This window comes from Papio anubis, chromosome 12 (assembly GCF_008728515.1).
Source record: "Papio anubis isolate 15944 chromosome 12, Panubis1.0, whole genome shotgun sequence".
Taxonomy (NCBI): domain Eukaryota; kingdom Metazoa; phylum Chordata; class Mammalia; order Primates; family Cercopithecidae; genus Papio; species Papio anubis.
In genome coordinates, this window is record NC_044987.1 from 78,440,166 (window position 1) to 78,584,344 (window position 144,179).

General features: G+C 40.7%; 3 protein-coding genes across 11 annotated transcripts; 1 reads left to right on the forward strand and 2 right to left on the reverse strand.

The window, feature by feature from the left end:
* The first annotated feature begins 8,056 nt into the window (after window positions 1–8,056).
* Window positions 8,057–62,121, forward strand: ZDHHC13 (zinc finger DHHC-type palmitoyltransferase 13). 4 transcript variants are annotated; one of them, XM_003910139.3, is made up of 17 exons: window positions 8,057–8,199; window positions 27,605–27,750; window positions 31,135–31,257; window positions 32,551–32,628; window positions 34,151–34,295; window positions 35,695–35,759; window positions 37,414–37,576; window positions 37,815–37,940; window positions 41,040–41,173; window positions 44,187–44,287; window positions 49,093–49,217; window positions 50,082–50,144; window positions 50,834–50,927; window positions 52,064–52,147; window positions 56,200–56,357; window positions 58,820–58,917; window positions 61,529–62,121. In XM_003910139.3, exons 1-17 carry the CDS (start codon window positions 8,173–8,175, stop codon window positions 61,665–61,667), a joined length of 1,869 nt encoding a protein of 622 aa, XP_003910188.2. In that variant the 5' UTR covers window positions 8,057–8,172; the 3' UTR covers window positions 61,668–62,121. The 4 variants fall into 4 exon arrangements, with proteins under 4 accessions (XP_003910188.2, XP_009184704.2, XP_017804050.2 ...); XM_009186440.4 differs by having other exon boundaries at window positions 8,074–8,199; window positions 27,610–27,750; XM_017948561.3 differs by lacking the exon at window positions 8,057–8,199 and adding an exon at window positions 16,786–16,936.
* A 5,981-nt stretch (window positions 62,122–68,102) lies between these two features.
* CSRP3 (cysteine and glycine rich protein 3) lies at window positions 68,103–88,694 on the reverse strand. Of its 3 annotated transcripts, XM_017948559.3 has the most exons (7): window positions 88,587–88,640; window positions 86,205–86,279; window positions 78,639–78,778; window positions 74,481–74,649; window positions 71,954–72,086; window positions 70,689–70,782; window positions 68,103–68,451 (listed from the first exon to the last, which is right to left on the reverse strand). In XM_017948559.3, exons 3-7 carry the CDS (start codon window positions 78,748–78,750, stop codon window positions 68,375–68,377), a joined length of 585 nt encoding a protein of 194 aa, XP_017804048.1. In that variant the 5' UTR covers window positions 78,751–78,778; window positions 86,205–86,279; window positions 88,587–88,640; the 3' UTR covers window positions 68,103–68,374. The 3 variants fall into 3 exon arrangements, with proteins under 3 accessions (XP_017804048.1, XP_003910187.1, XP_009184702.1); XM_003910138.2 differs by lacking the exon at window positions 86,205–86,279 and having other exon boundaries at window positions 88,587–88,694; XM_009186438.4 differs by lacking the exons at window positions 86,205–86,279; window positions 88,587–88,640 and adding an exon at window positions 79,879–80,040.
* Window positions 88,695–109,452: 20,758 nt separating this feature from the next.
* E2F8 (E2F transcription factor 8) lies at window positions 109,453–126,466 on the reverse strand. Of its 4 annotated transcripts, none has more exons than XM_009186434.4 (14): window positions 126,318–126,463; window positions 125,362–125,566; window positions 124,921–125,044; window positions 122,687–122,965; window positions 122,151–122,307; window positions 119,588–119,902; window positions 119,204–119,365; window positions 117,369–117,506; window positions 115,750–115,953; window positions 115,360–115,447; window positions 114,571–115,105; window positions 110,856–110,988; window positions 110,345–110,739; window positions 109,453–109,966 (listed from the first exon to the last, which is right to left on the reverse strand). In XM_009186434.4, the coding sequence occupies exons 3-14, from the start codon at window positions 124,933–124,935 to the stop codon at window positions 109,784–109,786; spliced, it is 2,604 nt and encodes an 867-aa protein (XP_009184698.1). In that variant the 5' UTR covers window positions 124,936–125,044; window positions 125,362–125,566; window positions 126,318–126,463; the 3' UTR covers window positions 109,453–109,783. The 4 variants fall into 4 exon arrangements, 3 of the variants coding, with proteins under 3 accessions (XP_009184698.1, XP_009184700.1, XP_009184701.1); XM_009186436.4 differs by having other exon boundaries at window positions 126,228–126,463; XR_637396.4 differs by having other exon boundaries at window positions 109,696–109,966; window positions 110,345–110,668; window positions 126,318–126,466.
* Between the last annotated feature and the right edge of the window lie 17,713 nt (window positions 126,467–144,179).

The following is a 144,179-nucleotide window of genomic DNA, read 5'->3' on the forward strand; positions in this document are numbered from 1 at the left end:
GAGGGTCACTTGAGCCCGGGAGGTCAAGGCAGCAGTGAGCTGAGACCACTCCACTGCACTCCAGCCTGGGCAACAGAGTGAGACTCTGTTGCAAAGAAAAAAAAAAGTTAAGCCAAAAGACACATTGGTTGGAAACAAAACAAAACATGTTGATAATATGAATATACCATAGGGACATTTTGTACATTTTTATGTATCTTTAAGCATTTTAATCTGTCTCAGACATTTCCAGAGTTTTTAGTTTCATGTTTATCATTTTTAAAATACTCCATTTTTATCCAATTAAGATGACTCCGCTTGTTTGAAAATATTTTTACTGATTTTAATATTCTGCCTCAGACTCTAAGTGAATTACAACAGGAGCTGAGCTTGTGTTTGGCATGTGGGATCAAGCCCTAACAGCACCACCTTGTTTGCCGTATGTGGCCTTGGCCTGTGTGCAGCTCTGAGGCTGGGCTCTTATATGAAATGGGAGATAAAGCCTTCCTCCTTCCTTAGAGGTTGTCCTGGGAGAGCTTGGCCAGTGGGAGTGCTGCATGAAAGAAAGGACCCGGCTGGGGCATGATGTGAAGGGCTGACAAGAGGGCGGAGTGCCCATGCTCTGAGAGGTATCTTGTAGGCATTTCATTCTGTCTCCCTCTACCTCGCCCATGGGTCTATCACCCCAGGCTTTGTGGTAAGGGAAAGATGTGGAACTGTTCCTTTCTTCCTGAGCAGGAGTTCAACTGTCCAATAGGACAATCTGCTATAAGTGTCCATAGATGTTTGGAATTGGGATCAAACTAACTTGGCCTTGGAACTGAGGACTCATTTCTTTCTCATCTGTGGTATATGAGGAGCTACTGTGTCCCAAGTTCCATTTTGCAGGTGAGGAAACCAAGACTCAGAGAGGTTCCCTGTCTTGTCAGAGGCCAGGCAGCTGGTCATGCTGTGTAAAGACTTGAAAGCTGGGCCTCCTGATGCCCAGCCCAGTGCTCCTTTCACTGCTCGCACAGCTCTTCCTCCACGTGTGCGACCTCCCATCAGGCTGGTAGAGGACAAAGCTGAGCCAGGGAAAGGTGGGTTCTTGCCATGGGCCTTCTGTGGGTCTGTAATGTGGCCCAGCTCTGATCACATCTGGAGGCCTGGCCTCTGGTGCCCTCGAGCCAGGTCCCTAGTGACACTGTGTCTTGAAACTCCTTTCTAATCTGCCCCATCCTGGGGACACGCCAGCCTGAGAGCTCTTCCTGTTGGGGTCAAGTGTGGCCCCCACAGCCTCAGGACACTTGAGTTTCTGATATGACTGGTGTTAGCGCCTGTGCCATGAGCACCACCCTTGATCCCCCAGCTTCCCACAGAAAGGGTGACTGGTGGGCCATGCTACTCCTGAACCAATTCTGAGTGGGGACAGGACATGTGAAATTTGAAAATGAGTCATATGACTAACTGAAATTAGGAACCACTATGTTCCAATTCACCTCAAATTTAGTGCTTCCTTCCCTGTTCCTACCCAACCATGTCCTAAGAATGAGTTTTCTGACAATTTTTACCCCTTGCCCAACAAGTATTTATAAAGTACCTACCTGTGTATGTTCTGTACTAGGCTCTGGGGATGCAATGATGAACAGAAAGAATCCTTAACTCACAAACAAGCTGCAGGCAGAGGCAGAGGAGTAAACAGGCAGTTACAATATAGCAAGACAAGCACCATGCCAGAGGTGTAGAGGATATCAGTCACCACAGCCCTGGGGATAAAGGGATGTTTTGCACAAGGGGTAACATCCGTTCCTCCTCCTCCTACTCTTCCCGCAGAATTCCAATCTATCATTTTATTCGGTGCTCTGCCTCTCCTGCCATCATGCCTATTGCCCTTGCTTACAACAATCCACATGTCCAGAAGTCAGATACATCAGCAACTCAGTAGCACTGGGAATGATCCCAGCGCCTTCAGCTTGGGAAATCCTGATTTTGCCATATTTCATGATCTATACAAAGCACAATGCAAAATTGTTTTATATAGAAATTGAGATGAAAGGTAACCATTTGGCCTCAGATGGTGCCACCTTCTGTATCTTGAACAACTTGCAACACAGCTGGCCAGCTTGGTCCATTACCGTGGACACCACTGTATCACTATGATTAGAGCAGCAGCCAACAAGAGATTAAACCAGCGCTCATTCTCCCGTGAAAGCAGAGCTGAGGGGAATGCAGCTTTTCTCACGAGCACAAATAATTTAGTGTGTAGAGTAGGCTGGTGATGGAAGGAGAACAATTATTTAATGTCACCTGTTGAAACTAGAAATAAATTTTGGTGAATGGATCCTTTGTCATTGTATTTCCTGTAAAGTCATGAATATTCCAGAGCTAGGCTCTGGATTAAATTGGTCATAAGGATCAATGCTAAGGCCAAGTCTTCCCTAAGATTTCAGTTTTTCTCAATTGCCTTTATAACAGCCAACATTTGTAGAGCACTTACTGTACTGCACATCATATATATATATTTTTTTGTTTAACCCTTTTATTGAATCCTCTATGAAGTGGGTGCTATTACTATTCCCATTTTATAGATGAGAACATGGAAGCTCAAAGTGGTATAGTCTCTTCCTGGGAGGAGGTACAGTCTCTTACTGGGAGGATGCAGACAGTGAACCTCCAAAACCCTTGACCCACCTTGATTCCCCCAAGTGGGCGTATTTGAAAATATATTTGAAAAAGTAGCTATATGAAGTTTTGAAAGGCCCTGAATCTGTGGCTAGTCCCTGGGCTCTGAACTTAATTTTTGTCAGGGACGATATTGACAAGGAAACATCACTGCCCTTGTCATTGAATGTTTTTGGCCTCAGTTCTTCAATATTCTCTAGCCTGATACTCTCAACCAATTGCTTAAACTTCCTGAGCCATGTCTACAAAGTGGGATGCTAATCCCTGTTCTGACTACTTCACAAGGCTGTTACAAATCTCAATCTCAGTGGAAGCAAAAGTGTTTTGCAAACTGTATAGAGACAGAAATGAGATTCTTAAATGCAAGTCAACATTTTGGAGCACTTAGCTTGTGTTAGGAACTGTGCTAGGTGCTAGAAATGCAAATACAAATGAATGATATATGGTTGTTTACTCATTCAACAACAGAATATTGAGCAGCTCCCATGCGCCATGTACTGTGCTATTCACTGGCAATGCATCTGTGTCTGAGACAGGCCCAGGTTCTGTGCTCATGGCTTATGGTATGCAGAGAAGATAAATGTTCTCAACCTGAATGAAGTAATAATGTTCCACAGGTGCTGTGACAGCAGCACTTCAAAGTGCTATGGGGCACCTAACAGGGCATCCTAACCTGGTCTAGGAGTCCAGGAAGGCCTTCCTGGGGAAGTGATACTTAAGTATCTGCTATGAGTACAGAGACTATGGGGAGATGGGTATATAAATCAATAAATACACCACTATGATAGTAGGATATAGAAGGTGGAGAAGGGAGTCTTGCCACATCTGTATCAGAGTCAAGGTAGATTTATTACCCAATTCTGAGTGTTGCTGTCACAGTTTGGACATAGCCATAAAAAATCTCCATTGATATTTAAATGTATCACTGCAAGGAGATGACTAAGACTCAAAATAGTAGCTACTGAAAGTAGTAGGAATACTTCCTGCTTCACCTTCTCCCTCTCTACACCTCTCTTGCACACACACACGCACACACAGACACACACATAGACACACAGACACACACACACAAACCCCACCATATTAATCTGGTTAATCTGGCAAGTAAAAAATAAAATGCACACCATGGGCTCCTAACCCAGATAGTAACTGTGGTTCTTAAAATATCTCATGACTAGATCTTGGTGATCTGTATATAAAATGAGTTTTTAATTTTTCATTGTTGAAGCTTTTTCATGAGTAGAAGACAAGAGATTGAGCAAGACTCCTAAGTAATCCCTGTCCATCTCCCAATCCCCAGCCCAGAGCATCTGTGAGTTGGGTTACAGTTAGAAAGCTTAGGCTGCCCAAAGGCTGGCAAGAGAGCCATAGGGGGTCAGAAGAGTTGTCCCAGCCCTATATTCACCACTACTTTGGAAAGTGCATTGTTCAAGTCATTTTCCCTCCCTGAGCCTCAGTTTCTCTATAGGTAAATGAAGTTGGGAAAGTCCTTTTGAGCTGGTTTTATGACTTTCTGAAGAGGACTCTCTACCCCACTTATCTCCCCAGGCTAAAGTGGGTTCCTGTATTATATTCTTGGCACTTTTCCTTTTTAGCACTTGCCATTGTCTCTAGTTCTTTTTATCTATTTATTTATCTCTATCAGTATTTGCCTCCCTTGGACTGAATTCTAGAAGAGCAGAGGCTGTGGTGTTCACCACTTTACTCATATGTTTAGCCTGGACCTGGTGTATGTTCAGAGCTCAACAAACATTCACTACCTAAAGGACAGCAAGCACTCACACCACCCAGCCCTTCTGGCTTGGTACCGCAGAGCATCAGGATTTCATACCTGGTGTTTGTGAGAAGCCCTCTGCTGACAGATGTGTGGGGTTTGGGGACATTCCAAAGGGTTGTTTTGTTGCCGCCATCAAAATTATTACAACCACAAGTCCCTGGTTCAAAAACCACCCCTGTCCTTTCCAAGCATATGGAAGAAGCGAGGCCAGAATCAAAAGTTTAGTCAGAACAAAGTCAGCTGATGCTCCTATTTTGACAGTGAGGATTAGTAAACCTTAATATGGAATTTTTAAAATCCAATAGTGGTTAAACATTGTGAAATCAGCACAGCTTAGAGTGATTTATGGAGTTGAGCTGCCTTTAATGTCATCTTATAAACCATTTATTTCAATTGGACTCATTTGTTTCTTCATTTATTTCAAAAATGCGTCTTTTTAGCCTTTACCGTGTGCCAGACCTTGTGCAAAACATAATGAGGACAAATGGATGTGCACCAGCAGCCAAGTGGAGGCTGAGTGAAGGAAAGAGGTGGCCAAGTGGAGGAAACAGGATCTACTTAAGAACTGCAAGGCTGACTATAAAAAGTAAATATTTGTGAGCCCATTTGATGAAAGTCTGTCTCTTACTGCCACACACTAGAGTAAACCCCAGGAAGCCACGAAACAGTTTTTTCTGTCTTGCTCAATACTGAATCCCCAGTGCTGAACAGTGCCTGGTCCATAGAAGGAACTCAATCCATGTTTGTAGAATGAGGGAAATAGTGTCACCTAAAAGAGACTTAAAAGTGCTGGGGGAACTGGAAAGGTAAAGTTTAGTCTCAGCTGGGAAATGACATCATCAGAGCTGAGAGGAACTGTAGAGTTTAGTGCTTCCAGCCTCTGTTCTCATCCCTATTTTACAAACAAATAAATTGTCATTAGAGAGGGAAAGTGATTTGCCCAGGGTCGCACAGTGTAATGAGCTGAATTTTGTCCCCCTTAAATTCGTATGTTGAAGTCTTAACCCCCAGTACCTCAGAATGTAACTTTATTTGGAAATAGAGTCTTTAAAGAGGTAACAATGTTAAAATGGGTCATCAGGGTGCCCGCTTATCCAGTATAACTGGTGTCCTTATAAAAAGAGGAAGTGAAGATATGGCTACACACAAAGAAGGAGACCATGTGAAGACACAGGGGGAGATGGCCATCTACAAGCCAAGGAGAGAGGCCTCAGAAAAAACCAACCCTGTCAACACCTTCATCTCAGGCTTTTAGTCTCCAGAACTGTGGAACAAATTTGTTTAAGCCACTCAGTCTGTGGTACTTTGTTATGGCAGTGCTAGGAAACTAATACACACAGAAAGTGATGGCAAATCTTGAATTAGAAGTCAGATCTGCTGAATCTCTATCCTTGGCCCTTGGCATGACAGCACCCACCTGGTACTGTCAGTGCCCTCCCCAACACCCACTCCCAAGGATGACAATGGCAATGGTGAGAATAGCTAACATATATATTGTGCCTAGTATGTACAGACCCTCCTCTAGGTACTTCACATACATTAGCTCATTTAATTCTCTTGACAGCACCATGAAGTAAGTACTGTACTGTTATTATCTCATTGTTACAGATGAGGAAACCTAAGGAAGGAAACTGAAGGAGGAAAACTTCGTAACCTGCCGAAGGGCATGCAGATACTAAGTGCTGGAGCTGAGATTCCGGCTCAGGCAGTAGGCTCCAGGAGCCTGCTTCTTCTCCCATCATACTATTCTAGTGGGGTATGTCTACCAGCAAAGGTGTCTTCAAAGATGAGAGCTATTGCTGGCAGTTAGAGGCTATCACTGGGTTTGGTTTCATATAGCCATTAGACATGGATATGCATGATGTGAAATAGTTCACTGGAAGCATAAAACATGAGCGGAGGGAAACCAGGAGCCTGGCTAAAGAGTGGGGTGTTGGGATTTAGTTGCTCCAAAATCCTCCAATGTGTTAGGATATCAGTGCAGAGGCATTTAAACAGATTTTAAGCTTCCCTCAAGTTCTACAACATCTTTTAAATCAGTCTTTGAAAATGAAAGAAACAAACTACTTCAGCCAAAATGCTTGCAGTAAGAAACCTGGGTTTGAACACATTCTTTACTACTTTACTTGCTGAGTGACTAGGGGTTTATGGAATCAGCCTGAACCTCAGTTTCTCCTCCCAGGAGTTGGGGAAAATAACGCCCATCTCGTGGATGAGACATAATGTATGGAAACACTAGCACAGTGACAACAGATTGTAAGTGATGAATAAAGAAAGCTCTTATTAGTTAAGCAAGATGACCAAACCCAAACATTCTTTCTTCTGTGAATCCTCACCCAATGCCTCATCCTAACCTGTTGGAATTAATTGCTTCTTCCTCTGGCTTTCGGTGGAAGTTGCTTGCACTTCTACTTGTCACTCCATTTGTCCGTGTATTAATGACACACCTGTACATCCATCCATCATTCATTAAAATTGTGCTGAGCATTTTCCATGTCCCAGTGCTGTGTTAGACACTGGGAGTTCAGAGATGGATCTGACATGGTTCCTGTCCTCAAAGAGCTTGGGCTTTTGGGGGCAAGCCAGGGCTGATGTACCCGAAGGACACAGACACTAAGTCAACAGTAACACATCTACGATTTTATTGTATCATAGCAATATTTTTCATGAGAAAACTCAGCACTTTGTTGGACTTCTAGATATTTATTTTATGATTTAGTATTATTTTTATAAAATAAGGAAGTCATAATGTTTTCAGATCGTTTTCAAATTAGCTTCCAGAAGTCTTAATCTGGTTCTACTTGGCAACAGACACATCTAAGAAACCATTACGAAGAACTGTGTTCAGTGCTGGGCTAGAAAAACCCCAGTGTTTACTCGGGGCTGAGGTAGGAGAGCCCCCACTGCCCCATTGGAGCGCCCCAGTTATCCCTAATGCTTGCTTCATAGACCTTCAAGCTGGACAGAGCTTAAAAATGCCAGCTCCTCCAGTGCCCTCCACAAAGGGTCGTGGAGGTCGGGGGGAGGTGCGCTTTAAGTGGCAGGCTTTTGCCCACTCCCCGTCCAGCCTGCGTCGTAGAACTCATTTTTTGTTTCATGTGAGGAAACAGAACCCCAGCCGGTAGAGGTGACTTGCCCAAGATCACACAAATGGAATGGAAAACATTTAAATAGCTAACATCTATTGATTCCTTTTTATATGTGACGCACTGGCTGAGAGGCTTTACATGCGTTTTCTCATTTAATCCTCCTGATAATTCCATGAAGTAGGTACCCTTATTTTCCTCATTTCATAGATGAGAAAACTGAGGTAAAATAAGAGACTTTCACAAGGTCATCTAGCAGTTAAGTAGCCAAGTCCAGATTTGCTCTCAATAGATGGTGGTTGACGTTGGAATAACAGTCTGATCCTGACCCCGGGCGCACATCTGGGGACCGTGGCACCTGGGGCTGGGGCGCTTGGTCCTGGGCTGGGGCTGGGGGAGCGACAGGCACTCGCGGGCTGGAGGTGGAACCTCTGGAGAACTATTCACAGCGGGTTTCCCTGGAGGTGAGAAAGTCCCGCCCCTAGCCGATGGAGCGCTGGGATTGGTTCTCCGGGACCGATTGACGGCTCAGGGCACGAGCGGGGACCGCAGCGGCGGAGGTGAGGGCGCCAGCAGGAAGTGGGAGAAGAGGCAGCCCAAGGCGGGCTGGCGGGCTGGCGGCAGTCGCTACTTGCCTAGTAACCTCAGCCGCTGTGGGTTCCTGGGGAGATGGAGGGGCCGGGGCTGGGCTCGCAGGTGAGTGCGACCGGGCGGTGGCTGTCCTGGGGGCCAGGAGAGCGACTGCAGCTGTGAAGGAAAGGACGGTGTGGGTGAGAGGCCGCTCGGTGAGGGGGTTTCGGGAGCGGCGGGGCCTGCGTCTGGGAAGCGGGAGCCTGGAAACACCAAGAATGATGCTGGAAATTCTCTCTGAGGTGACTGGGAAGGAAAGGCAAGGACTGACGGGTGAGGGCCCGAGCCGGCCCCTCCAGCCTCCATCCCTGGCCAGGGCGCCCCCTGGGGCCGGTACCCGGAGCCTGGCGGGGACATCTGTGGGCCTGGGGAGGGGAGGATGGCCCTTCCCGGGAGAGGTGTCAGGTTACACACCTGGTTGGGACCCTGAAGTCGGAGCGGTTCTGTTGATTTCTTTTTCAGCCCTGGCGCCTTGGCACCCGCCTCCACCCCACCCAGTTCAGTTTTCGCTTCTGTTTCCGTATCCTTGCTTACTCCTTGAAAGAATTAAGGCTGCTTGTTTAGGGTGGAGGAAAGGGGCGTGGAGAGGGGAGGTACACATGGGGATCTGCAAAATCTCAAAGGACAATATTCCGTGGAGGAGGTGTTGTATAAAAGCCAGACGGAGTTCCAAAGAAGTGAAGCGGGCCGATCGGGGAAGTTACAGGAGGTAGACGTTGGCTCCAAGAGAACGAGATTTTTGTGCTTTTTGCTTATGGCCCTTTCCTAGTGCCTAGAGTACTAACTGGTATATTGTAGACGTTCACTTAATATTTATTGAATAAATGCAGAATTTCCAGATTCAGCCAGTTTTAGTGAGTGCATAACCCGTGCCAGATGCTTTCATATGCATTATTTTATTCCAGAATTGAAGCATCCTTAAGATATTATCCCCATGTACAGATGAGAACACTGAAGCTCTCTTCAGTTGGAACGAGTTAGGCGGTAGATTCTCAGTTTGGGATGATTGGATTAGTTGATCTGTAAAAACATTTTTCAGTCCCGAGAGTGTTCCTCATGCTCTCCCTTTCCCTTCTTTCAGCAAGGTCTTGTATAGGTTTAAGTGAGGGACAAGATGTCTGGGGAGATGTCAAGGTGTTCTGATTGGTTGTTCTTGCATTTTGACAGAAAAATAAATAGTTCTCAGGCAGACTAGATTTTACCAAAGGGTGTTGAATCTTCACATGGAAACAGCGCCTCATTCTTTTTCTCAGAGAGGCTCAAAGAAAAGTTGGTAGAAGTAACTATTATGTCTTAATTACTGCCACTTATTTACAAAAGCCTTCAAGTGCTTAAAGTTCCTCTGTCGTGCTGAAGGGAAGATTAGCCTTGTCCCAGTTCCGTGGCCTAGAGAGAGAGAGAGAATGATTCGGTGGTTGAATTTAGTAGGGAAAGGTAGAGACATCATTGTTGTTGTTAATAGTAATTGCTCTTGTTAACTTTTTCAATAATGTGAAGAGCTTACCTATATATACTGCTTTGCAGTTTGCAAAATACTTCCCCATTTTTGATCCTCACTATAATCCTTTGAGGTGGGGAGAAATTATTATTCTGATTTTAAAGATGAGAACAGAGGCTCAGAAAACTGGAATCACTTGATACAAGTCAAATAGCTGCTAAGTGATAGAGCCAAGACTTCAGTCATTCATTCAGCAAATGTGTTTTGAATGTCTGCTAGGCACCGTTTTAGGTGCTGTGATAAATTAGTGAACAAAACAGACAAAAACATTACTGTTCTCATTGAATTTGGTTCTTTTGATTCCAAGATCAGTGCTGTTGGATTTTTGCCAGGATTTGCCTATAGGATCAGGTCTCCAGTTTCCTTTCTGACCTCATCTTTTTTTTTTTTTTTTTTTTAAGACAGTCTGTGTCACCAGGCTGGAGTGCAGTGGCACGATCTCGGCTCACTGCAAATCTCCGCATCCTGGGTTCAAGAGATTTCCCTGCCTCAGCCTCCTGAGTAGCTGGGACTATAGGTGCGGACCACCACGCCCTACTAATATTTTGTATAGTAAAACGGGGTTTCACCATGTTGGCCAGGATGGTCTCGATCTCCTGACCTCATGATCCGCCCGCCTCAGCCTCCCAAAGTGCTGGGATTACAGGCGTGAGCCACCACGCCCGGCCTGACCTCATCTTTTACTACTTTCTTGCTTGCCCCGTCATCCCCAGCCACACCAGCCTCAGGGTCTTTTGTACTTACTATTTGCTCTGCCTGGAATGCTGTTTCCTTGTGTGCCCACTTGGCTTATTCCCCCACCTCTTTAAAGTCTTGACACAAGTGACACCTCTGTGTGGCGTTCTGTGACCCGCGTATTTAAAATTGCAAACTTTTTCCATCATCAGCACTACCAGCAACGCTCCCTGGCCTCCTTCCTTGCTTTAGATTTCTCCTCAGCATTTAACACCATTTAATGTACTTATTGGTCTTGTTTATTGTTTCTTTCTCCTCCACTGAATGTTAGTGCTATAAGGACAGTGATTTTTATCTGTTATGTTCACTGTTGTGTGCCTGGCATCTGGAACAGTGCCCAGCACTGGTGAGTACCTGTAAATACTTGTCAATGAATGAACTTGGAAACTAAACTCTGGAACTTCTGTTAATGAGAACTTTAATGACATGAGAACTTTTAATGACTGTCACATATTTCTCTCTCAGTCGCTCCTTCTCTCTCACTCTTTTTTTTTTTTTTAAATTATTATTATACTTTAAGTTCTAGGGTACATGTGCATAACGTGCAGGTTTGTTACATATGTATACTTGTGCCATGTTGCTGTGCTGCACCCATCAACTCGTCAGCACCCAACTACTCGTCATTTACATCAGGTATAACTCCCAATGCAATCCCTCCCCGCTCCCCCCTCCCCATAATAGGCCCCGGTGTGTGATGTCCCCCTTCCCGAGTCCAAGTGATCTCATTGTTCAGTTCCCACCTATGAGTGAGAACATGCGGTGTTTGGTTTTCTGTTCTTGTGATAGTTTGCTAAGAATGATGGTTTCCAGCTGCATCCATGTCCCTACAAAGGACACAAACTCATCCTTTTTTATGGCTGCATAGTATTCCATGGTATATATGTGCCACATTTTCTTAATCCAGTCTGTCACTGATGGACATTTGGGTTGATTCCAAGTCTTTGCTATTGTGAATAGTGCCGCAATGAACATATGTGCATGTGTCTTTATAGCAGCATGATTTATAATCCTTTGGGTATATACCCAGTAATGGGATGGCTGGGTCATATGGTACATCTACACTCTTTTTTTATTTGATAATCTGGCAGGATAATGACTGTCATTGGAGTTTGAGTGTGGTTTTCTAGATCTTGATTTTGGCTTAAATTAATGCCCACTGTAACTTTAACAATTCTTGTATATAATTTAGAAAAATAATCGCATTTGTGACATCTCTGTGTGAGAAGTATTACACGATCCCTCAGAACTTAAAGATGCTGTAGTTATCTATTGTGTAAGAAACCACCCCAAAACATAGTGGTATGAAACAGCCTTTTTTATGCTCATGGACTCTGTGTGTCAGGGACTTGGACAGACTGCAGCAGGGTTGGTTTGTTTCTGTTCCACCATGTCTGGAGCCTCAGCTGCAAAGACTCATAAGCTGGAGATGACTTGAGAGCCGGTGCTGGTATCTACGAGTCTTCACTTACATCTGGCAGTTAAGTTCCAGTAGAGACACCTACACGTGGCCTGTGCCTGTGCACAGTATAGTGGCTGAGTTCCATTAGTGACCATCTAATGGAAGAGCCAGGAAGAAGAAACTGCCAGTTTCTAAGGCGTGGTCCTGCAAACTGGAACAACATCACTTCAAAATATATTATTAGTGAGGTAGTCACAGAGCTCAGAGTCAAGAGGAAGGGACATAGACCTTTACCTCTTGATGGAGAAGTAGCAAATAATTTTGAGGCTATGTTGTAAAAATTACCACAAATGTATTCATATGTCTGTTAGATAATTTTCATAATATCTTGTTCTGCTTTTCACTCTTCTGTGGAGGACAGTGAGCTAGCTACATATCTCTTTCTTGTCATCCCTCTTTTTTCCCTCTTTAAATTTTTTTTCCCCTGTGTATCTTAATTAAAACAACAACAATAAAAAAAACATTATTCTACTATCTTGAGGCAGTTGTAGACTGGAATCCTAGGAAGACTAGAGGAAGTAAAATGGAATGGAATCATAGAATACTTGGAGCTGGAAGGCTTTTCAGTATTACCTAGTTGAGAGATTCTTAAACTGGCATATAGGATAAGCTTCAGGGCATTAGTGAATATCTTGGAATTAGTGAACATCTTGAAAAGTTAGTTTACATGTGCAGTTGTGCATTTCTCTTAAGTAGAGAGGCCTTAATTTTGGAAACATTTTCAAAAAGGTCCATGACATTTGGAAGGTTTGAGAACCATTTATCTAGTCTAGCCCTTTAACTTTTCCCATGAATTCAAGACTCAAAAATAATAACTTACTTTCCAAAGGTTCATAGCAAGTTAGCAGAGCCCAGGTGTCAGGGCTCCTGATGCAGTGCATTTTCACTGCTACTCAGCCATGATAGGATCTTGTTTGATTGTTTGCTGCCACTTGGAGTCCACCCATTCTTTAGTTCAAGGTCTGAGTAGTAGTCTGTATTTTACTCTGCTCTGAAAATGGGGAAGGGAGTATATCCCTAAGTAGAATATAAGTTCCTTGAAAACCAAGGACCTTGTCTGTTGTTCATTGCCATATCGCTGTGTCTACAATAGTGCCCAGCACATAGTAGGCATTCAGTAAATGTCTAGAATGAATGAATTATGGAAGGAATTGTGTCTTATTCATCTTTTATCCCCGATTACCTACTTCTGTGATTTGTATAGGTGTGCTTTATATTTCCCTGAATGAATAATTAATGAAAACTCTTGGGAGTTGGCTGGCATTGTAAGAATTTGCTTAGTCTGTTTTGTTACCTTAACATTGTAGGCAGCCATGTAGCAGTTAAACTTCTTTATCCATATAGTGTGTTTGTTCATGCAGTACAGTCTTTACCAGTTCCCAAGTCAATAATGACTATTGTAACAGCTTGGCTTAGGACCATGTAACATGAGACTACTTAGAAGGAGCTTTATGGGTGTATTGATCTGTCTCTTTCCTTTTGCAAATGTAGAAATGAGCCAAAAATAGAGTAGATGATTCGCCACTATCATACAGCCAATGTGGCTGTACTAGGAATCTGGTTATTTGGCCTGTGTCATCAGTGCAATCAGGAGAGATTAGGCTGAGAGTATACTGTGGAAGCAGAGACTCAATGTGTCTTCTTCCCTATCTTTTGAGACTGAAGGTTGCCTGTCTCCTTCTCTGCCATGTCCTTGCCCTCCTTTTCCTGACCTTGCTTCACAGAAAACTTGACAGAAAATAAAAATTTCAGCTCTCTTCTGTTTGAACATGGGGATAGGAGCCGGCTGCCAATTTCATGTTGTCATGGATCATGTTATTGTAAGATTTGACAATGTATTTCTAAATTATATTCATTAACTAATAGCTCAGTATATGCTCATGGCAAGATTTGAATTAAAGATAGTGGTTATAAATCTGCATCAATTTAGCCTTTTGACAGTTTCGAATTTTTTCCAAGGGGGTACTGACTTGTCAGATTGGATTAGATCATCTTTGTTTATACTTCATGTGTCTGATGAAGAGTTCCTGATCTGCTATTTTCTTATTTGCTTGTGCTTATTATTATTATTATTATTATTGTTATTATCTCAATTCGTGGCTTCTTTGTAGAAATCAGCTTAAGCTACTTGCTCATTTTGGGAGACGTAATTTAGTTAAACTTTAACAATATCATTTGAAAATAATCCAATGTATTTTGTAAAATGCTGAAGGTCCTACTGTCAACTCTGTTTGTGGAAGCTTTCTCTGCCCCCAGGTTACCTTGTAAACAGAGTATAAGGAGTGACCTGCTTGGCATACCAATAAATGAGACTGCCATTGTTAAAAATTAGTAAAGCTTTCCTGCCAGCAGAGGTGTGCTAAAAAGAAAAAATAAATTTGGTAAAGCTTTAAAAACTCAAATTTGTAAATTTTATTTTTCCTTTTTAAGTAAAAAGATAAAAGGTTATTATAATAGAAGCTTTAACTTTTTCTCATATTACCTAGTGGGTTACTGCATATATGGCCTTCAGTGTACCTTCCTCACTTTGTAGATGATTGACTTCAAACATAAGCTTTGAATATAGTCATTTTTAGGTTTTACTTTGATCTGGATTTGGGTAAACAATGATGACATGAACAAAATATATCTCCTGTTTTCTAGTTTCTTATAATTGCCATTTAATCATATATATCACATATTGCTTGCTATTATTATTTTACTCTGTCTCTGACATATCTCCCTTATTAGACTTAAATTCCTGGAGGAGAGACACCCATGTCTTCTATGCCCTTAGCATAATTGTACATCATAAATACACAGTAATTAATTGCCTACTAAACAAATGCTCTTAATTGTGGATAATCTTCACATTAAAACATGTAAATCTCCTCAATTTTATATGTGAAAAATAAAGCTGATGTCCTTAATGCCTTAACACAGTATAAGAAGCAACAAATTTGTATCTAGAATGACTCCATTTTCCCTGATGAAAAATCTGTGTATAAACAAAGGGTCAGGGTCGGGTGTGGTGGCTCATGCCTGTAACCTCAGTGCTTTGGGAGGCCAAGGTGGAAGGATAACTTGAGGTCAGGAGTTTAAGACCAGTCTGGGCAACATAACGAGACCTGTCTACAGAAGAATAAAAAAATCAGCAGGGTGTGGTGGTGCTTGCCTATAGTCCTAGCTACGAGGGTAGGTCAGGTGGTAGGATCACTTGAGCCCAGCAGATAGGGCTATAGTGAGCTTTGATGGTGCCACTGCACTCCAGCCAGGGTGACAGGTAATACCCTGTCTCAAAAACAAAACAAAAAAGGGTTAATCTTTCTAACCTACAAAGAGAAACAGATATGTACAATTCATTAGAAAAATAAGTAGACTATGAAAAGGCAATCCACAAAAGAGAAAATATGGAGAGCCAATATACCTAACAACAACAACAACAACAAACAAAACACTCAGACTCATTAGCAACTAGGGGAGTACAAATGAAAAATAGGATGCCATTTTTAGCCATCAGATTGTCAAGGTTGTAAAAAGATTGATAATATTCGGTTCTGGGAAGTTTTGTAGGGAGAAAGAACATGTATATACATTGCTGTTGGAACTGTGAATTGGGGAGAGTATTTGGTCAGAATCTATTTATGTTTAAAATGCACGTTTTTTGACTCAACAGTCCTACTTTGGGGAATCAATCCTATAGAATTAGAATGCCCAGGGTATTGATTGGATTGTGTATAGACGTGAAAGGCTGAAATCAACCTGTGTCTCTAACCAAAGGGGAATGGTTGAATGAATTATGCTATATCTATATACAATGGAACAATAGTGAAATGTTACTGAACTGTAGGACTGTACATGATATATTGTTACATGAGAAAAGCAAGTTGAAGAATAATGTATATAATGTGATCCTATTTGTTCAGTAAGTATAAGAAGGAAATGATTAAAAATGTGTGTGTATGTGTATATATAGCACAATATTATATATGTTAAAATATATATACATAATGAGGGAAGATGCACCCAACTGTTATACTGGTTATCTCTGGTGGTACAGTATTGGAGAGGAAATAGTCCAGATTGTTAACCCCGTATTCACTTCTGTATTGCTAGATCTTTACAATTAATTTGTATCATTCTATAGTTTAAAAATCTAGTAAAAATTTTTTTTATATAAAAATACACTGATTTTTTTGGTCAATCTTAGCTGTACTTTTTGTTACACCTGTTACTTACTGAAATTCTAGAAATTTTGAGTATAGTTCAACTCTTTTCCTCAACCCTTTGCCTTCTTCCAATTGAATATACTTACCATGACATCAGGAAAAGCATCCTAAAGTAATGTTTTTATTTACATTTCAATCTAACTACCTACATGTTTATTTTTAACTGTGTGTGATTCTGTGTGTGTGTATGTACGGGGGTATTGATTATTTACCAGATAAATCAGAATTTACCTATTCAGAAAAGCAGGTGGACTGAAGAAGAAAAAGACCGGAATTCAAAAACCACCAAATCAGCAGCTGATTTACTTTTTTTCTCTCTGATTTGCCCCCAGCTTTGACTTGAGCCCTGGAAGTAAGCATCAGTGCAGACAGCGAGTGCTCTATGAGAAGCTATCTAGTTAAAGCTCAAGGAGCCGCAAAGGGATTTCCTGGCAGCACAGGCACCAGAAACACTGAGGGAGAACTTTCTTCTCTGAACAGAGGAATTGTGACCCCAAGACAGTAGTTTTTAGACGTGACACCAAAAGTACAATCCATAAAAGAACAAATTGATAAATTGGACTTTTTTAAAATTTAAAACTTCTGCTCTATGAAACAGACTTTTAAGAGATGGGAAGGTAAGGTACAGACCAGGAGAAAATATCTGCAAATCACGTATCTGACAAAAGACTTGTATCTAGAATATATAATATAAAGAACTCTCAAAACTTAACTGTAAGAAAACAAACAGCTCAATTGAAAAATGGACAAAAGACTTGAACAGACACTTCACCAGAGAAGATATACAGATGGCAAATAAGCACCTGAAAAGATGCTCAACTTCATTAGCTGTTAAGGATATACAAATTAAGACCATGATGAGATGCCCCTATACATCTATTAGACTGACAATCCCAAGTGCCGGTGAGAATGCAGAACAATTGTAACTCTCATAGTTGTTAGTGGCAATGCAAGGTGGTATAGCCAGTCTGGAAAATAGATTAGCAATTTCTCATAAATTTAAATATACCTAACATATGGGCAAGCAGTCTTACTCTCAGAGAAATGAAAGCATGTTCTCACAAAAGTTTGTCCATGAATATTTTTAGCAGCTCTATTTATGATTGCCAAAAGCTGGAAAACAACCCACGCAGATTGTTTGGCTAGATTAACTGATGCACCGATATAGTGGGATACTACACAGCAATAAAAAAGAAGGAATTATTGATAACATGCAACAACTTGAGTAAATCTCAGCACCATTGTGCTGAGTGGAGGAAGCCCCTCCTAAAAGGTTGTGTACTGTATAATTCACTATATGACATTCTGGGAAAGACAGAATTAATGACAACAGATCATTGCCAAGAGTTGGTTGGGGTTACAGGAGGGTGTGACTATAAAGGATGATAGTAGTGGTTACATGACTCCATACATGTGTTAAAATTCATAGAGCTGTATACCAAAGTTAATTTTACTGTAAATTAACTTTTTAAAAACAGTGCCCTTCAAAATAACCCCTTGAGGGGTTATGGACTCATTTAAGTAAAACTGAAAATTTTAAAACTTTCTTTTAAAAACTTTTGTTTTAGGTTTGGGGTATATGTGCAGGTTTGTTATATACACAAACTTATGTCATGGGGGTTTGTTGTATAGATTATTTCATTACGCAAGTATTAAGCCTAGTACCCAGTAGTTATTTTTTCTGCTCTTCTCCCTCCTCCCACCCTCCACCCTCAAGTATATTCCAGTGTCTGTTGTTCCCTTCTTTTTTTTTTTTTTTTTTGCAATGGAGTCTTGCTCTGTCACCCAAGCTGGAGTGCAGTGGTGTGATCTCGGCTCACTGCAACCTCCACCTCCCATGTTCAAGCGATTCTCCTGCTTCAGCCTCCTGAGTAACTGGGACTGCAGGCACAAACCACCACCCTGGCTAAATTTTTTTTTTTTTTTAAAGTAGAGATGGGGTTTCACCATGTTGACCAGGCTGTTCTTGAACTCCTTACCTCAAGTGATCTACCTGCCTTGACCTCCCAAAGTGCTGAGATTACAGACATGAGCCACCATGCCCAGCCTGCTGTTCCCTTCTTTGTGTTCATGAGTTCTCATCATTTAGCTCCCAGTGAGAACATGCAGTATTTTGTTTTCTGTTCCTGCATATGGATAATAGCCTCCAGCTCCATTTGTATTCCTATAAAAGACATGATCTCATTCTTTTTTATGGCTGCATAGTATTCCATGGTTTATATGTACTACATTTTATTTACCCAGTTTGTCATTGATGGGCATTTATGTTGATTCCATGTCTTTGCTATTGTGAATAGTGCTACAGTCAACATTCACATACATGTGTCTTTATGGTAGAATGATTTGTAGTCCTCTGGGTATATACCCAGTAATGGAATTGCTGGGTTGAATGGTAGTTCTGCTTTTAGCTCTTTGAGGAATCGCCATACTGCTTTCCGCAATGGTTGAACTAATTTACACTCCTATCAACAGTGTATAAGCATTCCTTTGTCTCTGTAACCTTGCCAACATCTCTTATTTTTTTGACTTTTTAATAATAGCATTCTGACTAGTGTGAAATGGTATCTCATTGTGGTTTTGATTAGCATTTCTCTAATGATCAGTGATGTGATTAAGCTTTTTTTCATATGCTTGTTGGCTGCATGTATGTCTTCTTTTGAAAGTGTCTGTTCATGTTCTTTACCTACTTTTTAATGGGGTTTGTTTTTCTCTTGTAAATTTAAGTTCCTTATAGATGCTGGATGTTAGACCTTTGTCGGATGCATAGTTTGCAAATATTGTCTCCCATTTTATAGGATGTCTGTTTACTCTGTTGATAGTTTCTTTTACTGCGCAGAAACTCTTTAGTTTAATTAGATCCCACTTACCAATTTTTGCTTTTGTTGCCATTGCTTTTGGTATCTTTGTTATGAAATCTTTGCCTATTCCTATATCCAGGATAGTATGTCATAGGTTTTTTTCTAGGCTTTTTATAGTTTTGGATTTTACATTTAAATCTTTGATCCATCTTGAGTTGATTTTTGTATATGGTGTAAGGAAGGGGTCCAGCTTCGATTTTTCTGTATATGGCTAGCCAGTAATCCCAGCACCATTTATTGAATAAGGAGTCTTTTCCCCATTGCTTGTTTTTATCAACTTTGTTGAAGATCTGATGGTCATAGGTGTACAGCCTTGTATCTGGGCTCCCTATTCTATTCCATTCGTCTATGTGTCTGTTTTTGTACCGGTATCAAACTGTTTTGGTTACTATAGCGCTATAGTATTGTTTGAAGTCAGGTAATGTAATTCCTCCAGCTTTGTTCTTTTTGCTTAGGATTGCCTTGGCTATTCAGGCTGTTTTTTGGTTCCATATGAATTTTAAAATAGTTTTTTCCTAGTTCTGTGAAGAATGTCTTTGGTAATTTGATAGGGATAACATTAAATCTGTAAATGGCTTTGGGCAGTATGGCCATTTTCATGATACTGATTCTTCCTATCCGGGAGCATGGGATGTCTTTTCCTTTGTTTGTGTCTTCTCTGATTTATTTGAGCAGTGCTTTGTAATTCTCATTGTGGAGGTCTTTCACCTCCCTGATTAGCTGTATTCCTAGGTATTTTATTCTTGTTGTGGCAGTTGTGAATGGGATTGCCTTCCTGATTTGGCTCTAGGCTTGATAGTTGTTGTATAGGAATGCTAGCGATTTTTGTACGTTGATTTTGTATCCTGAAACTTTGCTGAAGTTGTTTATCAGCTGAAGGAGCTCTTGGGCCAAGACTATAGGGTTTTCTAGATAGAGAATCATGTTATCTGCAAACAGGGATAATTTGACTTCCTGTCCTCTTATTTGGATGCCCTTTATTTCTTTGTCTTGCCTGATTGTTCTGGAGAGGACTGCGAATACTGTGTTGAATAGAAGTGCTGAGAGCAGGCATCCTTGTCTTGTAAAAACTTTATTTAAAATTAAAAATTTCTAAAAGAAATTTAAAAACTGTCTTTTAAAAATGAAATTTAAGAAACTTTCATTCTTAAAACTTTTTGGAACTCTTGGAGAATTGACTTTGACACATTATTTCAAATATCTTCAGTTTTTTATTCTCAATTGTGTATTCATCCTTAGAGAATGATTTTCTTTTTAAACTGAAAACTTCACAGAAATAGGTTTGGTGATAAGGTAGGTGAAAGCTAGGTAACTTTATTAATGGTAAAAAGCAAGATGAGGTTATAAAATAATAAGTCAGTTTTCATTTATAGCAATTTTCTACGTACAGTTATACATCCCATAATGTTTCGATCAATGCCAGACCACACATACGATGTTGATCAGAGCAGTAGTTTATACCATATAGCCTAAGTGTGTAATAGGCTATACTGCCTAGGTCTTTGTAAATACACATTGTGATATTTGCACAAGAATGAAATGGCCTAAATATTTGTTTCTCAGAATATATCCTCATTGTTAATGAAAGCATGGCTATATTTGATGTGACCCTTCCACTGAACACACCAAAAAATGCAGGATACAGTATAAAAGCATTTAAAGTATTTTACCTTTTTGATGCTAGTGTAAACTTTTTTTTAAAGATGCCTTAGGATTTTCTATGCATATGATCATGTTTTTGCAAGTAAAAATGGATTTACTTCTTTTCTAATCTGTATGCATTTTTATTATTTTTCCTACTTTATTATGCTATCTGGTACTTTAGTACAGTGTTAATTAGAAGTGGTGATAATGAGCATCTTTGCTTTGTTTCCAGTCTTGGAGTAAAAATGGTCTTGTACCATTAAATGTGATGGTAGCTGTAGATTTCTTGTAAATGTTCTTTATCAGATTGAGGAGGTTCCCTTCTTTCCCTTGTATTGAAAGATTTTACAAATTTTGTCATATGCTTTGCATAAAGAATTTTCATATAAAGAATTTTGTTAAATGCTTTATTCTATGATGAATATATATTTTTTACTGTTGTATATATTTGAATATATATTTTATTCTGTTAATATGAATATTCACCTTATTCATTAATATGGTAGGTTGCATTGATTTATTTTGAAATGTTTAAGCTAGGTTGTGATGTGTAGTCTTTTTCATATATTACTGGATTCACCTTACTAATATTTTGTTTAGGATTTTTGTATCTATGTTCATAAGGGATACTGGGCCTATAGTTTTCTTTACTTGTAATGTCTTTGTTGGTTTTGGTATGGAGTGATTCTGCCTCGTAAAATGAGCTGGGAAGCATTCTCTCTTCTGTTTTCTGACGGAGTATTATTTTTTCCCTAGATATTTGATAAGGTTAACCAGTTAAGTTATATGGGCCTGGAATTTTTTTATGAGAAAGGTTTTCATTATGAATCAAATTTATTTAATAGATACTATGTTATTTATTACTTTTAAGATCCATTTTGATAATGTGTGTCTTTTAAGGTGTTTGTATATTTCACTTAAGTTGCTAATTTATTGACATAAAGTTGTTCAAAATATTCCCTTTTTATCCTTTCAAAATTTGCAGGCTCTTGTAGTGATGTCTGTTTTTTAAACCTGGTATTTGTCATTGATACTTTTTCATTTTTCTTGATCAATCTGATCAAAGGTTTCTCACTTTTATTGACTTATTCTTTCTAGAGAACCAGATTTTGGCTTCAATGATTTTCTGTATTGTTTCTCTGTTTTATAGTTTCACAAATTCCTTCTATTTTTATATTCTTCTCGTTGTATCCACTTTGAGTATAATTTTCTTTCTCTAGATTATTAACATGAAAGCTTAGATAACTTACTGTAGGCTCATTTTTTTTTCCCCCCCCCTAATGTAAGCATTTAAAGCTACAAATTCCCTGTAAACACTGCTTAGGCTGCATACTAAGCTCTTTAAACTGTTGTGCTTTTGCTTTCTGGCTTGCCTTATGTCTGATGAGAAGTCTGAGTGTATTCTTATCTTTGCCTCTTTGAACATATATGTCTGTTTCTTCCAGACTTTTTTTTTTTTTTTGAAAGGGAATCTCGCTCTGTCGCCCGGGCTGGAGTACAGTGGTGCGATATCGGCTCACTGCAACCTCAGCCTCCTGGGCTCAGTGATTCTTCTACCTCAGCCTCCCGGGTAGCTGGGACCGCAGGTGCGCGCCACCATGCCCGGCTGATTTTTTTTTTTAGAGTCTCGCTCTGTCGCCCAGGCTGAAGTGCAGTGGCGCGATCTCGGCTCACTGCAAGCTCCGCCTCCCGGGTTCACGCCATTCTCCCGCCTTAGCCTCTGGAGTAGCTGGGACTACAGGCGCCCACCACCTCGCCCAGCTAGTTTTTTGTATTTTTAGTAGAGATGGGGTTTCACCATATTGGCCAGGCTGGTCTCGAACTCCTTACCTTGTGAACTGCCTGCCTTGGCCTCTCAAAATGTCCAGACTGATTTTAAGATCTCTTTCTTACTGGTTTTTAGTGATTTGATCATGGTATGTCTTGGTGTAGGATTTCAGGGCTTATCCTACTTGGGATCCATCAAACTTCTAGTTACTGTGAGTTTATAATTTTCACCAAATTTGGAAGATTTTTGACTATTACTTCTTCAAATATTAAAAAAAAAAAAACTTTTTTCCTTTTCTGGAACTCCAGTTATACATCTTCAGTCACCTTCTCTCTGTGCTGCATTTTGGATAGATTCATTGTTGTTTCTTCAATTTAAATGGCCTTTTCTTCTATACTGTTTAATCTGCTGTTAATCTCATCTGGTGTAATTTGTATTTTAGAGATTGATTTTTTTTCTCTCTCTTTTGAGATAGAGTCTCACTCTGGTGCCAGGCTAAAGTGCAGTGGCGTGATCGTGGCTCACTGCAACTGCCTCCCAGATTCAAGTGATTCTCCTGCCTCAGTCTCCTGAATATCTGGGATTACAGGCATGTGCCACCATGCCCGGCTAATTTTTGTATTTTTAATAGAGATGGGGTTTCACCATATTGGTCAGGCTGGTCTTGAACTCCTGACCTCAAGTGATCTGCCCACCTTGGCCTCCCAAAGTGCTGGGATTACAAGGAGGTTGATTTTTATCCGCAGATATTCTAATCAGATCTTTTGTCATATCTTCAATTTCTTTGCTCATTTTGTTAATGTTTTCCTTTAAATACTTATACATACTTATATTAGCTGTTTTAATGTCTTTTTCAGCTAATTTTGTCATCTTTATAGTTTCAAGGTCTGGTTTTCTTCTGGCTGGGGCTATGGATCACATTTTTCTTGCTTCTTGGCATGTTTAGTGAGTTTTGATTTGATAGTGGACTTTGTGAATGCATGTTGATGAGTATCTGGTATTTGATGCCTTTCTTTAAAGACTATTGAATATTGTTTGGCAGGCAGTAAAGTTAATGTTGCTCAATTTGAGTCCTTTGAAATCTGATTTTAGGCTTCTCTAGAGTGGTTCTGGGGTAGCCTTTATTCCAGATACAGTTCAGCACTACTTCTAAGGTGTGGCCCTCTGATATCTCCACTGAATAACCCAAGGGGTCATCAAAGACTCTCCGCTTTGGCTGATCAGAATTTGAACATCTTCCTGCTACGTATAAACTCCAGTAATTGTTCAGTTTAGAAATCTCCAGTCATTTTTTGCCTATACTTGTCAAGTTTCCCTCTATACATTGCTTGTCCTAGTACTCTGCAAAGACTCAATGGGCCTCCTATACAGATTTTTTGGAGCCCCTTGGAATGTGCCCACAACTGCCAGCTATCTCAGCCTCTCTGATCTCAAATTTCTGTCTCCTCAATTTAGCAAGGCTTTTGGGCTCTAAAACAAAGTGTTTTCCTCTCAGTGCACATGATTGCAAAATTGCTGGGATGATGGGGCTCACCTTGTGTTTTTTTTCTTTTTCCTCATATCTTGGCAATCACAGTCTTACTGTTCTCATTGTCCAATGTCTGAATACAGTTTACTTCATATATTTTGTTCACTTTTCTAGGTTTCTTTAATGATTGTAGAGCAACAGAAGCACTCATACCCCGCAGGGGAAAGTTTAACTGTTACAACCATTTTGAAGATGAGTTAAGCATATCTTCAAAGCCAACAGTTCCACTTCTAGATATATGCTTTTCAGAATTGTTTACATGTATATATATATATACCTAGAGACATGTACAAGAATGTGCATAGCAATGTATTTTTTTATAATAGCCCCAAACTGGGAACAATCCAAATATCCAGCCATAGTAAAATAGATAAATTAATTGTAGTATGTTACTGTATTGGAATGTTCTACAGCAATGAAAATGAACCTGTTGTAGCTTTCATAACAACATGGATGAGGCTTGTAAGTCTAATGTTAATGAAAACAAATGATAGAGAATACATATGATAGATTCCATTTGTACAAAGATTAAAAAAATGTAAAGTTGAACTGTACTTTTTAGAGTTGCATACATTAGAGATAAAACTATAAAGAAAAGCAAAAAGTGATTATAACTGAAGTCAGGAAACTGTTCTTTTAGTGTGGGTATGTGGTGGAGCATAGCATGTGTCCAGGCAGTCTTCTAAGGTGCTGGCCCAGTTCTGTATCTTGACTTAGGTAGTGGTTTCATGGAAGTTCATTTTATATTTATTCTTTACTCTTTACAAAAGAAGAAGTCCATATATATACACACATATATGTTTTATATACTTCACTCTATATAATAAATCATATTTTCAGATATTCGGAGTATAAAAATATGAGTCTGTTTTATATGGCTCTGAGGACGGTTTCAGAAAGGGAATTCTGAAAACATTTCAAGATAATGCCATTGGAATAACTAATAATCTCCTGAGGAGACTATTTTGAAGATATGATTTCTGATACATTTATTTAAAAATCAACTTTTTAAAAATTGGAGATAGGTAACTAAATTTGCTTATTAAGCACTAATTCAGGTCAGGTTTGGTGGCTTACACCTGTAATCCCAGCACTTTGGGAAGCAGAGGCAAGAGGATCACTTGAGGTCAGGAGTTCAAGACCAGTCTGGGCAACATAGTAAGACCTTGTCTCTACAAAAATAAAAACTGAAAAATTAGCTGGTTATACCAAAGGATTATAAAACATTCTGCTATAAAAACACATGCACATGTATGTTTATTGCAGCACCATTCACAATAGCAAAGACTTGGAACCAACCCAAATGCCCATCAATGATAGACTGGATAAAGAAAATGTGGCACATATTCACCATGGAATACTATGCAGCCATAAAAAAGAATGAGTTTATTTCTTTTGCAGGGACATGGATGAAGCCGGAAACCATCATTCTCAGCAAAGTAACACAGGAACAGAAAACCAAACACTGCATGTTCTCACTCATAAGTAGGAGTTGAACAGTGAGAATGTATGGACACAGGGAGGGGAACATTACACACTGAGGCCTGTTAGGGGTGGGGGGCAAGGGGAGGGATAGCATTAGGAGGAATACGTAATGTAGATAACAGGTTGATGGGTGCAGCAAACCACCATAGCACATGTATACCTATGTAACAAACCTGCACGTTCTGCACATATATCCCAGAACTTAAAGTATAATAAAAAATAAAAAGGAAACAAAATATTAGCTGGGTATGGTGACATGCGCCTGTAGTCTCAGCTACTTAGGAGGCTGAGGCAGGAGGATTGCCTGAGCCCTGGAATTCAAGGCTGCAGTGAGCTATGATCACACTGTTGCACTCTAGCGTGGGCAACAGAGGAAGACCCCCATCCCAATAAATAAATACATTTTTTTAAAAAGTACTAATTCAGGGAGGTTTCTCTTTAAGGTGTCATTTCTTTAGAGAATGCAATATAATGTGTTTTATTAAAGTTGATTCCTTTCACATGAATCTGTTTCTACTTGGAAATCTGAGTAGCCTATGAGATTAGAAGATTGATTATTATATAAATGAGTAGTCAGAGATATAACTGATTAGGGTCACACTGTAGAGTCTTTTAAAAATGTATTTAGAATATATGTAAATAATGTGTACATTTGATGTAGTTGTGCTTTTAGGAAACAGAAACTTTGAGCATCCCACATCTTTAGCTGAAGGAGTCCTTCTCTCAAGTAAAACTAAGTCTTTGTTTGGGGGTATTAAAGTGATTTAGTGAGCATCATTTGTGCTAAAGATTTTAACTCCCTCCGCCTGCCTGCTCATCCACCAAATATTTTAGCAAAGTTGTCAACAAGTGTCAAAATTGCTCATCTTAATTGATCATCTACCCATCTGCCCTAGAGGTGATAGTGAACCCAGAAGTCCATAGTAATGGAAAGGAGAAATAAAATGCATTCATAATCCACAGAACAGATAATTGATCTTAGATTTTTGTGGGCCTTTTTTTTTTTTTTTTTTTTTTCCAATATTAGCGAATCCTGTATTGGTTTTCTGCTAAGGTGTAAGCTCAGTATTTGAAATTAGAAACACTCAAATTAGTTTGAATGACAAATCTGAGATAATTGTTTAAGGAAAATTTTTTAGCTTGCCATTTGCTGCTGCTTCTAATGGGTGATCTGAATGTAACATTCGTTGATTCAGCTAATGGGACTATCTTGGCAATCAATCTTTTTACCCTCACCAAATTCTGCAGTCAGTTCTGTATTTGTTACCCATTACTGTATAACAAATTGCCACGCATTTAGTGGGTTAAAACAACACATACTTATTAGCACTATGCTTTAACCAACTGAGCTAGCAGGCCACCATGTAACACCTATTTATTATTTCATAGTTTCTGTTTGTCAGGAATCTAGGCATGGCTTAGCTGGATCCTCTGCTAAGGGTCTCACAGTTGACATCAAGGCTGAGCTTGGGTTCCTCTTTCAAGTTCATTGGTTATTAGCAGAATTCAGTTTCTTGCGGTTGTATGATCAAAGTCTCATTTTCTTACTGGTTGTCGGGACTACTTTCACTCCTGAAGACTGCCCACAGTTCCTTGTCATGTGGCCGTCTCATATCATGGCAGCTTACTTTTTCAAGGCCAGCAGAAGAATCTCTTGCTTCAGTTGGCTAAGACAGAGACTTATATAACATGATCATGGGAGTAATTGTCTCATCACCTTTGCCATATTCCATTGCCTAGAAACAAGTCACAAGTTCTACCTGTGCTCAAGAGGAAGGGATTATATGAGAACTTGATTAATTGGGGGGTTGGGGGATATTCCTAGGGTATGTCCACCACAACTCCAAGAAGTAGAGGCCTGGCAAACTTCTTACCAAGTCAGTAGCAATGGTCCTCTACCCACTACAAGTAACAAGGTCCATCTATGCCTTTTTAGATGACCTTTGTTTTATGAACAAAATATGTAATTTAGATTTTTGTAATAGTAAGTATCTTTTCTACTGAACAGAATTAAGATAAAGAAAATCTTCCTTAGGATACACTTTTTTTTTTCTTTATTTTTTGAGACAGAGTCTCACTCTGTCACCCAGGCTGGAATGCAGTGGTGCGATCTCAGCTCAGTGCAACCTTCGCCACCTGGGTTCAAGTCATTCTCAGGATACACTTCTAAAACTCCAAAAAATTTAATTTATTAATATAGATATTGTTGATAGTAGCAAATGCTTCATTATGTAATTGAGTGTGACATTAATTCTCTCATGCATTGTCAAATGACTCTTACTCTTCAGTGCAGGAATCACAGCCATGGCCCCCACCCTCCAGGATTTGGTCGATATGGCATCTGTGCACATGAAAACAAAGAACTTGCCAATGCAAGAGAAGCTCTTCCTCTCATAGAGGACTCTAGTAACTGTGACATTGTCAAAGCTACTCAGTAAGTCTTCCAAATGCTTTGGTTTATCCTCATGTTCTCTTGAATTAATAGTAATGTATGTGTAGTTCATGACTCTTCATATGTTTACCTCTCTTACTTTGTAATAGTAGTTAACACCAGCACCAAGTATATTTGTCATAGCAACACCACAGTACTTAGTAAAGCATACCTAAGCTGTTTATGTACCAGGACGTTCCATTAGATTGTGGACAGCTTCTTAGCAAAAGCATGTCTTCATCTTTGTAGCTCCAGTGCTTTTGCACAGTTCCTTCTTGTATGAGATACCTAATAAATGTTCCTTGAATGAATGGATGATTTTAAATGACACTAAGCCAAACTCTTTATTCGAAATACAAATCTCAGTCTTTTAAAATATACTACAACCTGAATAGGTCGATGGAATGAAAAATACCGACTTACACATTCATAGATGTTTTAAACAATCATTTATTTCTTGAGTACTTTCCATGTGCTTGTGCTGGATTAACTAGAAGAAAGACAGTAAGTGGAAATATGTTCTCTGACCACTTGAAACACATAGTGTATTGTTTTGCTTGCACTGGATATGGAAGTACATTTTGAAAGTTTCCCCTTAAAATCTCCATATGTGGGTATTTGCATTAAGTCAACTATTCCCAACATTTTCACCTTCATGGATCTTGTTGATTATTAACATCTATCACACCTCTTGCCATTGGGCATATTTTGAAGTATTTTGTTCATCAGACTGCATCAAATAGTAATCCATTTTTGTAGTAATCAAACACAAATCTGCCCAGCAGATTGCCCATCAAATATAAATCATGCCAATCTAATCAGCCTGAGGGGAACTAATGTTACCATACTAATTTGATATAATTTCTATCAGAACAAAGATGTTTGGAGATTAATTAGCCTATTTGGCCTTAATATAGGCTAATGTATTGTCTATGTTAATTAAAAATATATTGACAATTATTTGAGTATTCTAATTACCAATTTATATGAACTCTAGAGGACTTGGGAACCACTCTTTTAGGTGAATATTATTTGATATTGTTTATCTTTTATTTATACAATGATGAGTGTTTCTTAAGGTAAATGTTTGCTTTAATTAGGATGGAAACATTTAAATCTTTCCCTGTTGCCCATGAAACTCTTAAGATAAATGTCAGAAATTAGGCTTTTTTTAAAGGGAATCTCAGTAAAAACTCACATTTTATGTCTTTCCTAAAATTTTCTTCAGGTCCTGGACCTTCTCAGGTGGTTGTGGGGAGACCTGTAGGTAGTATTTGGGAAGGGCATAGAGAGCTAGGGTGTGTGTGTGTGTGTGTGTGTGTGTGTGTGTGTGTGTGTGTGTGTTTTCTAAACCAGCAAAATCTTTATGAATGTATATTCTTACTATGTTTCTCAAATAAAGGGAGTATTTCTTTTCCAGTAAAATGTTAAAGTTGACATTTAAAAGATGGAGAGTGGGCCGGGTGCTGTGACTTACACCTGTAATCCCAGCCCTTTGGGAGGCCGAGGTGGGTGGATCACAAGGTCAGGAGATCGAGCCCATCCTGACTAACATGGTGAAACCCCATCTCTACTAAAAGTACAAAAAATTAGCTGGGCGTGGTGGCAGATGCCTGTAGTCCCAGCTACTCGGGAAGCTGAGGCAGGAGAATGGCATGAACCCGGGAGGCGGAGCTTGCAGTGAGCTGAGATCAAGCCACTGCACTCCGGCCTGGGCGACAGAGCGAGACTCCATCTCAAAAAAAAAAAAACAAGATGGAGAGTGTAAATGTATGTGTGTCATTCTAAAATTTACTCTTTTAAAAATGCCAAAAAGACATACACACACACAAACACACACACATGCATAGTTTGGTAAGGCAGAAATTGTTCTAATTTACAGTGTGAGAAACAGACAATTCTGCTATTTGGTTTGGTTTTTTATCCTTGCGAGCTTATTGAAACTTTCAGGTACTTTTAAATAGAAATAAGTTTTAAAGAAAGTGCTAAAGGATCGGTTGGGACTTCATAGAAATATTGCTAATAAGCCAGGTGTGGTAGCTCACGCCTGTAATCCCAGCACTTTGGGAAGCCGAGGTGGGCAGATTACCTGAGGTCAGGAGTTCGAGACCAGGCTCGCTAATATGGTGAAACCTCATTTCTACTAAAAATACAAAAATTAGCCTCGTGTCATGACACACGCCTATAATCCCAGCTACCTGGGAGGATGAGGCAAGCGAATCGCTTCAACCCAGGAGACAGAGGTTGCAGTGAGCTGAGATCGTGCCACTGCACTCCAGCCTGGGCAAAAGCAAGACTCCATTTCAAAAAGAAAAAAAAAAAGAAATATTGCTAATAAATGATTTATCTCTTTATTCTCTATGAAATACCTCTTTTTAATGCTATAATAATTTGTCTACGAAATACCTCTTTTCAATGCTATACTATTTAACTGATTAACTAATAGTTAAATATCTTCCAAGCCCGTCATTCCTTTTCTATTCCTATTGCTTCTCTCTTACTTTAGGCTCTCATTGTCTCTCACCCGTATTTATTGCAATAACCTCTAAACTGGTATTTTACTCTCTGTCCTTACCCTGCTCTAAGCAGCTTCCATATTGCCTCCAATGCGATCTTTCTTAAAACTCAAAGTCTGAGTGCTTTCTTCTTTAAAACCCTTTATTGGTTTCCCATTGAACTGTAGATAAAGTCTAAACTTCATAGTGTAGCACAGAAGGCCCATGTGGTCCTTGCCTATTGCTTCTAACCTCATGTCTCACCATTCCCTCTCATGCTTTATGCTTTAGCAATGTTACACTGCTTTTATTTCTCTGAACATCCTTGTAGTTTCACATTTCTGATTTTTGTACATGCTTCTTCCTCTGCCTGAAATGCCTTTTGTCAGCCTATAAAATATAGCTTAGTTTCATCTCCTTCAGGAAGGGCTAATCATTTGTTCCTCTGCTATACCTATATTCTTTCCATATTTTGTTGTTGAATTTATCCCATTCCAAGTTTACTTTTAGTCTGTATCCTTTGTTGTGAGATTATTGCATAGGCTTGGTTTGATTCAGCGGTAAGATTATCGTCAGGAATCGGCAGGAGGTGTTTCTGGCACACAGTGGAGATCAGATGAAACGTACTGAAGGGAGGCAATGTAAGTTTAAAGTTTACTTATGGAAATCAAGTTCAACTCCAAAAAGATTAATCTGATCAGTAAGTAAACCAGGTTTTCTTTTGCTGTTTGGCTTTATACTGTGTCCTCTCTGTGCATGTCTTTGTTAATTATTATATTTCTCTATTGAGTGAAAGGCAGTTTGGATAATGAAAAGATACAGTAAAATGAAGAAATTTTGATATTTGAAATGATTTTAATGGTATCAATTATGCTTTTTTTTCTTATTTGAGATACGGGATTTTTGAACGATGTAAAGAGTTGGTAGAAGCAGGATATGATGTCAGGCAACCAGATAAAGAAAATGTGTCACTTCTTCATTGGGCTGCTATTAACAACAGACTGGATCTTGTAAAGTAAGATGGGATATATGTGTGTTAATTGTGAATTTATAATTTTAGACCTCTCCTTCATTTATCTTTTTCTTTAAGTACGAGTATTGAATCATGTGTAATCCTCGTGTGAAAGAACACCTGAAACTTTTCCTGCCACACATGTTGGTTATTATAAAGTTGAAAAGGACCTTAGAGACCATGCCTGGTTGATCCAAAAAGGAAAATTAGAGATAAAGCCAAGGGGGCCAATCATAAAGTTTAGGAAGTAAAAGTGAATACTTTTTTAAAAAGGAAAAGCATAATAAACTTTTTCAGAATAGAATGGGAAGTCTCATCTAGTTTAGAAGAAACATTGAAATATTTTACATGTTAACACCACGAAGAATAGATAGGTAGGAAATATAACCATTTTTAAAAAACTAAATATGGAATATACTTTTAAGTGGGCATGTATTGGATTGTATAAAATATTTCCCCTTCATAAAGCAGTAATGCCTACCCATTGTTTCTTTCAAACAGCTTAACATGTAAAATGTACATTTGTATGTGAATGTGTGTATATTTTGTGTTTTAGGATTAGATATTTAAAATCTTTAAAGTTTAAGAAATTTATTAAGGTTTAAAATGTTCTAACACACATGAATACTCACAGGCAAAATCCTCTTCTGTGGAAATAAACTGGCATGGTATTTAGATAATACGATGTATGAAGCTCAACTTTGAAGTAATGAGACTAATTCCTATAAACCGTAGAAGAAAATCAGTCTCATTACTTTATATGTCCACCTTATACAGTGCCTCTCATCTCTGTCTCCCAAATGCAGGGCAAAACACTCAAAATGTCTAACTTTTCCAAAAGGATTTTAAATTAATTCTTTACTACTTACTTTTAAAATTCAGTCCCACATAGTAATTCTGCTTTTAACCTGTTGAAGGTGACATAATTTTACCTTTCTCCTTCCAGTCAAGTAAGAATATCTGCCTGATCCTAAACCTTTTGAATATAAACAATTTCAAGAGTGCTGCAGTAGTTAGACTATGCAGAGAGTAGTTATGATGTGTTTGGTATGTAAGTTATAATGGAATGCCAATTACAGCAGGACTAATTACTTACATCCTAAGAATGTTTCATCAGGGATTTGTCTGATTCTGCCATGTGAACCTTTCGTATTTCTATAGATCTGGGTGTTTTAGGGATATTACTATCATAATTTGTTCTCCAACGTATTTTTACTATGAAAAAATTAGTATTTTCTTTTTCAATATGAAGCTTAAGTTTCAAATCTTATTTTCATTTGTGTCTGCTTTTAACAGGTTTTATATTTCAAAAGGTGCTGTTGTAGATCAGTTGGGTGGAGATTTAAATTCAACTCCTCTTCACTGGGCCATCCGGTAAGGTTTCTTTGAATGCTGAAATTAAATAGCCACATGTAACTAGTGGTCACCATATCGAAAATCAGTTATAGACAATTTGAAAGACTGTCTTTTCTTTTTTTTTGCTCCCTTTATTTAAAAATAAATTACAGTTTTAAAGGTTTTGCAGAAAGAATGTTTTTGATATTTAATTTAGAGCTCCATTATAATTATCCAACTCAAATATGTATATTATAGTTTATTTTTTGTAATTAGAATAAATAATTTTCATACTTGATAACATAAATAAAAGTAGTAGTTCAGTGAACTGCAGACTCAATCAGTTCAGGCTTATGACAGATGTCTATTCAGAAACCTACGATTTTATTTCACAGTCAGTTTCCTCTGAAATGTAAAGTATTTCTCTATGTCTCAGGGCCAAATGAGTCACCTCTTTTACAAGTTGTTGCAGGATTAACAAGAAATTTCGAGTAGGTCAACTTAGAACATTTATGTTGTGTGGTCACTCTCCTCTTTTTTCTGTTGTATATTGGTCATCTGAAACTGAAGTTAATAAGTCTTGAATACTTACCAGTTTCTTTTTTTAATTTAAACTCCACTCTCGGTGGTTGGTGGGGTTGACAGGAATCTGAAACTGAAGTGAAAAATTGTTCATGTAAGTCAAGGAGTTGAATCTTTTCTCCATAGCCAAGAGTTTTGAAGCTCTAGGGTTAATTCATGCCCCTTAAGCTACTGAGGTACAGTACTTTACATGAAAAATGAACCAGAGTCAAGCTTAAGAAAAGCATATGAATATATAGTTCTTAATATTATCACAGTAAACCCACAGTTTATGAATATTATATTTCTGTATATCTGGCTTATGATTTTTTGATTTTTAAAATGACAGGGATGTCTAAGTGGTCTTAGAATCTTCATCGTTAGCATGTCATAAAAAATTATTATTTACATTTGGTAATATAAGGTTTAAGGTAGATTGGGAAGTTATCAAGTTTATCACTTGCACTCAAGAATGATTATCCAGGCTGGGCACCGTGGCTCACACCTGTAATCCCAGCAGTTCGGGAGGCTGAGGCAGGCAGATCATGAGGTCAGGAGATCAAGACAATCCTGGCTCACACGGTGAAACCCCATCTCTACTAAAAATACAAAAAATTAGCCAGCGTGGTGGCATGCGCCTGTAGTCCCAGCTACTTGGGAAGTTGAGGCAGGAGAACCGTTTGGACCTGGGCGGCAGATGTTGCAGTGAGCCGAGATCTTGCCACTGCACTCCAGCCTGGGTGACAGAGTGAGACTCCGTCTCAAAAAAAAAAAAAAAAAACCCAAGAATGATTATTCATATAGTTCTAAGTTTGCAGCATCTAATCTAAGTAAAAAACGTTTGGACAATCACCATTGTTTCAAAAATCTTACTGTCTTACTGTTAGGAAGTATTTTTTATATGTAACCAAAATCCCTCGTGTCTTAGGAATATCAGCTTCTCCCTGACTTTTTGCTTTTTCTGCATGCTACAGAATGGCTTTTTGTCTTCTATTTGCAGACAAGGACATTTACCTATGGTCATATTATTACTCCAGCATGGTGCAGACCCCACTCTCATTGATGGAGAGGGATTCAGCAGCATCCACCTGGCAGTATTGTTTCAACACATGCCTATTATAGCATATCTCATCTCAAAGGGACAGGTATATTCTCAAATGTGTCTTACACTCCAGCTTTTATCATCTGAAAAGGTTGGGGAAATTATTAGTAGTAGTCTCTTCTCATTTTTAAGGTGGAGGTTAATGGATATCCAGATATTCAGATATTAGCCTGGGTACATTTAGCTATTGAATACTGCTTTCCAGCTTCGTGGGAGGGAAAAGGACAGGTCATTTAGCTCAGTAACGTATAATAGATGTTTCTGAAACTTGTAAGCTGGTAATAGTTTTTCTTATGAACCCAGTAATTTGCAGAGTTTTTCAAAAACATGACTTCAAAGCCTGTATTTTTCTTCTAGTTGAATATAAAAATGGTAGTCAAATCACTAAATTAACCCATCATTTGCTTTCATTATTTGAGCCCAAATGGGAGGCCAATTTGAATGCATGTTTCTTATTGTTTTCTAAAGTAATTCCATGAAAATTGACTTGCCTTGAGAGGCACAGGTTAAATTATAGGTTATTGTCAGTTTAAATGTCAATTATACTTGCCTGGAATATGTTTTCCGGTAGCAAAGTGGTTTATGTATTAGCAGACTTTCCTGTAAAAGGCATGAAAACGTGTTTGCACAAATGCTGTTAGAATGGTTGTACTCCCTTTAAATAAGCACTTTCTCTCAGACTTAGCTGATTGAAGTAGAATTATAACCTCCTAGGTTTCATTGTTGGAAAAATATAAATATATGAAGAAGAGTCCTGTCTGCTTCTCTTTGGGCCCCTTCCCAAGTCCTAGTCCTCCAAGGCCCATAAGAATCTTCAGAAGCTGAAACTCTTTTTCTTTGGCTTAGCTGAAACCATTGTTGTATACCTTAAACCTAGACTTGTCTTATTAAAAGGATTATATCCTCATGGAAATATGATTTCCTTTTTTTTTTTTTTCTGTATTCCAGAAAACAGAAAGGAAATTTTCACTGTTTAAAACTTAGTATGTTAAGTCCAGAAAGAAAAGTTTGCCTCAGAAGATAGGGAGTTCACTATTTACTGGAATTGTTTGAGTAGATACTGAATGACTTTGTATAAGAATTGATAATGTGAATTAATGTGTCAACTAAGGTCTCAACTAGGTGACTTTTAAGGCCTCTACCATCTCTTGTATTTAATGGTAGCTATGAACATTTTACTCTTTCCCTTAGCTGTCTGTGTTCACATCATGTAACACTTTACATTATATATTCAGATTTTCTTTTTAAAAATATTTTGTAGAAATCCATGGATTTTTACCCTATGGAAGTAGAGCAGAGCATTCTTTTTATCAAATGATATTTGAACCCTTCATGTAGAAATAATGGTGGTACTGAATGTATTAAAGAAATATTTCTATTACGAGAACAAATAGACTTTTGAATGTATTTACAGTTATGCTAATTGTCTTCTTTTTGAATAGAGTGTGAATATGACAGCTGTAAATGGCCAGACACCTCTCATGTTATCAGCTTACAAAGTAATTGGGTGAGTTTAATTTAATCACCTCAATCTGATTCTGGTTCCAAGTATTTCTTTTCTGTGTGTGTAATTTTGAGTATCTCTGTCTATGTGAGATGATAGTACATTGAAGAAAACAGTATTTTCCACACTGAGACTGTGATAATCGACTTTTAAGATAGTTAGAAAAGCAGCATTGAAATACATTTTCTCTTTTCTGATAGCTTTGGCAAAAAGTTTGAAAGCTACTAATAAGAAAAAAATTTCCTTACCTAACAAGTAGATATACCTTGACAAATACTTGTTAACATGACTTGTATTTCTTCCTTTGCCTTTAAGAAAAATGGCTATAATTTTAAATGTTCTCGTAATTTAAAATCTGATAAGTCTGCTTTCTGGAAAATATTAAATTTTGAGATTCTCTGACATCAGTCTTGTCTGCTTTGAAAATATAACTGAAGCCGGGCGCGGTGGCTCAAGCCTGTAATCCCAGCACTTTGGGAGGCTGAGACGGGCGGATCACAAGGTCAGGAGATCGAGACCATCCTGGCTAACACGGTGAAACCCCGTCTCTACTAAAAAATACAAAAAACTAGCCGGGCGAGGTGGTGGGCGCCTGTGGTCCCAGCTACTCCGGAGGCTGAGGCAGGAGAATGGCGTAAACCCGGGAGGCGGAGCTTGCAGTGAGCTGAGATCCGGCCACTGCACTCCAGCCTGGGCGACAGAGCCAGACTCCGTCTCAAAAAAAAAAAAAAAAAAAAAAGAAAATATAACTGAAAAGAGTCTTTTTGTGTGTTCAGATTAAGCACTTACATATTTAAGTTTTTCTGTGTATTTCTATAAACACATGATTAATGACACTGTATAATTCAACTTCTGGTATTTAAGCAAATACTTGTGACAGTTCTCACTTTAGCAGTTTGTTTCTATGTTGTATTGAATCTCTGATTTTGCTTGTACTTAGGACTTCTCTTCTAGGAACCATGTTAGTTCTAATGCTATTTCCTTTTTGTTCATGGTAGGATTGGAGGTAGAATTTTATTAAAAAGCATTTTGTCTTTGCTGGTAAATCTGAAGTCAGGTATAATCTCTATAAAGATGTTGATGGAATAAATAAAGTAGAATATTGTTTTATTAAAATAATCTCTTCAGTGGTCATGAAGGAAGGAAAGGTATTGGTAAAGTAAAAATATTTTACTGAATTCTGTCTTTTAGTCCATAACTTTCTAAGATTCACAAATATTATAGGACATAATTTTTACCTGCTTTATTTAACAGTTGATTTGATAGTATGAAGTTAGCTCCTCAACTAAAACATACATTTAGTCTTTAATTGAATAAATAGCATAGCATTTAATATTGGCTGAAGTTAAATCTATAATTCAGAGACAAGTGTTAGCAAATAGAACAATATGAAAGGAAAAGTTTGAAAAACAGAAGCAGTTATTTCACTGCATTGTTAAAATTGTCTATATAGCATGTCATTTAATAGATGTCTTTTTTTTTTTGGAATCTCCTATTAGTACCTAGAATATAAGTCAGTACAAAGAAGTTTCTCAGTTCTGAATACTTAACTGAATGGTTAATTGATGGCATTATCTTAAAGGATTCATAATTTGCATTTACTCCTTAAGTCATCATCTCTGTTAATGCCTCTTGGTATTTTATTATTTTGAGACAGGCCAGAACCAACTGGATTTCTTTTAAAGTTTAATCCTTCTCTCAATGTGGTTGATAAAATACACCAAAACACTCCACTTCACTGGGCAGTTGCAGCAGGAAATGTTACTGCAGTTGATAAGCTTTTGGAAGCTGGTTCTAGCCTGGATATCCAGAATGTTAAGGTATGGCCAGGTATTTATCTCCCTTAGTTTATTATATCTTGAGTTAGAAGACTGATAAATTCACATAAAGATGAGCTATATATTTGTTTTCAGTTACCCCAAGATAGATATAAATGATAATAGCTGGCTATTCTTGGAATAGTGTATTGAGTCTATGATTCTGGTAAGTTTAAAAAAAGTTTAGCACTCATAATATATTAAAAATATTTTTAAACTTTTTACCCCACTCTTTTTTAAGGGAGAAACACCTCTTGATATGGCTCTACAAAACAAAAATCAGCTCATTATTCATATGCTAAAAACGGAAGCCAAAATGAGAACCAACCAAAAGTTCAGACTTTGGAGGTGGCTGCAGAAATGCGAGGTATTTTCATTTGGGGTCTTTTCTGTGGGATAGATGACTTTTTTGTTCTTTTGCTTTTGTTTATTTAGGCATCAGAAGAAACCAGAGAGTTGGCTTTTTGCTGCATTATGTCTGCTGACTATATCTTTCCCCTGTATCCTGTTGCCCAAAGTTGGAAATTTGGCACTTTCATTGGCTGTTTATTGTTGGTCCTCAACTAGATGCTCTAAAACTGCATGTTACCTTATGAATAGTATTATGTACTTCCACATTTATTTAATGAGTGTATTGAAATGCAAAAGGTTTTGATTTTTAGAGACACAATGGGAAAAACACCATGTTGCAAAGAGTTTTATAGAAGCTTGTAGGAACAGCTTATTCCTTACTAAATTTTTATTTCTCAAAAAGAAAATAATAACAGTTACAGTGTTGCCTTAGAATCATGAGGACTTTAAAAATGATAGTGTTGCAAACTTTAGGCATATGATGTCACTTCATAAAAGAAAACACTGGAATTTTGAGAGATTAAACCCAAATTTTATTCATTTTTTTAGCTTAGCAGTTCTGAGTGGTGTTCCTCTAAACTTTAAAATGAACTGAATAATGGAAAATGTTAGAAACTTCAGCTTATTCTCATGAATAACAAAATCTAAGTCATAGAAGTGAATACTATTTAAATTGTTAAAATGGGACATTGGATTGATTCCACTGTCTCTAGTGTTTTCAAATATGATACCATCATCTTATTAATAATAATTAGTAATTATACTTTGATAGTGATTCTAAATTAGGAGATACCATATTCTTATGTAGAGGATCATCATGAATGCTATACTGCTTTTGCATTAGGCATGTGGAGTGGGGAGAGGAAGAAATATTGGTTACTCCTCAGTATCCTTTGCCAGCTCCTCCACTTCTTCCCCATCTCTTGTTGGTAGGGTGCCCCAGGATTTTGTTATTGAACTTCTTTGCTATTTATTCATTCCCTAAATGTCATCTATATGTTGATAACTCCCATATTTGTCTCTCTAGTCTAGACCTTTCCATACTCATATATCAAATTACCTACTTGATTCATCCACTTTGATGTCTAATAGGCATCTTCTGATACCCTCCCCACCCTTCCCCTGACTAAACCAAACCTTCCCCATCTCAGTAGCTGGTAACTCCGGCATTCCTCTGTCTTCACCTTTTTTTTTTTTTTTGTCATACCACATATGCAGTCCATTAGAAAGATGTGTTGACCAGTTCAGCCTTCAGTTTATATCCAGAATCTGACCCCTTCTTACCACTCTACCAGTGCCATGTTGGTTCAGCAGATGAATCTAAAATGTAAGTCAAGTCATGTCACTTATCAGCTCACATTCCTATGATGTCTCCTCATTTCTCCCAGAGTAAAAGCAAAGTCTTTATGATGGCCTCTAAGGCCCTTTGTCATCCAGGTTTTTATATACTATAAAATTGACTTAGCATATTTATCTGTCTATCTTCCCCAGCTAGAATTTAAGTGAGAAAAAGATCTTAAATTCATTGATGTGTCCCAAGTGCCTAGAATAGTACCTTGTATATAATATGCCCTCAAGTATTTGTTGAATGAATAGTGCAGCTTGTCTGTAAGAGTGTTATATCTAGGATTTAGAATTTTGAGATCCATATTTAATTCTTATCTCTGTTCTGAGATTATGTTGCTAGGAGATTCTAAATTTAAATTTAAAAAAATCTAAACTAGCCCATTTTGTGTCATTATGCCAATTGGAATTGGAAACATTTTAAAGATTTAATGTCATTTGAAATTATCCACTCCTAGATATGACTTAGAGAAGTGAAAATGGAAGAAGAAAGAAGGAAGCCCTGCTTGCTTTCAAGGTTCTCATATCTTGTCATTAAAGACTGCATTGCACAAACACGAGGCCCAGCTTCAATTCAGTCAAACTGTTGTTTCATAGAAGGTTCATTCTTTTAACTTTGCCAAAATAAACCTGAATTAGTAGCATCACGAGGACATATTTTAATCTTTGATCTCCATGTGACATTTGACCCTGAGAACATCCCCCTTCTCGAAACTCCCTTCCCTGGATTCCCTGAAACCTTTCTTTCTGCCGATTCTGATCCTGCCTTTCTGGTCGGTTGTTCTTGGTTATTTTTGGCGACTTTGCTTTTTTCCCTTTAAGTGTTTGTTTTGGCTAAGATTCTGCCCCCTTTCTACCTGCACACAGTCTTTGGGATGTTATTCACTCATGGCTTTACCACCTATGTACTGATAAATTTCAAGTCTTCCAGAATGCTAAACCTACTTTTGACTGCCTGCTGGATGTCTCCTAGATGTCCATAGGCATTTAAAATTCTACATTCTCCAAACATAGCTCATCTTTTCTGCAGACCTATTGCATCTGACCTTCTCCATTAGGGATGGCATGATGCAGTGCCCAGGTTGGAGTTCTTATAGTTCCCTCATTGAGTCTTGTGTATTAATTTCTATGTAGTCCCTTGAACTTGCTTTATGCTTTCCAATATAGAATACTGTTTGCAAGAAGTTATTTTGAAAAATCTTAGCTTTCATTAACAGTTTTCTAAAAGACCACCATTTCTTCTAGAGAAGAAAAGCAAAACAAAATATGTTTAAGCAACATTTTATAAAATGTAGGGCTTTTAAAAGATTGTTTCCCACTTTGGGAGGCTGAGGCGGTGGATCGCCTGAGGTCAGAAGTTCAAGACCAGCCTGGTCAACATGGTGAAACCCCATCTCTAATAAATATACAAAAATTAGCCAGGCATGGTGATGGGTTCCTGTAATATTACCCAGATACTCGGGAGGCTGAGGCAGGAGAATTGCTTGAACCGGGGAGTTGCAGTGAGCCATGATCACACCATTGCGTTCCAGCCTGGGCAACAAGAGTAAAACTTCATCTTAGGAAAAAAAGAAAAAAGATTGTTTCCAAGATGTACAATCTCTCAAACCTCAGATTTATCAATCAGCAATTTTGGAGGAGAATTTTGTGTTAGTTCTGTTGTTGTATTAATTGTTATTCTATACTTTGGAAGTAGTTCTCATATTACACTATTATTAGATACTTAAGAGGTGAAATCCATAAAGTTCTAAAATTCTGAATCTTTTAATAGCTCTTCCTGCTGCTGATGCTTTCTGTGATTACCATGTGGGCTGTTGGATACATATTGGACTTCAATTCAGATTCTTGGCTTTTAAAAGGATGTCTTCTAGTAACATTGTTTTTTCTGACATCTTTGTTTCCAAGGTGTGTATGTTAATTTTTGCAAGACTGGTTATTGTGTTTCTGATTTTATTTCTTATTTCTGTTGTTGGTTAGCTGGAGTCACAGATTTTTATCATGCTGTAAATATTATTCACCATTTAACAGCATCCTGAGGGTGGACGGGAGGAAAGAGCTTTGGTAGCATATGATTTGGCTGAAAGCAAATTGCTCAACCGAGTAACTTGGTTGACTTGACAGTTGGTGGAAAATAAATATCCTGGGTCACATTTTAATTGTTATTTTTGGTGAATGATGGGGAGATGTTTGTAATCATTTCATAATTATTCAAGATTTTGTAATCGTCTTGAAGCATTTTTGCTCATTTTTCAGAAATTTTGTTTCCTTTTTCTAAATTTATTTTAAGCTAGTTATTTTTGCTGTCAGTCATTTTTAGTTGAATTAAATTTTGGGAGGTTATAAAATAGTAAATACGGTATGGTTTTATTTTTAGGACAATATTCATACATGATTATATATAGTTAATGGTTAAGAGTCAGACTGCTTGAATTCAAGTCAAGCTTTACCACATAACAGTCTGACGTTGAACAAGTTGCTATAAAATGAGGGTTAACTGTCGTGATAATGCCTGCCTCATGGTTAACACATATAAATGCATAGAGCTATAGCTGACACATAGTACTCAATAATCATATCACCCCCCCATCTCTTCTTCTCTCTTTCCTTTCTCAATAAAATGGCATCCAGTTCCTCAAATGAATATGGGTGTCATGCTTGGATTACTGTCATCCTCTCCTCACCTCCCATGTCCAACCCATTATCACGTGTTCCCTGCCTGCCTCTCTCCATCTCCACAACTCGCATCCTAGACCAAGTCTCCTCACAGGTCTCCTGACTTCTTATCCCCCTAGAGTTTACCCCCACTTAGCAATCAAGGGAGTCTTTTAAAAAGCAGGTAAGTTCTTTCTTTTCTCCCTGCTTAAAGCCCTCTAGTAACTTTTTCTTGTACTCAGAACAAAATCCACACTCCTTGCCTATGGGATATTATGTGATTTATTCCCTCCCCAGCAACTTCCTCTCTTCCCCTTCTCCTCACTGCACTGTACATTCTTTCTCACACATCAGGCTCATTCCCACCTGGGGCCTTGGCCCTTGCTTGGGTCTTTGTCTGAAGTATTCTGACACCTTATCTTTTCATAGCTGGATATGTCATTCAGGCCTCTCAGTTCAGCTGTCACCTGCTTAGTGAGGCCGTTCCCGACTGACGCTGCTGCATCCCTGTTTTATTTTCTTCTAGCGCTTAATCACTTCCCTGCAATGTAAAGCCCATAAAAGCAGGAAACTTGTCTCTGCTGTTAAGCATTTTCATTCACTGAATGAAAGAAAAATGTAATGATGTTGATCCATAGAAAAGGATCTGAAAGGAAATATAGGGTTGCTCTTTGCATGTTATGATTATGAGTATTCCTCTGTCTTTCTGTTGATTGCCAACATTCTCTGGCATAAGCATGTCCTGCTTTTGTCATAAGAGCAAATGAAGTATTAGAGGAATCTTACTACTGTATCACCCAAGAGCGGGACAATAGTCTGGAAATGAATTAGAATATAAATGTAATGTGAGAACTCAAATTTCTGAAACATAGCAAAATGCCTAAAATTGTCTGCTATTCAGACAACTTGTAACTTAGAGATATTTATTCACTTTCCACTAATTGGATTAACTCATGCTCTAAATAAATTTTAAGCCAAATCACCAACGATCAGAGTCATCACTCCTTTTTCAGAGAGGAAGCAAGGGCTGGTAATATCTACTCGCCTAGGACAGGAACATTTGAGATTGTGTTTGGTTATTCATTTATTGTAGTTGAAGCCTACATTATAAAAATGGGCACAATTCAAATGTGAGTCAAATGTATATGACAACTTTATTCATACATCCTTTATCTCTCATATTCCTCTATAGGGTCCCAATTTCATAGAGGAAAGCAACTGTAAACTATTATTATTATAGGGCAGTTGCTTATTGATCCAGGCTGTTAACCTGACACCTGTCAGGAATGGACACACAGTGGTAGAGACTCTTGTAAATTAATAGTTCATTGTATTATGTAATTGGTCAAATACATTTTTTGCTGTAAGATCTCCGACAGACCACACCCTGGAGGTTGCAAGGGCTTAATTTGGCCTATTTTGGCAGCATGTTGAGCATCTAAAGTTTGGACTCTTTAGTTCTTCTCAAATATGAACTTATCATAATTCTGGTTATGATCCTGGTAGCTAATTTTTTTTAACCCTTCATACCTATTGTTAACCATTGTTTTTTTCTGGAATAAATTTTAAAATATATTCAGGTAAACTATATTCATGCATAAGATGTCTGTAATGAGTACTTAGTGTAAAAGACGTTTTCTTTTGAAACTGCAGTATTTTGGGTAAATTATATGTGGACCTCAAGTTGCCTGTGACCCAAGTGAGATTGTTAATATTCTGAATGCCAGTATCATTTTTAGCCTTTGTGTATCTTTTTATATGAAGTGTCTACTTCTTAAGCTGATTATAGGATGAATGTGCTTAAGATTGTGTGCATCTGTATGCTTCACAAATATCATTCTAGTCTCTGGAAGAAAGCTTGTTAAATGTAAAGGTGAATCTCTATATAAATTTTTGCATTATAGTGTATTTAAAAATATATGCCAAAAAAGAAATAAAAGTATATGTCTCAATAGAAATACAAAAGATTCATTGAAAATATATATTAAATTGCTGTAGATTAAATATTGTATGAGTTGGTTAGAAGAACTAGAACATACACTTCTTGAGAGTCATTGTGCTTTAGTTTTCTCATGTGTAAAATGGGGGGATAATGTTGCATAACTCGGTTACCACATGGAAAGTGACACATAGTAAGCACTCAGTACGTGAAAGCTATTACTTTTGCTGCTGATATTATTATCACTACCATTATTATGTAGGGAAATTTAGAACTAAAATTAATACAAGTCATACTAATACCTTATATTTATCTTTTTTCTTTTAGGTTCTTGGTTGGGTATAAGAACCTTATATACTTACCAACAGCTTTTCTGCTAAGTTCCATTTTTTGGATATTTATGACTTGGTTCATCTTATTTTTTCCTGATATCCTTTAAGCATCAATTTTGATGCATATCTCATTTTGCCTTTAAAAAAGAGTAATGTCACTGTTAGGAATTTAGGTACTAGAAAAGGCCCAGGGAATGCAACTTATATTTGCATTCATTTAATGGTTCTAGATGAAGATGTTTAATGTTGAAAATCTACTTAATTCGAAAAGTAGTCTCAGAGTACATTATGGAAATGGTAAGTATCTAGTATTTATTACTCATAGGAGGGGAACAGTAGAATGTATTATTGTTTTACTTGTACCATAATTTGTTGGATTGTCTCGAGATTCCTTCAAGGTCAGATGTTTCTCATAACTTGGTCAGCAGTTACAGTTAATTTTAATACATTTTCTGAGTACCAAGATGGACTGCATGAAAGGGATATTGGGGAAAATATGGCTTCCTCAGTAATGGTAAGGGTTAGTGGTATTATCTAAGGCAATGATTCTCAATCCACAGTGAAAATAAATTTACTTTGCCACTCAACATATATGTAAAACAAAGACTGTACTCCTAATGTACTTTTTACCCTGTGGTGTTATTTCATCCCATTTCCTTTGTAAAAAATTTTAATCACGGCCCATTTAATTCTTTCATGACCTGCTAATGAATAGCAGCCTGAGATTAAAACAAAAACAAACAAACAAAAAAACTCATTCAGGAAATAGGTTTATTACTTGAGGATCAGGGCCTAGGACCAAGTCCAACTTAGGGGTTTATTGTTCTCTTAGTGTTTGCCAAGCCCTGTCACCTAGAAATGGGGAGAGGGGTTACTTGGGCTCTAACCATTTATGACTTCAGGTAGGTGGAAGGCATTTTCAATCTTCCCACCTCTTGCCGAACTCCTTCTTCCCTTCCAAGGAAGCTCTGATAGCCTTGCTTTGCTTATGGAGTAGGAGAAGAAGGAATGTTGTAGATGGAAATATACCTTTTAGTATATTCCTTCAAACTTCCACGTTACTTCTCTAGCATTTCCAAAAAGAAAGAACAGAGTGTTTATGGGAGGCGTGCATAAACTGAATTCAAGAATATTTTTTCCATAGGAATAAATGTGAAATGAGTTGGCCATGTGAGTTCTCAAAGTACATATGTCTACATCCATTATAGCATATTTTTGCTTTAATTCTCCTTTTGATTTTTGAGCATTATCTCTAATATTTTTCAGATTTCTTTAAATGAATGGCATGGTCATTTGGCTTTTTTCAGATTTTATTATCTCTTGTTTGTCTCATAATTACTGATTTGGTGGCAGTTTTTTAAGCACTAGCATTTTTACCACCACTTAATGAAGGCTTGGATGATATTATTATTATGATAGAAAAATACATGATATTATAAGTAGTCATGAGTGCATCAGATAACAGCACAAAATACAACAAAATCACTTGCAGAAGACCCAAAGCTCATAAATTCTAGGGTAATTGACATGATACAGAGGAAGGAAAGACAGCTGATATTTTTATTTACCAATCCATATGGCAGTGGAATAAAACAGTTTTAAAAATGTGTTTTGTGATAAATTTTTGAAATTTGAGAAACATGTCAGATTTTGCACAAAGCTTTTTCTATTGAATTATTTCAAATTTGTAGAATCAAAATTAACAAAAGAGAACTGATTTCCACAGCTAGACAGAATCTTAAGATGTTGGAATCAACAAGTTGGACTATTTTATTTGCTTGTACAACCTAAAGCCATTTGTTCTAGGCAACCATATGAACCTGCTACTTGTGAGGGCATGTAAGTCAGTAGGTGGCATACTTCACCATCAGAACAATGTTGTTCACACTAAATTTTAAATCTTGGAACTGCCTTGTGGATGAACTGAGATGCTGCCCTGGGTTTAAACTAGCTTTGTCTCAGGCTGCCATCTGGATTGAATAAGGGCATCTGCTTCCACAGATACTGGCCTATTAGGGGAAGATGTTCTGGGGCACTATGGAATAAGACAAAAGGATTTTGAGTTTTAGCTGTTTTTCAGACTAGTTATGTACCGTTGGGGCAAGGTACATAATTTCATCAAGCTTTAGTTTTTCTGTAAATTGGAGATAACAGAAACAAACTCATGGTGTGGCTGCAAGGATTACTATAAAGTGCTCACCAGAGTCCCCATGGCAAAATTGGTGTTCTATAAATATACCTAATATTTTGTTATTAGTTATTCTTATGAATAAAATCTAGATGGAAGGCTGCATGTTGAAACTAATTTCAAGGGCAATTCTAGGTTGGCTTCTAAGATGATCAGTTTCTTTTGGTACCTTTTATAAGTTCAGCAAGTAATGTCTTTGGCTTTTATGAGGGGGGACTGAGTACAATAAAATAGGACCTGATTGATGAATTTGAAGGTAAAATTCAAATCAGGAGATAAATGGTGGATCTCTGAATATTACGTTTGTGATATTGGCTGTAACTGTGTTAAGTTTAAGAGGGATAAATACATGTAAAGTCCCATACTGAGTTGCAGAAAATCAGCTGTACAAGTGCATGTTATGGTGAGCTATGACATAGCTTCTGGTCAAGTGCAAAGGAACCAGGAGCTTTGACTAAATGCTCAGTGTGGCTAGTGATGCCGCTGTCAAGGAAGCGAGTATATTCTCACATAGTATTACAAGGATTTGAGTGTCCAAGCAAAAGACAACAGCAGCTTCTCTGTTCTCTGCACTGGTGTTTGCTCTGTTTTGAATTATATCCTTTTAAAAGAGAGAATGATAAACGGGAGCATGAACAGAGAGGAACATGACCAGGAAACTGTTAAATAAGGACAGTGTTGCTATTTATCTTGGAAGTATGATCACTGTCTTCCAGTTTCAAGTGTTTGGAAGTCTATCATTTGGAAGCCAATGCACTATGAGGAATGGGCACTCAACAAAAATGTATTGAACAAATGAGAGGATAAGCTTATGTAGATTAGATCTAAAAGACAGCTACAGTACAGATCTAAAGGATCTAATGAATGAAAATCAGTTGGTTGAAGTTAGAGAAAGGCAAATTTTAGCTCCACTTTGAGAGGCTTAACTGTAAAAGTGTTACCAGCTTACTAGGAAGGCTGATGTGTCCGTAAACTATAGTCCAAGGTCTGAGTGCCACAAAAGCATTCTTAAATTCAGGGAAGGGAGAGAATCATTCTCTCTAGGGAATCAGAAAAGATTCCAAGGAAGGAGGGAAAATATAAGTTAGGTTTTAATGGCAGTTAGGACTTGGACACCCTAAAAGTGTGGTTTTAGAAGAAAATGAGAGGAAGTAGGGGACATTTTAGGTCAGTGAACCACACTGACAAGGGCACCGAAGCAAGGAATGTCTTCAGCTTTTATGTGAGGTGATAGGGTGCAATTCAGTTCACTTGGAGAGTGGGGATACGGTGATTCCCCTGCCATTTGTTTTGTAAGTTAACCAAAATAGGAGCCAAAAAGTCAGTCAGCTCAGCATGCAGAATCATTGCATTATGAAACTGAAGGTATTTTTGAGAACTGAATGTATATATTTTTGAGTCATATGTGTCAATCAGGATTTCATTAAAAAATTGTGATGTGATTCTTTAACAAAGGATCTTACCCTATGTACCTTTAATAGTGTCTTTCTGTGAACATGTACCTAATGTATAGGGAAATACTTTTATTTGGAATCTCTGAATCAACAGGGTTGTTTCTTTGAATGATTTTATTAATTCATTCTAAGTAAATGTTAAAATTGAATTTTACACAACTTCCCTGGACTCAACTCTTTCTTAAAGCTAGGCCCACCTGCAGATGAACTGTGATAAATTAAGCCAACAAGATTTATTCCTGCCTGTCTTAACCGGATGTGGTTGTGCTGTCTTTGTGGGTTAGAGCAGGGCTTCTTAAAGTTTAATGTGCATGTTGAAGCCCCTGGGGATTAAAACCCAGAGTCTGGTTCTGTAGGTCTAGGATGGGTCCTGAAGTTCTACTTTTCTAACAGGCTCCCGGGTGAAGTTGTGTCTGCAGGTCTTTGGACAACACTTTGAATAGAAAGGGTTTAGAGTATTTTGTGGTCACTTTTTCCACATTGAAGTTTGGCACAGGATAGCACGGCAGAACCTTGGAAGGTGGAGACAGTTACTTTGTCAATAATTATTTCAATTGGGCAAGGACGGTTGGTTTATTTCTGGTCTTACTGATTTACTGCTGCATGTTCATTTGTCATTCCTTGAAGCAAAATTTTACTTATTATACAGATAATTTGTATCACCTTAAAAACATTTCAATGCAGATAACATTTATCCATGAAACGCTTTTATCATAATTTATCCATAATATGTGACTTTCAATCATTTCACAAGGAGAGCAGTTTGTCTCTAAATTAACTCAGCCTAGTAAAAGGATTTGTTACTAAACTTTCAGTGGGAAACTTCTGCAAACATGTATCTAATATATAGGGAAATACTTTTATTTGGAATCTCTGAATCAAGAGGGTTGTTTCTTTGAATGATTTTGCTAAAATGATCAAAGAATATTTTTCCAGATGCTCACAGGAGAGCCACAATTACACCATTAGAGATAAATTTATTTGGTCTTAAGTGTTTGTCACTTTTCAGGATGTTCCTCATAAGTTGCAACTATTCCTATCAGTATTTAATGTGAGCTTCAACTAATAAGGAAGCATTAATTATTAGCCAAGTAGGAACAAATTCCAGTAGGATTAGAACATAGAATGGGAAGAGGTTTAGGGGCGGGGACATGTGTACATAAGGAAGGTGAAGTTCTTAGGCTCCAATGATGAAATTTGCTTACATAATTATATTATTTTTAAAGGAAGTTTGGTATATTCCTTAACTTGGCTTTAACATTTAGCAGGAGCCCCTTTCTATTTCAGCTTCATTTTCAGCATAGTAGCCTTTCTATACTTTTTCTATAAGACTTGGGCAACTGATCCAGGCTTCACTAAGGCTTCTGAAGAAGAAAAGAAAGTGGTGAGATTTCTTTGTTACTGATATTTTTAATAGGAGGGTTTGTAAACTTTAGAAAGTCATGTATGCAGATGTGTTGCTTTTTGTTATGGCTGCATGACATGTGGGGTGATATAGCAAAAATTAGATTTCCACTCTTACAGTTTTTTCGTTTATGTATATGAAAGTTTTAACACGTATTTTTATTTTCTGTTAAAGTAATACCCCACCAAGACTTTTTCAGATGTGATTCCTTTTAGGAATATGATCTCCTGCTTCCTTGTAATAACATTTTCATAATGGTCATTTAGCTTACATTTCCCCACTTAATAAATGAAGAGTAACTAGTCAGTGACCAGGGAGAGTCCTTCTGCTTATTGGCTGAGGAAATGCCCCTTCTCTTCCTCAAATGTGAAGTTCTCAGATGACATGGCATGTTTTCCGTTGCTCATGAATGTTTGGAAGTTGGAGAATGTTGTCTGTTACCTAAAGCCCGTGTTCCTGAAAGACCCAGCCCTTGGTGCTTGTAACTTTCAGTTTTGATGTATACTGGTGGGTTTTTCTTTTTTAATGGGTGTGTATATGTGCATATTTATTTTTCTCTAGCAGATCATAACTGTGAGATGATTGCCATTCACAGAGATGAGGTGATAGGCGGGAGTGATGGGGTGGTATAATTTTTACGCATCCTAATTTATTAGCTGTTGGTTGAAAATGCAACCTTGAAGAGTCACCTCATTTCAAGCACAGAATGATTTGGTGGCAAGTATTCCAAATTGCTTTTCTGACTACTTCAGCTTGGAGCAAGAGCTGTGAGAATGGTATATAACTGTGCATAATACATTTTCCAATAAAAAGTGATAATAGGTCAAACTTCATGTCTTTCAGAATATCATCACCCTTGCAGAAACTGGCTGTCTGGACTTCAGAACATTTTGTACATCATGTCTTGTGAGTTTTTTCTTTATAATTTTTTTCCATAGTGAGAGCAAATTCTTGGTAATGTTGCTCATGTAAGCATTTGTCAGATCTTCATGGTATATTTATACACCTTTGTTTTTACCCATTTCTAATTTTACATTCCTGTCTGAACAGCTTTCTGTCTTGAACATATGGAAGAATGATGTTTATAATCTCTTGAAGTTGTCTCTGGTTACATCTCTCTGTGGATTATCCATTGTGTGTTTTATTTGCTTTTCTCTGTCATGAAGCATATATTAGAACTAACTTCAAATCAGAGGCTCATAATGACCTTAGAAACCACTTAGTGAAACCTCTCATTTTGCAATTGAGGAATCAAGGGAGGAAGTAAATTCTCCCAAATTATTGGTGCCGCTAAAAATGGAACTTGGGTTTCCTTCTCTTAGTTCTGTGCTTATTTTGCTCTGTGGTACTGCCTCATTTCCACTTAGCCAGTGTGAACAGGCTCTGGAATTCAGATCCCACTGAGTGATGTCCTAATCAAAGTAGACATATGGAAGTAAATACTAATAAGGCATTCCGCAGCCTCTGTGTGAATTGATGGTCTGTTTAGGATTTGTGCCAATGCCTTTGTGACCTCAAGTTAAAATTTTGCTTGTGATTTGTTACCACTTTGAGACACTGGTTTTTGCTTAGGCCTATCTTGATTGCCCACTTAGATAAGGAAGCCATTAAGGTCACTCCATTGCCATGTATGCAACTACTGTGTGGCTCGATATGATCAGCACTGCCTGTGGACTGGACGGTGCATAGGTGAGAGATTTAATTTTTCAATTACTACTATGAAGTTAAGCATATGTTTAGTTATGACTCGCAGAAAAAGTGGAAGGGCATCCTAGGGCTCCACTTTCAATATTCCAATAGCAATGAGCCCATACATCATTATTATGCTACAGGTAATATAGTATTTGCACATGCATCATTCTGTTTGGTAGCCACAGGCCTGTGAAGTAGACAGAAAAGGTATTATCTCCATATTACCTGTAAAAATGCTAGATCATAGAAGTTAAAACACTTAACTTACAGTGACACAACTAGTAATATGTAAACCTAGGTCTCCTGATTCCAGTGGGTGTTGTTCCTTCTGCCGAGTTTTGCTGCTTCAGGAGAAGGTCAGACCATGATGTAGTAGCTGAGGAGCATTTGTGTCATTAGCACTGAAACGCTCCCATCTCCAGCATTGAGAAGGCAGCTTGTGCAAGAGAAGACTTAGTTGCCTGGCCCTTCCCGCTTCCCTTCTGTAGAAGTTTCTCAGATTGTGGGTTGCCAGTCTTCGCATGTCCAGTAGCAACGTGTAAATTTATTGCTGCTCCTCATATTCGTTTTCTGTGTTCCCCCGATTAAGTCAATCCTTGATATTCAGAAGTGGTGCTTTTACAAACGTGTTACATGGGAGGAGGAAAGATGCAAGGTATGATTAGTCCAAAATCCTGCCTGGTTCCCTTCCTTCCATCACAGGATAGGACAGCCTAGAGCAGTGTTTGCTTAGTTAACTGTATTCTATTCCAGAAGTTTCACTTTTACAAACATGTTACATGGAAGGAAGAAAGAGACTGTATGATTTGTTTAAATTCCTGCCTGCTTCTCTTCCTTCCATCATAGGATAGGCCAGCCTAGAGCAGTGTTTGCTTAGTTAACTTTATTCTATTCCAAAAAAGTATCTTCTTTTAAGTAAGTAATTAATAAATAATAGTTCAGTTAACATAGACAGTTGACTGTGACATATCAGAAATGTGTGGTTTGATTTAATGGTACTTAAAAGCAAAGCAACAGCTTTATTTCTGTTTTACTTTGGTGAAGACTTTTGACAGGAAAGTGGTTAAGGAGGTCTTATGTTGAAAATCAGAAGAAACGAAAATATTAAGTATTTTTTTTTCTTTTTTCTTTAGGTTTTGGCAATCATCACTATTACATATTCTTCTTGTTTTTCCTTTCCATGGTATGTGGCTGGATTATATATGGATCTTTCATCTGTAAGTGTAAATTTTTCTTACAACAAGCACATACACCTACACCCATTTCTACTTTTCCTTGTAAACTGTTGTATATCACATTCTGGCTGGGTGACTATAAACCATACCCCTAATAAGAACAAAGCAAATGCCTCTAAGACTCCCTCAGCTGCAAGAAATACAAGATGAGGTTAGTTCTCAGTACTTTAGGAAAAAAATGTGATAAATTTGAGAAGTGGTCAAAAATAGAAATTCATTTAAGGCAAATACAGATTTGCTCCCCAGTGAAGAGGGAAAGTCAGTTGCTGAAGTAGAAAGTAGGAGGTGATAAGTAAATAAAAAAATGTTTTAAAAAAGTCAGTGGTAGAGAGGTCGGGGGATAGTTGTCCAGTCGTTAAGGAAGAAACCTCTGAAAGCACATGCCATTTGGTAAGTATCAAGTTGAAACTGAGAACTGATGGGAATACTAACAGTTAAAAGGTTGGAAATAGTAACTTGGAAGAAAACATTAGATCACTTATTCTGTGGCCCTGAGGAATGAAAAAAGCTTTCAGTAGCAGTTTAAAAGGGTATATAGGGTCTCACATAGAGAATGACAGCCAGCTGTTCTGAGGTGGTTGACTAAGAAGGACAGGGTTTAAATTGAAGCAAGAAGAATTTTGGCTATGTCTTAAGAATTGCATGATTACATTTTTCAGACCTTGGAAATAGGTTACCTAACTGGAAAAACCTATGGTGTTTGTAGTTTATTTATTTGGACTTTAACTGTTTATTATTTATTTGTTTTGAAGGCTTTGGGAGAATTGGGCTCTAAACACAGAGGCTTCACTTCTAATCTGTTTCCATCCACCCTCCTGTTATGTTCTTGGTCAAATCTTAGACTCTACCAGTAGAGTACTGGTTTGTTGCTTGAGCTGAAGTCTGGGGTAATTCCGAAAGACATTAAGAATGTTTTTTTCCCCTAAGCATCCTAAGCCCAGTACACATACACTTTTTTCCTCTCTTTCTCTCTTCTGTGTCTCTGTCTCTCTTTAGTTTAAAATTTTTGTTAGTTTTCGAAAGGCAATTCTTTGTACACTTGTCCCCCCAGCCTCCCAGTTTCCCTCCCTGGAAATATCAAGTATTACAAATTTTGTTTTGTTTGGGGTTTCATTTTTAGAGATTATTAACTAGTATCTATGTGTAATGAGTTAATTTTTGCCTTGCCATAGGCATGGAGGGCTTCAGTTACCTTGTCAGACCCTTTCCTACCTGACGCCTTGGGTGTCTTTGATCAGTAGGCAATGCTTTTGTAGCTAAATATAACTGTCACCATGTTAAATAGGTCTAGTAGAAGGCTGTAATCTCTGAGCTCAGTTCTTGCCAAAGGCCACCAGTAACCCTGAGCATTCTATTTTTATTTTAATTAATTTTAATTTTATTTGTTTGTTTTTTGCTTATTTATTTACATATTTTTTGAGACAGGGTCTCACTCTGTTGCCCAGACTGGAATGCAGCGGCACAATCATGGCTCACTGCAGCCTTAACTTTTTGTGCTCAAGTGATGATCCTCCTACCTTGGCCTCCCAAATAGCTGGGACTACAGGTGCCTGTCACCATGTCCAGTTAATTTTTAAATTTTTTGTGGAGATGGCATCTTCACCATGTTGTCCAGGCTGGTCTCAAGCTCCACGCCTCAAGTGCTTCTCCTGCCTCAGCTTCCCAAAGTGCCGGGATTACAAACATGAAGTACTGCACCTGGCCAGCATTCGATTTTTAAAACTTCTTAGATTATGTCTTATGGTGTAAAAAATAAAAGAGTTTTTGACAGTGCTTGTTTCTATTGAGAAAGCTTCCTTTCAAAGCCTGACAGTAAAGCATATTCCTGGAAAACCTTTGTAAGTTGGCACATGGACCAACTTGTCTCTTGGACTGAATCCTATGGGAGAGGAGCCAGAGTTTACACCTCTCCTGCCTCTCCTCTCTTCTCTCTCTTCACTAAAAATAGTCACCTTTGTTTGGCATCTATGACCAGCATAAGACTGTATTGATAAGGACAGAAGCGATTTTTCATCACATTCAATCTTTCCAAGTTAGTTTTTTATTACACATGTTGATTCTTCCCTCCTCTTTGTCTTTTTTCTCTGGCTGTGAACCAATTTTCATATTACATTTTGTTTCATAAGAACAGTCCCACCTTATATTCACTTACAACTGTATAAACTAACTGAGTGTATTTTGTTACTTTATTCCATTTATATTCCAGCAATATTTCTTTACACTGAATGAGGGTATTGTGTCATTTATTATTATTTCACAGACAAAACATGAACTTGTCTCCATTTCTCTAATGAGGCCTCACTGTTATCCCACCTCCCTTGTTTACCATTAATGCTGTATTGCTAGAGCCCTGCTCTATACTCTCCTTCTCATGTGATCCAATAGCTGCTACTTCTGTACAGCCTCCATCCATTTCATCTTTTGTAAGGTCTGTTTACAAGGTGGACAGTAAGTGACTCCAAAAGTGTCCTCTTCTACAAGTTACAGAAAGAAATATTGTAGATTACCATCAGGAAGAACTCTGTAACTATCAGAGCCATCTAAAGATGAAAATGATTGACTTGGAATGATATGAGTTCCCTACCATTAGCCATTGGCCAGCTGATAAGAATGTATTAGCACAAATTAAAGTGTTACATTGCATAAGATAACGTATATGACAACTTGCTGTCATAACTTAGATATTAAATCTGAAAACCAGTATTCTGAAAACTTCAGTGTGAGATCATGCTGTGTTATCAAAAGAATTCCCAGAAGGGAGCAGTAGAAACCCATAAACTGAAAGAAAATAGACATTCTTTCCCACTCAACAGCTGTTTTCTCCACCTACTGTTGGAAATTATATTCTTTTTTGTGATATCAGGTGCATGAGATGCATCTTTCTTTGCTGTCCTAATGAGACGCTCTAGAGAGAGTGTAATTTGCCTTAACTTGTACCTTGATTGCTACTCTGTGATGATTGCTGTTAGAATGCTTCTGGCATATATTCATGAAAGATGGTTGGGAATCAGAGACTTAAAGAGAAAAAAAAAAGTAGACCAAAAAAAAGTAGATTTTTAGGATTTAAATGTACAGTTGACAGGAAAGTCATGGACTCATTTTCTTCCTGTCCCTGGAGGTCTTCAGAGCAGCATTGAAAAAATGTCCAAAACTATTTATCAAATTGTCAGAGGCATTTATGAAGCCTCGAGGTGCAAATCGACAGAATTCTCTTTTAAAAATAATTCACCCTTTATGCATGGCCAGGGTGCCTGTAAAAGTCATTGAATTTACATAACCTTGAAGATCTGTTCCCTTGTTTCTGCTGCTTCCTGTGTGTATTTCTCCTTACTGCTGCTCCTAGCTACATGGGTTAGGAGGTTAATATGAAAGGTCATAGTAAAGTTCTTTAATTGGCACACCTGGGGAGAAACTGAGCTGTGACAATCTGAGTTTTGCTCTATATTCTTTTCCCAGGAGTATCTGTCTTGTGAGTCTCTTCATCTGGCCTTTCTTCCTCTGCAGATTTAGTTATGGTGTCAGTGCAGAAGTATACCCATGCCTAGCTCCCTGCGTGCTATTAGATTGTATTCTGATGACATCTAGGTGCTTACGGGATATCTTGTGCCCGCAGCAATGGCCGGTTCATGTGAACCCTTAATAAGAGTTTATATTCAGTCCTGTAATAGACCCATAGTTGCTATAAACATGAATACGGTAGGGAATGTTCTGAACAAATTGTTAACTTCAAGATAGTGTATCTTATGCTGAATGCAGATTTTAGTAAAGATTTTATGGACCCTTTTTGTTATTCCTTCACTGTCAACTACTTATACAGTGTTATCATAGCCTCAATTAACATTAAGCCACCATTTTGTCATCTTTAGTTTTTGAGCTGTCATGTGGAAAATGAAACCTTAAAATTGAATCATGATCTGTGCCATACTTTCTCTTCTCCCTACACAGAACTGCAGTGATTTTATCTTCTTGGAGACTGATAACTAGTTTATTGCCTGTTTTTTTTTTTTTTTTTTTTTTTTTTGGTGAATTCACAGATTGGTCCAATCATTGTGCCACAACATTCAAAGAAGATGGATTATGGACTTACCTCAATCAGATTGTGGCCTGTTCCCCTTGGGTTTTATATATCTTGATGCTAGCAACTTTCCATTTCTCATGGTCAACATTTTTATTATTAAATCAACTCTTTCAGGTATTTATTTCTCTTCTTATAATGGCTTTGAGTAAAATTTCCAAAACTTATAGTGAGATAGACTTGAATTTAAAATCAGAAGATGTACATTCTGTTTTTACCTCTGTCACTGACTCTGTGGGTCTAGCCATGTCATTTAAGCACACTTGAATTTCAGGTATTTTGTCTGTAAAATGAGGACAATAATGCCTATCTACTACATTAAACCACAAAATGGTTTAAAGGTTAGCATAATAAATTATTGGAGTTTAACCTAGGAGTTACCTAATCTGACCTCTTTATTTTATAGATAGAAGTATAGAAAGGTAAATTGAATTGCTCAAGGTCACCCAGTGTGTGGCAAAATCAGAACTGGAAACTTGGGTCTTCTGACAGTCCCATTCGAGGGCTTTTTCCATTGTACAGTTAAATTATATGTTGTGTGTAAGCATAGTATAAGCTGTAAACCATCATGCAAACGTGAGAAGATTGTTTTCCCTCAGTTTTTCCAACCCTGTTTGTTACCTTTATTACTATGCAGTGTTTAAATGGATGAGAGTGGAAAGAAATGAAAAATACATCACTAACCGATGGTCATAGTAATTACATTTTCAGAGAAGGCCATGGCCATTAGAAAGTTCAAGCTTCAGGGCAGTAGTCACCTTCAGCTTTCTCCAAAGCTTTAGTCCCTTCCCTGCTGCCTTCCAACCCCTATGAGCCTAACCTAATTCTCATGATTGCTGTGTCCTGCCCACGTGGAATGGGAAGCAGGTGGTCATCAGTCTGAATCAATTACTGTAAGACCTCAAAAAATTAGAGCATTACTCAACCAAAGCAAAGTGTATTCCACTTTTATGGGAAAGTAATCAATCTCAAAATAATAATGATGATAATAATAACAAGAAGAGAAGGAAGGGAGGGAGGGAAAAAGAAAGAAATAAAAGAGAAGAAAGAAAAGAGAAAAAAGAAAAAGAAAAAAATGTTTAGGGATGAAATTGAATTAATAATATTGACTAAACTGAGGTTTCTGAACATTCCTCTCAATCTCCTATCACTCTGACATCAATAGACTCCGGCAGCAAGAATAGATACTAGCATCTGTGATAATATTATCATTTGTAATACCTAGTATTTATAATGCTTTGAGACATCATTTCTAATTATCTTTCTTTTTTTCTGAAATCTTAGAATAAGTACAAGTATATGAGGTGATAATATCCTTAATTTTTTAGAAAAAGGTCAATAAGGCAAAAAATGGATTCAAAGTTTCAGATAATTTCAAAAGGAAGAATTCAGAACAAAGCTGTTTTCTTACTGAACAAAACAATCCAGTTCTTTGAAAACATTTGTTTCCTGAGTGCTCCGGGTAGTCGTGGCTTTGACTGTAGCAAGTCAAGCTAAGTGTTTAGGTGTTGGTTAGGAGCATGGGCTTTATTCTCACACTGACCAAGGAGTCAGTACCAGCTCTCCCACTCTAAGCTGTGTGGCCTTGAATCAGTTACTTCATCTCTCTAATCCTCTGCATTAGGTATTTGATTTTATTTACTTATTTATTTATTTATTGAGACAGAGTTTTACTCTTTTGCCCATGCTGGAGTGCAGTGGCAGGATCTCCGCTCACTGCAACCTCCGCCTTCCCATTTCAAGTGATTCTCCTGCCTCAGCCTCCCAAGTTGCTGGGATTACAGGTGCCCGCCACTACGCCCGGCTAATTTTTGTGTTTTTAGTAGAGATGGGGTTTCACCACATTGGCCAGGCTGCTCTCAAACTCCTGACCTCATGATCCACCCGCCTCGGCCTCCCAAAGCACTGGGATTACAGGCATGAGCCACCACACCCTGCCGCGTTAGGTATTTTAAATAGATTATCTCAAATCCTTAAAAAATATGATGAGGGTGGTATGATGAGCTGTTTTACAGATAAGGAACTTGAGGTTTAAATGAGATGACTCTGAATAGTTATGGTTTTTCATGATTTAAGAATTTTTAAGTTTCCTTAATTCTCAGTCTTCCCCACGTTTTTGGAATTAAATGTTCTTTACTTCTAATTAACTTTTTCTTTGACCCTTTTCAAGGAGATACTAAAGAGAACACACAAGTTGAGATAATTGCACTAATACCGATCTTATATTGTTTTATCTAAAAGTTGCACACTGAATGTGCTGAAAATTAAACATTATATGCCATAGCTTGAATTAATATAGCAATTATTTCACAACTCTAAGTCAATGTATAGTTCTTTCTTGAAGGTTAATAAAAATTAGACAATTAAACAATTACAAAATGCCCAGCTACTAGATTTATGTGGGAGAGTATAGTTTAAGGCTGCTGCATCTCTGCATCACCATGATCGTTGATTAGAAAGCTGGGGGATATTGTCTTTAGGGGACTACTGAATGTTTGCCAGTGTCCTGTGATGTACTGCTAAGAGTGATGGAGCTACGATGTGGGATTTTTCATGTACCTTCCACCCTTCTTTTTCAGATTGCCTTTCTGGGCCTGACCTCCCATGAGAGAATCAGCCTGCTGAAGCAGAGCAAGCATATGAAACAGACGTTGTCCCTCAGGAAGACACCATACAAGTAAATGAGACCTGTTTTGGACACTGAGTCCTGTGGAAGATCCCTAGTCACTGGTTTCCTAAGCTGGTGCCACTGCCCATGGCCTTGTTGCTGTTCTCTAACTTGCCTTCTAGTACAGTTGATCCCCCTTTTCTTAGAGAAGATTTAGTGATGGGGTGAGTGGTAAAGTCGTGAGCCCCAAGGTGGTAAGAATTTGAGAGTTAGTTTACTGGACACAGCACAAATAGTAAGTGACTTTGAAGTTTTGCCAAAGTGGGGAATCTCTCCAGTCAAGCCACATGGTCACAAGGTTGTTTGTTGCTGGCGTGGAGTCGATGTGAGATAATTAAGTGCATGGCTGAGGGAGCCAGCCACAAGGTGCTCTGTAGAAAGTGTTTGCTTGTGTGCTTTGCCAGGATTTTCAGCCTGGCTTTCTATCACCAGTAATTCTTCTAGCCCTATGTTGAATGTGCCGACTTGTACCAGGGAGAAGCCAATTTTTCAGGTTTGGATTTGTTCCCCCTGGAGCATTTGGTTGTATGAAACACGTTTTCAGTTGAAAATGAGAGTTTGTGTAGAAAGACCTTCATCTTATGATATGAAAGATAGGACTTTGAAGCTTATCTCCCTGCCACTTATGGCAGGGTCTTGGAAACTGGGAGTGCTGCAGAGGTGACCCAGAGCCCTCTGGGGATTTGAACGTTCGCTGCATATCTCATGAGCAGTCTATTTTAAAGCATGCTCTTGGTACAAGATGAAACTGTTAGGCTGTTAGACAAGGGGATCAGAGACTGGAATATGACTACAATGTGTATTTAGGAGAGGAGAGAAATTGACTTAATTGGGAAGAGATGGCTCAAGCAGTGGGGAGTGGAGAGGAGTGTAAACTTGTGATGATAGTTTCACATTGACAGTGATAATAAAGTCCCTTTCTTTGTAGCTTAACCAGAGGAATAAATATTTACTCCACTAAACTATGGAAGCCTGTGGTAGAGTTGGAATTTGAAGCTGAGCCTTGAGAGATGTGGGGCAGGGCACAATGGAGTTGGGAGGCAGGAAGGGCATTCCAAGCCCTAGAGAAGAGTCTGAATAGAGGGACACATGAGAGCTCTAGAGCACGTTTGCTGAGTGATGGCAGCATCAACCAGAGGAACTCAACGGAAAACTGAGTCCCGCCCAAACCAAAGATTTTACTTGTTTTCCTCCCCTAAGTTACTTTTACTCCATACAGTAGGGATATGTTCCAAGAACCCCAATGGATGCCTGAAACTGCAGATAGTACTGAACTCTGTATATACCATGTTATTTAAGTCTGATAACCCAACAGGCAGGTAGTGTAGACAGAGTGGAAACACCAGACAAAGGGATGATTTATGTTCCAGGCGGACAGAGCTGGATGGCGTGAGATTTCATCATGCTCCTCAGAACGGGAGGCAATTTAAAGCTTATTAATTGTTTATTTCTGGAATTTTTCATTTTAATATTTTTGGGCTGCTGTTGACCACAGGTAACTGAAACTGAAACCAAGGGGAAGGAGACACTAACTAGCTTTTGAGGCAGGCCCTACAAATTTCTAGCATGTGTCCTCACTGCCACCCCATCAACTCCACATAGCCCTCTTCCCAGGAAGTTGCCCTCTGAGTAGTGTTGGTCCTTTAGTGGCAGCAATACCATCATCCCCATGCAGAACACAATCTTCTAAACGCAGTCATCCCCATGGACAGGTGTGTTTTGATGTGTGTAAGGGATTGGGTTGGGCACTTAAAAGATAGAACATATGCGTAAAAATGAGCATTTCTCATAACTGGAATAGATAGTAGTACTTCCGAAATTTAAAGGAGAAAAAATGATGCCTAAGACAGTGTAGTCAGGAAAGCTCCAGTGGAAATGTGGACGTTGGCCTGGGCCTTGAGAACTGGTAGGACTTGAAAGGATAAGGGGGTTCCTGAGCTAAGTGTAGAGCAGTGTGCGTTCCAGGCCCACGCAGCTATGATCGTGGGAAAAACAGAACCAGAGTGCACAGGGAGCTAGAACTTGAGGGATACACTGTATGGAGCCTTGAATACAAAGAGGAGGAATGTTTTTTGAGCCTCTAGGCAGAGGAGTGTCTTTAAAGGGTTTTGATTGGGAAGTGAGGCGCTATGACTATATCAGGGTTTTTGGAGGACAACAGTCTGCAATATGCAAGATGAATTAAAAGGAATTGAGACAGAGAATTCATTTAGAGAGTTACTTACAAGGTTTAGGGAAAATCCCATCTTGTTGATTAAGTTGTTCTGGCCTATGTGGCCTTTGAGGTAATCAGGGTCTGAATTAGGGAAGTAGGAATAGAAAGAAAGAAACTTATTGATGTCAGTGGCCAGTCCATTAAGTGGGGAATCCAAAATGAAGTGATGACGAAAAGCTCAATTAAGTTACTGAGCAGAAGCCAGGAATCTCAAAATACAGATTCAGGTCCAGAAATAGGTTTCAGTTTTAAGGTCCCAGAAGCCCAGGAACTATCTGATTTACCCCTGGATTTCTGCAAGATGTTCAAAGGACATTGTACCTTATAGATTCTCCACGAACGTTTGTCAAGCTACACAGGAAATATAGTAAGACATATTCTCTTTTTTTTTTTTTTTCTTGGCAGCCTTGGATTCATGCAGAACCTGGCAGATTTCTTTCAGTGTGGCTGCTTTGGCTTGGTGAAGCCCTGTGTGGTAGATTGGACATCGCAGTACACCATGGTCTTTCACCCAGCCAGGGAGAAGGTTCTTCGCTCAGTATGAAGAAAAGCAACCCAAAACTCTCAATCTGATTTGTTTTTGTTTATGTTGATGCCCTATAGTTTGAAAGTAATGTAAAGATTTAGAGTTCACCTAAATCCAAAGGAAAACACTGGTGGTTTTTTAAAGCCATTGGGTAAAAAAAGTTCTCAATAAAGGCACTACAATTTTTTAGATTTAGAAAGATGGACTGTTCTGATAAATCTTGGCAGACATCTAAAAAAAAATTTTTCACAAGAAAACGCAAGTTACTTTTTTTGGAAATAATACTCACTGATTATGGATAAAATGGAGTATTTTCAGATGCTATATTGGCTGTTTCAAAATAGTACTATTCTTTAAACCTGTAATTTTTGCTAAGTTATTTGTCTTTGTTGTATCTATAAATATGTAAAAAATATTTAAATAGATGTACCTGTTTTGCTTTCACACTTAATAAAAAAAAATTTTTTTTGTAGTTGAGACTTGGTTTCTGACACTTAACACTTCTAGAGTCTTAAATTAAGATGTACATAGGACACAAAGAAATTAGTTCACAATTCCAGGAATAAGTTGAGATTATGATTAATACCAGTAAGCAAGATTTAATTTGATTTTTCATCTTACTTAGAAAATAGAACATAGAAAGTCTTAAATTTTAATTACAACTTAGTAACCTCAAAATATTAGACTGGTATGACTATAATTACTAATTTCCCTTGTTCTACAGGAAATGCTAATTCAACTTTAACTCTAGTATAGTAACTCTAGTATAGTATTTATACACCCCTGGGCATGCCACCTTCCTGCTGAACAACCTCCCTTGAGTTCCTGTTGCTCTTGGGGTAAAAGCAGAAATTCTCATTGTGCCCGACAAAGCCTTGAAGCATATGATCCTGTTTTGTTTAGCATTGTCAGTGGATCACGTTGTACTCTAATCATGTTGGCCTTTCATTTCAAAGATCCATTCTTTCTTCTACCAGAGATAAGAGATGCAGATAAGGAAACTAAAGCCAAAGAAGTTTTTATCTTCTCCAGGGTCACAGAGATACTAAATGGGGCTGCCACTCTACAGTCCCAATCACCTAGAATATTGCGTGACACATAGTATTTGTTCAAAAAATATTAGAATTTGTTGAACTAATTTCAGGGTTTTAAGCAAGAGAGGAAGCTATCAGAATTGTGTCTGAAGACTGTGCTGCTCAATTGGGGTACAGAAGAGCTTTTTCAAGGTATATTCTTTCTCCCTTCTTCTCTCACCAGCTCCTACCAAGTTAGTATTGTGATCCAAATGGTCCAGAGACTTTAGATCAGAGTCACAGGGCCAGGGTGGGTGTCTGGGGCTCACAGTTTAAAATTCAGTTTCTCCATCTCAGACCTTTCACATCAGTCTCTGGGGAGAGAGTGCTGGAATCCTAATGATTCTTACATGTGCACAATACTGTTTGAGAATCATTTACTTAAGGAACCTTACATTCTCCATTCTCTACATTGTGAAAAGTTATTTTTTTAAGTTTGAGAATCACTGTTTAATCGGTATGCAGTTGTAGTGGTAAAGAGACCAGATTCTAGGGACCCTGGGTTTGAATCTTTGACCTGCTAATTACTGCATGAGTTACTTTTAATCCCTTTGGGCAAATGACATAAATCTCTAGAGCTTCAGTTTCCTCATTTGGATTATGTAGATAATAATAGTAAATACTTTGAAATGTCATTATGTGAATTAAATGTGTCAATGTTTAAAAGTGCTTAGAATTATACTTGGCATATAGTAAATGTTCAATAAATGCTGGCTATTAATTTAGAAGTCTAACAGAAAACTGATTACAGGAAAGATAAGCTAGAGGTAGAGAAATGCACCGAATCCACCCTTCCGTGCTCTGTGTTGTATGTTCTAGGGCTAGAATTCTGCAAGCTACAGTCTCCCTGCGAGACTTCCCACTAAAGTCTGCCAGTAGACTGCAAGGAGGAGCAGAAAAGGGACTTATTTCATTCTTGCCAGCTATTCCTCTCAGTGTTGCTCCAGCGGTGGCCCTTTGCCCCGCAATGACATTTGGAACCAGTGTCCAACTCTTCTTCTTCCCAAAACCTACTTCATCGTGCCCTGTTAGAAGCACTAGCAATAACCAGGCAGGGCTCTCTTCTTTGACATCTGACTTCTGCCCCGGGAGACTTCTTCTCTGGGCATCCGAATTATGATAACGCATCTCTTCTCTTAGTTTCCCTAGCCCCAGGAGTGGTAGCTGCCTCTAGCAATTACTATCTCTGTGTTAAGTCAGTGTGTTCCCTTTTTACTTTTTCAAAAATAACAGCACCTGTTTAGCTAATTCACTCTACTATATTCTCTTTATTAAAATAACTAGTGTGGTTTCTATTTTTCTGGTGAAACTTGACAGATACAGAATATTAGAAATAAGCTGTTATTGATGGTCTAGGCAAGAAGTAATGAAGGCCTGAAGCAAGATGACGACAGTGGCACAGAGGAGACCCAGCAGGCCCAGATCACTGATTGGATGCGGGGAGTAAAAGAGGAGCCAAAGATGGCTTTGAAATGTTGAACCCAATGAATGAGAGGATGAAGATTCTACTCTGAGAAATAAGGAACACAGTGCGGGGAGACTAGGTGAGGAGTTTGGTGGCTGGGATCTACTGAGTTTGAGGTACTCGCAGGCTCTCCAGTGGGAAAGTCTAGAAGGCAACTGGAAAGAGGCCAGGACATAGATGGGAACCATCTACGTAGATGGATAAGATTGTCACAGGGGAGAGGTAGAAAATAAATGAAAATGGAGAGTCACCTTCCTCACATGGAAAGATGTATGCTAAAAAGAGACCAAAGATAAGAACTAATGCGAACGAACAGACTAAAAAGTGTGAGAGAAAGGAGAAGGGCAGGAGCAAGAGCTTATGGGATATAGATTTAGGGAGCTAGAGAAGGAAGAAGTAACTAAAAGGAGATCGAGTAGGAGGACAACACAGTAGTGTCAGCCAGGCGCATTGCCACTCCTGTAATCCTAGCATTTTGGGAGGCCAAGGTGGGCAGATCACCTGAGGTTGGGAGTTTGAGACCAACCTGACCAACATGGAGAAACCCCATCTCTACTAAAAATTCAAAATGAGCTGGGCGTGGTGGCGCATGCCTGTAATCCCAGCTACTCGGGAGGCTGAGGCAGGAGAATCGCTTGAACCCGGGAGGTGGAGGTTGCGGTGAGCCGAGTTTGTGTCATTGCCCTCTATCCTGGGCAACAAGAGGGAAACTCCATCTCAAAAAATAATGATAGTGTCATAGAATCAAGGGAGGATTCATTTCAGAGAGGAAGCAGTCAATTGGCAGGAACTAAGGAGCGGCTTGAGCAGAAGTTGAGAATAGCTGACGAAAGACAAAAGAGTTTGTGATTAAGAGGTTATTAGTAGGGCCGGGCGCAGTGGGGATTGGCAAATCACTTTAGGCCAGGAGTTCGAGATCAGCCTGGCCAACATGGTGGAAACCCCATCTCTACTAAAAATACAAAAATTAGCCAGGCGTGGTGGTGCGTGCCTGTAATCCTAGCTACTCAGGAAGCTGAGGCAAGAGAATCACTTGAACCCAGGAGGCAGAGGTTGCAGTGAGCTGAGATCATGCCATTGCACTATAGCCTGGGCAACACAGCGAGACTCCATCTCAAAAAAAAAAAAAAAAAAAAAGAGGTTATTAGTGACCTCAGTTATTAGTGGTGGTTGAGGATGGAGAGTAGGGGCAAGGAAGACTAAAGAATCTAAAAGACTCTTTAAACTCTAGACTAAGTGGAATCTAGTATTACAGTTTGGCTCTGAAAGGAGAAAGAAGGCAGTAGCTTGTGGCATAATAGCAAGGTTTAGTCTGTTTTATTTTAAATCCAAGACAAACCCAATCATGTTTTTCAGGGCCAGGGGAATGTGACTGTTATGCTATTTTGCCATAACTTCATTCCTTTCTTCAAATATCTGTATAGCCACATTGGAGACAACAAATTTGAATCTCTTTCACAAATATCAGGCAAAATCTTGATCATACCCCCTGTGACTTAGGATGGATGCTGGCGCCGTGAGAGTGGAATCACTTGGATGTAGCACAGTCTATGTTTCAGGTGTGTAGTAGTCACGGGAGCTCATGCAATAATAAATATCCTCCCAATCTCAGTGGCTTCACACAGTGTTTCTTTCTCATGTCATGGTCTGTTTAGCTGTTAACAGGTGTTCTTCCATGCAGTGACTCAAGCTGCTTCCCACCTAGTGGCTCCACCATTTCCCAGGGCCTCAGTATCCACTGGACTTCTGCAGACAGACATATGGAAAGAATGGAGACTCTCCTGAAAGGTCATGGAGGACAGGACTTCATTGGCCAAACTTAGTCGTGTGTCTCAGTGAACAGTAGGAGAGCCTGGGAAATGTAGTGGAACAGCATGCCCAAGAAGCGGAGGGGAAGTACAATTGCTGAACCACAATAAGCTTCTTCCTTTGTTTTTTTCTAAACTCATTCAATCCAGTATGTAATAAACTTTTAGATTCTAACAGAATTTGCATTTAGCCTGGCCTATACTCTCCCCTATTTCATTCACTCAACAAATGTTTGTTAGGTGTCTACTGTGTGTCAAGCACTGTGAATGACTTGACATGTCACATTCTAACAAGCAGGCAAATGGGAATTCAAAATTTCAATACAATGACATAAGTGCTGTGCTAATTACATACTGGCTATGGGAGTGCAGAGGTGGATTAATTCTGCTCAGGTAGTTCAGGAACAATTTGCAGAGGAGATGGCATTTGACCTGTGACTTGCTTAATAGGAGTTCACCAGGCTAAGAAGTTGGATTAGTGGGTAGAGATGGGGGGAGGTTCCCATCTTCCAGGAATTCTAGGCAAAAGGAACAGCATTAGCAAAGGCATGATGGGGTGTGGGTTCTGGGCATATTTGGAAAGCTCCAAGTCTTTGAGTGTAGCTGGAACTTGTGTGGAAGAGATTGTCTGAAGCTAAGTTGAAGGGGTAAGGCCGAGGCCAATTTGTGAAAGTCTTTATGTGATACGCTGTTATGGGCTGAACTGTGTCTCTGCAAAATTTATTTGTTGAAGTCCTAACCCCCCAGTACCTCAGAATGTGATGGCTGCATTTGTAGATAGAGTCTTGAAAGAGGTAATTAAGTTAAAATGAGGCCATTCAGGTGGTCCCTAATCCAATATGACTGGTGTCCTTCTAAGCAGTGGAGATTGGGACACAGACACCCACAGAGTAAAAACCACGTGAAGACAAAGGGAGACGACAGCCATCCCCAAGCCAAGAAACGAACACTGCTGACACCTTGATCTCAGACTTTAGCCTGCAGAAATGTGAGACGATACATTTCTATTAAGTCACCCAGTCTGTGATACTTTCTTATGGCAACCCTAACAGACTATTACACATCCTAAAAAGAGGGATGGAGGGGATGTATTCTAGAAACATTTGGAGTCAGAATCCAGGAGGCTTGAGAAGTGAGGCAAGGTGGGGTGAGAAAGGGAGCAAAGCTAAGGATGGCTAAAGTTTTTAGCTTCAGATTTCCTGGGTAGATGGACGGTGGGGCAAGTCACTGTGAAATGCAGCAGAGGAGGAGGAGGTTGCATTGTCCTGTGGTCACTTCTCAAATGTATCTTACCCCTCAGCAAACCTGGAAATCCCAAGCATAGTGCCAAGATCGTATACTGTTTTAAAGCTCATGTAGGGCCTTGTCCAAGACACTACATAAACAGCACTGAATAAATGCTCATTTCAAAGAAAGCCTTTCCCAGGGGACTTGGAGCGTGGAAAAACTCACGGTTTAGCCAAGTATTTTATAGTTCTTATCACTAGATTTTCACTTGCTTTCATGTATTCCAAATAATTCTGAATTGCACAGTGCTGGGAGAAGTGCTGTGGTTGTTAAAAGCAGAAGCCCAAGAAGTGCTTGAGCCGCTGAAACTTGCTGAACAGGCAGAGAAAGACATTTCTAATTGGCTGCATTTCATTTGCGAGGCTGGCAATTTGACGTAGAAGTCTTAAGAAAATTGCTAAACCCCAGGGAATTGTCCTAGAATAAAAGAAAATCATCCTCATGTCATTTATAATACAGAGGCAAATGCCATGCTTTGTTGTCATTTCAGAGTTTTCACAAGATGTGTAACATTACAAAGCCCACGATAGGACAAAAGGATCAACTCTTCAGCAATTTTATTAGTTTTGATTTTCCTTTTAGATTTTGCTATCATGTTCTCTATTTTCTCCCAGACCCCCTGTTTTCTTCTCCATTAGCAGTAACTAGAAAGACACTTGGCTGACAGATTCTGAAAGACTGCTTTCCTTTGCCCATTGTTTCTTCCTTCTCACTCCTTTCTCAGTTGACATTCAAATTTATTACATTCTCTGCAGCTCGTGTTTTGAACTAGCTTTATGTTTTTTGAAAACTTCTATCTCAAATAAAATATCCAGAGCCATACAAGATAGCACTAAAACATTTATTTATTGCCTCTCCCATTCCAAGCATTATAAATAATAAAGCATTTGTTATAGATTAAACTTCACATAATTTTCTTCCAAAGTCCTCTTCTAACATTCAGTAAAGGCCATGATCACTTCTGAGGAGAAACAAATAATGTACAACTAATAATGTACAAGGAGAGGCTATTTGGGGAAAGGTATCCATCTGTGCAGGATTACTTGGCAAGTGTTTTAGGCTCGCAAAAAATCTGAGAAATGTCGCACCTCTTCATTCTTTCTTTTCCACTTGGTGTGTAAGGCCTCCAAACCCAATACCCGTGGGGCCAAAATTTTTGGCATAGCAAACTGTGAATGAGAAGAGGATAAAGGGAGAGACAATGCATTGGTTAGTGCCATTTTTTTCAGGGTCTTCTGTCTGGGCACAGTCCTCTAAGTATTAGAGACATCCTTTTGATAGATTTATGCATAAGTTGGCTGGGCGTGGTGGCTCACACCTGTAATCTCAGCTTTTTGGGAGGCCGAGGCAGGCAGATCACCTGAGGTCAGGAATTTGAGACCAGCCTGACCAACATACAGAAATCCTGTCTCTACTAAAAATACAGAAAATTAGCTGGGCATGGTGGCGTGTACTTGTGATCCCAGCTACTGGGGAGGCTGAGGCAGGAGAATCGCTTGAGCCCGGGAGGCTGAAGTTGCAGTGAGCCAAGATCTCACCACTGCACTCCAGCCTGGATGACAGAGCAAGACTCTGTCTCAAAAATAAAAATAATAATAAAAAAAGATGTATGCATGAGTTAACTTTTTAAAATAAATGGAACAATACTTATCTTAGATCTGTTAATAAAAATTGTTTACACTTCTTGCCACTTTACTAAATGTGTTTGCAGATATTTTCTCATTTGAGTCAGCAACCTCTGGATTGCCTGCCCAGCCTCGTCCCCTGTTGCCTCCCACCTCTGCCTCCCTTCCTACATTCCAGGCACGCAGAACCACTTGCAGTTCCTGAATGAACCATGATGTCCCAGCTTAAGTGTCTTTGTAATCAATGATCCCTCTTCCTGGAATGCCCCCTCCCAAACCCACATTCACCCATCAAGCCTCAGAGGAAGAGGAAGCAAGTCTTGTGAGAAGCTTTCTCCATTACCCCAAGCTGGTTCCTTTCCTCTTTTTAGGTGACTGCATTGTGAATGTTTCTCTACTATAGCTTTTTTTTTTTTTCACTTTGAAATGCAATTATTCATTTACATGTTAATTTCACTACTGACTTCAGCAATATTTTAGGGTATTATGAGCAATGAAGGCTGAGGACCCCCTATGTCTTCTACTGCCAGGAGACGGCAACCATCTGTCAGATAGTGGGCTAGTTCCCATCCTGTGTCATCACAGGAAAAGCTTTGGCAGCTGATATGGTTTGGCTGTGTCCCCACCCAAATCTTATGTTGAATTGTAGCTCCCATAATCTCCACATGTTGTGGGAGGGACCCAGTGGGAGATAATTGAATCATGGGGGCGTGTTGTTCTTGTGATAGTAAGTCTCAAGAGATCTGATGGTTTTATAAAGGGCAGTTCTCCTGCACTTACTCTCTTGCCTGCCGCTGTATAAGATGTGACTTTGCTTCTCCTTTGACTTCTGCCATGATTGTGAGGCCTCCCCAGCCATGTGGAACTGTGAGTCCATTAAACCTCTTTTTCTTTATAAATTGCCCAGTCTTGAGTATGTCTTTATTAGCAGCATGAGAACAGACTAATACAGCAATCTACAGTTTTGACTTATAAAGTCTTCCCTCTTAACTCCCTTTCCACTGCTCCTCTCACTTCATTCCAACATACTCCTTTGGAGATTCTGGAGACACCATCATTAAGTGATGAAACTCCACTGAGCAACAGAATAGGCCTAGGCTCAGGGGTGGAGGACACCTTGCCTTGGCCCTAGTGCATCCCTTCTTTTGATAGTATCAAGAAGGAGCTAAGCCTCTCCTGTTTCTCCACAACACCAACAGATTATGGAGGCAGCGAGAGGCAGAGCCGCAAGGACCAGGAGGAAAACCAGATCTGTCCCTATGATCACTAAGTAATGTGCAACATCAACAACAGAACTGTTAGTGGGGTTAGGCAGGAGGGAGATAGATATGTCGTGATAAACTCCAGGGAGGCCAAACTGAGTTCACCCTCCTTCAGTCACCCCCTCTGCCACTCAGGTGAACAGAAAGATGGTGTTTCAATTTTTGGAAGGGGGTGTGGTGTTAGTTGTCCTGGCCTGAGGCCTCTTCCAAGACCAGAAGCAGGGCACTGTTTCCTCCTCTTCCTCACTCCCCCAGGTGCCTAACTTCGCCAACCACTGAGCGTCTGAAAGCATCTGGTCTCTGCCAGGTTCTCCAATGGAGAGGACCAGAGCTGGGTCAGGTGGGAGATTCCCTCCCCTTAGATGGTTTTGCTCCCCATTCTGAGAACCCAACGCTGCCCAGGCTGAGCAGCCATACCTTCTGAAAGACACAGGAAGACCTCCAGGCGTGAAATAATTTCCCCTCCCAAAGGCCCTTTTAGGGAAAACATATTTCAAGAAAGTCTCCAGAATCACTCACCTTTGCAATAAAGTTCCCCATCTTTGTCAGTGACATTTGTGGACTCCAGACTCTTCCCACAGATGGCACAGCGGAAACAGGTCTTATGCCAAGGCTGAGGGGCACAGAAAAGTTGCATATTTAGTGAGGTAGGCAACACATTCTGTTTCCATTTCAAGTCCCTGACTAGCAGCATCCAGAGGAGTGACACATCTTAACCATTTGCTTACCTAATGGGCCCCCATAATTTCTCCAGGGGTTTGGAGAAAATGAGATGCTGTGGCCTTAGCCAGCACTTCTCAGAAGCCTGTAAATGGATTTGTCATGGTGATTTGCATATGTTTTCCTTCAGAATAGACTAAACAGAAAAGGGCTTCCTCAGGCCAAAAAGATCCAAGGAACGGAACTGGTCAGAGAAGGACTTGGGCGGGGGCACTCGGTGATGTTTATGTTGGATATAAAGTTAAAGAAGGAAAAAAATAAATCAGGCAATTGTCCAGGGAATTCAACCTTGTTTTAACCCTCTGGTTTAATTCCTCTGTGTAATTCTGATGGCAGAGTTGCATAATTTAGATGTTCTAGATCTCCATCCTCCTGCACATCTGCATGTCTACCAGGTACAGCCCAGGGCTTCTCCTATGTCTTCAAATGGCCAGTCTTAGGGTGGAGACTCCCCTTGTGTTTGAAGTTAGATGCTCTCCACGGCCCTTCCTCCCACCATGTGGTATAAACAGAATTTTTCTCTTTCCTTGGGTCTGACTCCTTTGGTGAGTACCCAGGCTTTGGGCCTGAAACTGGAACTTGCAGAGCACGTATGCATGAGTGTCTCAGACATCTGATGACTTTCCTGAGAGCCAGGAGGTTTGTAAGTGAGGATGCTTCTCACTGCTGTGAGGTGTCTGCTATATCCATTGGTTGTGATGGCAGCAACAGGTTGAGTTAGGCAGTGGTGGGTGGGTCTGGGGATGACATCTTTTGCGGGGATTATTGACACTGGACGGTAGGGGGGCTTTTGCTTTGTATCCCAGAACTTTCAGTTAGGTGCCTTCCATCTAGTAGAATAATGCTTGCTACATCAAACTGTACCAGTTCCAGCTTTCAAGGGGCAATGCTAGATGACAGATAGCCCCAGCCAGGGAAAGTGGCTGAGGATGAGTGGTTTGTAAAGTGGTTATGGGAGCTAGAGAGAATGACAGCTGCTTGCAGTTCCCAAGTTTTCTCTCATTCCTCCTGAATGGCCTGGTGGAGATAAGCAAATTCTGTCTGGCTCGTACAGAAGCTCTTACCTTGCCACCTCCCATAACCTTCTCAGCAGCATAGACTGACTTGCCACATCGAGGGCACTTCTCGGATTCTCCAAACTTCGCAGTGAACTTGGAAGGGTTGCTGGTGGTAGCTGAGCGTGCCGGCTTTGGGGACCTGTTGGAAATAGACAAATGTAATGTAGATTTCCCTTGGCAAACAGTACAAGAGCTGTGTGGCCTGGAGTAAGTGACCTCACTTCTCTGTGCCTTGGACTCCTCATCTGGAAAATGGGGATAATTGTGGTGTCTTCCTCACAGCGTTGTTGAGACGGTTAAATGAGGTGACATGCGTAAAGCACTTTGAACAGTGCTGGCCTGGCATGCAGTAAGGGCTAATAAATGTTAGCTAAGGCCGGGCACAGTGGCTCACACCTGTAATCCCAGCACTTTGGGAGGCCGAGGGGGACAGATCACGAGGTCAGGAGATTGAGACCATCCTGGCTAACATGTTGAAACCCCATCTCTACTAAAAACATGAAAAGTTAGCCGGGCGTGGTGGTGGGCACCTGTAGTCCCAGCTACTCAGGAGGCTGGGGCAGGAGAATGGCGTGAACCCGGGAGGTGGAGCTTGCAGTGAGCCAAGATCACGCCACTGCACTGCAGCCTCGGTGACAGAGCGAGACTCCGTCTCAAAAAAAAAAAAAAAGTTAGCTAAAATGGGTTTAGAGCTTAGAGCTTTCCTTTTTGTTGTAAAGCACTTGGCAAATGTCCTAGTTATGTTAGCTTGTGTTATTGTTGTTGTTGTGTTGTTATTACTACTATGCTTATGTTTTTCTGGACCATTTGCAAGGCCACTTGCTTCCTTTCTAAAGAGAGTTGTGAAAATTACAGAGCAAGACAGGATCTTGACAGTGGGTGCTAATCAGTTCCTGAAGAACCACAGTCCATGAGCTGATGCACTCCTTATCATAAGCGAGGCTGTCGTCCTGCCTCCAAGGGTCACCTGTCCCAGGAGAACAATGTCCCAAATAGAGGCCTAATAATAGCCTCTCATGTGTTCGTATCTTTTGGTGTTTGCTTGTATATTATATCAATTGAGCTGTACCACAACCCTATAAAGTAGGCAGGGTTGGTTGGAGGAGATTGAGGATCAGAGGGTGACTGCCCAAGGCCAGGCAGCTCATGACTGATGGAACTAGCAGGAAATCCTAGGTCTTCAGACCTTGTTACTCTTTGCGCAGCATCACTAGGAAGCCCTAATATTGAAAAGTGAACTTCAGTTAAGGCGAGGCAGAGAATGCAGTTGGTATCATATTTTCTTCCTTAACAAGAGTCTCGGCCGGGCGCGGTGGCTCAAGCCTGTAATCCCAGCACTTTGGGAGGCCGAGACGGGCGGATCACGAGGTCAGGAGATCGAGACCATCCTGGCGAACACGGTGAAACCCCGTCTCTACTAAAAAATACAAAAAACTAGCCGGGCGAGGTGGCGGGCGCCTGTGGTCCCAGCTACTCGGGAGGCTGAGGCAGGAGAATGGCGTAAGCCCGGGAGGCGGAGCTTGCAGTGAGCCGAGATTGTGCCACTGCACTCCAGCCTGGGCGACAGAGCGAGACTCCGTCTCAAAAAAAAAAAAAAAAAAAGAGTCTCCATTTGAGATTGAGTAATAAGAAAAATTAACAAAAGAAGCCTTCTCTCTATGATGACTAATCACACATCTCTCCACTTTTCCAGGCCCTCCTGTGGCTTCCTGTCTTTTGAAGGGATCAGCTGATTCCTCAGACGGCCTAAGTGCTCTCTGGGGGAGGCCCTCCATGGGACACTTCCTTGGTTGGGCTGGGCCTTTCTGGTCAATCCCAGTGCAGAGCAGAGCCTGGAGGTCAGCTGGCCAGACGGTATTGTCAGGCCAGTGGCCATCAAAATTTCCTCAATTCTGGGCTGGAGGTCAGTGTGATTATCAAGAAAGTGGACCCAGGGGACCAGACTGGTGGATGGAGGTGACCAGAGTGATGCCCCAGCTTCCCTAGGATAATGTGGTGGGAACTCTAGCACTGTACTGGCAACAGGCAGCCAGGGAACCAATCATGATTGATTGTTTACTCTGAGGCACAGCCCATCCCTGCAGACACACTCCTCCTGCCATGTGGGCATTTGTCATCTTACAATCCAAGGGAAGAAATCTTTTCGTGACAGGCACACAAAGAATGGCCATTGCTTCCCTGCCATATTTATATGATTTACACAGAAACTCTCAAAGGGGAAGAAAGGAGACTCCATGCAGTTTTGCAAAGGTCAAACAATGGAACATCTGTACATCCTGGGTTTTCTCTTGACATGCAAACCAAGAGCCATGGTGTAAAAGTAATTGCCCTTTAGAAAGGCAGATAATTTAAAGAGAATCTTTGGAGAGATGACACATTATTCGAACTTGGTCAGACTGAGTATTCCTATTGTTGGCAAGTCAACAATAGAGTCCATTCTCCCACTTCCAGAAAACGTTGCTATGGGAACGAAATGAACTGTCCTGATAATTGGAGACTTTAACAGGCAAGGGGGAGCAGGGCAGTAACTCACTGTTGGAACTGCAGGCCGAGATGCTCGCCCGTGTCCGTGCTGAGACAGCCAGCGCCTTGTCCATACCCGATCCCTTTGGGGCCATATCTGCGCCCATAGCACACTTTACAGTAGATCTCCGACTCATGAGCCGCGACTGTCGTGCTGTCAAGAGCCTTCCTGCAGGCCACTGCCAGGAAAAGGAAGGGTCATGGGATTGGAGTTGAAATCCTTCTCCCCTTCCTTGCACTCCCAATGCCATGCTCGGGGCCACAGACCCAGCACGAGGGGCCCCTGAGCCAAGAATACAATGTTGATTCCGACTGGAGCATCTGTCCTGAGTTGTACACTCCAAGACAGTCCCAATCTCACAGATGACGAAATTGGGTTCAACGGTTCCCAGCTGGAAAAGGGTGGAAGCTAGCATTAGAACGAGATATATAGTCTCAGACCTGCTAAGGACTGCATCCCTGAACCTTCCTAAATGACATCAGGGAAGTGTGTGTGTGTGTGTGTGTGTGTGTGTGCGCGTGCACGCGTGTTGGCAGTGGGTAGGTTAAGGTAGGAGAGAAACTTATTTTTTTCTTAATCATAAAAGAATCGGGATTGAGCATTTTCTATACTTACCATGGCCTTTGAAGGACACTGTGATATTCAAGCAGACAATTGCCATTGAGGCTAATTTTGGTCAAATTCTGGAAGCAGAGGAGGTGGGGAAGGGGATAGACTTGCCTTGTTAACTCCTTAGGCTTCTATTGGCTCAAGCTCCTGGTTACTGTATGTTACCTAATGTAAAGTATCCTCAAATATAAGGCAATCACGCCCTCATTTTTCCAAAGAGAGGATTTATAGAAAGATTTATTTTGCAAATTTAAAAAGAAACTTTTAAAAATATAAATAAAAATGTCAAATATCTACTTATAATTTTAATTTAGTAATATAAATCAACAATATATTGATTTGGAAATGTTACTTTTTTCTAATCTCACATAAATTTGGGGAATAATTGTCTTCAGTTCTGTCTTTGCATTTTCAACATCAGCATCTCCCTCACCACCAGAATCATTTCTGGGGGCAGCTGGCCCAGCTTTTCTGAGCAGCTCACCTTCACTTCTGTCCGTACATTTTAAGAGGCAGCCCTGTTTTATACCTGAGTAGGAGGTTGTCACCTAGAAATTGCATCTCAACAAGAAGGACCTATTAGCATAGCATTAGGGCAGATTTTTAAAAAGATATAGGATTTCCACCATGTAATGACTTGCTGTATTGCTTTGCAACAATGATTCTTAAAGGTTGTTTATAGTGATGCTCAGTGCTTATAATAGTGAGATAATATCCCAGGAATAATAATATGCAGCATTAAATGTATTTGCCTTTAAAAAAAAAAAACCAGTTCCATCAAATGATCCCTATAAGCAATCCAGCATTGAATGAGGTTATTTCAGGCTAATATCCCTTCTTCAAATGATATTTTCTTTAAAAAAAAATAAAGTAATTGAATATGGGAGTGGAGGAAGAAGATAAGGTTGTAGATGAGGTAGGATTAGCCAGGGGCTGATGAGTGTGGGGTAAGGGAGTTTATTCTGGTACTTTATTAGACTATTCTGTCAACATTGTAAGTGTTAAAAAATCTGTACCAAAAAAAGTTTAAATCAGCAAATAAAATAATTGGAAGAATGTCTTACAGCAGGAGAGACTTTATAAGGCTTTAAACACAAGGCATATCTTTTTTATGAAGATGAATTTGCGGGAGAATGTCTTATATTGAGACATAGAAGGCATATACTTGTCTCTACCCTTCTTGTTACTGTCAGTTACCATCCTCCACAATAACTGCTTACATATTTGCTGATGGTCTAGACTCTGAGTTCCTTGAGGGCAAGCCTGTTTTGTCTTAATATTCCCAGAATTTAGCACAAGGTCTGGGCCAGAGTTAGTCCTCTGTAAACATTTATTGAGTACATGAATGAATGAATGAATGAATGAATGCATGTGTCAGTGTAAATCAGTGAGTTGTTCACAATTATACAATAGTAAGTTACAGAGCCACAGCTTACCTCAGCTCTTTTGACTCCTAGTCCAGTGCTCATTCCCATCACTCCAAGACTGCCTATACCCTACCGTGCCCTGGCCAATTCTGTAGCCACTCCCTGGCTTCTGATGAGCTTTTGTGAACAGACAAAGGAGAACCATGCTGTCCAATGCTGTGGCCACAGCCACATGCTGTGCTATAAGCACAAAATGCACATCAGATTTCGAACACTTAGTACAAATGCAAAAATCATGTAAAATATCCCACTGATCATTTGTATATTGAAGTATACATTGAAAGTGCAATGTTTTGGATATATTGAGTAAAATAAAATGTTTTAAGCTTAATTTCGTCTGTTTATTTGTACTATTTTTAAACTATGGTTACTAGAACATTGAAATTTACATATGTTGCTTGCACTATATTTATTTCTTTTGGACAGCAAACTCACTTTCTAGATTTCATAATTAGTCTAGAGATTTAATTGTGAAGATTTATCTAGAAGTCAGGGGAACACTGGCCTGGGCACAATGTAAGGTAGACCCTGCGTCTCTGAACACCATTTCCAGCAGCTGCAGAGTTGCCTGCAGACAGGCGATTATCTTGTGGTAATAAAATAGAAAAGTGTGCTCCTCTCTGGGGCTCTTCTATCCATCATTCCTGAACTGTATGCTGCTCCAATCCTCATCCCATCAACGAGTTCTCAGGAAATATGAAAGGGTTAAAAGGGATGTACCAAAAAAATGCTCAAATCTCTTCTACTATGACTCCTTTGAATAAAGCATCTTCCTGCTACCTGGGAAAGACAAGACACCCCCTACTATGGAAAGCTTCCCTACAATTTCCTGTTCCCACTCAGTTACCAAAGTTGATCAAAGGAGAATACAGGCCTAGAAGGCTGGATTTCCAGATCAAGACCCCCCAGTTTTCTCCTTGTAACAACCTGTGCAGTAGGTATAATCATCTTTGCTTTACAAATGGAGAAATTGAGGCTCACCATGGTGAAATGACCTGCCCAAAATCTCAGTGAGTACGTGGCAGAGTCCAGACTCAAACCTGAGTCCCTTTTACTCTAATTCTAGAATTCTTTCTAATATTCCTAATCCTATTTTTTAAAGAATGCTAGCTCTCTTCGGACAAAAGCTCCAACAGATGGAGTCCAGCCCTTGGAGTTCTTTTTAATTGCATGGATGCCTTGCAGCTACCGGGCTGAAGCTTGGGGGTGCTGGTGTGGCAGTGGGGACTATTTGGGGAGGGGGCTTGGCAAATATCCAGCAGAGCTAGCCCTTAAGCCAGACCTCCTGGAGGGAAGCAGAGAAGGTAAGTGGCCATTTCAAAACCAAGGCCAATTTTGTCCCAAACAGGACTAGGTGCCAGGAAACAGTGTAGAATGCAGTCACGTCAAAGAGCACTGGACGTGGAGTCTAAAGGCAGAGGTGCATGTATAAGGCTCTACCGCAGATGCATATGACCTGGGCTTAGATGTGAGAAATGACTTGTGCAAAGTCACATGAGTCAGGCCAGACTCCCAGAGGACCACAAGGTCTCAAGGTTCTCCCCATTTTTGACATTTGTGAGTCAGTTGTCTAGCGGGTAATGGTCAGGATTCTTTTCATGTAGTTACTGGTGCCCAGGCCCTGAAATGCTTCCCTCTCTGACTCTTACATACAGAGTTGGCATGTGTTGCCCCCCTGCCTGACATAGGTTCTCTCTCAGGCAAGACCAGTCACAGCCGGCTTCAGTCACAGCTGACCAGAAGGGGCAACATAGACAGCCAAATCCATCCTGGCTCTAGATAAGTGCTGACTTCCTTTCTCTGCCAAGTCACATGTTGTCAATGTCGCCATGGGGTCAAAGTTTTCCCTACAGAGAGCAGTGACAGGCTAGTTTGTTCTGACTTTGGGCTACGGGAAAATGAATGGCCTCTGGGCTGGGCAAGTAGTCGAAGCAAGGGTGTTCAGGAGAGCACCATCTTTTCTTGGTGGGGCCCAAGAGTTAAATTTCTAACCAGTTCCAAGGTGATGCTGATGCTGCTGGTCCCGGGACCACACTGTGAGAACTACTCACATACAGTGTTTGTGATTCAATGTGAACTTTGTGATGCTGTCCGGATGCTGAGGGGCCCCCAGGATGTCCACCCAACTCACTGCAGTGGAAACACGTCTTGTGGAAACTCCTTCCATTGCACTGGATTTCTTCTGCATGGTAGACAGTCTTTTCACAGGCTCCACATTTTGCGCCTCCGCCCCAGTTTGGCATCTTGAAGACTATCTGGTCAAGGTCAAGTCTAAGGGGACATAAAGCAAATACCCTACATTGAAGTGGCCCCAGGAGTGAACCAATCTCTAATAGTGCAGTGGTCTGAAGACCAGGATCCAGCCCAATTTTTTTTTAGTGTTTCATTTATTCATTCATTTAGCAAACAGCTACTGTGTACTAGTCATTCAATAAGCTCAGACACTTAAATGGCTTTGGGTAATCACTTTACTACTTGGGAACTCAGTTTCTTCTCCTGTTAAATTTCAATAACATCTATTCCTATGTATTTCACAGGGCTCTTGGAAGGAATGAATAGGCTGATTTCATGCACATAAAAGTATATACAAATATTGTTTGGTTTTTTTTTCATCTCAAGTTTAAAAAATTATCCCATCAGAACTGGGAATCATCTATGAAGATGGTATTTTCTTGTCTAGCTAAGAGCTTTTCAAATCACCTTAGACCTTGCTAAATACAGATTCTGGTTTGGTAGATCTGGGGAGAGGCAGGAAATTCTGCATTTCTAACAGACTCTAGGCAATATTCATGCTACTGGCAGTGGACTACATTTTGGGTGTCAAATTCTTAGCCTATCTTGCTGAGAGAAAGGTATATTAATAATATATAAAACCTCCTATTCAGAGTTATTCCTCATATCCATACATTCCTTTTTAAGAATATAATCGCCTAGGCTCGCAGTGCCTCACGCCTATAATCCCAGCACTTTGGGAGACCAAGGCAGGCGGATCACCTAAGGTCAGGAGTTCCAGACCAGCCTCAACATGGAGAAACCCCATCTCTACTAAAAATACAAAATTAGCCGGGCGTGGTGGTACATGCCTGTAATCCCAGCTACTCGGGAGGCTAAGACAGGAGAATTGCTTGAACCTGGGAGGCGGAGGTTGCAGTCAGCCAAGATGGCGCATTGCACTCCAGCCTGGGCAACAAGAGTGAAACTCTGTCTTAAAAAAAAAAAAAAAAAAGAATATAATTGCCCAGGCTATAAGATACATTGGCACTACACTAGGTCAGTAGTTGGAAACCTGCTTTCTGCTTTCAGGGGTACCCTCCACCTGCTGAGCATATCAGGATGAACTATATAGCTTAACTTTATACCTGTTTTCTCACCTATACAGTTATTCCTTTCCTTGCTGCTTCAGTGTCCTTTAGAAAATCAAATGGCATGATGTGCAGGAAGGTCCCACAGAGTTCACAGTGCTCAACAGGAGCAAGACCATGGTGCTGACCTGTCCTCTTGCATTCTTGGAGACATTCAGCTATAAGGAGCTGCTGATAGCCACAGCCGCAGGACTGTCATTGTCTCCTCACCGCAGAATTACATTGAAGAGATATTAACCAAAGAAAACTATTTAAAAAAATAATTGTCCTCTGTATTTTTAGTAGAGATGGGGTTTCGCCATGTTGGCCAGGCTGGTCTCAAACTCGTGACCTCAAGTAATCCACCCGCCTCGGCCTTCCAAAGGGCTGGAATTATAGGCGTGAGCCACCGTGCCCAGCCTAAACAAAAATTTTTAGCCAGGTGTGCTGGTGTGCACCTGTAATCCCAGCTGCTCGAGAGGCTGAGGCAAGAGAATCGCTTGAACCCAGGAGGTGGAGGTTGCAGGGAGCCGAGATTGTGCCACTGTACTCCAGCCTGGGCAACAGAGCGAGACTCCATCTCAAAAAATAAATATATAAAATAGTAATAATAATTGTCCTCATCTGCACATGTTTTTAGTATGAATCCAAGTTTTCAGTTTCCTCAAAGCAGAACTAAAATAAGTCATTGATGTTAAATGAAATTTCTGAAATTCAGCTGCCCAGGGGAGCTGAATTTTCACTGGAATCCTCTGGTTTCTAAGAAGCCTGGTGTGTCAAGTCACGGAGCACTATCTAGCCATTCTGAGTGGCTGCTTCTGACCTTCACTTTCCCTTCTGGGAAGCCAGTCACCTTCTTATAATAGTTGGCGATTAACACTAAGCCCTCCTGGGTCAACTGGTCCGGATTGTATCTCACAGTCTCATAACAAAGGCAGTTTTTTGCTAAGAAACAGAAAGTAAATAGCAAACAGACCGCTGAACCTGATACTAGGTCTAGAAGGAATGCTTCTGTCTAAATATTCCCCCAAAGAGCTTTTCCTGCTTAGAAAAACTGTGAGGTTAGCCAGGAACATCCTATCCTTCCTCTCACAGAAGTAGGATCTTCTGCTAATTCAGTAAAATTTTAGAAAAGAACTTTAAAAAAGGAAACATTGTGCTGGGCATGGTGGCTCACGCTTATAATCCCAGGACTTTGGGAGGCCAAGGCAGGAGGATCACTAGCCCAGGAGTTTGAGACCAGCCTGGGCAACATAGTGAGGCCCCTGTCTCTTCTCCCCCAAAAAATTACCCTGGTGTGGTGGCATGGTCCTATAATCAATCCTAGCTACTCAGGAGGTTGAGGCAGGAGAATTGCTTGAGCGCAGGAGTTCCAGGCTTCAGCGAGCTATGATCACACCACTCTACTTCAGCCTAAGTGACAGAGTGAGGCCCTGCCTCTAAAATAAATAAATAAGAATTTCTTTAAAAATGGAAGCATGTAGTTTTTCTGTTTCTATAGTTCAGGTTGTTTAGGAAACTAGAAAGAGTAATGGATTTTGAGTTGAAAGGTTTAGAATTAAAACTCACGTTCATTCGTTCATTCATTCATTCACCCTGCATTTACTACCTGCCTATCATGTGTCAAGCACTGCACTAGGTACTCAGTGACAAAAGGGGGAAAACTTATAAAAATGAGTAGTTTGTGACCCCTGGCATTAAGAAGCCCATGTTGTGTGTGAAAAATAGACAAGATTCAGAATGCTGTGTACCAGAGAAGAGTCTTGTGAGACATGCTACAGAAACTCAAATGAGGGAGTGGCTCCCCACATTTAGACTGGGGATGAAGGCAGTGAACTGTTGGAGGGTCACAGAAGAGATCACATTCAAATGGGGTTTTGAAGGGTGAATAGGAGTTCACCAGATACAGAAAAGTGGGAAGGAATAATGCTAATGAAATCATGCAGAAAAAAGAGCAAGCAGAAAAGCATAGAGGTCTAAATAGCCTCTAAAAGAGCCCAGATTTGTTTATTTCGGACTCCATTTAAACTATAGACTTTCAGGGCTGGAATAGATTTTTAAGATTGCCGGACCCTCTCATTTATAACCAAAGTGTATTTCAAAAGTAAGCATTTAGGGATATTTTTCTTAGCCAACTTCTTTTTATACAATCCATTCTTCTCTAATTAAAGGTGATACATTTTCTAGAAAAGAATAGACTCACATAATTTTGCTCATGTTCATTTTGATCCTGAGTTTCAGCGTGATATAAAATAGAGGAGAAATGTAATAAATTTCCTCCAGGAATATGGCAGTGACACTTGTAAAATTAATGATATAGAAATTTTCAATGAAAACAACCTTAGGTCAAATTTCTCATTTCAGATTTGCAGTGGAGATTTCATTGGCATGTCTTGCAAGTGAATAGGAGACAGAGATACCTCTTGGGGGATAAAAATACATATATAACTGGGCGCGCGTGCGTGTGTGTGTGTGTATTCATTGCCTTGGCATACTTTTCAAAATGAGAATAAGATTACAGATAATACATCCTTCACAAACGAATGTATCCTAGCACTGGTTGTGTTTAAGTGATCATAAATATCTGACATACATGTATCATCAGAACTTGAAATTTAAAATAGAAATCTGTAAGTATTCTATTAATGATGCTCAGTTCCATTTCTGAAGACGGGAATGTAACCATGGAGGCTAAACAGAAGATGTCTCACAGGTCAAAAAGCAGAGGATATTTTAAAGTATCCTGAATCCAGGCCAGGCGCGGTGGCTCGCGTCTATAATCCCAAGACTTTGGGAGGCTGAAGCGGGTGGATCACAAGGTCAAGAGATCTAGAACATCCTGGCCAACATGGTGAAACCCCATCTCTACTAAAAATACAAAAATCAGCTGGGCGTGGTGGCACGCACCTGTAGTCCCAGCTTCTCGGGAGGCTGACGCAGGAGAATCACTTGAACCCGGGAGGTGGAAGTTGCAGTGAGCTGAGATTGTGGCACTGCACTCCAGCCTGGTGACAGAGTGAAACTCCGTCAAAAAAAAAAAAAAAAAAAAAAAAAAAAAGGCATTCCAGAGACATGGATTCTAATCTCGACCTTGAACTCAGGTAAAAAATGTTGATAATAGTATCTCCTGGACAGGACCATTGTGAAGGTCATGGGCATATGATGGAATTTAAAGCAGTATTGAGAAGTTATTTTTGCCCACTTCGCTTTAGGTTACTCAAATGGCACCGATGTGCTAATTAAGGCGCTGCGATCTGAAATCCCAGTTAGGTCCTGGCTTATGAACATAACCTTTTCAGCTTCCCACATTGCTTTGGAATTCTTGTGTCCCAACACTGCCCTAGACAGTCCCAGAATGTGAGTTTACCCTGGCCAGGTACCAAGGGATGGGCCATTTGTTTACCAGCGTTGCCTGGTACTGGCAAGGGTCATTGAAGGTGGGATACCAATTATAGGCTTGCCCGTCACTCAGCCCTGTTTGTCACCTGGGTCACAATCTCCATCACGCCACCTGGCATGACTCTCCGGGCCAGTCCCTGAGATGACTATGTTGTCACTGACAAATTGTGGGTCAAGATTGAAATGGTGGACAGTCTGGAATTTGCAAGGATGAGAGAGAATGGACAGCCCTGTGACATCAACTTGGAAGAGGCTGGACTCCAGATTTGGATACTCAGATCCCAGTGAGAGATTACCTTGTGCCCACTTTTAAACTAAGGTTTAACCAATACCATACGAGAGATTTTACTAGGAATATGCTTCAGTGGGGCAGTGGGAGAAGCACTGGATCAGGTGCCAGAGGCTGGAGTTCTAGTTCCATTTTGCCTCTTCGAAGCTGTGTGATCTGGGAAAAACCATTCAATCTCTCTGAACTTCAGTGTCCTCACTAGAATGGGGACAATAGTCCTTTTTATTTCACTATTGCTGGGAGGACCGTATTAGTTCAAGTACTGTCAAATCATTCTGTAAATTGTAGAGTAATATAAAATGTAAGAGTCAATTAGGTTCTGCCACAACCTTAAGTTGTCATTCATCAATCTGAAATTTCAAAGGAATAACTGAGCTGTGTATCTTGGGCACATTATTCCTAATCCAACTATTTCTCCCTTCCTCCCCACCTTCTTCCCTCCCTCCATCCCCCCCCCTTCTTTTCTTCCTTCCTTCCTTCATTCCTTCCTTCCTTCCTTCCTTCCTTCCTGTTTCCTTTCCCTCCCTCCCTTCCTCTCTCCCTCTCTTTCTCTCCCTCTTTTCCTCTTTCTTTCTCCCTTCTTTCCTTCCTTCCTTCCTTCCTTCCTTCCTTCCTTCCTTCCTTTCTCCCCCTCTCTCTCTCTCTCTCTCTCTCTCTTTCTTCTTTCACTACCAATTGCAAAACTGAACAATGATGAGTTAGGGCAAAAGTGGTGGGTACATAAAATGAGCACCCAGGAGGGAACTTTAGGCCATGACTTTGGGCAGAGACCTCAAGCCACAGTGCCACAATGCCACCATTTTCAGCTCAGTGCTGGCTCAGTTGGTCATCCTACTAGATGCTTGATTTCATGCAGTGAGTTAAATTGTCTACACTTGCTGAAGCAAAGATTTTGGATCATAGGAACACATATATGGAATCTAAGTAATATTAATAGTCATTTCTAACTGTGTTATTGAATCTAACATGCCTGGAGCGCTGCCCTTGGGTATCGTTTAATCTTCACAACAACCTTCAAGGTAGGTACTATTATAACATTTACTTTACAGATGAGGAAATGGAGGCTTTGGGAAATTACATTAGTTCAAGTTCTTGGGACTGATATGTGTCACATGAGTAGATTGGAACTTACGTTTCTCTGACTCCAAAACCGTGTTCTTACATTAATATTAGTTACTATTTATCATTTACTATTTGTCAGTTGCTTTACATATATTATATTTTAATACTTACAACAGCTGCCCAGAGCAAATTTTATTTCCATTTTTGTGGATAAGAGAACTGAACAGAGAGCTTAAGTAGCTTTTCTAAGATCACACAGCTAGTAACTAGAAGAGCTGCCATTCAACTCCCAGTTAAGCTGGTTCTGTATCTCATGCTCCTGTTTATAACACTGGAGAGAGGACAAGGGTCAGCACCTCCACTACCTAGACTTCCCAGCTGATGGGAATTGAGATGTGATGGATCCATTGTCTCTCCACGGGACACGGAGGATACTCAAGGGTGGGACTAACAGGGAAACTGAATTCATTCACTGGAATCAATGACTTTCTGAGTTACGGCTGTTCAACATGGAAAGGGCTTCCTTGGAACTGGAGAGTTCTCCCATGCTATCGATTTTCAGCGCAGGTGGGGACGGACATCCAAGTGGCTGCTATACAGTAAAGCCCCTTCAAGGGTCCTTCAAGCCCTGAGACAGATTTAAGGATCTGAAAAGTGACTGAAACCTCACCTTGCAGAAAAGCTGCCCAATGGGGTGCCCTCTCAAACCCTCTCCTTTATTCACTCTTAATTTGGGTAAGAAAGATGACATAGCCATAGTGAAATAGCATGGGCCTTGGAAGAACCAAGCTTAAATTCAGAAACACTAACTGTTGAACGTTGGGCAAGTTGGTCAAATTCTCTGACCCAGTGTCCTCAACGCATGTCCTCATGTAAAGACAATATGAGAAAGCTTGTCTGGGAAGGTTGTTTTCAGGTTAAAGAAGATAATAATGGCTGAGACACTATATAGAATTACTTAATACCTAGCAGGAATTGAATAATTGTAGTTACTTGCATCATGACTGTTATTGTTGTTATTACTCTATCTCCAGTTTTCAAGTCCGTTCTGTTAGAATAAACAACTCACTCCCTGCTTGTTCTCCATGGCTCTTCTAGTTCAGACTGTGAATCAGGTTTGTTTTTCAGCCTTCGGAGTGTGCCATGACCCGGGACAGGTGTGCCCAGGTCAGGGTGAGAGTCGGCCAGCCCCCTTGCATTGTTGGATTGGGTTGGAGGCAGCATGCCCAGCCAGGAGCCCTGTGGCCCAGGGAAGCTCATGCCCTTCAGTTCTCGGTGTAGGACATTCAAGGTCAGTGGCTGCTTCCTCCTGAGCTTCTGAACCCAGATATATGACGTCCTCCAGCCAGAGGCCCTTTTACAGAGCCCAGGAAGCACAGGTTGCTCATTGCCAGCATGGAAATAAATCCAACTGTTGGCTCTCACCCCCTTTTAAACTCAGACATGGTAGACACACATTAAATGAAGGCTGTAGAACATGGGCATCTTACACCTTTTCTGAAATTACATCTGAAGTGTGGCCAACTTTTACTCCCCAAAACTCACTCTTTGTCCTATTTTGACCTCCACAATTTATTTTTAAAGATCACATCATATCCCAGTTTACCTCCTGGCTCTGCCGCTTTCTCAGCCACGTGATGCTGGGCAATTCCTACGCTTTCTTGAACTTGAGTTTCTTCCTCTGAAAAATGAGTTTTGCAGAACTTTTTGTGACCCCTAAGTAAGGCAGTACTTGTTCCACACCTGCCCAGGGCTAGAAACAACCATCAGCTCATGATCAACCCTTTCCCACCGTAAAGCTCAGAAAAGGCTCCATCCTCCATGCCCTTCAAGATCATTACTGTCTCCCTTCCTGCCATTCTTCAATGGGATGAATAACTGCAGTTTTTCACATTTGCAGGCATCATATTTCTCTTTGACCATGAAGCCCAACCCTCTATACAGTATTTATTCACAGATATCTGAACAGCACATTTGTAACTGGAAATCTGCCTGCCTCGGGACTTATATTTCCTGTGTATTATATTCCTAGCTCTGGGTCTTTCCTCTTGTAAAACAAATTAATTATCTTCTAAGTCCTGGTCAGCTTCTTACCCACTCTGACCTCTGGACTTTTATCAGCACGCTTGTACTTAGCAGGAAACCCTCCCAAAACCCATTGGGTTTGGCTGTATGCCTTTTCTCAACGGCCTCACATAATTGTACGGTTATATTAAACTTCACAAAAGTACTTTCCTGTACTTTATCTCATTCAATTCTTACACATTCCTTTGATAGAGATAGCCTATCCTTAATTTTATTGTTCAGAAAATGGAAACTCAGAGAAGTTAAGTGATATTCAGAGCTATAATTTGAACTGGCTCTATAACCAATTATCTTTATTTTCTTCTTGAAGTTCCCAGGATTTCTGAGTTTGTATTCTATCAAGATTCTGTCTCCACTTCCTCCAAGGGGATTTTGGCTATTTGCTGGCTGAATGCTGCTGCGGCTCCCTCTTCCTTCCCTCCTCTCTTCCTCCCTTCTGCCCTCCCTCCTTCTCTCTTTCCTTCCCTCCTTCTCTCCTTCCCTCCCTCTCTTCCTTGCCCCCTGCCCTGTGTCTCTTCTCTCTGATGGATGACATATGTGTCTGGGCTGCAGAGCACCTGTCTGCCTGAACCCCAGGGACTCAGCTACCTCCTGCCCAATAGCCTGGGCTCATTGCCACCGACCACAAACGACCGAGTTGTTCAGAAAGGGACCAAAGCCAAGTTAGAAGACGCCCTCACATTTTCTGGGTTGTAAAGCAGTTCTACATGCATTGTGATGAATTGGATGTACCCAGCATTGAGATTCAATCCCAGATATAAACTGAGGACACAGGCCATCCCCAATTCCCCACTCTTCTTGCTGTTTATGTTCACCCTTCCCTGCATAGAGCTGCCTCTACCTCCCTCCAGCCCTGACATAGGAGATGATCCATACATGCTTATTAAATTACATTGAATTGTATAGCAGAGACAAGGTTCCTCAGACCAGTAACTCAAGTCCTCCTTCTTGGAGGAGTCACCACCTTGGTTAAGGAACAGGGCAGAAATTAGAGGCAGCAGCTTGGAGCTTTCAGCAGCATTTCCACTCAGACCATTGCTTAATACCACTTCTTATTCTCAGTCACACCTATGTCTGTCATTCACTGGGGTATTTTAAAAACTCCTTGACTAAAACCTAGAGGAAACAGTGGGAATCCTGACCACTGGCTGAACTATCCCTGCCATTTAATAGAGCTTTTAATATATTTCAACATAGCAATGTCTTTTTGGGGTCCAGTTTTGATTAATTTCAAATGATTAAAAGCAAATTTGTTGCTGAACATCTTTGGGATACAAAAATCGATTTAAAATCAACAAGCCCAAAATCTCAGTCATTCACCATGACCTTTTGAATAACACAATTCCAGCTAATTTGAGCATGGGAAAGCTGTCTGATATATTGCATCTAGTAAAATCGCTTATCGCTTTGTATCTGTGCAGTACTTTACAGTTAGGAAAAACGTCGCCAATTTATATTGATCCTTGCAGAAGAGGAGACCAAGCCCCGGAGGGCAGGAACCTTCTCAAAGTCTGTCATCCACGAATTATGTGGTGGTTGTAGGACTAGAAGGTCAGCAGACTTTGCATTATTTCCTCCCGCTTTCCAGTTGTTTCAACAACGACGACAGGAAACGTAATTCCACCACATAAGTAATTTTATAATGAGAATAACCCCTTACTCATTTATCTGCCTGTGAGGTCCCTTAAGCCTCCCAAATATTAACCATCCTTGCAGGAATTTTTTACTACCTGCTAGGTCCACACCAGAGTCAAGCACAACTTGAATCTCCTTGCACAGAACCAGACAGGGTGCTGGCGCTTGAGGTGTGAGATGTGCCCTTACTCTATAGGACCCTTTGCAGTCCAAACCAGCCACAGAACCAACCCACCTCCAGCCCGAATGTCTATCTCGCTCCACTCACCTGCCTGTGTGGTTTCCGTTCAGCTCAACTGAGTCTGAGGGGCTCTTGTCCTCTTTAAATATATGAAGGCTGTCACCAGCCTTGGCCTGCTGGGGGAAGGGCAGGAGGGAGGCCGAGGGAGAGGGTGAATGAGACGTGAGTAACACAACTGCTATCAGAGGCTGAAAATAGCCTGTGACCAAAGCCCTGAGTTTTGTCTCCCCCAACCCCCCAGCCAGCTGTGAGCCTCTTGGAGAACCATATCACTTGGGTTCTATTTTCACTGCCAATTGCTTATGGCACCAAGGGATCAATTTATGAAGTGTGTCATTTCTGATCAAGTGGTTGGAACAGGAACAAGAGCTAGGGGTTTAAGACTGAAAATCATTTCTCCAGGCCCCCACCCCACTGACCTTCCTGGAAATCAATGCAAGGTACCTCCAAATGAGTCATGTGCCATATCTGGGAGCCTCTGGAACTCAGAGCCACAGGTCACCACACTCGTGAAGAGAACTCAGAGCTAAAAATAAGGGTGATGGGTGTCTGAAACGATACTTAGATAATCTCTTCAAAGAAGCTTGGGGAAAAAAAGGTTGGCACATCACTTGGAACCTGTCGCTCCATCTATCCTAGGAAACGAAATTTTCTCTAAAAAGTTTTGAGTTACTTTGTTATTGTCTTTTTCTGTTTAAGAATGTGACACAGCAGTGCATATTTATCATCATCACATTATATTTATAACGTCTCGACATGTCTCTGTAGACCCATATTTTCTTTGGAGGTCTAATTTCTCTTTGCCTGGAATTCACACAGTTTAGATTTGATCAAGCACCAGGGACTGATATAAATTATAGCATTGAAAAGCTGACAAGAGGTTCAGAGATGTGAAGACCAATTCTTCATGTTATCGATGAGGAAACTGAGGCACCGAGCACCTTTCACTCGTGTTGACCCGGATGTTGAGGTAAAGTGCATGTAGAACCCAACCTGGAGGTTTATGATCCAGCCCTCACACCCGATATTAGCCCTTCAGTTACCTGCTCACAAAGCAATTGGTTGAATGACAGAATATTTCACTGTCAAGAAGGTGGTGGCAATTTCACAAAGACAGCCGTGGTATAGGCTCCTATGAGATATCCTCGGTCTGTGTTTTCACTGAATGGCATCTTCATCATAGAGACGAGGCAATCATGAGGATCTTAGAAAGTTAAAGCTACAAAGGACTTTAGAAATCATCTAGGATAGTGGCTTTTATTTGTTTGTTTGTTTCTTTGTTTAGAGAAAGGATCTCGTTCTGCCACCTAAGCTAGAGTGCAGTGGCATGATCACAGCTCACTGCAGCCTCCACATCCTGGGCTCAAGCAATCCTCCCGTCTCAGCCTCCCGAGTAGCTGGGACTATAGGCACACACCAGCACTCCTGGGTAATTTTTTTGTAGGGATGTGGTTTCACCATTTTGCCCAGGCTGGTCTCGAACTTTGGGTTCAAGTGATCTGCCTACCTCTCAACGTGCTGAGATTACAGGCTTGAGCCACTGTACCTGGCCAACCAATAGTAGCTTTAAAATTTTTTTGTGTGCGTGTTTGCATTAGAATACTTTTTTCTGTAGATAATCTTAAGAGGAACATCAGTATATAAAGCAGATAAAAGAGGAGCTTCCACTCGTAAGTGGGAGTTGAATAATGAGAACACATGGACACAGAGAGGGGAACATCACACTCCAGGGCCTGTTGTGGGGTGGGGGATGGGTGAGGGGAGGGAACTTAGAGGATGGATCAATCGGTGCAGAAACCACCATGGCACACGTATACTTATGTAACAAACCTGCACACTCTGCACGCGTATCCCGTTTTATTTTTTTAGAAGAAAAAAGGAAAAAATAAAGTTATAATTAAGCATTAAAAAATAAAAGGAGCTTCCTTGCTTGAAATGAATGGTGCACTTTCACCATCATGCCTTGCCCTCTTTGCACACTCTGAACTTGCCTTTACACACCTGCCCACAACATGATGTGTAGTTTTAGTTTTGGATTGAAATTAGTTTTGTTCATTATGGATTAGTACTTACTTAAACCGAATTATAAACTTTAGTGCTTTCTTCACTCAGTTACTGTTTTCTTGTTTTTGTTCATTTGGTTTTGCTTTTTGAGATGGAGTTTCACTCTTGTTAGGCTGGAGTGCAGTGGCACGATCTCAGCTCACTGCAACCTCTGCCTCCGGGGTTCAAGTGATTCTCCTGCCTCGGCCTCCCAAGTAGCTGGAGTTACAGGCACCCACCACCATGCCTGGCTAATTTTTGTATTTTTAGTAGAAATGGGGTTTCACCATGTTGGCCAGGCTGATCTCGAACTCCTGACCTCAGGTGATCCAACTGCCTCAGCCTCCCAATTACTATTATTTACTTTTTGTATCTTACATTTTTAATTCTGTGTGTGTGCATGTGTGTGTGAGGTAAATCATTCTCGATGAATTCATTGAGAGAGTCTGCCGTAAACTTACTGAATTATCACATAATGTAACAAATGCCATAGACAGGCTGGTTTAAACAACAGAAACTTATTTTCGCACAATTCCAGAGTCTGGAAGTTCAAGACCAAGGTGTTGGCAGGGTTGGTTTCTTCTGAATGTAGAAGGCTGTTTTCTCCCTGTATCTGCACGTGGTCTGCCTTGTGTATCTGTGTCCTAATTTCCTCTTCTTAGAAGGACACCAGTCATATTGGATTAGGACCCACCCATATGATTTCATTTTAACTTAATTACCTCTTTAAGAACCCTACCTCCAAATACCGTCCCGTTCTGAGCTACAGGGAGTTAGGACTTCAACATATGAATGTTGGAGGGACACAATTCCGCCCCTCATAGTCTTCATTTTGCTTTCACTTGAATGCTAGTTTGGTTAAATTTGGGAATCTCTATTCAAAATAATTTTCAGTCAGACTTTTGAAAAAATTCTTCAATTATTTTTAGTAACGTACACGACAGTTCTGGTGCCAGTCATATTCATGTTCCTTTATTGACTTGTTTCCTGTAGAAACGTTTAGGATCTTCTCTTGAATTTTATGACAATTTTCTGTGTTAGGGCCTTTTAAATTTTGTTTTGCTTGAAATTTAGTGGATGAGTTCAACTTGAAAACTCACTTTTCTTAGCTTTAGGAAATTTCCTTTTATTGTTTCTCTCATTAATCCCTCCCTCTATTTAATCTGTTTCCTCTTGCTGAAACTCTCATTAGAAGTTAGAATTTCTTTGTCCTTTTATGTTTATTCAAGGAGAATTCCTTAGCTCAATCTTACATGGAACTAATTTGCATTTCCTCTTCTTACAAGGACACCAGTCATATTGGATTAGGCCCGACCCATATGATTTCTTTTCAACTTAATTACCTCTTTAAGAATCCTACCTCCAAATACAGTCCCGTTTTGAGCTACTCAGTTCATCTACTGATTTTAAAATAATTACATTTATAATTTTTAAGATACCTAATTTTTTCATGTAGCCCATCCTTGCTTTATAAATGACATATCATGTTGTATCTCTCTGAGGATATCCATTATACTAACTTGGGGGAAGTCTTCTTTGTTTGCTCTACTCTACCAATTCGGTTTTCTTGGATATTTGTTCGTTTTTGTGTTGAGTTTGGTGTTTCACCTTCTTAGTGCTGGTTTTTCAACTATATTTAGGATTTTTGGTTATATGTTTACTATGTCATTTGGGACTTTCTGTTTTCCTTTTGGTGGATACCACCTCTGATTAAAGGAGCTTTCCCGCAGGGACTGTGGGGCAGGGATAGAGCCTGCTACCAGGTGTGTGCAGTGGCGGTGTGTCTCCTGTGCGGGCTCTTCCACTCCCTGTGGAAGTCACTGGTTCTGTGGGAAGTTCCCTGGAATTTCTGGCCCCTTAGTCTGGAGCCACACTGGAAAGTGAGGAAAGCTCCTAGCCCTGGACCCATCTTCTTATCCATCAACCTTGTGATAGCCCAGGGTGCCTCCCACTCTGCACATCCTCTGATTCCAAGTTTGGGATGTCCCAGGACAGCTCCTGCCTGGCCACACACTACTACACTGCCTGTGGCCAGGCCTTCTCGCTGTTAATCCACAGCTTTCTGCTTTCTCTCTGGAATTCTTCGAAGTTCCTCACTTGTTAATGGACACTTCTTTTCATGGTGTTGTTTTCAGTCTTCTCTCTAATTTATTTTCTTTTAAATCACTTTCTGGAGTTCTAGGGTCTGTTGGCAATCTCCAGCACTGTGCTGTCCAACACAGTAGCCATAACCGCACGTGGCTATTTAAGTTGAAATTATTTAAGATAAGTAGAGTGTAAAAGTCAGTTTCTCAGTCACAGAAGCCACATTCCAAATGCTTAAGAGCCACATGTGACTAGTGCCTCCACAGTGAACAGCATAGCTATAGAATCCTTCCATTGCTTGCAGAAAGGCCTCTTGGACAGCACTGCTCTAGATCTTCTGCATCTGAAAAGTGAAGAAATTCCTAAATCCCTTTTGAGATGCTATGAGGAATAGATGACAGTAAGCCCGTGTTGGGCACACAGCAGGGTGCTCAATCAGTACCAGCTGAACGCCCACTCAATGGTAAGTGAATTGGTGGTGCTGGGACTGGACCCTGCTGTTTCTGCCTCATTGTTCCCAGAATTACCATAAACGAGTGAACCATTGAGAAACAGAGGGCATGAAGGAGACCAGGCAAAAGCGCGAAGCAGGACAGTGAGCGTGACCTGAAAACACATGCCTTAAAACACTACCTTTATACCCCAAATCAGAAAAAGAGAGCTCAATTAGAAACAGTGATTTATTTAATCATCACAAAAACTTTGTCAGGAAGGCATTATTATTCTTCCCATGGTATGAATGAAGAGTGAAATAAATGCAGTCTACGAAAAATGGGCTAAATCTCTCACGCCACATAGTTAGGTCAACTGGAAGTTCATGGCTATGTTAGGACTAGAATCCACTGCTTCCTCATTCGTATTCCCTAAGATAACTAAAAATTAGTAAGTCATGGGGAAACACACATCACAAAGGTGACGAGGAAATACAAACCCAGATCTAACCCAAAACACTTCCACAGTGTGGTTCCAAAATTTGTTTGATCATGGTCCCCTCATAAAAAATTTTTGAGCAATACACACATGCACAAACACACACAGGTTTCTATAAAACATATTCACAATGATGCACTAAAAAGATAATAAATAGAATACGAGTCTCAATCTTCTGGCTCATACTCTAGCATTATTTCACATGTTTCCTAGGGGGCTCCCCACCTCCTACTCTCAGAACCACTGATCTAAACCATACCACATAAAAGAGGGAACATTTTGTAAGAGGGACTTGCAGGCTTGGGAATCTCAGCTTCCATCTGCTCATCTAAACCACTCTGGAAAGAAACGTAATTGGACCATAATATATTCAATGTCAGCCACATTCTTAGAGTAACTAGGACTTTTCACTATTTCTATGCACCAGTGGTCTGATATTTGTCATTGGCTCTTACTTCAAAAAGAGAATTAACTCTAACCTACCATTCAGAGGTTGCTCCTGACCACGCATTCCATCTGTGAAAGGCATGGAAATGGGCAAAGCAACATATAAGTGCATCAAGATGGTTCTTTTTTTCCAAGAAATAAAAACAAATGTCATCTTTACTGAAATGAAGTAAGACTTGATGAAACAAATGGCTCGTTTATTTACATCATCCAGATTTTTAAAAACTGGCCTCCTTGTTTTCATGGCCATTCACTGCTTGCTGTGATAACAGTGTTTTCAGCTTAAAAGCACTATGATGTGTTTGATTCTCTTTTGGGTGCAATTTCTCTCCTCTCTGTCCCTTTATCTCTGTTTCTGCCTCTCTCCCAATCAAAGGGAAGATACAGGTGTTATTATCCCCTTTTTATAGATGAAGAACTCTGTTTGAGAAGTTAGGTTACACAGCTAGTATATGGTAAAGTCAAACCTTGAACCCAGATTCTCTGTTCCAGAGTCAATGCTCTGATGGAAATTTTAACTAGTGGAATTGCTCTAGTCAGAATTTGATCTAGTTGGCATTATGTAGATGGGAGAGAGGACACGGTGGGGCTGAGCACCTGCAGAGCCAAAGTACCAGCTCAACTTTATCTTGCACTGAGAGATTAGCAGGGTTTTACAGAAACAGTATGACAGATTCAGAAGAGGCCGTGCCTACGTTTGCTATTCAGCTGTTACAAAGTCTTTAGGAGAAGCCTGGAGCAGCACAAATCCCCGAAGTGGGTATCACAGGGCCAGCAAATCGACATATGTAAATCAAATTGCAGATGTTCGGAGTGGATCAGTGGGATCGTCTTAGGAGGTGTTTCCATGGGCTGTGTAGTCTTTATAACTCTTCACCTGTGTCAACAACAGGCACCTCAATGTCTTTTGAATTTAGCCCTTCCTTTGTTCCTCCGCTTCTTATTGCCCCAGTTCAGATGTATTGCCTAGACTTTTTCAGAAGCCCCCCACCCAGTTTTCCCACTTCCCTTCCATTTGTTACACCACCACCAAAGTCATCTTTCAAAACCTGGATCTGATGATGGCACCCTTCAGCTCGCAGACCTCTGTTAGTGCCCCGTTACTATGAGATCGTGTTAAAAATTTTGACATCATTTTCAAATTTCTTTGTCTTGCTCCAAATTAACTTTCCCACTTCTTCTCCTACCATCCCACTTTCCTTTATCCTATCTACCAGCCTCTTCAGTCTAATCACTGTTCTCCAAAAATAGCCAGTACTTTCATGCCTCTACGCTTTGCTCATGCTCCCTCCTCTGCCTGGAATGTCCTCCGCCTCCTTCACCTCCTCCCTCTGGTGGAATCTTCCTCATCCTTCAATAAACAGCCCAGATGGCCTCTTCAGGGAAAGCCTCCATCCCTAACCTTTCCAGGTAGGATGTGATACTCTGCGCTGGGACCTTAAAACATGCTCTGGTTATGGGGACCTTTGTCTGGTTGTACACGTGTCTTTTTGGATCATCAGGTGGTGAAATCCTCTGTAAAAAAGAGAGCGTCTTATTCACCTTTGGGTCCTCAATGTTAGCACCTAGTAGGCATTTAGAAGTTGAAGTTGAATTTATTCATGTAAATGAATAATTTTGAGAGGTCTTGAAAGGGCTAAATTCCTACTATATCTGAGATAAGCTGCAAGAGATAAAGCACAAATTCAGCAAAGAAAAATTTACTTACTTAAGTCTATAGCCACTCTATCTAAACATAAAGATTGGATGCATTTTTATAATAGCTGGGAGCCTTTTTTTGGCTTTCCCAGTAAGTTTGTGCTGGGTCTATATTGTAATAACACTGGATTAGAATGAACAGTTATAGGTTTCTAGTCTTAGCTTTACTATTAATTAGCTGTGTGCCCTCTGACAAGTCAGTTCTCCTTTCTAGTTCCTTACTTATAGAATATTCATGTGAGGCAAATGATTTCTAAGGTGCTTTCTAATTCTGTAATTTGATAATTCTTATTTTTCAGTTAGGAAAACTAAGTCTTTACTTCCCTTTCAGCATGATGGACCTTAACCAACAAACAGTAAACTTTCTACATTGTCATAAAAACATCTTTGTCCTACTATGACCCTATTACCCAAAAATGTGGGTATTAGAAATGATGCAAGGTATTTTATGAGTGAGATCTCCTGCTATGGGGAAAAACAAACACAAAAAAAGGCAGACACAGCTAACAAACAAAAAACTCCTTATTGCTAAAACATCAGAGCTCTACTCCTTTGAAGTTGGAAGGCCTCACATCAAGAGAAGAAAAGAATCTCAGAAAGATTAGTTGATCTTTTGTGTTCACAAAGATGAAGGAGAGAATAAAGTGGTCAAGCCCCCCTGAAAGATGTTTCAGAGCAAAAGGAGATGCTTGCATGTCGAGTTTAAAACTCAGGTCCTCGGGGAAGGCATTCTACAAAGTGACACAGGTCCGAAAAGAATCAGAATCTTCAAGGTGGTGTCCCTTACTCGATGCTGTGACAATTACCCTTTATATAAGAAGAAATCTGAGAGTCCCCCAATATTCTGAAGTGCTGTATTCCAATTTCTTAAAGATAGTCTTGGTAGGGTGTGGTGTCTCACGCCTGTAATCCCAGCACTTTGGGAGGCCGAGGCGAGTGGATCACCTGAGGTGGGGACTTTGAGACCAGCCTGACCAACATGGAGAAACCCGGTCTCTAGTAAAAATATAAAATTAGCTGGGTGTGGTGGCGCATGCCTGTAATCCTAGCTACTCAGGAGGCTGAGGCAGGAGAATCTCTTGAACCCAGGAGGCGGAGGCTGCAGTGTTCAGAGATCATGCCATTGCACTCCAGCCTGGGTGACAAGAGTGAAACTCGGTCTCAAAAAACAAAACAAAACAAAACAAAAACAAAAAGTTGGTCTTTATATTTTAGAGCAATTTTAGGTTCGCAGCAAAATTGAGCGGAAGATACAGAGTTTCCATATCTCCCCTGCCCCCACACATGCATTGCCTCCCCCACTATCAACACCCTGTCAGAGTGGTACATTTGTTGCAATCAGTGAGCCTACAATGTTACATCATTATCTCCCAAAGTCTATAGTTGACATTAGAGTTCACTCCTATGGTTGTTCATTCTGTGGCTTGGACAAATGTATAATAAGATGTATCCACCATTATATTATCATACAGAATAATTTCACTGCCTTAAAAATCCTTTATGCTCCATCTATTCATCTCTTCTTCTCCGCTAGCCTCTGTCAACTACTGATCTTTTTACAGTCTCCATAGTTTTGCCTTTTCCAGAGTATCATATAGTTGACACCACATAGGATTGTAGCCTTTTCAGATTGGCTTCTTTCACTTACCAATGTGCATTTAAGGTTCTTCCATGGCTTTTCATGGTTTGAGAGTGCATTTCTTTTTAGCACTGAGTAATATTGCCCTGCCTGGATGTGCCACAGTTCATTTATCTATTCCACTACTGATGGCCATCTTGGTTGCTTTCAAGTTTTGACAATTATGAATAAACTGCCATAAACGTTTGTGTGCAGATTTTCATGAGAACATAGTTCTTGTGCAGACAATACTCATTTGGGTAAATACCAAAGGGTTTGATTTCTGGATTATATGATAAAAGTACATTTAGTTTTGTAAGAAACTGCCAAACTGTCTTCCCACGTGCCTGTACCACTTTGCATTTCCATCAGCAATAAATGAAAGCCCTTGTTGCTCCGCATCCTCATGAGCGTTTGGTGTTGTCAGTGTTTTGAATTTTGGCCATTCTAATACATGTGTAGTGGTATCTCATTGTTGTTCTAATTTGCAGTTTCCTAATCACATATGATATTGAGCATCTTTTCATTTTCTTATTTGCTCCCTGTATATGTTTGGTGAGGTGTCTGTTCAGGTCTTTTGACCATTTTTTAAATTGGGTTGTTCATCTTCTTATTCTTCAGTTTTGAGAGTTCTTTTTACATTTTGGATAACAGTCCTTTATCAGATGTGCCTTTTGCATATTTTCATATTTTCTTCCAGTCTGTTGCTTGTCTTCCCATTCTCTTGACAGCATCTCTTGCAGGTTTTTTTGCAGGACACTGCAAAAATGTTCTTCCTTTTTAAAATATACCTTTTCAAGCTAAACTCTACTTTTAAATTGCTTTAGCAGAAACATTAACTATCCAGAAATGTCTTTCCAGTCCACAGAGATAGGATTTGTTTTATTTGTATTTCCTGAACGTATGAAGTAGTAGAAATAGAAGTTAGAAAAATCACCTGTGTTCAAATTTGAGTTATAATTTTGAATGTCCATTTCAAATATTCATTGAGGGAATGTCTTGAGGTGGCAGACCTCAACCCTGTTTCCTAAATTTTGCTATATCTGATGCCATAGGTTAAGGGACTTCAACTAATATCCCATAAACCCATAGGATATGACATTTATTTCTTACTGAGCATACTTACTGTTATGGCAACGTTCGCCAGCTGGAATGTAGACTAAGTAGATGGTGAGATGCTTAGTCTGAGGAACTAAGCATGTGTGTGTGAGTGAGGAACACTTTCCTGAGAAGATTAGCCAGAACCTAAGAAAGGTTTCCTGTCTCCTAGAAGATGGGAGGATTTTGCCTCATGAGTATTTGTGAGAAAGTGGTTAAGGCAATAAGGAGCTCTGGTCAAAGGATGACACGGTACTGGAAAGGGGCCAAGTATATAGTATGACAACTGTGGATCTTTTTATAGACGTGGACCCTTTTATAGAGGCTGAAATGTGGTGCTGGAAGCTGTGTTATAGTTATTGTTGACTTGTTTGGTGATGTTTCTGTATGAATTTCTTCTAGTGAGTTGTCCCCAAATGCTAGAATTTGAAAGTGCAATAAGAAGTTCCAGAAGCTATAGGGCCAGTACACATGGACCACAAAACTTGATAACCATCAGGCCCTATAATATTTTCAGTCTGTAAAGAAAGATTGCATTATGCATACCCTCCTAGACCTGTGAAGGCAGAAATCATGAAATAAGCTTCATTACAAAAATTTTCCTAGCATAGGCTAGGAAAATCAAGTATCATGTTCTATTATGGCAATTGGAAGAAATATTGAAAATGAAGATCATGTTCCAGGGATTGGTAATCTTAAATACATGTCTATGAAAATAGTCCAAGGGGCCAGGCACATTTATTCAAAGATGAATTGGTGATGGTAGGAATATGAAAACTTTTAGCAAACTTTCAAATATCTGACGAACTGTCATATATATCAGGAGGGAAGAAATTCGTTCCAAGAAAGGGAGAAACTAGGACCAATAGACATTGCAGATAGATAGACCGACATTGTTTCAATGCAAAAGAAAATGAGCGTCTGAGAAGGTAGTGCATCCTTTTTCACTTTACAACAATTGGAAAATGAAATAATGTTTACAGTCCATGGTGAAAAAGAGTAGCACAATGGTTCCCACGTGCCTAAGGGCTGAGATGATTAATATCTTGCCAACCTGTAAGCCATTCCCAGCACAGTGATTGGGAAGCTCTGCATTGATGGGATTGCTGGTCTCTGATCATAGTAAATTCCCCACCTTAGGAACCCTTCAAGGAGAGTCTGGAAACAACCTGGATGGGGGTGTTGTAATGGCAATTTTAAAATGCTTTTAAATCTACGTACTTTTTATTATAGTTTCGTAAGTTCTGGCAAATGCACAGATTCACATAATCACCATCATGATCAACACACAGAACAGTCCTACCACCACCACCCCAAAATTATTTTGAGCTACCCTTTTATAGTCACACCTATTCCCATTCCTAAGCTCTTGCAACCACTGATCTGCTCTCTATCCCTATAGCTTTGCCTTTTCCAGAAGGCCATATAAGTGAAATCACACAGTATCTAGCCTTTTGAATAAGGTTCCTTTCACTTAGCTGAGTGCATTTGAGATTCATCCACACAGTTGACTCATCCGTGGTTTGTTTCTTTTTATTGCTGAGTGGTATTCAATTGTATGGTTGTGCCACCACGCCCATTCACTCACCAGCTGAAGAATACTCGGGGGACTTCTGGCTTCTAGCCCAACATTTTACATGAGATCACTTTAGGCCAGGTGTAGTGGCTCATGCCTGCAATCCCAGCACTTTGGGAGGCCGAGGCGGGCAGATCACGAGGTCAGGAAATCGAGACCATCCTGGGTAACACGGTGAAACCCCATCTGTACTTTAAAAAAAAAAAACAACATAGCTGAGTGTGGTGGCTGGCTACTTGGGAGGCTGAAGCAGGAGAATGGCACAAACCCGGGAGGTGGAGCTTGCAGTGAGCTGAGATCCTGCCACTGCACTCCAGTGTGGGCGAGAGAGCGAGATTCTCTCTCAAAAAAAAAAAAAAAAAAAAAAGTCACTTTGTCCTAACAAGTAAAACACTAAACAAACTGAAAACTAACAGTTCTTCTTAGCTCCATGAAATAATTGAAATCACAGGACAAACTGCTCTACCCGATTTGGGCAGACAGTAGATCAAATAACCCACAATTGATTGGAGCAGAAATTTCAGTGGGAGCCAGTGTTGAGTTAATTTAACCAGTACTTTAGAGCTGGCTTTAAACAAAAAATTACAAGAACATGCTAATAAGCAAAAAACAGAGTTTGAAGAGACAGAGTAAGCATCATCAGTACCAGACTCAGATATGACAGGGATGTTTGAATTATTACAACAGGAATTTTAAACAATTGTGATTAATATATTAAGGAATCTAGCGGAAAAAGTAGATACTATGCAAGAACAGATAGGTCATGAAAGCAGAGAGATGAAAATATTAAGAAAGAATATAAAATAAATGTTAGAAATCAACTTTGTAATGAAAATGAAGAAGGACTTTGATGGGCTTATTAGCCAACTGGACACAGCTGATGAAAGGATCAGTGAGCTTGAGGCTATGTCAATAGAAACTTCCCAAATTGAAAAGCAAAGGAAAAAAAGACTTATGATAAGTGGACCATAATATCCAAGAACTATGGGAAAATTATAAAAGATTTAAAAAACATACAATGAGCATACCAGAGGAGGAGAGAAAAAGAAACAGAAGAAATACTTGAAGCAATAAAGACTGAAAAGTTCCCAAAATTAATGTCAGACACCAAACTACAAATACAGGAAGCTCAGAGAACACCATGCAGTATAAATGGCTGTTATTTGGTTTGTTTCCAGTTTGGGGGCAATTATGAATAAATATGCTACAAATATTAATACACAGCATTGTTTTTTGTAAACATAACTCTTCATTTTTGAAGGTAAATATCTGAGTGGAATTTCTGGGTCATATGGTAAGTCTATGGGCAAGTTCGTAAGAAACTCCCCAGTCATGTGTCAAAGTGCCTGTGGGTTCCCACCAACCACATCCAGTTGCTCTGCATCTTCACCAGCATTTGCTGTGATCAGTCTCATTTTGCTGTTTCTTAAGTTTTAGCCATTTTAACAGATGTATAGTGGTATTTCAGTGTGACGTTAATTTGTACTTCTCTAATAAATAATGATGTTGAGCATTTTTTTAATGTGCTTTTTTGCTAACCATACATCTTCTTCAGTAAAGTGACTGTTCAAATCTTTTATCCATCTAAAAAATTGGATTGTTTTCTTATTGTGGAGTTTTGAGGGTTTGTTATATGTTCTGGAAACAAGTCAAAGGTGCTGTTAAAATCATCTGGAGAATGTTGACTTTTGTTTATTTTGGTAGGCAACCAGGCTGGTTAGGTTCATACCACAAGTTGTGTCTTGCCTTCTGAGGGCGGTGGTTCCAATGTCAAAGCCAAGAGGTAAAGAAGGAAAGAAAAACCCAGTAAACTCACTGGCATACATGCTATTCTTCTCTCAGGTAATAGTGTTTGTATTCTGCCCAGAGATTTTAGTTATAATCAGTGGAGGAGATAGACTGTAATGGGCTTACTTTGTCTTGTCCAGCACTAGTTCCGTAATGACAATTTATATACTGGATAGCGATTCTCCCAGATCATTAGACATCAAACCTGGCAACAAACCAGAATTACCAGAGACACTTTGTTTGCTTATTTACATATTTATTTTTGAGACAGGGTCTTAGTCTGTCACCCAGGCTGGAGTGCCATGGTATAATCATGGCTCGCTGTTTCCTCTACCTCCTGGACTTAAGTGATCCTCCCACCTCAGCCTTCTGAGTAGTTGTGATTACAGGCATGCACCAGCATGCCCAGGTAATTTTTAAAGTATTTTTTTGTAGAAGTGGGGTCTCACTATGTTGCCCAGGCTGGTCTCAAATTCCTGGGCTCAAGTGATCCTCCTGCATTGGACACACAAAATGCTGGTATTACAGGCGTGAGCCACCATGACTGGCTTCCTGGGAAGCGTGAAATAATATAGATTTAAGGGTTCCACCCTAGACCAATCTCCATTAGAAGCCCAATCATCTGTCAAAGATGCTTTCTGGTGTTTCTAATACAGTCAACCTGGGACTGATTTGGGGGCCCAAAGTTAGGGTTAAGCTTGGAAGTTTGTGAACTCCTGGATAGGACGATCTCCAAGGCCCTTTCCAGCCCTGAGATCCTCAGGCTCTATATTATTCAGAATATCCCATTCACAAAGATGCTTGTTAACGAGGCGCCATTCTATTCAGTTCCCTCAAAATTTCAACTGAAGCTATAGATCACATAGGTCATCTTGACAAAAATCCCAGAGAAGATTAAAAATATGTAACTGATAGCGGCTGGGCGCAGTGGCTCACGCCTGTAATCCCAGCATTTTGGGAGGCTGAGGCGGGCGGATCACGAGGTCAGGAGATCAAGATCATCCTGGTTAACACGGTGAAACCCCATCTCTACTAAAAATACAAAAATTAGCCAGGCATGGTGGCGGGCGCCTGTAGTCCCAGCTACTCGGGAGGCTGAGGCAGGAGAATGGCGTGAACCCGGGAGGCGGAGCTTGCAGTGAGCCGAGATTGCACCACTGCACTCCAGAATGGGTGACAGAGCGAGCCTCCGTCTCAGAACAAAACAAAACAAAACAAAACAAAAACAAAACAAAACAAAAACATGTAACTGATAGCAAGATCAAGGTATTAAAACCGACAGGAGAACGGATAGACTCCCCAGTCTGTAAGATTAGTTTCATGGAAATAACAACTTCTTGCAATAATAGCAGCAATAAAATTTAAATCTGCTTTATATAGTGCTTGCCAAGAGGAATATCATGTGTGCTCAAGTCCAAAGATTAGTGGTTTCATTAAGAGCCTCCTTTCCTCCCTAGGATCAGCTCTTTCCCATACATTTCACAAAATTCTTTTGGTTGAGTGCAGGTTCTGCTTATGTGCTAGGAATCACCAGAGAGTTTGAATTTGCTTTTCGTAAAAATTTATTTCTAAGGACCTCAGAAATCATCTCCTTGGGCTTACTTCTGTAAGGATGGAAGAGGAAACCAGCCCTGACAGGTTAAGTGCCTTATTAGGGAGTGCCTTATTAGGTTAACTGCCTTATTAGGGAGGCTGAACTGGGGCTTGAAGTCAGATTTTGGCTCCTAGGATGTGCATGTCCTACTTCTCTGAGTTGAGTCAAGTGAGATGTTGGATGCAGAGCCTCTTCGCATGTTAACAACAGGTCAGATAGCTGCAGTTGGCAGTGGCTGAGCTCCATGCAATGCATTTGTAAAGGGTGTTTTCATCTAAGAATGTTTCAGCTCCTGGATTTGCAGCTATGAAAATACTGGCAACTAAAATGACTCAGAACTTGCAAAGTGCCAACTTGCTGGCACATCCTATTCTCTGGGCACTGGGAAGTGGATGGCCCTTGGCTCTCTCTGGAAATTTTTTCACCCCATTTCCTCTCAAAAGTGCCACATGGTATTGTAGAGCCAGGGTTTAATCAAGTGAAGCAGAATCTCTATGAGTTATGAAGTAAACGATTTCTTATAGAAATCAGATCTTACACAATTGTGAGAGAAGCTGGGAGAGTAAAGGTTGGAAAGGGCTCATTGGAGGATTGGAGTCACAAACTGGACAATCTGAGAAGCCGACCCTGTCCAGCCACCACGGAGGGACTGTAGGGGAGGAGCTGGTGTTAGAGGCATATATGGGGGATTGGTGCCTCTGTGGGTCTGCATCGAAGCTTCTGGTGACAGGGCTGGAGCCGCTGCTCATCAGCAGGACCCGCCCTCAGGAGGAGGCGGTGGACAAAACCTGGAGGACAGCCAGGCAGCTGGAGTCAGGGGCACTTTTGTGTCTGTCACTGCATCACATTGCCCTGGCGTTCTGAGAGGAATGGTGGTTGTTTCCTTTCTCTCTCCAACATGGTGTGCAAACTCCTCTTTGGGGCTCAAAATCACAACCGTAACATGAAGGGGTTTTTGTGAAACGTTGTTCCGGCTTAAGAAACTTGATACAGAACAAATCACCTCAAGTATAGAGCCTGAAATAGCAACAGCGGTCATGCCTTGGGACTAATGCCATGGAAGCACTGTTCTCATTTGCCATGAACAATCTGGAATCAGCCTGCTTCACCACAGTCTGAACACGCATGACGGCGCCAGGCGGCCCGAGCTCTGGAGCGCGGGCCTCAGCTCCAGGCACAGCTGCATGCGCACGCTGGCACTGCACAGGGTCTGTCCCTCAAGCTTTCTGATATTAACTTCCACAAAATTGGGCCAATAATAACTATCTCGCAATATTCTTTGGAAGTAGATATAATAGTAGATGCTCAATAAAAATTATTCCTTTTCTCTCCCAAGTGCCACTTGTTCCCCCGGGTCATCTAGGACCTGTCCTGTTAATCTCTCCAGGTAGAAATGACCTGCTCAAACTTAAACTTGTTCAACTCGCCTTATTTTGCTGTTGTTTTGTTTTGTTTTAGGCTTTTAGCAGCCTGAAGCCAAGCTTTTTCAGGTTCTGTCTCTAGTGATAAGCAGAAAAGAGGGATGGGAAGGGGGCTTTACTGGTTCAACTAGAAATAGAAACTAAGAACCCATGAGTGTATTCATCCCCTTAGACACTGCTGGAAGTGTTGAATTTTGATAATGAATGTAGATATGTAATTCATATTTCGCATTCCTGGCATTTCATCGTGGTCCTAGATTGCCAGTATCAACAAGTTCCAGTTTGTGTGGATAGTGAAAAAAACCACTGATTGGCAAGGGAAACATCTGCCATCAATTTATGGCCTTTTCCTGCAGGAGAGGGATGGAGCCCTTCTTAGACCATTAGACCAAAATCTATTGACTTGGACATGCAAGATCTATTGGTTTAGAAAAGTGAGTTTGGTGACATGAGTTCCCTGGGGATCGTTCAATTTTCCTGGGTCAGAAGAGATAAATTACCATTCTGTAAAGGTATCTTGCCATATAGGAGGGAAGCAAACATATATATATTCATGAATCTTCACATATAAATACATATCTATATATATTCATATAAAGCAAAAGAGATACTATGTATATTCATAGATATATGTACTTAAAGTAATATAAAAAACATATATACATGTACATGTCTATCTGAGATATAAATAATACTTAGGATAGAGGGGCAAGACAAGTAGAAGCTGATATCAAATTTGGAGTCACACAACCACAGAGAAAAAATAGAACTTGAAAAGGATAATATTCTGAAGCCATTAATTTGAAGAGGATGTAGACCTATACATTGATTAGCCCCTGAAGGCATTATGGTATCATAGGTGGCTTAAACTGTGTTTGTTGAATTTGAATTTAACAAAGCAACAGTGCTCACGAATTTCTGAAATGTGAAGAAAAGGTTAAATTATAGTCAAAGTACAGTTCTCTAGGAAATGGGAAGTTATATTATCATTTTAGAAAGATTTTAATTCATAGTAACAAATAAAATTGTTCTTAGGATGAACTTCTAGAAGACTCACACATAGAGGATACTTTTATTAAACAAAGTAGGATGACATAGGCATTGTTTTGCACAGCACAGTGCTGATCATATGGTAAAAACTGGTAAGTACTTGAAAAAGAATTCAGTGTACACAGGGCCTTTTAAAAATGCACTTGATTACTTGACTGCTGGAGGACACTGATAATATATTCCCTACCTACATTTTTCTGCAAAATGTTGACAATCACACCAAGTCCTCATTTAGCCGCTGATTGGATTGAGCTAGTCACTGGCCTGCGTTCACTCAAACGGGATACTAAAATGCAAAATAACTTTTTAAAAAGTTGACTAAGAGATTGATATCTTTTTCAACCTAAAATAATAACACGTTTCCTTTGAGCTTATCTCTTATTTTAAGCCCTCAAGATATGAAAACTACTACTGATAAATACTGTAAAGAATCCGCAGTGAACTCACATTCTTTTATATAATTAGTAGGATTGCTCAGATGGCTTATCTGCTTTAAGTTCTGAAAATCTCTTTATCATTTATCTGCAGGAATACTAATCACTTGGGAAGGACAAGGCTGAGAGAACTTGTTTCAGTCGATTAAAAAAAATTTTTTTTTCCATCAAATTCTATTGCTTGAGTTTCCTGGGTTACTTATATCTCTTAATTCAACTACTTCCCTTTCTGGTATCTGAAATCGTACTTTACATCCACTTGAGCATAGGTGAGTTACTTGCATTTTCTGGTGAGATAAGCATTTCTGAAGACCTTTTCTATTCATTCTCTGGCTGAATTTTGCCAGGCCCAGGGAACAGGGAACAACTAGTCTGAGAACTAGGAAGCCTTTGCTGTGGGTTTCCTTCTGTGATCTGGTAAGAGCCCTTTGGCTACCAGCCACAGAAATGACTGGCAACATTAAGTAAAAGAAATTCTTGGAAGGATAGCAAAGGCCCAGAGACTCAGCGGATGTCTGAAAACCAGGTTTGAAGATGGGCCGGTGCCATGGCCACTTCAGAGGCTGGGAAGCAGGAGCTTCAGCAACAGTTGCAGCAGTAACAGACAGTAAGAACAACACTGCTAGGATGAGATGGAACATCCAATCCCAGGGGACTGGCCCAGGCTGGATGACAAGTCTACTCTTGCTAGACATGGATGGGGTTCCCAATTACAGTCCACTGGGCTCCATCCAACATGGAAAATGTCATTCCTTAAAGGAAATAAGGAGGCAGTTTGGGAAAAGAAACTTTTCCCATTGTATGCTGGCCAGATGACTTTGTCCACTACTGTGCTACTACCTAGTATCTTTAAAGTTGCTTCCAGCTTTGAAAACAAATGGAGAGTGCTTCTCCCATTAAAGCCGTTGGAATTACCACATCCTAGGGATGTTTCCGTCTATGAATGCCTATGAAACCAATGAACAATAATAGGACAAACTGGAAGACTTTTGTGAACAATGGGGGTTTATGTGGCTGTAATAGTTACCTATCGCTGTATAACAGTATTACCACAAACTTGTATCTTAAAATACATGTTTATTATCTCATAGTTTCTGTGTGTCAGGAATCCATGCATGGCTTAGTTTGAGTCCTCTGTAGGGTCTTATAAGGCTTCAATCAAAGTGGAGATAGGAGCTGTGGTCTCATCTGAGGCTTGACTGGGGAAGAGCCACTCTGAGCTCACTCAGGTTGTTTGCAGAATTTGTGGCCATATGCAGGACTGATTTCAGTTTTTTGCTGGTTGTTGGCTGCAGCCTGCCTTTTGCTCAAAGGCTGTCCACAGGTCCTTGCCACTTTGGGCCCCCCACCAACATGGCTGCTTTGATTCCTCAAAGCCAGCAAGGGAGAGAGACTACAGCAAGATGGGCATCACAGTCTTATGACATGTGACCACAAAACCACACACACAATTACAAATCCCATCACCTTTAGTGTATCCTATTGGTTAGAAGCAAGTTACAGTCCCAAGCACACTCAAGGGGAGGGGAGAACACAAGGGTGTGAACACCAGGAGGTGGGGATCAAGGGGCAACCTCACAAACCTGTCAGAGAAGCAGTACTGGGGGGACAGTGTCCAGAGCTGCCTGGAAATCTAACACCTCCTTTCTTCCCATGCATCAAATTTCTCCGGGAGGGTAATTCTTCACGTGGAGAATTGATGAGGGGAACAAAACAAAACCTTGGTTTCCAATCTCTCTAGCTCAGCCACAGAGGAGGGGGAGGCAGATGCAAGAACTTCCTGAGAGACACAGCAGCTGTCTGTCTTGGTGTTTGTCTCATAGTTCTGTGTAAGCAATTAAATCTAGTAGTCTCTACAAAACTATATATTTTGTCTGTATCTACCATTTGGCAACTTACCCTTTCTGTTTATTGTATGGAAATGCTTTATTCATGTGTACATACTATCTTTCCCGACTATAAGCACCTTGAAGGCAGGGGCCATTTCTTAAATCAGAGACCATTCACCTGTTTTCTAAGAAGGATAAAAACAAAGGCAAAGGTACTTTGGAGGAAATAATTCATATGGGTTCTCTAGAGCTGCTAGGCATGTCTCTAGAAGTAAATGGGCAATGGATAATGAGGTCCAATAGACATGAGCTGAGTACTTGCATACGCTAGCAGTGTGACCATGGACTTGTTGCTTTAATCCCTGTGAGCCTCAGTTGTAGCTCATAGATATGATACATTTGAAATGTGTAACCCTGTCTACATATAGTAAACATGTAGGAAATAGATACTATGATGCTCCTTTAAGACCCTGACCAGGGAAAGCACTTGTCAATTCTCAAGGTGCAATTCTTCCCATAAGGGGGTCAAAGAGACGCACACTTAACACATTGGAACTTGTTCCTTCTCTTGGAGCTCCTGGGGGTTTGGTACAGTAGTTCTCCAGGTGTGGCGGACATTAGAATCCTTACTCCTGTTTTCACACCCCTGGAGCTGGGCCGTCCAAGAAGTGTGTTAAGAGAGCAGGTACAGACCCACCTCTGCATAGAGCAGGAAGCGTGGGACAGATGCTGGTCACGTCAGGTCCCCTAGGCACCTTCTTTTCATTTCTAATCTCCCGGAGTGTGGTAGGAAGCACATGGGACTTAGCTGGGTGTCCTTGGCCAAGCAACAGCCTCTCCAAAGCCAATTTTACTTCTGCAAAAGTGGAGCAATCTCAAGGGTCAAAATGGGGGACAGAATGTAGAAACATTCTATAAACTTTGCATATCTAATGGCACCCAGGATGGGTACTCTTTACTGAGAATTTGCCTCTGTGATTAGGTAAATTTTAATTTTCTCCCAACAGTGCCCTAACTGGCCAAATGAAAATGCTAACTACATTTTAGAAAAGTTTTAATTTGAACAACTTATGATTAAAAATACATTTTATAAATAATTTTTCCATAGACTTGATTGAGGATTGTTGCAAACTTTACAAAAAAGATACACTGCAACAACAGATTAAAGAAATTACAAAAAATATAGCTATACTCCTATTTAAAAATACAACATTATACATCACACAGCGTTTTCTTTGTGCAAAATGTTTAAGGGAATGCTGTGTTAGGCATGTCAAACATATTTACTCAGAGGGAAGTAAACTTTAATACAGTTACTTTGCATAATGGTATAGGCACAGCTAAAATAATGGATTTTTTTCCCCCAGAAGTTAATATATCTTAGAGTTCAACATTTTACTTTTATTTTGTAGGATTGAAAGCTAAACTTAGCTTTATACAAATATATGTGTTTGTGTATATATATATGTACGAAAACAAATATCTGATTTCACATTGAGCAAATCCCCAACGTATTTACAGTATTTTCAGAGAATGTGTTCTCCAAATCAGTCTGTGTACATTTCTCTATTAAACAACTCTTTAGAAAATTAAACTAAGCCAACATCTGTTGATTAATGGACATCCTCTGTTGAGACTTCCAGTTTTCGCTGTGGGACAAAGAGAGTTCCTAAGGAGGTTTTATTAGCACCATCAAAATCCATGCAGAATGAGCTGGTTGGCTTGGTGGGTCCACCTGGGGTACGGAAGAAACTTTCGGCCACTAATTGTGACCCTTTGGGTGTCACAGGAACAGGCTGATTGGAAAGAGAAGAATGGACAAAAGACGTCAACCACACAGATACCTAATCTTACCAGACTTGGAAGATTGGGCTGGATGGATATATTGCACATTGGGAAACTGGCGTATCTGGAAATTGGCGAAGGAAGCTTTGATGAGTTTTACATTCTCAATTATTTTTGTTAGGGGAGAGACAAAAATCTCATGATAACCCAATAATATGGATGCCTTGGACACTCTTCCTAGGTTCTGGAAGTAACATAGGCCTTCAGTCTCCTGACTCTCCCATCCTTTCCCTCTCCAAAGAGGGAAAGCAAAAGTGAGTCTCTTATGACACAGATACTTGGGACTTAATAATTCCGGGAAAAATTAAATTAAGTAGAAAGCCTCTCACCTGTTGTGCCCCTGTCACAGCAACTGATTGTCCATTTGGCTGGCTCTGGCCTGGGACTGGTGAGTCATAGTTGGTGGCCCTTCCTTGCTGAGTGCCTGCATTTTCTGGTACGACATTAACAGCCTCTATTCTTGGAGACACAGGAACGATTCCAGGCCCAGGGCTGGCAGACATCTGCACACTGGGTGAGATGAGTCCCAAGTGCTGCAGGGTGAAGTTTACAATGGCTGAGCTTGGGTTCTGGATGGGAACGGGGTGGCTTGAAGCGAGAGCCGGGCTGTTCCCGACAGGTACGGCTGCCACGGAAGTTGGTGAGACCATTAGCTTCAAAGGTGTTACATGAAAAGAGGGAAAATTAACAGCAGTGAGTTCAGATGATGTCACTGGAATAACACCTGGAAAGAAAAGGGGGAAGATATCTTAAAAGCACAGACATTTATCCAAGAAGTTGACAAGGCTTAAGTGAACTTGAGACCGGCCCACATCTGGTTAGTGTTTTATGTGCACTCACCTGCAATTGGGGAGCTGTAAATCCTGTGGTTTGGGGAAAGAGCACCTGAGTTTTCTTTACTAGACAAAATGGACTCTGCCCCCAGGGATGAGCACTGGGTGAGAGGGATTAGGTATCCTGATGGGAACAAGGTCTAGAAAACAAGGAGGAAGGGTTTATTTTACACACAAATACAGGAAGAAAAACAGCCACGTGCCTCTTTCAGGACTAACATCCCTTGGTGGTTGCCTCATTGGACCAAAGCCTCCAGTGGTGTGGGCTGCAGGCAGGCTGGTCACCTGGCTCCTAGAGGAGAATCCCCTCCCACCCTTTCCAATGCTTGCCCCGAACAATACAGAACATGTTTCTTAAATGCCACCTGTGGTCTTAGGACACCTCTGGATGCTGGCAGTGACCCTGCTTAGGGGTAAGGATTCATCCAGCACACCACTCTCACATTGATAACCTAACTCCTGCTACTGGACTCCTTGGTATGATGTAGTAGTAACTGATTGTTCTTGAATTATATAGAATGGTATTTCCCAAAGAGCATTCTGAGGGCCCCTAGGTACACGGGTTGCAAATAGGCATTGCTTGATTCATGGTCAAATATAATTGGAAAATGCTGAATTAAACAAAGTCAAATCGTGTCTTTATTAGAGGATTTCCAAGAGACTTTAATGGTGGCATGCATTAAAAATCTCCAAGTGGGGCACACAGCAGGTAGCATTTCCCAAATTATATGGCAACAATATTTTCAGTAGGCATTTAAGGAGGACTAGTATTTTAAGGCAACTTTAAATGACACTGATTTAGAGAAAAGGGGGCTAAACTATGGGCCATGGGCCAGTTCCCACTCCCTGCCTGTTTTTATAAATAAAGTTTTATTGGAACACAACCATACTCATTCATTTATGTACTGCCTATAGCTGCTTTCCTGCTATAATGGCAGAGTTGGATAGGTGCAACAGAGCCCATATGGCCCTAAAACCCAAAAAATGTCTACTATCTGGCCCTTTAAAGAAAGTTTGCTGGCCCCTGATTTAAAACAGAAATTATATAAGTGAAGATTTCTTTCTAGTACTGCTTGCTCTAATGATAACAAGCAGTCTTAAAATACACAAAGTACACCAGAGTTAAAAAAATTACAAATAAGAGAATTGATGAATTCATATTAGAGACGCACATGCCATTGAGCAAAAGCTTTAGGCAATAAAGTTGTATCACAAATAGAAAAGGCCCAAGGATAGGGTTCCATGTACCTCCCAACATGCCTACTAGATCACTGTACTTTACCAAACAGAAAAAGATTACATGGGTGGCTGAACTGCATGAAAAGTCTGCTTTAGCCTCACCATAAGTAGGACTGGCAAAAGCTAAAAACTGCTCTTATAAACTAGGGCCCTCCTTTTATCTTCCTTCAGACCCTTCTCTCTATTGTCAAAACAACAGTTTAATCTAGTTGTTAATAGGTTTTTTCCTTGGGAACAAGGGAATTCAGAATCCACAAAGCTAAAAGTATACCACAAGTTTTTAATTTTGTTTCTTAGGCACTTGGTACCACTCAAAATCTCTACTAGTAGGTGCCTTGAAAACGGCTGGAAGAGATTTTTAAGGGGCAAATTTAGGTGCTTCACGAAGAGCTCCTCTCTGTTAGCTTTAGTTATATTCTCTCATGGTACAAATTATTCTGATTGCTGGTTTAACTCTTTCAAGTCTTCAGTAAAACCCATAGTAATAGAATAATAATTTAAAAATTTCCAACCAACTACATTCATTATAAAATCTTTTAACCTATAATGCCAATTCCCCTTTTTAAAAAAAAATTAGAACTATTAAATTGCAGAATGAATCTGACATATTTGAACTTGAACTCTTCTAGCCCATGGTAACCCTCCCACCCCTTCCTCCTATCATGCCATCTTCATTCCTATCATTCACTACCTGATATGTTTGTGTTTTTTTGCATACTTATCTTCTTTCCACCCCTAGAAGTGTAAATTCTCAGTAAAAATTTGTTGAATGAATTAACACATGAATCTCTCATTGTCTTTGTTTTGCTCAGGTCATACTAAAAAGAAATGGTTAAAAGTGGGTTGGGCATGATGGCATATGCCTGTGATCTCAGCACTTTGGGAGGCCAAGGTGGGCGGACTGCTTGAGCTCAGGAGTTTGAGACCAGCCTGAGCAACATGGTGAAACCCTGTCTCCACACAAAAATAAAAAATTAGCCAGACATGACAGCACACCTGTAGTCTAAGCCACTTGAAGGATCACTTAGGCCTTGGAGGTCGAGGCTGGAGTGAGCTAAAATCATGCCACTGCACTCCATTCTGGGTGACAGAGTAAGACCCTGTCTCAAAAGAAAAAAGAAATGGTTAAAGTTTCAGACATATAAAAAAGAAGCAGGAGTGTATGGAAAATCTATCCACTGAAAACCCTAATCCTGAATAACTATGTAAGCAACAGGAGACCATTATTAAATCATACCCGTTGGCCAAAAGAGGTTATGGATCTCCCAGAATATTGAATCAAGCAAAGTCTTGTGATTTCCCCCTTAGTATATAAATACAAAATGATATTATGTAAGATAGTAGATGTTTTGAATGGTTACCATGAGGCCATCCTCAGGGAAGATTTGTCAAACTCTAAGCTTCCTCTTCAATAACAACAGTAACAGATAATACCTTTTAGCTTATACGACGTCTTAAAAGGATCAAACCCTTTTATGTGTATCATCATGGAATAAATTCACTTAACCCCACAAAAACTATAATATGCCCACAGGCAAGTACCCAAAAGCAATTGCCACCAAAGGCAGGTACTGGGTTAGATTTGATCCAGAGCATAGTGCTTTATACCCAGTAGGTGATGAGGAAAAAACTGATGGAATAAATTCTTTACAGATGCAGAAAAATAAGACATGGAGAAGTAAAATACCTTGTATTAAGAGCAGGGGCAAAATGACAGATTAACTTTTACTTGTACATTTAGTGGTATTTATTGGATGTTACAGTAATGTCTTTCATATATAATTGTCCTAAGGGACAAAAATGAGATACTGTATGTAAAAGTGCCTAATATCTGTTGTGTCTGCTATATGTGGGTAGGTATCCAATAAATATTAATTCCCTCCTGAACTAATCTCCACTTAGGAAAAAAAATTTATCTTGCACGTCGAAATCTCCAGAAACTAATATATGAACTATATCTACAATTTGCCAAGATCAGTTTGATTTTTCTATTTACATAAAATAGAAATTATGATTTAAATTTTACGTAGAAAGTAAAAACGGGGAGCAATTTATCTTCTAGGCAACAGATGCCAGTTACATGACATCAAACAAACATTAGGTAGTGACTCAGAAAGCAGGAGTTACAGGAACCCTGTGCATCCATTCGTTCATTTGGGCTTACGTCTGCTTGTAAATTATTTATGACTTTCATGACAGGTGTTTCCATTCCAGTGTGTGATGGAGAAATGGACTTAAGGACAACCACCCGTGGTACTTTAAAAAGAGAGCAAATAATCCCTTCCTCCAAAGGTTAAAAATGTCCCTGCTGTCATCCCAGCCAGGGGATTAGTTGTTGAGGGCCTCATTTGGATTATGGGATGCTAAGGAACAGTTCCTTGTCTTCTGAGAGAATGCTCTTCAGTAAATTTCACAAGTCACCAATCTTCCTGTAATAGACTAGGGAATTCCTAAAGCTTTGTGCAGTTCAAGGCTGTACTTACTGTGGAGACATTTTCAAGTCCTTTTAGTTCCTCTCTAAATTTCTTTTTGGAACCACTGTCCTCGAGCATGCTTGCCCTCTTTGAGCCTCTTTCTCCAGCCAGCTCCCTGGTTCGGCTCTTTGCCCCTTGCCTCTCTGGTGCTGGCAGTAAGCTTCCAGGCCTGGTAGAAGCACTGGCCTTTGAGGTATCATTGGCTGCCTTCTCAGTGGTGGCATCTGTGGAGTCTTTTGTTCCAGCAGCTTTAGAAGAGTGGGTGGTGCAGACTGTGGGGCTCAGGCCTTGGGGTGGCGTCACACTTTGGTGGGCTTGAGCAGGCTGCAGGTAGATGGCATAGGATGGGCCTGAAGGGGCCTGAGGTAGGATCAGGGGCACTGCTGATGACAATGGGCTGGGGATCAGGGGAACCACTCCCAGGGGCTGGATGAGGGATGGTGCTGTTAGCTCCATCTCAGCATTCGCTGGGGGGTCCAGAGGGGCTACTGGTTTGCAGGGTCCAGATCTTGCCAGCTGTACTTTCACTTTCTGTCTGGATTCACTAAAAGACAAGATTTAATACACGACATGATGGATATACATTTTCTCTGAACTGTTCTACAGCTTTAAGCCTCACATTGAAGACACGCTTTTATGGAACATGCAGATAATTTCTGTAATGAGTGAATATGAGATACAGAAAAGATTAGCTCTCCAGTTTTCAAGGCTAGTGCTTCTTTTCACATAAAATAAGTAATCCTAATAATGCAACGTAAAAGTAATTCATCCTGTTATTAAAGAGCATTGCCAACCTACCTCGATTGCTCTTCTAACTGCATTTTACAAATAGCTGCGAGCTGAGCCATTTTACTTGGGAAGGGTGTAGAATTCTGAGAACTCTCAGCTGGTAAAACAGAAAGGAAGAGAGCATCAGTCAAAGCTAAAGAATAAATGTTCACACAGATGAAACCTCACTGAAGTCAGAGGAACAGAAATTTGTATCTCTCCTCAAAGTTGCATAGCAATTAAACAATAAGCCCCATAAATGACTTTTTAAATTTATACATTAGTTAGGCTTCAAGAGGTTTTGGGTATATAGATATTGAAATAATTCTCTGACAACTATCGCAAGGATCAAGTAAGCTAAACAAATTGAGATAAAAGGGAATTCTTCCTAGCAGATCCCTGACATTCCTGAAAACATACCTTTGTTGGTCTTGATAGGGCTACTGGGAGCAGAATTTATCTTTCTCCGATCACTTTCTATACTCTTTACCAATTTGATAAGAGATGGGTGTCGAGTAAAGTTTGGTTTCCCACGTGTGGAAAAGAGATTTTTGGCACAGTTCTCTTTTGAAGACCGTCTCACCTCCAAATCAGAGGGAGTAAAAGGAATGACTGGGCTGGAGCCTGAAACGGAAAACATCTGTGTATTAAAACCTGGATGGCTCAGTTTCCCTTTGGGATATGAAATAAAACAATTTTAGGAATAAAAGTGGCAAGTTACAGAGCACTGACCATGTGCCTATCACTGTTCTAAGGGCTTTACAGAGAAAACCTTGTTTGTCTTATTAAATGAATTCCGAGACACAGTATTTCCTATATTAGCATTTCTGAAACTGCACTATATCTTATAACCAGTGGTGTGCTAGAGGGTAGTTATTAGCAATTTTTCTTTCTTAGTGATATAGAAAGAATTGTGCATCTTACAATCAGTGGAGTCTTAGATCTGATGAAATAAGGGTGATCCTCACAGCTCCATGAGGTAACTGTCCCTCAAGAAATGCAGCCCCGTGTCAGTGATGAGAGCTCTGACCCACAGAGACATTAACCTACTGGCTCAAAGTCTCTCAACTGGGAGCATGTGGGCCTGGGATATGAACCTGGTCAGTATGGCCCCAGAACTTTCACTCCAAATTCCTGCACCAAAGGACCTCTCTCTGAGATTATACCAAAATCACAGTAACTCCACTGAGGTGCCATTGTTCTTCCCATTTCACCAATGAGAAAACTAAGCCTCGAAGAAGTAACTTGCCTCAGGCTGCAAAGCCAGAGTGGCAGAGCTGGGAATGGAACCTAAGTTTCCCTCTGTCTCCATGGCCCACGTTCTTGTCATTTTCAATGATTCTGGGCGGGGATCTTAGGTAGAATGCAAAATGTCAGCATCGCAGAGTTAAGATGAAGACTAGAAATATCTACTTTGATACCAGAGTGAACTCATTTCATATTCTCAATGGGCACAGGTTCTGTTGTGGTCACTGTGCCACATAGCAGCAATAGTGTTTTATGCTTTGTGGTGCTTTCAACTTTCCGAATCCTTTCACATACAGACTCTACTTCTTGAACACAGGGAGGGAGGTTGTTATGGATCTTGGTTTGCTGATGGAGCCAGTAGCCAAACTTTCTATATTGCCATTCATCTTGAATCATCTTTTCAATCATATATATCTTTTCCATGTGGGGCTGTGAGTAGGAAAGGGAAGGGAAAATATCTCCCAATGTGCATTAATTCAAAATAATGAAGCAGGATAAAGAAAATGTGGTACATATACACCATGGAATACTATGCAGCCATAAAAAGGAATGAGATCATGTCCTCTGCGGGACATGGATGGAGCTGGAAGCATCATCCTCAGCAAACTAACATAGGAACAGAAAATCAAACACCGCATGTTCTCACTCATAAGTGGGAGTTGAACAATGAGAACACATGGACACAGGGAGGGGAACATCACACACTGGAAATTAAAAATTAAAAAAAACACACACATATACACACACACACACAAATAATAAAGCAAAAGGTGAAAGAAAAAAATACATACCACTGGTATTTGGACTGATTTCTGGGCCGGTCCATTTAAAAGCTGGTTTTCGGCCTCTTTCCTCTGTAACATGAACTTTCTTGATAAGCTCCAGGCTACTCAGAACATTAGCTATATCATACAACCTCCTAATTTTTGCTGGGAAAAAAAGTATATATACCACTTAATGGAATAATGAAAAGATCAAAGAATTTTTCTTCAGAAAGACTTCATGTATATTCTAGGAGCTGTCTTAACCATCAATGTCAGACAGAGAAACATCTGCCTCCTTTTAAGTTCTGGTGATACAGCTTTAATTACCATAAAAAAGTTTTAAATATTTAAAAGACTCAGTTACTGCTAGTACTCAATGCTGAAATGACAATAGCATATGTTGACAAAGAAAAAATGACTTGATGAGATCACCCTGTCTGAAACTATGTTACAGACTATTTCAAAAATAAAAAGTCACCATTCCTGGGTATCTCCTAATGAGGATTCAGAAGAACTTTATGAACAGAGAAATAAAAGTATCAGTGACAAATGTCTTGCTTTTCTGCTTGCAATAGTTTATAACAAAATGTATTTACTATAGCAGCATGGAAAATTCTGTACCCCATCAACATGTGTAATTTTTAAAATATTGTCTTTATGTAATATGCAAAACATAGATCTGTGAATTTGACAAATCTCACATATCTTAAAGAGTTTTGTTACAAAAAGTCTGTTTTTACTGCCATCCTGATAGTACAAATTACAAATCAAGTCTCCTTCCTAGCCATACCAGAAGATTCTGACTTCCCTGGGGATTCAGTAACTTACACCTCTGCAGTTCCTGGAATAGTTTTCAAGGTTATGACTAACCAGTGAAACAACGATGAAAACTATCTGGTGACTCACAAAAGGCAAGTAACCCCTCAGTAGTATCAGGATGTGTTTTCTGAAATTGCAGATCTCCCAAGCCAAGTGCCCCTCCCCATCCTCTGAGCACTTCTTTCCACACCCTTCCTGCAAAGTCTGGTGTAATGGTGAGGGCGTAGCTCTTTTGTTAGGAATCCAGTTTACAGTCCCTTCCGAATTTTGAGCAGATAATCTAGCTAAAACCATTCCTTCAAAATGGCAGGCTACCTGTGCTGCAGGTCACTTCTGGGGACAAGTTTATGAGTCATTTATAAACCCTCTATATCAGCATCAGTGGAAGGAGACCTGGGGTCCAGATCCACTTTACAATTTACTCTCATTTAGAGCTTACACAGAATAGATTCTTCCAGTGTTTACTTTTAATGAGAACAGTGTTAAAATATCAAAAGAAGCAATGTGTCAAATAAGAGTAGTGATACTTGGCCGGGCATGGTGGCTCATGCCTGTAATTCCAGCACTTTGGGAGGCCGAGGTGGGTGGATGACCAGGTCAAGAGATTGAGACCCTACTGGCCAACATGGTGAAACTCTGTCTCTACTAAAAACATAAAAAGTAGCTGGGCATGGTGGCGCGTGCCTGTGGTCCCAGCCACTCTGGATGCTGTGGCAGGAGAATCGCTGGAACCCAGGAGGTGGAGGTTGCAGTGAGCCAAGGCCGCGCCACTGCACTCCAGCCTGGCAAAAGAGCGAGACCCCGTCTCAAAAAAACCCAAAAACCAAAAAGCAAAACAAAAAAAAGAGTAGTGATACCTATGTATCATAACGAGTTAGCTAAATCAATATTATCATGGCTTCTGGGAAGAAGTGAAGATATAAAAACATAATTAGAGAAGATCTGTTTATGCACCTATGTTTCCTAATTTGGAAATGAGTTTACGACTGAGATTTTATTGTTTAAGAATAGGTTCAAAAATCCATGGCAGTCATGACACTTACTTTTAAACTTGCTTTTATCCAAATCTTCCACATGGTCCTCCCCAATTAAAATCTTGGCAGCAACTTCTAGGCTTACTATCTGAGGCGTTGACACCAAAAACAGCATCACAAATTTCTGGCTCATTACCCTTAAAGACTTGTCTTTGCGGCTGTTTACGGACGCTTTAGAGAAGGATGAGGATTAGAGAATTAAAATTCATAAAGGGACAAGTGACTTCTAAAGTAACAAGGCTAAAAATACCACCACCTGATCATACAGCTGACAACTGCGGCATTTGAACATTAAAGGCAGCAGTAGCTTTAGAGCCGTGTTCTCCACAGGACCTTTTCCTTAGACAGAGGACAAATGCCACGCAGCCTGGGGTTTTCACTACCATCTCTCACCTGCCCGAAATTCCACTCCAGGGAGTTCCACGAAACACACGTCTGGGTGTCCATTTGGGCCAGTGTTTGATTTGATGATATGATCCTCTATACTGTAACTCTTAATAAAGTCAAACTCTTGCTCATATTCTTTCTTTTTGATCATCATAATCTGCTCGGCATACTTATTCTCCTCCCCGACGCTCTTCAAGGTGCCAAGGGTTTGGTTGAGGTTGTGTCGCCCGTGCCAAGTGTACCTGTTTTTGGCGAGGCGGCTCACCATATGTAAACTCTCTAGGACGTTCACGATATCGTAAATGCGACGACGTTCAACATCTACAAAGAACGTGCAATTGTGTGTTACAGATTTTTGTAACTTGTTTAGAATTGAATAGCATTTTCTTCCATGGTTTATTCGTCAGTAGGTCCCGGATAATATCACTTTCCTAACTGTACTGTAAGTGTACATACTCAACAAATACTGTGAAGGTGAGAAAGACATGTCTTTGCTTTCCAAGGGTACAAATCATATGAATTAGAAAGGCAATAATTAATGAGGGCCCAAGATGTGCTACACAGCTTTAGGAAGTTTTCACCCTAAACTTGTGAAGTAGGTATTATGATCTTCACTTTAAAAAGGATGAGAAAGGCTGGGCGCGGTGGCTCACGCCTATAATCCCAGCACTTTGGGAGGCCAAGGCGGGCGGATCACGAGGTCAGGAGATGGAGACTATCCTGCCTAACACGGTGAAACCCCGTCTCTAATAAAAATACAAAAAAATTAGCCGGGCGTGGTGGCGGGCGCCTGTAGTCCCAGCTACTCCGGAGTCTGAGGCAGGAGAATGGCATGAACCCAGGAGGCGGCGCTTGCAGTGAATGGAGATCCCGCCACTGCGCTCCAGCCTGGGCAAAAGAGCGAGACTCCATCTCAAGGGAAAAAAAAAAAAAGAATGAGAAAACAGAGGCTCAGACCAGCTAAGTAGCTCACCCTCACCCGCAAAGAGCTAGCAAGTAGCAAACCAAGTCTTTAAAACTCTACATCTCACACTTTCCGACCCCTTCCAATACCTACAGGTACACACACACCCATCTATAATGATCATACGATAGAAACAAAATGCTGAGATTTCAGAAAAGTACAAAAACCATGATGTAGTTTTTAAAAACTCACATAAAAATAAAATATCCCGTTTTGGGTCTAATTTTGCTTACTTTCTAGCTACCATTAACAATGTGATATTAGTAATTCTGTGACTCTCATCTATCTATTTAAATTGGGTTTTCAATATTCTGTAATGGTACAATTCTCTTCGTTCAAGAAACTTAATTTCAATTTAAATATTTGATGAGATCAGCCTTTCTGGAAAAGTGATCAATAAAACACTATTTTAATAAGGGTGGATCCTACTGACCTCTTGCTGTTCCTGGAATCTGCCAGATATGCCCTTGCTTTGTACTAGCTGTTCCTTCTGCCTGGAACCCTTCTCCCTGATGTCCTTACAGCTCCCTACCTTGCTTCTTTCAAGTCCTTGCTCAGATGTCACCTTCTCAAGGAAGCCTGATCTGACCACTTATGGCAAAGCACCTCCCCAGCACTCCTGATCCCTTGACCCTGATCTACAATTTATTTTTTCCACTATGCGTGTTACCTTCTAGCATGTATTATCCTTCCTTACTTCCTATATCCTTTACTCAGTATCTATTGCCCCACTAGAATATAGGTTCTAAGAGAGAAGAGATTTTGCCCTTTTTGTTTATGGATGTATCCCAGGCTCCTACAACATTGCCTGACACATAGTAGTAGGAGATTAATAGATATTTGCTGAACTTCCTACCCAGCTACCATTAAGCATATATGAAGAGTAGATGAATCTAAATGGCATATTCTTAAAATGTGAAATACAGTTGATATTTACAAACATGTATTAGAAGGGCAACTTTTCTTCACGGGGTGATTGCTTTGTATTAAAACGTGTTATCTTGCACAGCACATCTCTTCACAGGTTTAGATTAAGATACCCACATGACTCCAATTTGTCACAGGCCCCTTTTTAGCTCCAAATAGATTCAGGTCTTTGAACAGAAGATAAAAAGGGGCAGGAGGAATAACTTGTGCCCAACACAAAACATTCAGAAAACTAGTCCTCAGAATAGTGCTGGAGGTCCAGGAGTGCACAGGTCCTGTTCCCACTCACAGAAGCTGATCCTCAGCGTCAACTAGGAAGATAACCATTCATCAGCCTGATTCTTCAAGAACAGGAAGGCAGAGCAATGAGGCAAAAGTTCACAGTTGTAACTTTGTAAAACAAGTCATAAGACAATATTGCCTTTCTTTAAAGCTTCAGAGAAAACTGCAGTCAGAAGCAACCTTCATTGTGATTTTTTTGCCTCCAAGATTTGCTGAAATTTGCAACTACTTGCCTTCATTCTTAAATTAGAAGAGGGCTTTAGGGATAGAAAATTTCCATGTCGCCTTATTTGTGTCCTTTACAAACACTGGCTAGATGAGCCGGGGTCTGAAGGAGTTAAGTCCATAAAGCCACTTTAATTATTAATTCTTTCAGTGAGTTCTTTGCATACTTACTAAGTTCCTCTGCCACTTCGTCAAGGCAGATGTCATTATTCACAGCAGGGTTGGGATAATTAGGATATCGTGCTAAGAACTTATGACACAATAATCCTAAACTTTTCTCTTTTCGACTTGGCTGGCATTTCTCAAATTCATCTCCAGATAAGTGTTCCTACAAAGGAAAAGGTAAACACTGTCTTATTCTAAAATAAAGTTTGACAGATTTATTAGGGGCATCTGTGCTCGATGACTAACACCAACTTACACACGCTTAGCTTCAACAGCTGCAAAGTCTGGGTGGGAGAAAAGGTTGGTGGCGGGGTGGGGGAGTACAAAACACTTGGCAAACCTGAAAGGAAAGCCTGAAACGAAAATAATGCAAAGATTCAGAATTCCCAGTGCTATATTTCTTGGGGTTCAAACCTTTCTGGTGCTCTGAAGGAAGTTAATAACAGACTTCAGGTGGTGATGCTTTAAATTGCTGGCACTTCTCCAATAGCTACAAGCCCCCCAACAAATTTCCCAGTCTCCAACCAGTCGTGAAAACCTACGTGTATATAGTCTTTGGCCTCAGGTAATCCACTTCTGTTGTCAAACAACCCCCTTTTCTGATCTCTGTTGCGGATCTCAGGGCTCACAGCACTGATGAGCATTTTCAGGTTGGCTGTCGGTGTCCACGGCTCTCCCTGGGAGCCTTCTTTGGGCTTGGTGGGTGTGGTTAAAGGGCCAAAGTCAGGCTGGATCTCTGTCAACACGATATTTGCTGTGGTGGATTCTTTCAGAGGTGTTTTCATTAGTCCCCTTTTATGTGGCTCACAAAAGAGATTTTCCTGGTTTAAAAAATGTAAATAATTAAATCCATGGTAAAACAGGATTTATCAGACAGCTTGGATTCCAGAAATTGCATAATGAATAGAATCATGCCAAGGAAAAAATGTCTAATGAGATTGTAGAGTTGAGGAAATTAATAACTGTATTCTAATGGTCATGTGATGTGTATTGTCCATTCTAATAATTACACTTCCCATTTTAAATTTTGCAATAAGGCCTAAATGTTTTCACCTTTTGTTTCAACCACTGAAAAAACAACTTTAGTTAGGACTTATAATTGTATTTTGAAATAGTTTTAGATTTAAAGAGTAGCAAAGACAGTATAGAGTTCCCAAATGCCCTTCACTCAGCTTCCCCTAATTGGACTGACAATGTTAAATGATCTCAAACTCCTAGAAATGACTTTTGTTTACTCATGGTACTGTAATAAGTAAAGGCCTACAGGGCAGAAATTCTTATCCACCTAGCATAATGGCTGCATGAAATGGGTGCTAAATAAAATACCACTGAAGAGTCAGAGAGACAAGGAGACAAGGGTGAGGGATAGCATATGGTCAGATTTATCAGGGAAATCCAGAGTGTCCAACAGCAGGATTTCTGACCAGAAAAGTCTGCTCTTTGAACACACACTCTCTCACTTTACAGATAGAGAAAATGGAGCCCAGAAAAGTAAAATTATTACGTTGATGCAAAAGTAATTGTGGCTTTTGCTATTGAAAGTAGTGGCAAAAACAGCAATTACGTTTGCACCAACCTAACAGCTACCTAAGACCACAAAGCTAGATCCTGGCAGAGGCAAGATAGCCACTGAGACAAAAGGGAAAATTAACAGCAGTTCATAAATAAGGCTAATGGAGACTATGTTCCTTCCAGTTTTGGACACCAGGGACTTCACACACTACTCTCATCTTTATCTATTTTAAAGAAAATGCTTGGAAGAGCAATAAGTAAAATAATAGGCAAACCAAATAACCAAGAACATGGATTAATGGGACTTGCTGTGACATCCTGGGTTTATCAAGCTCTTTTCCGTTTGTATGTTCATGGAATCCTGCATTCCTAGCTTGCAGAAGAGAAGATGTAGGCTGAGAGAGGTCACACAGGATGGGAACCTGGATATTCTCACTCCAAGTATGGTGCTCTTCTTACATAGAAGTCAGTGTGGTGGACCCAACAGGAGCTCCTTGCAGTATGTGCGTCTGAGATGTGCTGATCTGAGAATAGGCTTTTTCTTTGCCTCACGTTATCAGAAGCAATAGTAATTCTCTTATTTGACTAACATCTAAAACTACTAAGAAATGTGCATGTTTAAGTTCACTTTTTTTTAACCTATCAGTAGTTGGACACCCCCCCAAAGACAATTCTTTTGTAATCTTACAAAATATTTGCCCCCTAAACAGAGCATTTTGCAGAGCCCATAAATAAGCTGCCAATTTGGTAAAAAATTATCTTAAAAAGAAATTCAGTCTCCAATCATGTCAAACCCCCTTTCTGAATTTCAGTTGTTCAAGAATCCTCAGAAATGTTGTAATGAAACTAACGAATTCTTGAAGAGGGGTAGGTTTGCCCCTTTACAATCTTTCCAGTTTTTAATGATTTGGTAGCTGTCTCCAAGACATACATATAGAAAATATATTTTTAAGAATAATAAAATTTGTCAGTTTCATTACATTTCTGAGGATTCTTGAACAACTGGAATTCAGAAAGGGCATTTGACATGATTGGAGACTGAATTAAGATAATTTTCATTTTTTAAACTATATTAATTAAATTAGTATATATTTTAAACTAGATATTTTTGAAACTATAAGGTTCATTTTTTTCCAGGTTATTACAGAGGCTAACCAAGGATGTGGCATTAATAAGATCTATTGGATAGGGAAAAATTATGGAGTTAAATCCGGATGATACTGAATTTAAAATTGCAGTGATGAATATTGAAGTTATAAAGTACCTTTTCGTTCTCCATTCTGTAAATTCCTCATACATTTAGAGTTTAAAAATGAAAAATCTGGAGTTCCTCCCCAAATCCCGATGGTTCAAGTAGTCCAATCAATTGGACTAAAAGTTTTAATATCCTTAAAGAAAAAAGGAAATAGAAAAAGTTAGAGAAAAACAAGAACCAAAAGATCTGTTGAAAATTCCTTCACGGACAACAGGCTACGGAAACAAAGACTAACGAAAAATGACAAACTATATTTACATTTTATTCTCGACCAGCGATCGCCCCACTGGGCGTAGAACGCCAACAAATGCCAGTAAATTCCTTCAGCAAACGGATCGGCTGTCCTAAGACTTCAAGTAACCCACAGAATTTCTAGTGACAGCCCTCTCCCATCTGTAGAAAAGGCGGGCCATTCTCTGGACCCCAGCAAATACTTTAGCAAGCACCCACCTGTTCGCAGATCTGGGCTCCGGACTGAGCGCACAAGCCCAGCTCCCGGCTGAGCGCACGCGATCCCAAGTAACTGGGTACAAGTCTGCATCTAGATGCCTGGATTTCTCCCCTTACACACACGTGCACAGGCTCAGCAGTAAAGTCATGGGAGGTTGCTTGACAGGAAAGTTCCAAATTCAGTCCCAAAGCTCCAAGCATACAGCTGGACATTTAAAGAGAGTCTTATAATTAAGGCTTTTTTTAATTTTAAAAAGAGCTTTCTTAAAGATACAAAGCACTATTTAGTCCCTATTCGAGTGGCCAGTTCACACCACGGCGTTAGACTCCACCTTGGAAGGCGGCATTTGCCCAATAAGGCAAGCAGGTACAGTCCCCGGGCAGCCACTAGCTCCGTGCACTTCCCTCTCCTCTGGGCCAAAGGCCCTCCCCCAGGCCCTGTCTGCCCGCCGCCCGCCCGACAGTTCCCGGACAGCATCATCGTGGTTTCCAGGACAACAATTTCCGACCAACCAGAGGGCCGGAGGCGGGCCTGCGATTGGCCGACGGCGCCAGGGGCGGGGCCGGACCTTCCGCCTTCGATTTAAAAATTTGGCGCGGAAAGTCGGACCGTGGCCGGCGCCTCCCTTTAGCTGCGCGGGGCCTGAGCGCGGGCAAACCCGCGCCCGGAACCACTGCATCCCCGCCCCTCCCCCTCGCTCGCCCCCGCCCCTCTGCGCGGGAGCTCAGCTCCTCCCTCACGGCCCCCGGCGGAGCGGGAGGCGGGAAACGGCCGCCGCTGCGGCCACCGCCAGTGCCACCCGCCCGAGCCCTCTCCCGATGCCGCGTCGCCCGGGCGCCGCGCCGCCCCTCTGCGTCCCGCTGACCTGTCAATCCACCTCACGGCGGGAGCCGGCGGGGGCTGAGCCGGGACTCCTCAGCACCGCTGCCCCTCTCAGGCCCGGGAGCCCGCGTACCTGGCAGTCAGTCAGTCTTTCCGCAGCGCCGAGGTGGGTGCCGGAGAGAGACTCCGGGACCGGGACTGGCGGGCCGGCTGGCGGGCAGAGGGAGCGTGACTGTCCAGGAGCAGCCAAGCCCCCGATTTGAAATTAACCCGCTCCCGGCGCGAGCCGATCCCGCGGGCGGGGAGGGCCGCTCCCCTCCCCCACGCCCGCTAGCTCCGGCCCCGGCCCCCGCGCGCCAATCCGAGCCTCCTGACCGTAGCCGCCGGCGAATCGGTGCAGGCGCCGCCCTCCGCTCCCGCCTCTACGGCAGAGTTGGGGGAAAAGTTCAGCAACTTTTTTTTTCCTTTTTTTTTTTTTTTTACATACACCCCCTCCCCTTGCTCAAAGTTGGGGAATAAAATTTGGCCCGCCCGGGGCTCGCGGGCTGGGCCGCAGGCGCCCTGCGATTCCCCGCATGGGGCTATCTCACCCCTGCCCAGCTCCAGGCCGGCTCACCTGCCCTCGGACTGCAGCTGGACCTCTCCCCCTTGCACCCCTCGCATGCATGGTTGTGCTGCCCACCGAATGCCCCGTCCCTTGCAGAAATTGGTGTGAGGAGGGAGAAGCTTGACTACTGGTGCCTAAGCTCCGTGGGCGCGGGGCCTTGGCCCCGCTGTGAGAACTCAGGTGTAGGAGGAGAGGAGGAAGGCGGAAAACCCGCCAAGCCTGTCCCCGCCGTCTTTCCTCTCGGTCTCCCATCCACTCCTCCCTTTCTCTTCCCTGTTGTCTTTCCCTCTTTTTCTGGTCTCCGAGCCTAAGGCAGCTTTAGTCTGGTTCCCTGTGGAGCCCTTGCAGGGTGGGGAGACACTTCGATCCTCCGTCCTCACTTTGCAGAACGGGACACCGAGGCCCGGGGCGGCGGCGCTGCCTCGGCTGCACCTGGATCATTTGCGCCCGCGTTGGCTCCCTTTGCTCTCCTCTGCCTTAGACTTTTCTGCGGATGGGTGCTGAGTGTTGCCCAGCCGCGCCGAGATCTGGGAGCCGGTCTCTGGATCTGGACTCGGTTTGTCTCTTCCTCTTCTGTAATCGCTCGTGTTTAAGCTCCAGCAGGGCCCGGGGCCACGCTCCCCCAGTCCCACCACTAAGTTGGGGATCAGTGACTCTCCCATTGCTGACTAGCAGGGCGAGGCATTTTTATTTTCTGCGGAACGCGATGAGGGCGGGGATGCTATGATATTTAGGCTGGGGTCGCAGCGCAGCAGCTGCCAGCCATAGGGCCAAGGGTCTCCGTGTGGAGCGAAGGCTCTTCCCCCCACCCCGAAACTCGACCGCAGACCTGCGGGGTGACCGCCCTGGAATGTTGGCGCCGTCGTGTACCTGTCCCCACTTCGTCGACAGCTGAGGTGCAGATCTTGCTTAAGAAGGCGCTTCGACCTGAAAGCGAGCCTTTCAGGTACTGTGCAGAGGGTCAGCTGCCTGTAGCTCGCAGATTTAAAATAAAGCAGAGGTCACTATACAGGGTTCCACCGTTGCTAGCACTGAGCAGCTGGTTCTTACTAAGCCCAGGAACCCCTTTTTTGGAGCAAGGCTGGGTTCTAAATGTATCAACAAAAAGTGGGGATTTGGTGCTTCTGCTTTAGCCACTAGCTGTTGGCCAGATTGTCATCTCCCCCACCCCCCTGAACGGTCAGCACTCCTAAGAGTGCATAGGTTCAGCTATGCCCAATGTACCCGAAGTTATTACAGCCCCGGAGTCCTGTGGGCCATAAATCCCCTTTAAAATTGTTTAGAAGCAGTCTGCCTCATGCACCTGTGTTCAGAGATAGTGACTAATTCGTTCAAATCTGTCATCTACAGGGCCATTCATGCTGCAGATGTCTGAGTGACAATTACCTGTAAGGCACATCATTCAGGGAGCAGCCACCTCTGGTGACACTTGACAGATGGCCTCTCATTTCATACTCAGCACAGGTGTGAAAGCATGGGGTATGACTCTGAGAGGGAAGCAGGGTTTTAAAGTGACAACCCCAAGGTCTCACTGTAAGTAACAGGGCTGGAATTTGAAGCCAAGGCTGTTTAACGCCTCAGAACTTTCCACTGAAAGCTGTGTTCACCACTGTGCAGGGTGCTCATCCTTACTTGCTTCATAGGATCGTTGTGTCCCATTTTATAGAGAAGAAAACTGAGGCACAAAAGGGTTAAACTGATGACCAAGTTAGCTACAGAGCAAGAATTAGAATCCAAGTCTACCCGCTCCAAGTTCATACATCCCATTCCACTGCCTCTGAAAGATCCTATGAGAGCAATGTTAGTGCCAACTCAGGCTAGCCCTTAACCATTTCAACCCCTCCCTAAACACACAAAAAAACAGGAAGGTGAGAATGTAATTCTTGCTTACTGATAGTTGTCATGTCTTACTGAAGGAAGTGAAATTATAGTCAAACTCATTGAGTATGTTGAAAAATGGTTTTATTAAGAGTGAAGTGATACAGTTTTGAAGTCTTAACAACCCTTTCATGTAATGAAAGGTAACGAAGAAAGAAAGGTGAAATAGTTCTACTCATTGCTGTGTAGAGTATCAGTTTGAAATGCAGCATGAATGTAAAGGAGAGAAAAGACTACTGAAAACTTTTATGTTTACTGCATAACCAAGAAGGAAGGATCAGGACATAAGCTTGAAATCTTTTTTTTTTAAATTTTCCCATCAAATATGTTTTCCACTTATTAGTTACATAATCCAAGGGAATATTTGTGTATTTGTTTCTGGCCTTTTGTTCATCATGTTGTGTAATCTGTGTCTCACTGAAGTTAGACCAGTTTTTCTGCTCTGTGATGCCGCCCTTCTGGATTGCACAAGTTGGAGGGCTGATATGTTGTGTAACACATTCAGCATTAAATAAAGTATTATGAAAAAAGATATCAAAGGTAAGGGGGAAAGATAGGTATCACCGAGGCGCCTACATTCAAAGGTAACATTTGGGATTCCTGAAGTGTGTCCCTTTTCATAACCACCAAAAAGACAGGCAAGACCTTCCCCTTCTGAGCAGGGAAGGATGAAGGGCTAAGGAATGAGCTCTAGCTAATGGGTTTCTTGACCTTTTTTGTCTCTTGCTGCCCCACTTCTTAGGTGCTTGTATCACCAGCTCTGCTTCCTGACCTAGTGGGGCAATTTGGGTTTGTGCTTTTTCTGCAGTACGTGTTGGCATAGATACCACGAAACAGCTGTCTGGAGCTTAAAACTGCACAAATCCCTATGTGCTGGGTTGGATGTGGCTGCTTACAAATAGATCTTAGCTATTCCTGGTCCTTGTACTGAGCCTGCAAATGAATCATGCTGGGTCCAGTCTGGGCAGGGTTAAAGAGGATGGATACAAGCAAAGCACCCAGGAAGCGGGCATGCCTGGAGCTGGCTTGTGCTGACTGTGGAGCTAGACTAGGTCAGAGTATGTCCCAGGCAGCAGCAGGGCTGTGTGTGAAATCCCCTCAGACTCTCCTGTGACCTCCTGTGGGAAATTCCTGATGGGCCCTGATCTATCCTGACGAGCCCTATATAGACATTTGCAGCCCGGGACTCAGCTGCAGCAGTGACAGTTGCTGCCATTTATTGAGCAATTACTGCTTCTGATTTTTTTTTTTTTTTTTTTGAGACAGAGTTTTTGCTCTATCACCCAGGCTGGAGTGCAGTGGCATGATCTCGGCTCACTGCAACCTCTGCCTCCTGGGTTCAAGCGATTCTCCTGTCTCAGCCTCTCAAGTAACTGGGACTACAGGCACGCGCCACCACACCTGGCTAAGGTTTGTATTTTTAGTAGAGACGGGGTTTCACCATATTGGCTAGGCTGGTCTTGAATTCCTGATGTCATGATCCGGCCGCCTCGGCCTCCCAAAGTGCTAGGATTACAGGCATGAACACTGCGCCTGCCAGCTTCTAAAATTTTAAAATACTTTGGGGATAATACAACACAAAATACTGAGAGTCCTCATGTGAAGCTGGAGTCTGAGTTCTGTTCTCATTTTATTATTGCACATATAATCTTAAAATTGTCATAATGTCGTGTAATCCAGTGCTTATCAGTGGGTTGGAAAAACCTGCTTTTCCAGGTTCTAGGACATTAAAGAAGTATATGTAGAGATTCCTAGGAATAGGGTTCAGGGATTTATTACCTAAAATATAGCCCCCTTGGAGCCAGGTGTGGTGGCTCATGCTTGTAATCCCAGCACTTTGGGAGGCTGAGGTGGGTGGATCACTTGAGGTCAGGAGTTTGAGACCAGCCTGGACACATGGTGAAACACTGTCTGTACTAAAAATACAAAAATTAGCTGGGCATGGCGGTGGGTGCCTGTAATTCCAGCTACTTGGGAGGCTGAGGCAGGAGAATTGCTTGAACCCGGGTGGTGGAGGTTGCAGTGAGCCAAGATTGCACTACTGCGCTCCAGCCTGGGCCACTGAGCAAGACCGTCTCCAAAAAAAAAAAAAAAAAACAACAAAAGTCCCATTCAATGCAGGAATCCTATAACCTTCCTGATCAATTAATGATTGCTGCTCTTTGCTTAAAGCTGGTAGTGAAAGGTAACTGTGCTGATCCCCTCCAGGCAGATTTATCACATCCTGTTCTTGATCATCCCCCTATATAGGCACCTCTGTTATGGATGCTTCCCACCTACACCACTGTGAGCTCCTTAAGGCAGGGAGAGGGACTTCTTCACCTCTTGGTCTTTCCAGTGCCCAGCCAGGTGCCTGACCCAAAGCAGGGGCCTGATAGATGTTGGTTGATGGAGTAAAATTCTACTCTGAAATGTTATCCCAGCAACCTCAGATGATACCTTGTCTTTTAATTTCTTTATCTTCAGTACTGAGTTCAGTGCCTGACACACACTTGGTGTTCCATAATGCTAGGAAAATGAGCTCATAATTACCTCTCCCTTTTAAATGTCAGGTTTTTTACTTTAGCTAGGTTCTTTGGTTTTATTTATTTACTCACTGAAAAGTAGTATACTGAGTGCTATACTATGCCCCTAAACCCTGAATTAGGTGCTAGGTATACACAGTGAGTGAAAGAGATAAAGTCCTTGCCCTTTTGGAGTTTATATTCAAGCAGTAGAAAGTGTCTGGTGCAAAGTGTTAACTTTTATTGTATTTTCTTTTTCCCTATAAGTGTGAGATTTCTCTGCCATTCCTCAGTTCAATAAATATGACTTATTTTTTTTAAATAAATGTTCTACCTCTATAGTACTTTTTAAAAGTTTCTGTAGGTATTTTTCTTCCCTAGGAACCCAAGTTTTCTTTTCTTCTCCTTTCAGCCCATATGTATGGGTCACTTGCTCCAAGCCTAGGGACTCTGCTAGGCACCAGCTACAGGACACGATGGCTGCCCTTGGGATCCCAGCAATAAAGCCATCTCTTCACTTACTCCCACTCCCCCTCTTTCTTTATCCCTCTTCTGCAGAGATGTGGACTTCATCTGGACAAATTGTGTGCTTCTCTGAGTTCTTTAAGATTATGGCCTCTTAGTCACTGGAGGATGCCCTATTTCTCCTGGAATGATACTGAAGTCAGCATAAGTGGGTTCCTTACACCTCAGTGGCCCTCAGTCATTGTGAATTCAGGCACTGGGAAGACAGAGCAGGCTCTTAATCAGCTGTGTCAGGCTGGGGGCATCTCCCATGTAAGGTTCTAGGCAATCACCAAACATTCTAATAATCCACTCCTCCCTGAAATCTGAAATCTACCTGATTTCTTCCAACTTCTTGGCACTAATGAATACCCCTTAAAGTTATGGTTTCCAGGATATGATTTGACCTAATATGCTTCATGATACTCAGATATATTATGGTAGAGTTTTATTGCTCATTGTACTGCTTCATTGTATAATACGGAGACAGAATAAGACCTACACAAATTGATTTTGTTGACAAAAATACTTAAGATTTTCCAAAAGAATTAGATAGCTCTCCTCTTAGCCTTAATCAAAAATGTTTAGGCCAGGTGTGGTGGCTCATGCCTGTAATCCCAGCACTTTGGGAGGCTGAGGCGGGCGGATCACAAGGTCAAGAGATCGAGACCATCCTGGCTAACATGGTGAAACCCCATCTCTACTAAAAATACAAAAAAATAAGCCAGACGTGGTGGCGGGCGCCTGTAGTCCCAGCTACTCAGGAGGCTGAGGCAGGGGAGAATGGCATGAACCCGAGGCGGAGGTTGCACTGAGCCAAGATCGCACTCCACTGCACTCCAGCCTGGGTGACAGAGCTTGGTGGCTCCATCTCAAAAAAAAAAAAAAAAAAAAAAAAAAAAAAAAGTTTAATAAAAGCTCACAGCAGTTATCAATATGGAAATTGACTAGAGTATGTTAATCCACCTGTGGTTATAGTTATTAATGAATTGCATTTGAATTTGCCCACAAAATGTATAGTTCTATATACTCTTTTACAATAGTGCTAACATGGAACATAGTCCATGATTGATCGTATGCTCAGCCATAAAGCGAGTCTCCATAAATTAAAAAAAAAATATCAAAACCATACCGACCATACTGTCAGCCACAGTGGAATAAAAATAAAAATCAATACCAAGATGATCTTTCAGAAACCACACAGTAACATGAAAATTAAACAACTTACTCCTGAATGAGTTTTGGGTAAACAATGAAATTATGGCAGAATTTTAAAAATCTCTTGGAAATATGTGAAAACAGAAGTACAGCATACCAAAATCTCTGGGTTGCAGCAAAAGCAGAGTTAAGAAGAAAGGTTATAGCACTGAGCACCTACCTCAAAAAGTTAGATCTCAATGATCTAACGTTACACCTAGAAGAACCAGAAAAATAAGAACAAATGAATCTCAAAGTTAGCAGAAGAAGAGACATAATTAAAATCAAAGTGGAACTGAATGAAATTGAGGCCCCAAATCCATATAAAGAATTAACAAAAACCAAGTTGGTTATTTGAAAGGTAAACAAGATCAGTAGACCACTAGATTAACAAAGAAAGAAGATCCAAATAAGCACAATGAGAAACAACAAAGATGACACTATGATTGATCCCACATAAATACAAAAGATCCTCAGAGACTACTGTGAATATACCTCTATGCACACAAACTAGAAAATCTACAGGAAATGGATAAATTCCTGGAAATGCACAATCTCCCAAGGTTAAATCAGGAAGGAATTTAAACACTGACTAGATCAATATTTAGTTACAAAATTGAATTAGTAATAAAAAGCCCTACCAATCATAAAAATCCCTGGACCAGATGGATTCACAGCCTAATTCTACCAGACGTACAAAGAAGAGTTGGTACCAGTTCTACTGAAACTATTCCTAAAAATCAAGGTGGAGGGACTCTTCCCTAACTCATTCTACAAAGCCAGCATCACCCTGATAACAAAACCTGGCAAAGACACAACAAAAAAAGAGAACTACATGCCAATATCCCTGATGAACATAGATGCAAAAATCTTCAATAAAATACTAGCAAACTGAATTCAACAGCACAGCAAAAAGTGGATTCACCATGAACAAGTAGACTTCATTCCTGGGATGCAAGATTGGTTCAACATGTACAAATCAATAAATGTGACTCACCACATACGCAGAATTAAAAGCAAAAATCATGTGATTATCTCAATAGACACAGAAAAAGCTTTTGATAAATCCAACATCACTTCATGATAAAAACCATCAAGAAGCTAGTCCTCGATGGAACATACCTAAAAATAATAAGAGCCATCTATGACAAACCCATAGCCAACATCATGAAAACTGGAAGCATTCCTCTTGAGAACTGGAACAAGACAAGGATGCCATGCCTGCTCTTACCACTCCTATTCAACATAGTACTAGAGGTGCTAGCCAGAACAGTCAAGCAAGAGGAAGAAATAAAAGGCATCTGAATAGGAAAATAATAAGTCAAGCTATCTCTTCATGGACTATATGATTCTATACCTAGAAAACCCTAAAGACTCTGCCAAAAGGCTCCTGGAACTGTAAACAGCAAAGTTTTAGGATACAAAATCAATGTGCAAAAATCAGTAGCATTTCTATCACCAATAACATTCAAGCTGAGAGCAAAATAAAGAACTCAATCCCATTTACAATAGATACACACACAAATACCTAGGAATACATCTAACCAAGGAGATGAAAGAATCTCTACAAGGAGAACTACAAAACACTGCTCAAGAAATCAGAGATGACACAAACAAATGAAAACATTCCATGTTCATGACTTGGACGAATCAGTATAATTAAAATGGCCAAACTGCCCAAAGCAATCTACAGATTCAATGATATTCATATCAAACTACCAACATCATTTTTCACAGAATTGGAAAAAAAATTCTACAATTCATATGGAACCAATAAAGAGCCCAAATAGCCAAAGTGATCTTACGAAAAAAGAACAAAGCCAGAGACATCACATTACCCAACTTCAAACTATATTATAAAGCTACAGTAACCCAAACAACATAATAGTGGTACAAAAACAGACACATAGACCAATAGAACAGACTATAGAGAATTCAGAAGTAAAGCCACACACCTACAGCCATCTAATCTTTAACAAAGTTGACAAATAAGCAATGAGGGAAGGACTCCCTATTCAATAAATGGTACTGGGATAGCTGGATACCTATATGCAGAAGGATGAAACGGAACCCCTGCCTTTCAAGATATATAAAAATTAACTCAAGTTGGATTAAAGATTTAAATGTAAGACCTCAAACTAAGAATCCCAGAAGAAAACCTAGGGAACACCCCTCTGGACATCAGCCTTAGGAAAGAATTTATGACTAAGTCCCCAGAAGCAATTACAATAAAAAAAAAATTGACAAGTGAGACCTAATTAAACCAAAGAGCTTCTGCACAGCAACAGAAACTATCAACAGGGTAAACAGACAACCTAGAGAATGGGAAAAAAATTTCAAATTATGCATCCAGCAAAGGTCTAATACCCAGAATCTATAAAGAACTTAAATAATTGAACAAGCAAAAACCAAAAACCCATTAAAAGATGGACAAAAGACATGAACACATCTCAAAAGAAGACATACAAGCAGCCAACAAACATATGAAAAAATGCTCCACATCACTAATCAGAGAAATACAAATCAAAACCACAATAAGATACCATCTCACACCAGTCTGAATGGCTGTTATTAAAACGTTAAAAAACAACAGAGGTTGTTGAGGCTGTGGAGAAAGGGAATGCTTATACATTGTTGTGGGAATGTAGATTAGTTCAGTCACTGTGGATACCAGTTTGGAGATTTCTCAAAGAACTCAGAACTACCATTCGACCCAGAAATCCCATCACTCGGTATATATCCAAGAGAAAACAAATTGTTCTACCAAAAAGACACATGTACTTGCATGTTCATAAAAGCACTATTTAGAATAGCAAAGACATGGAATTAACCTAGGTGCCCATCAGCAGTAGATTGGATAAAGAAAATGTGGTACATATATACCATGGAATACTACACAGCCATAAGAAAGAATGAAATCATGTCCTTTGAAGCAACATAGGTGCCGCTATAGGCCACTATACTAAGTGAATTACCATAGGAACAGAAAACTAAATAACACATGTTCTCACTTACATGTGGGAGCTAAACTTTGGGTACTCATGGACATAAATATGGCAACAGTAGAAACGGGACTACTAATGAGAAGAGGGAGGGAGGGGGACAAAGGTTGAAAAATAAACAGTTGGGTACTATACCCACTACCTGAGTGATGGTATCATTTGTACTCCAAACCTTAGCATCCTGCAATATACCCAGGTAACACACTTGCACATGTATCCCCTGAATCTAAAATGGAAGTTGAAAAAAAAAATTGGAGCAAGCATTTTTATTTAAAAAGTTAGATAAAATAGTGCTAAGCTTTGTTACAGATTCAATCTTTGAGATAACAATTTAAAATCATTTTAAAGTTGATTTGAAGAATACAAAATGACATTACTTATAAATTATTTTTCCTTCTTTTAATTTTAGAGACAGAGTCTTGCCCTGTCTCCCAGGCTGGAGTGCAGTGGTGTGATTATAGCTCACTGCAGCCTTGAACTCCTGGTCTCAAGCAGTTCTCCTGCCTGGGCCTCCTAAAGTGCTGGGATTACAGGCATGAGCTGCCACTCCTGGCCTAAGATGGCCACTTTTAAAGAAACTCAGGGTCTGGAGGACACAGAAGTATCTTCTAGTTTGTAATCTTTCCTTGAGATAGGATAAGATGTGGATGAAAATTAGAACTTTGTGGTGAAACAGACCTTGGTTGGTTCAAAGGCCATCTCATCATTATAGCTGTGCATCCTTAGGCATATCACTTAACTTCTCTGAACCTCCTTTCCCCCCACTCCCTAAAATTGGAATTAAAATATACATCCTCATAGGCTCTCATGAGGATTAGATGAGATAATCAATGCAAAGTACTTAGCACAATATTTAGCACATGGCAAGTACTTAATAGCTATTATTATATATTGTTATATATAATATAATCCAAAACCAATCCAGAGAAATGCATATCTGTCTTTGTGTTTATTTTTGCTTTCTTAATCACGTCATAGAGATTCCCAATAGCTAGACTGTGTCTAAGAACCTTTGGCCAGGAAATTGTTTCTTCTCAGCAGCAGAAACTGTGTCCTCCACCCCTTCCCTGACCTTCCACTGCTCCAGCTGCAGGTGCAGCTATATTCAGTGCTCACCTGAGGGAATGCCCAGTGTTGTTGGAATCCTTACAACTAGAAGCCTGCTTTGTCTTTTTTTTTTTTATTTTTTTTAAAGGAGAAATGGCTTGAGAAAGACATGTTGAAGAGGAAAAAATACGTTAAGGTAACATGTTCTTATCTGTTACTAGAATTAGTCAATGCATCATAATTTAAGGGTTTGTGTCTAGTTTATTGGCTCTATTAGTAAATATCACCTCTCCTGTGCTTCACTTTCCTGTCTCTTTGCTCCTAGCACAGAGATTTCTAAATTGCTTGAAGTACAGGCCCAGGCATAGAATTAGATTTGGTTAACACTTGGCAACTGGCTTAGAATCTGAAGACTCTAACTCTAGTCCCTGGTTCTGACACCTACTAACTCTGCAACTTTAGGGAAGCCACTTACCTCTCTGAGTCTCAGTTTCCTCCTCTGTGAAATGGGCCGGTAATATCTATGGCATAAAGACTTCATTGATGGTATGGGACCAACTGAGGCTACATGTGTAAAAACATTGTTTGAAAATGTTAATTGCTATTTGATTACAAGGACATAGTCTTATTAATATGATCAAATCTCTTGCTAGCTTATTGGTTTTCATAGTAGGAGATGTCACTTGCTGTGTGATCTTGGACAAGTCACTGAACTCCTCTGAGCTGCACTTGTCTCCCCGGTGACATGGGAAGCGTAGAATTGATTACTTAAATTTCCTGAAGTTGTACAAGTCTATGCTGATGCCGAGCTTTCCTTGAAAACTGGAAAAAGCACAGGCTTTGAAGTCCGATGGACTGGGGTTAATCCTCTGCTTCGCAGCTTGCTTTCTTTTTGTCTCTCTGTACCCATAAAGGATTGTCTCAGAATGTTCTGGGTATTTTTGAAAAGTAACAGCAGCTTGACTGAAAGGCAATTTTGTCTGTAATAAGACATCAGCTGTGAGCACAGTTCTGCGGTGGCAGAAAACAGATCAGGCAGAGATTCAGGTCCATACTTTCCAAACTCCAGTGGCCCATTTGGTAGAACCAGTTTACATTTGTATGTTGAATTTTTGTTGACTAAATAACAGTGATCCAAGAGCTGAGATGGTTTTTTGGTCCCACTAGGGAGGGTTGTATTGCTGTCAAGGTGTGGATAAAGCATTTCAGGCAGGCCTGCCCCTGGAACCTGGCCCAGTAGTGTGCAGCTGTGTCAATAGGCCTTTGAAGTCCACACACACCAGCCGACTGGTCAGCAGCCCCTGGGATGGTCTGTACAACCTTCGTCACAGGAAATTGGGAAAGGCATGTGGAAGCTAGCATTGCTGGAAGGGGAGGAGAAGAAAACTACTGGGCTCTTTATGAAAACATGGGAGAAATTTACCCAAATTCACAGGCTGAGCCCATCAGCAGGATCTGGGATTGTTGATCACTGCTCTTCTCTTTCTGGCTGCGGATCAGTGTGATGAGCTGGTTTATCTTTATTCTGACCTGAATATGTGTCAGCTAGCGCTTCCGTGAGGCCTCAGCATAGTGATAGTATACTGGTGGCGCTGATGGTGCTGATGGTGCTGCAAGATTCACAAAGAGCTTCTGAATCATTAAAATGTGAACAAACCCTGTTCAGGAGAATTGTAATGCAAAATATTTTTCATTTTTATTTGTCCATTTCTGGTATTCTACATTTTGGGGCACTGGTCTCTTCCCCTGCCCCAGGATTTTCCCCATGTGCAGGTGCTTTTTCATCACATGATCTCATTTAATCTTCACAACATCCCTGAGGTATGTTGTCTTCAATCCCTCTTTGGCAAAAGAGGAAATGGAAGCTCTGGGTGGTTAAAACTTGCTGAAGATAACACAGCTTAGCAGGAAACCCTGAGCTGTCTGACTCTCAAGCCTGTGTTGAGAAATCCTGCCCTGTGCTGCCTCTCACTGCGTAGATCCTATCTGGATAAAGTGCTGGGTAACCAGGAATCAGAACCTCTGGAGGACGAGTATGACTTCTTTTCTGTCCCTGCTGCCTGAGTTCAAACTCTCAACATCCTCTCTTCCTCTTCCCTGTTATTGCTCTGTACCAATGCTCTGTCAATGAGTCTTGTCACTTTGGCCCACTGTCCCCCCTTGCACCCCTGCCTTTCTTTTCATTCTTACCCTCGTTGCCACACACCTGGGGCACTGCCGTAGCTGGCAGCTCCCTTTGTCACCAGTCTTTCCCTTTTCCATCTTTTCCACTCACCCTGCCAGACTCATTTGCTTTAACACTGCTTTGTCCTATTTCATTTTAAACATCCCAGGGACTCATAAGATAAAGTCAAGACTCAGTGCTTGACCTGAAACACCCCCCAGTGCCCCTAGGTGGACCCCAAAGCTTCTACATTAGTCGCTTTTCCACGCTGCTGATAAAGACAGACTCGAGACCGGGCAATTTACGAAAGAAAGAGGTTTATTGGACTTATGGTTCCATATGGCTGGGGAGACCTCACAATCATGGTGGAAGGCAAGGAGGAGCAAGTCATGTCTTACATGGATGGCAGCAGCAAAAGCGAGTTTGTGCAGAGGAACTCCTGTTTTTAAAACCATCAGATCTTGTGAGACCCATTCACTATCACGAGAACAGCATAGGAAAGACCCACCCCTTTAATTCAATCACCTCCCACCGGTTCCTCCAACGACATGTGGGAATTATAGGAATTGTGGGAGTTACAATTCAAGATGAGATTTGTGTGGGGACACAGCCAAAACGTATCAGCTGCTTTCCAGCCTTGCCCATCACTTCCTGCAATAACTTGATGTTGCCTGGAATTTTCTGACTTCAGCATCTTTGGTCATGAGGTATCTTCTGCCTAGAATGTGACACACCTTCCCACCCAACCTCCCCTCTGCTAAAAATCTCATTATGGTCTGGCTGAAGTGGCCTGTCTTTAATGAAGCTTTCTCCAGTCACCTTGCAGGAATGATTCCCCCCTTGGAACACTTTGAAACACTTAAACAGTACTTCTCGTATGTTGCTTCACTGTAATTATTTGTGTGCCAACGTTTCCTCCCTATATACCAATGGGATTATGGAACCCATGTGTGTGTATCCCCCACTGTGGTCATTAGCATAGTGCCTTATATGTAGTGGGCCCTTTGTTGGATGAATAAACTAATGAACAGTGAAAAGCAAATAGTAAGAAATAAGTCATTTATTGTTTCCCATGTGTCAGACAGTATTCTTAGTGCTATTCAAAGTAATAATTCCTTTAATTCTTGCAATAACCCTAAGAAGTAGATGATATAGAGATGAAGAAGCGAAGGCATGGTGAGCTGAGCTAGTCAAAGAATTAGTGATTGACCCAGGATTCAAATCTGAGCAATCTGCCTCCAGGACCTAGACTTCCACTGTAGGTACCTTTCCAGGACTCTTTTTCCTCTACCTAGAAGGTCCTGGCAGGCTAATAGGTGTACTCCTATAAGAGCTGCCTTGTGGGCTTATGGATTTCTCATTCGTGGCAGGTTCCTGAGGGCCTGAGATGGTTAGCATCCAGCATTTCTTCCCTAAGCCAGTACACGAAGTCTTGCTCACCTTGGCAATGTGCATCAGGCAAAATGGTGAGAGAATGGAAACACCTCCAAGTGCTGAGGTTCCGCAGATGACAGGTGCTGTGTGAAAATGAAGCATGTTTTTCATGTTCTATAAAACATGGCAACTTCATTACACCATAGTCAGAGTATGGGCCCAGGACTCCTATAACACTCCACCTTTGGCATGAGGTGATTACTTGGTTAATAATCCTTGTCGGCCTAGTGCACATACCCTGTGTTTATCACTCCCATCTTATAATTAACTTTTATATTTTCCTTAACTTTACAACTCAATCTGTGCACCAGAGTGCCTGCAAACCCATATTTATCTAATTTAGCAAACATTTGCATGCACTGCAATTAGACTCACATGTTGTGTGATCAACGTCCTTTGCTAATTGCATAATTCCTTTTGAGTTTAATCATCATATGGCATTCTTTTTTTAAAATGTCTATGTGGTTTGCTGTTGATTGTGAGCTGCATGTGAAATCTCAGGCTGAGGCACCTGCAATCACAGAACCAAAGATATTCGAGAGCCAAAGACAAGGGAGGAACTGGGTTCCTTATTGACAGGTGAAGAAATGGAGGCTCAAGGAAGTTAAGGGACTTGCCTATCCAAATAGCTCATTATTAAGAGTTCCTGAAGATGTGAAGGGATAAACACATCTGCAAAGAATATCTCCCAAACCATCCCAGTGTGGAAATTCCATGAATAATTGAAGTCAGTCCTGACTTAGCATGGAGCTTGAGTCTGGACACAATTAGTCTGGGCCTAAAATAAATCAGGTTATAGGCAAGGACAAATCTGAGAATATTCTGGAATTATAACCCTTAGCAATTGTTTTTCAGCTTTGGTCTGCATGTTGCCAGTAGACGTTTTGGTATAAGGAAAGCTGGCTAAACTCTTTTCCTTTTCTTCTGCCTCTTAAAATTATTTTGTTTGTTTGTTTGTTTTATTGTAAATCTAGATTAGAAGAGAGTAGAGGGTTCAACCAGGAATTAGGGATTGGTCTAGAAAGAATCAGAATATTAGAGCTGAAAGTCTATTTAGCTTGTTTTATAATAAAGTTCAGAAGGGCGTGTCCCAAATCACAGAGTTGGTTGCTCACAGGTTTGGGACTTGAGGCCCTGTCTCTTTAGTTGATGTCCAGGTTTTTCTTACTACAGTGCTCTACAAATCAAGAGACTTAAGTGGACAAAGTGCTCCTTGTCCTCTCCTTCCCTCATGCAGCACCTTTACACAGTGGCTTGGATGCCCAGTGCTAAGCAAGGGTGTATGGATGCAGATGCCCAGACCTTGATCTAAGCTAGGATGCAAAAGCAAAGGATGCAAAGGAGAATGGGACCTACCAGGATGAGGAAGGCATCACTTCCCAGTGTGGAGATTTTGAACTCAGAGAGGATTTAAGAGAATGCGATGGAACGTAACACAGTGACTGGCCCATTTTGGGAACTCTACTGATATTTGCCAAATAGACATGTGTACTAGCAAGGGGATGAAGGTAGGGTGATGAGGTCAGAAAGATAAGGACAGACTACTGCCACCTGCAGATTTTTTTTTGCTTGGGAGGCAGAGGAAATCATGAAAGTCCTACCACAATGGACTTTCATCCATTTATCTGCCCAGGAAGAAAGACCTGGTGATTAATGTGGAAGCACCAAGAATCATTGGGGGCTGGAAAATACAGCCCAGCAGTATGCTCAGAAAGAACAGGAGACTGGGTCTTGGCTTCTGCCACGTCTTGTAAACTGGGAAACCTTTCCATTGCTGCTGGCAGCAGTAGAGATTCCCTGCTCTCTGAGCCCACGGCTTGCTTCTACAACAGTACTTGCCATCATCTGTCAGATATATCCTCTGCATCTTTGGCTCTTACGTAACATCTAGAGAGTAGTAAGTGCTCAGTTAATGTAGGTTGAATGGATGAATGGATGGATTGAACACTGTTGAAATGTTCAACTCTCGCCAAGTCAGCAGGGAAAGGTAATGTATGGAATGGCCAAAGTAGTAATAAAAATATTTTAATAGCCTAGATGGATGGACCAATAATATTAAGTTTACCTAGAGGAAATGTAACACAAAGTCTATATTTAGCTTTAAAAATGTCAATTACCCAATCAAAGAGTGGGTGAAATATGAAGGAGTGTAGTCCGTATTTTTAAAAAGCCATCAGTGGTAGGTCTTAGTGGACCGTAAGCTCAACATGAAAAAGTTTGTCATGTAGCTGCTAAAATAGTGTTGAAGTTCATCAGTAGAAGTCTGATCCAGATCAGTGCAAGTGACACTACCTGTAGTTTTGTTTATTAAAAAAAAATTTTTTTAGAGATGGGGTCTCACTTTGTTGCCCAGGCTGGAGTGCAGTGGCCATTCACAGGTGTGATCATTGTACACTACATCATTGAACTCCTGGCCTCAAGCAATTCTCCTGCTTCAGCCTCTTGAGTAGCTGGGACTGTGGTTTTTGAGCTGGGTCAGGCCATCTCTGGGGCAGATATTCACTTGGGATTCCTTTTTTTTTTTTCTTGAGATGGAAGTTTGCTCTTGTTGCCCAGGCTGGAGTGCAATGGTATGCTCTTGGCTCACTGCAACCTCCGCCTCCCAGGTTCAAGCGATTCTCCTACCTCAGCCTCTCAAGTAACTGGGATTACAGGCATGCACCACCACACCCAGCTAATTTTGTATCTTTAGTAGAGACAGGATTTTTCCATGTTGGTCAGGCTGATCTCGAACTCCCGACCTCAGGTGATCCGCCCATCTCGGGCTCCCAGAGTGCTGGGATTACAGGCCTGAGCCACCATGCCTGGCCCACTTGGGCTTCTATTAATAGACCTTCTATTAATGGACCCACATCTTACCCTGGGTCCAGTGCTTTAGTTTACAAAGTGCTTTCCCAGGCATTATCTTGCTACATTGTTCTAATGAGGTGGTTTATATATTGGTAAAAGGCAAGCTGACTTGCTCAAGGTCACCCAGCCAGTGAGTGGCAAATCCTAGTCCTACTAATTCTTGTCTGTATTCTTTCTGCCACATCATGCAGCCTTTATGCAGAACAGAGCACCCACTGTGCAGCATCTAGAAGTGAGGCCAACATGATGCTTGTCAAATGCTGTCAACAGTGGACATGCTCAGATGGGCACCTCGCAATCAGCCAGACTGACAGTGATGTTTCAGAAACCACTTTTCCTAACTGAGAGGGGCTCTGATGGGCCAGCTCACATTACAAGCACAGTGATCTTGGCCTCTTTCAAAACTGACAGGAGTCAAACATTGAACATCACTTTACCTCTGAATGAGCCCAGGAAAGGACAGATCTCTTTTTGAGACAGGGTTTTGTTCTGTTACCCAGGCTGGAGTGCGGTGGCATGGTCATGACTCATTGCAGCCTTGACTTCCCAGGTAGCTGGGACTACAGGCATGCATCACCATGCCTAGCAATTTTTTTTTAATTTTATTTTTTTATAGAGATGAAGTGTCACTATATTGTCTAGGCTGGTCTCAAACTCCTGGGCTCAAGCAATCCTCATGCCTCAGCCTCCCACGTGCTGGGATTTCAGGTGTGAGCCACTGCACTCGGTCAGATCCTCATTCTTAACTCCTCATATACTATAGAAAGGATTTGTGAGATGGGGCTGTAAAAGGGGACAGAAGAAAGGG

What these genes read in the sequence shown, in the direction of transcription:
- E2F8 (XM_009186434.4), bottom strand. An exon ending in GGATAAAAGCAAGTTTAAAA is followed by an intron (nt 117,507 to 119,203) that starts GTAAGTGTCATG and finishes TTTTTTTCCCAG; the next exon opens with CAAAAATTAGGAGGTTGTAT. An exon ending in CAGTTAGAAGAGCAATCGAG is followed by an intron (nt 115,106 to 115,359) that starts GTAGGTTGGCAA and finishes CTTGTCTTTTAG; the next exon opens with TGAATCCAGACAGAAAGTGA.
- ZDHHC13 (XM_017948560.3), top strand. Translation starts at nt 27,536, where the DNA reads ATGCTTCATTATGTAATTGAGTGTGACATTAATTCTCTCATGCATTGT. An exon ending in GTTCATCTTATTTTTTCCTG is followed by an intron (nt 44,288 to 49,092) that starts ATATCCTTTAAG and finishes CTTGGCTTTAAC; the next exon opens with ATTTAGCAGGAGCCCCTTTC. An exon ending in GTGGACTGGACGGTGCATAG is followed by an intron (nt 50,928 to 52,063) that starts GTGAGAGATTTA and finishes TTTTTTCTTTAG; the next exon opens with GTTTTGGCAATCATCACTAT.
- CSRP3 (XM_003910138.2), bottom strand. Translation starts at nt 78,750, where the DNA reads ATGCCAAACTGGGGCGGAGGCGCAAAATGTGGAGCCTGTGAAAAGACT. An exon ending in CTCGGCCTGCAGTTCCAACA is followed by an intron (nt 72,087 to 74,480) that starts GTGAGTTACTGC and finishes TATTTCCAACAG; the next exon opens with GTCCCCAAAGCCGGCACGCT. An exon ending in TGGGGAACTTTATTGCAAAG is followed by an intron (nt 68,452 to 70,688) that starts GTGAGTGATTCT and finishes TCTCATTCACAG; the next exon opens with TTTGCTATGCCAAAAATTTT.